We start from the raw sequence: 144179 nt of genomic DNA, 5'->3' as shown, positions 1-144179 counted from the left end.
TCGGGCAACCAGAACGATCACCTCCTATACACCAAGGGAGTAGCAGGTGAGATGATGCCCTGCAAGCCCCAGGGTGATGTCAGGGACATTTATCATCTCTGAGTAGCACTCCTCATCGGCCATTTGCCCAAGTGTACCAGCCTGGTTACAGTCCCACATCGTGGAACCGCAGCGCACTCTGCACATATTCATAACATATCAGGTACATCGTGTGTACATGCCGAGTCGTGTCCCACTCTTTGCGACCCCATGGACTGTAAACCACCAGGCTCCTCTTCCATGAAACTTTCCAGGCAAGAATACTGGAGTGGGTTGCCATTTCCTCCTCCAAGGGATCTTCCTGACCCAGGGATTGAACCCTTACGTCTTGCGTCCCCTGCAGTGGCAGACAGGTTCTTTACCACTGAGCCACAAGGTACGTACACATGGTGATGAAACACAAGATCACTGCTTCACACGTGTCTCCCCTTCTGGGTCATGGCAGTGTGAGAGCACAGGTGCCCACACATGACTGACACTGGTTACCACGCACTCACCCACCTCTTCCACACTCACCTATTTGATAACCTACTGCCCTTTTGTGCCACTTCCTCCCCTCTGAGATCACCCCAGTTCGGCCAAATTTAGCTTTGAAAACATAAAAGCATGTGAGAAGAAAAAGCACACTGCCACCTGCCCTGTAGACCTCCCCCTCAACCCCCTCCCTCCGGAGGAGCCCTGGGCTGCATTGGGTACTGGATCCCAACTGCCTTTATTGACATTCACTCTCTGGCTCAGCCAGTAAAGAAACCATTGCAATGTGGGAGACCTGGGTTTGATCCCTGGGTTGGGAAGATCCCCTGGAGAAGGGAAAGGCTACCCGCTCCAGTATTCTGGCCTGGAGGATTCCATGGGCTGTATAATCCATGGGGTCGCAAAGAGTCGGACACAACTGAGAGATTCGGTATGTGCACCGCATCATTGCTTCCACAAGGACCTTATTTTGGAAACTCTTGTGCAAGGTCACACAGCTAAGATGGTACTTGTGGCATAATGAGAAACAAGTTTGGTCTTTTTAAAATTTTAATTTCTGGCTAGACTGGGTCTACATTGCTGCACATGGGCTTTCCCTAGTTGCGGCAAGACCGGCCTACTCCCCAGTTGCAGTACTTGGGCCTCTCATGCAGAGGCTTCTCTCCTTGCAGTCCACAGACTCTAGTGCTCGGGCTTTAGTAGTTGGGGCACATGGGCTCATTTGCTCTGCGGCATGTGGAATCTTCCCTGACCAGGGATCAAACCGGGGTCCCCCGCACTGGCAGGCAGATTCTTTACCCCTGGATCACCAGGGAACTCCCATGTTTGGTCTTTGTTCCCGCTCCTGGGACACAGCCCCTAAAACCCGTGGCAAGTCCTGAGTGATAGGAGTGTCTTTTATTCATAAGGAGCTCCCTTTGATCAAACCTGAGTTATTCTAATGAGGAGATACTAATGCAGCCCCCAGATGCCAATGGGTGGGGCTTCCAGGATGGGACAGTTTCAGCCCTTCTGGGTGACCCTTGGGAAAGAGAGTGGGGCTGTGGATCAAGCGCTATCAAAACTGTTAAGATTTGCTGAATTTCCTGGTTGGTGAACACGTGGGGGGCCAGGATCTCCATGCCCCCTCTGACAAACCTCGCAGTGAGCGTCTCTTCCTTCGGATGCTTTAAAATAAACTGGTGACAGCAGGTTTTCCCTGGGTTTTGTCAGCCAGTCTAGCAGATTATCAGACTTCACAGCTGTGAGTTAGAAGCCAGGTGATGGGCAGGTGGTGTCTGCAGTGGGTGTGGTCTTATGGGACGGAGCCCTTAGCCTCGGGGGTCTGCACTGGCGCCAGAGAGCATCAGAGTTGAGCTGAAATGTTGGTAAGCAGCTGGGGTCAGAGAATGAGCTGTTATGCAAAAAACACCCCTGGTATCAGGAGTGATCTGGAAACAGACCAGAACTGAACCGGGAGCTCAGATACGGCTGATTCAAACCCCGGGCTTCAGCAGCTCTTGGTGCAGCCACCTGGTCCTGACTTCATGGCTCTGAAAGGACTTTGGCTCCCCAGCCCTGCTCTGAGCAGTGAGCCCGAGGATGGCTTTCTCTGGGCTTGCAGGCTCTCCGCAGGCAGGCTGCCTTCTGAGTCCTTCAGGGGCTACAGGGCCTCCCAGGCTGACTCACAGGAACCCAGAAATACACTAAGAGGCAAAACCTATGTTCAGTTCTCAGCCCCAGCTTGTTTGGAGTGTCAGACATACACCTGAAAAAATGGTGGCAGAACCAGCCTCAGCAGAGAAGCAAGAGCAGGGAGGTCTCACCACTTCCCCCAAACACCTGTGTCCTTCCCCTTCCCCCAGTACCTTCTCACTACAATTTAAAAATTTAAACTCAGCCTGCAATTGAAGAGAAAAAAAAAAAAGAACAGAGATTTTTCATTCACACAGCCTAGCTGGCAATTCCAGCCACTGCACTCCCACTGGTGTTTCCAGGAGGATCGGTTAAAATCCTAAACACGTTTTCTCTTGGCACTTGCCACCAGGTTCCAGACAGCAGGAGCAGTTGAATACTAATTACTTGTAGACAAGGACATGTGAAGACCATCTTTTACTTTCTTCACTATTTAAACCATCTGTTCCTGGCGCTTCTTGTTCCGACCTACTTTCCAGAAAGCAAGCGGATAAACTGGCAAAAAATCTCTACTTAGGATGAAATTCATAAGATTTCTTTCCTTCCTTATTTGGCAAGTAGGTATTGGATGCTCCTGCTCCTGGGCAGTGGGCTGAATGCTGATGGGCAAACACCACACTGTTCCTACCCCTACGTGCTTAAGCCTGGTGACAGAGCAGATGGGAAGCGAAGAATTACACCAATAAATGTAAAAGGAGAAGTCTGGGAATCCTGCAGGAGAGATGCATGTGGTCCAGGGAGTGCATTTCACGGAGATTTAAATTGGTCATTGTACGGATGTGAGAATTGGACCATAAAGAAGGCTGAGCATTGAAGAACTGATGCTTTTGAACTGTGGTAGTGGAGAAGACTCTTGAGAGTCCTTGGGACAGTAAGGAGATCAAACCAGTCAATCCTAGAGGAAATCAACTCTGAATATTTATTGGAAGGACTGATGCTGAAACTCCAATACTTTGACCACCTGATGAGAAAAGCCGACTCATTGGAAAAGACCTTGATGCTGCAAAAGATTGAAAGCAAAAGGAGAAGGGGACGACAGAGGACGAGATGGTTGGTTAGCATCGCCAACTCAATGGACATGAATTTGAGCAAACTCCAGGAGATGGTGAAGGACAAGGAAGTCTGGCATGCTGCAATCCGTGGGATCGCAAAAGAGTTGGACATGACTCAGCTACTAAACAACTAAAGGATGTCTCCCCTGAGGAGATGACCCCAGATGCATCAGGAGCTCCCTGGATGACAGGGGGAAAGGGACACCAAGGAGCAGAAGCACTAACAAGGATGAAGACCCTCCAAGGGCACAGACAAGGGAGGTACAGAAAGGCTACACAACCCTGGAGGAGTAAAAGTTCTAAGATGAAGCCAGGGAGGCGGCTGAGGGCCAGGCAATCCCATCCGTGGTGAGCTGTACCTCTTGGGATTGTCACTAAGCCCAAGAGCAATAGGAAAAGAAAAAGTGACAGGCCTGGGAAAAGCCCCAGCGGAGGACTTCAATCACTGGGTTAACACAACCAAACAGTTCCGTCAGAAACGTTACTCTAGTTTCATGGTAGTGACAGTGAGTGATGTCAGCCAGACTCCACTTTCCACACAAAATAGGAAAACGTATGAACCACTATCTCCTCTGGAGATGACACCATTGAAACACAGAAGGAAAGCAGCTTGTGCAGGTCACAGGGCACTGGAAGCCAAAGTGCAAGACCTGGGACTTCCCTGGTGTCCAGTGGTTAAGACTCTGCCTTCCGGGCTTCCCTGGTGCTTCAGTGGTAGAGAATCCTCCTGCCAATACAGGAGGCACTGGTTCGATCCCTGATCCCACCTGCTTCAGAGCAACCAAGCCCAGGTGCCACGACTACTGCGCCTGTGCTCTGGAGCCTGGGGGCTGAACTACTGAGCCCACACCTCACAAGTACTGAAGCCTGCACGCCCTAGAACCTCTGCTCCACAACAAGGAAGCCGCTGCAGCGAGAAACCCATGCGTCACAACTAGAGAGCAGTCCCCATTGGCCACAATAGAGAAAAATCCACACATGGCAACCAAGACCCACCGCAGCAAAGTAAATAAATAATTGCATGCCTGCTCAGTCACTCGTTCATGGCCAACTTTTTGCAACCCAATGGACTTAACCCACCAGGTTCTTCTGTCCAAGGGATTTTCCAGGCAAGAACACTAGAGTGGGTTGCCATTTCCTACTCCAGAGGATCTTCCTGACCCAGGGATCAAACCCATGTCTCCTGCATTGGCAGGCAGATTCTTTACCATTGCACCACCTGGGAAACCCACCCCAAATAAATAATTATTTTTTTAAGAAACACTTCCCTTTCCAATGCAAGGAGTGTGTGTTCAATCCTGGTCCAGGGGCTAAGATCTCACATGCCTTGAGGCTAAAAACCCCAAATATAAAACAGAAGCAATATTGTAACTAATTCAGTAAAGACTTTTTAAATGGTCTATATAAAAAAAAGTTTTAAAAAATTAAAAAACACCGAAGTGTAGGACTCTTATCACATGTTCCCAAGTCTCTTAACAGCCATTTTCAAAAAAGTAGATGAAAAATACACTGGTAGTCACATTAGGTGACCTTTTTTTCTTATACATTTGACACACTGACTCTTAAAGTTGTGTGGGTATAAATGACTCAGCCAGTAGCCAGAAATATAAGCTGTGTAAGACCACCCAGAGGGAAAGTTAAGCCTCCAACCGCCTCTCTCCACACACTTCTCTTTCTCCTCCAATTTCTCGTCACTAAGTCATTCCTAGCTTTTCAACTGTAGTGGCTTTCCTCTGGCAAAGATTAGTTCACTGCCTTTTCTGCATAACCTCATCAGCAAAGAAAAGAGAGAACCCAGAGTCCTGCAGAGGAAAATAAAGTGTTGAGTGTTACTCCTTAAAACAAGTCTAAATCATCCTTGACCACTGAGTCTACAATTCAGCCTTAAATTTGTATAGGAGCAGTTCTTTACACCAGGTCTCAGTCTTTGCACCTGTAAAATGGAAGTAAGATCTCTACTCTCGGCAGCAGAGGACAGGTCATTCCAACCAACACCCTGATGCGAACAAATAGCACAGCTAGAAAATGTGAACAATATCCACCAGGACAGAGCAGGAAGCTGAAAATGCAGTGAAGAATTGCCATCTGAAAAAGGTAAAAGCCCAGGAGATAAGCCCGTGCATGTGTAGAACCATTTTTCTCCTGGAGGCATCTGCTCACTCCAGGGGGTTGACTGAGAGGCTGAGCAGGGATGCTGTAGCCTCACCTGGCTAAGGGCTTGTGGACTGGAGTCTAGGGACAGGGTGGGGAGGAAGACATTGTGAAAATCCCCGACTTTAGATTGGAACCTCACGGGACTACATGGTAACGGTCCCATAGGAAACTGACGCTCAGTTTCAAAGGAGCTGAATCACTGAAACTGGACTGATGCAACCAGATTGTTTGCACCCTCAGGCACCCAGCAGAAGAAAATGACAATATTTGGGGGAAGATAGCAACATATGAATGACCTCTGCAAGTAAGTTCATAAGAATAATGCCCTGTGCACTTCCAAAAATAACAAAGCACATGAGGAGACAAAATCACATGACTGAAAACCTGCAGAAACAATAAACAGTGAAAGTTAACAAGCATAAACTGTTCCATGCTTAATAAGTTCAATGAGATAAAAGACTAAAAATTTCAACAGAGAAATGGAAATTATTTCCTTTAAAAAGAACCAATGGAAATTTTAGAACTGAAAATAACCAGTATTAAGAACAACCACATTTAAGAGTTCTTGGGACAGGTTTAAGAGAAAATTAGTCAACTAAAATATAGAAGGCAGGAAGATAATAAATGAAGCATAGAGTATCAAAAAGATGGAAAACACAGCAGAGTTGAAAACAGAAATAGAACAAACAGTGAGAATGTCTAGTATATGTGCTTAATAAATTCTTGAGAGAGGAATGGGGGGAAAGGTAATATTTAAGAAATAATGGTTGAGAATTTCCAAAACAATGACGAACACAGCATTCCAAATTCAAAACACTCTAAAAATACTGGAAGGATAAATTTAAAAAAGAAATCTACCCCAGGTACATCATAATAAAACCACTGAAAATCAAACACAAAAGTAATATCTTGATTGCAGCAAGGGAAAAAAGGTATATTACCTTGAAAATACCTAAAATGAAATGTCAGCTGACTTCTCAACAGGAGACAGGAGAAAGGTATCTTCAAAGTGCCATGAGAAACAGCACATATATACAGGATCAAAAATTTAAAAAGGAAATAGCTCTACAAATCCTACAGACATTAAAAATACCCTAAGAAGGTATTATGAACAACTCTAGGAAAATAATTATGAAAATTTGAGATGGATGGTCAAAACACCAAAGAAATGAAGCTTATCAAAACTGTCATGATAACACAGAAAATTACAGTTGAATCTATCATTTTAAACCTTCCCAAAGGAAAGCTCCTGGTCCACATGGGTTCACTGGGAATTCTACCAAACACTCAGAGGAGAAGTAATGCTCCCCTATACAAATTCTCAAAAAGAGAAATGAAGCCATCTCCAGCTCAATTTTCTGAGGCCAGCCTAGCCATGATCCAAAACCTCTTAAGAACATTATAAAGACAGAAAGTTTCAGGCCAATCTAACTCATAAACACAGACATAAAAATCATAAAGCAAAGTGAGAGTAAACCAAATGCAACAATATATAAAGAGGTGAATATATTCCAGACAAGTTCGGTCTATTCCAGGAATGGCAGATTGCTTAATATTAAAAAATCCATCTGAATCATGAGATATCTTACTAGCTGCAGAAAAGCATTTGATAAAATTCAGCACATATCCATCTCTTTTTTAAAAACTCATAAACATCTAGGGATAAAAGATAATTCCCTGCTTTTATTTTTTTTTTTTCTAAAGCAGCTGCAAAAACTATAATATCTTTGGTGAAAAGGGAAGTAGTTTTCTTCTCAGATCAGGAATGAAATGAAAGCCCACTCTCACCAGTACTAGTCGACATTTTACTGGAGGGCCGAACAGCAATAAAACAAGAAAAATGGAAAAGGATAAGAATTGGAAAGGAAGAGATATAACTGACATCATTGTCTGACCTCATAATAGGTTTAGGTAGACAGTCCAAAACAAACAAACAAAACACTACAGGAAAACTATTAGAGCTAGTCAGTGAATTCAATAAGCTCCTAAGGTACAAGGAAATTTTCAAAAACACAATTGTTATTCCTATGTAACAACAGTAAATAAACAGTGAAATTTCGATGATGCCTTTTAACCTCTTTATGATCTTTGTAAAGGTACCATTCAGTCCAAAAAATAAAAAACAACTTGTGATGAAAGTTTTTTGTTGTGGAAAAAAAGATAATTTTTACAACATCCTCAACACACACACACACACACAAGATCCTAGTCTGAGAGATAATAGCAACCTCTTGAATTCAAAACTCTCCACACAACCTCAAAAAAAAACAAACAAACACCAAAGCCCCACAAAACCTCCAAAACACTGCCAAAGATTAAAAAAACAAACAAACAAACAAACAAAAACATTAAAAAAATAAAGCTTAAGATTATCAAGGAATAAAAATAAGCCACAATGCCCTCAGCATCCCCAGGATAGAGAGGAACTGAGAATCATGCAGAGAAATATGTATCTAATTGCAACACAGCTACTGCTAGAGTTCTGCTGTGTGTTCAGAACCTTGGGAGTAAAAGTCTTAAGAAAATCTCCCAAAATAAGAGACCAGTGAACTATGCAGTTGCACAGGGGCCCGTGCTCAGAAGGACGCTTGGCCTGGGTTAAAGCTCTGTTCCTGCTATCGTGAAACTCTTAACTTTACCTTTGAACTGATGTCTTAGAAGTGAGGTCTGGGCCTCCACATCTCCTTGGTCCCCTGGCGTCCCGCTAGACTGCAGGAGGGGTCGAGAGAGGGATTCTGAGAGTCAGGAGGAACTCGGAAGCGGCTTCCTCCTTCCCACTTTGCAGTTTGGTCCAGCAGCATCTCTGGGCGGCAGCCCTTCACCCCCTCTGTGCTCTGTGCCAGCCTCCAGCCTCACTCAGCACACCGGGGTCCAATCTTATCGCCTGCTGCCCCCACCCGCAAGCTCTCAGCGTCTATCCTTCTCAGCTGTGGGCATCCTTCTCTGAGCGTCTAGGTTCTCATAACCCCAATTTCTTCCCTTTGTTCCTCTAGCCTTCAAGGCAGCACCTGTTTTCTGAAGCTATTATCTCCCTGTTACCCGAAGGTTCCTTCTTGGCTTTCAGCTTCTGAAACCTGGGTAACCATGTCTCCTTATTCAACTCTGTTGAGATAATGTGATTTCTGTTTTCTCAGCTCAACAGATACATACAACACACAACACATAATCTTGTGACCTCAGGGTAGGGAAAGATTTCCTAAGCAAGACATCGAAGTACTAATCAGAAAGAAAATATTTGGGAAGTCAGATTACATTGAACATATCAAAAGGCAGCTTTTAAAGTATTAATAGGTAAGTGAGGGATATTTGCTATTCATTGAACACACACACACACACACACACACACACACACACACACACACACAAAAGTAGGCCTTCTATTCAGAAAAAGACCCTGATGCTGGTAAAGATTGAAGGCAAAAGGAGAAGAGGGGGATGGAGGATAAGATGGTTGGATAGCATCATTGACTCAATGAACATGAATTTGAGCAAACTCCAGGAGATAGTGAAGGACAGGGAAACCTGACATGCTGCAGTCCATGGGATCACAAAGAATCAGACACGACTTAGTGACTCAACAACAACAATCCAGGCATAAAGAACTACAAGTCAAGGCAGAAAACCCAATGAACAAAATATTTTAAACATATACAATTTTATTTGCCAATTATACCTCAATGAAATTGAAAAAAAATGAGCAAAGACTTCAAAATGTACTGCACAAAAGATAATATCCAAAAGTCCAATAAATGTATGAAAAGGCACTTGACTTCATTTGTCACAAATGGAATACAAATTAAAATCAAGATATCACTACACACCATCATAAAAGCTGGAATTAAGACTGATAATGCCATGCAATGGTAGGGATGCAAGCCTCAGACTCTTGTACTCTGTGGGTGGGAATGTGAATTAGTACAACTAGTGTGGAAAACTGTTTAGCATCACCTACCAAAACTGAACACGTGGATCACCCAGCAAATTCACTCCTGTTTACATAGCCAACCGAAATGCATGCTCTTTGTCACTGAAAGATATATGCAAGAATGTTCATTGCAGCATTTTTCTTAATAGTCCCAAATTAGAAAGACACAAATGTCCAAAAGCAGAAGAATGGAAAATAAATCATGGTATATTCATAAGAAAATATTATACAGAAAATAGAATCAACTAAAACCGATGCAACAATAAGTATGAATCTTAAGAATTTAAAGTTGAATTAAAGAAAAAAAACAGACACCAAAGAACATACACAGTATAATTTTGTTTTTTAAAAAACAGCAGGCAGAACCAAACTCTAGTAGTTTAGGGACATGGGCTTAGATAGTAAAACTATAAAGAAAAGCAGGATCATCACATGTGTTAGAATGGTGGTTACTTCTGGAAGCAAAGAGGGGTGAGAATTAATAAGGAGATGAATAGGTCTTCTGAGTACTGGCAATGTTCTATTTTTAATCTCATTTATGGTTTTTGCTTTTTGATAAATTATAGAACGCTACTTCATTTTTAAGCACTATTTTTTATGTAGGTTGTATTTTGTAAAAAAAAAAGTCAAACTGTAGATAATAATGCACATTTCTTAGGATCATTGTAAGAATGAAGTGAACTAAGGGGTATCGAAGGCTTTGCAAACTGCCCATCATGTAATAAGTATTTAGTACATGCTTGTTATTATTATCAGGTGTAGTGCAATCGAGAGACAGAAATAATCATGAAGCTGGTTAGGAGAAAACAAAACTCTAACAAGAAGCTGTCAAAGAGCCTAAAATGGTTTCCAATACATACTAAAGACAAGGCACAGGGTGGAGGTGAGTTTTAAGTGTCTTTGCTACAAATTAAGGATTTCCCAGGTGGCATTAGTGGTAAAGAATGTGCCTGCCAACGCAAGAGATGCAAGAGACACAGGTTCAATCCTTGGGTCAAGAAGATCCCCTGGAGGAGGGCCTGGCAACCCACTCCAGTACTCTTGCCTGGAGAATCCCATGGACAGAGGAGCCTGGCGGGCTGCAGTCCATGGCGTCGCAGAGTCTAACATGACTGAAGCGACTTAGCGCACATGCACACTACAAATAAATGCCAGGAGACAAGGAACAGTGCCTACCACAATGTCTGCTTTATAAAGTTTTCTCAATAATTATTAGAAATACAGATGGATGGATGGGTATGTGGATGGATGGATAGACAAATGGACAGATGGATGAGTGGATGAATGGATGATGGATGGGTGGATAGGTAGGCGGATGAGGGACGGGTGGATAGGTAGATGGATAGATGAATGGATGGATAGATGGGGGGGTAGATGGATGGGTGGGTACATGGTTAGATAAATTGAAACGAGAGTTGGACTGATGAAAATTTTGCAGCTCCAAGAGTGTAGACTTTCTCCAGGCAATTCTCCTTGCTCAGAGCTTGACACACATCACATACAATAAAACTTTAGGCTTTGTGTTAACAGTGAAATCGGTGACCATTTTTGCAGGACTTTTTATGGTCTTTCCTGGCTGTTTACTAGCCAGGGAAAGGGCTTATATCAAGCAGGATCTGTAATATCTGCCATCAAGTGGGTAATTTATTTTCCCTACAAATTAATCACTCTGCCAGGGCTACCAATCTAGGTTGAAGGCAGACAGTCCCCCACAGGGAGCAGAGGCTACACCGATGCTCATCCGATGCACCTGGATTTGCTAGGCTAAAAACATGTTTTCCAATGACAGCCTAAAATGACAACCAGGCATCCGGAACAGAGACCACTGAAGCCACAATTTCCAGACCAGTATTATAGGTAATTGTAGTCCTCAAGGTTCTGTTCATCACAGAGACAAGAAAACATCATTACATTCACCAAGCAGTCACTATCATGCTGTCTGGGTTTTAGAACTGCAGATCAAGAAGGCTGTTGGCTATTGAGACACAGGCTACAGTCATGTGGCACAATTGTGTGGATTGCATTTTTTCCTATTCCAATTATGAGGCATAATAGGCTCTCTCAGGAACCCTCAGCGTCTCCATCTACCTCTCCATCCCCCTCCCCAATCCCAGCCAGTTCTGTAGTAACACAATTATGATTGGATCTGTTTCCTTCCAGACTTACTTCCTGCACACACATTTCTTTTTATTTTAAAAATCATATCCAACTATATATGTATAATCTACTAACTCGCATATTTGGTCTCTGTCCCACGTTCCTGGCACAGAGCTCCTAAAACCCTTGGAACTTCCTGAGTAAGAGAAATCTTTTTATTTTAAATTCAAAAAGAGCCCTTTTTGATCATACCTGAGTTTATGCTAATGAGGTGATCAAAGTGTGGCCCCCACATAACCTCAGGATGGGGCTGGTCACTGGAAAGACCCAGTGATGAAAAGCTTGGAACTTTCAGCTCCACCCGCTGACCTAGGGGCAGAGGGCAGGAGGACTGGAGAGTAAGCTCGCTAAGACTCTCGAGCAACGAGATGTGATGAGCCCCTGGGCTGGTGAGTACGTGGAGGTTCCGGGAGGGCAGCACACCCAGAGAGGGCAGGGACGCCCTGCACTCCGTCCTGCATACGTGCCCTCTGCATTTCTTCCATTTGTCCTGAGCTATTGTTTAGTCGCTAAGTCATCTCTGACTTTTTGCAGCCCCATGGACTGTAGCCCACCAGGCTCCTCTGTCCATGGGAGTTTTCAGGCAAGAAGACTGGAATGGGTTGCCATTTCCTACTCCAGGGGATCTTCCTCACCCAGGGATCGAACCCATGTCTCCTGAGTCTCCTGTGTTGGCAGGCAGGTTCTTTATCACTGTGCCACCAGGCTGTACCCTTTATAATAAACCTGTAACTGCAAGTAAAATGCCCTTCTGAACTCAGCCATTCTAGCAAACCACTGAACCTGAAGAGAGGGTCCTGGGACCCCCTGATTTGTAGGAAGTCAGCCAAAGGACAAGTGGTTCCTGCGTCTGGCATGCGAAGTGGGGGGAGGCGTGTGGAACTGAACACTAGAACGAACTTGCGGCATCTGACAGTAACGCCAGGCAGTTAGTGCAGGGCTGAGTTAAATCACTGATGCCTGGCTGGTGCTGCAGAACTGAGTGGTGTTGGGAAACACCCAGAATATATCACTCAGCACCTTGCTTTCTCTGCTCAGGGCTTCTCATAAACAGCTTTCACGGGAAGGGCTCTGGGCTGCACTTCACTCTTTCGGTGGGAAAGCAGACACCCACCACAACCCCTCGGGTCCCATTCCAGCACGTCTCACCCCCAGCTCACGGGTGCATTCCTGCAGCTCCTGCCCTCAGAGCTCTCTCCTGAGGCCTGCCCCGGGCTCTGGACCATTCTCCCTGGAAGTATCGAGAACCAGGAGGGCCCGCAGGATTAAGAAGGCCCAGCATCAGGGCCTTAGAGAACAGACTTGTGTACACAGCGGGAACGGACAGGATGGGACGAACTGAGAGATAATGCTGAAATGTTCATTACCGTATGTATAACAGAGCTAGTGAGGAGCTGTTGTCTAACACAGGGAGCTCAACCTGGGGCTCTGTGCCAACCTAGAGAGGCGGGATGGGCTGGGGGCAGGGGAAGTTTCAAGAGAAAGAGGACGTGTGTGTGCTGTGCTGTGCTAAGTCACTTCAGACTCTCTGTGACCCCACGGACTGTAGCCCACCAGGCTCCTCTGTCCATGGGATTCTTCAGGCAAGGATACTGGAGTGGGTAGCCATGCCCTCCTCCAGGGGATCTTCCTGACCCAGGGATCGAACCCACATCTCTTGCATCTCCTGCATTGGCAGGCCCTTTACCATTAGCACCACCTGGGAAGTCCTGGACATATGTATACCTACAGCTGATTCACGTTGATGTATGGCTGAAACCAACACAAGCAATTATCATCCAATTAAAAATAAATTTTTAACAAAGAGGGCCCAGGGCCTCGCCTGCAGGTGATATACACTGCAGTTCCCCCACGGGGATCGGGCATGCACTGAGGCTTCATCTGAACTCATCCCCTGACCTGGTGTCTTCTCCCCCGCCTCCCTCCACCCCCCACCCCTGTCCCACTTTCCTTTCCGGGGTTGTCCTAGGAACACATCCCTGGTAAGCCACATCGCGGGTGTGTCTGAGTAAGATGACTCACCGCACATACTATTCCGCGTGTGGGATGTGCGTTCATCCACCCAGTCGGTCTCCTGCGAGTGAGTTTTGCATGCCTCCTGAGTTCACCTATCCCAGACCATACCATACACACATCCGCACACCAGTCCGACAACAGAGTGCTTCCTCGCCCCCCGCTCCCCACCCCGACTCTTAGGGGTTGGCCAAGTCAGCGGCCATCAGAGCTTGAGAGATCAGAGGCCCCGGGGGGCATGTGGCCCTCCCGGGCACCCCAGCCCCGGCACCTGCCTCAGCTGCACGAGCTTCTCAGTCATGCAGGTAATGCAGGCACTCCTGCTTTGTCTCCCAAATCTTTTTCCTCCCTGCCACCCTTTATTTATCAAGCACAACATTACATATAAAAGGAGAACAAGTAAGAACTTGGTAGAATCCCACCAGGGCTTGGCTAAGGATGACATTTGGAAATGAGAACAATTCTCTGAAAAATGCCAGCCGCGTTGGCACTGTACACACACATGGTCCCCACAGCCCTGGGTTGGGCTTTTGGTTTTGGTTTTTGGGGGCTTTTTCATGCTACAACCATGTCTGTATTTGTATCTTATTTGTTTCACTTTGAAGTGTATCATGGCATATGTACAGATTTTTGTTGTTGTTGTTAATAACATACTAGGATTTGCTAAAAAAGAAAACAACAACATAGAAACCCTTTTGAGTTTGCCTTAGAATAAATGAGACTTAATTCAATTTCCGGAAAAAGAAAAAAAATGTATCTACAAAACAGAAACAGACTCACAGACAGAGAATAGACCTGTGGTTGCCAAGAGAGACAGGGTTACCGAGCGGCGGGGTAGTGGAAGAGGAATGGATCGGGAGTTGGGTTTAGCAGAATGTGTAAACAGCAAGGCCCGACGGTACAGCACAGGGAAGTATACTCAATATCCTGTGATAAATCATAATGGAAAAGAATATAAAAAAGAAGTATACATATGTATAACCCAATCACTTAGCTGAACAGCAGAGATTGGCACAACATTGTAAATCAAGTATATGTCCATTTAAAAAATACATGAAAAGCAGGAGCCCACCAAGAAAGCATAAGAATTGCAAACACAGCAGCAAAGAACCCACCACCCATATTAGGCACTGAGAAGACAGACGACTCAGCAAGCTTGTTTATTTTTTCCTGGAGTTAAGTTAGGATCAGAGGACTCAGCCCACACAACTTCCGAACTGCTCAGCTCTCAGGTTCCTAAGTAATCAATGGTTATTATTACACACCCTCCCAGAGGCTAGGCCTCATATTTCTAGATCAATGACTCAAAAGTCCTTTGTCCAAGAAATTACAAGGTCTCACATCCCAGCATCTGATCTCTTCCTAACACCTTGCTGTGCTAATGTTAAGCTGCTTCAGTCATGTCCAATGCTTGGTGACCCCGTGGATGTAACCTGCCAGTCTCCTCTGTGCATGGATTTCTCCAGGCAAGAATACTGGAGTGGGTTGCCATGCCCTCCTCCAGGGGATCTTCCTAACCCAGGCATTGAACCTGCATCTCCTCTGTCTCCTGCATTGGCAGGCGGGTTCTTTAACACTAGCGCCATCTGGGAAGCCCCTCCTAACACCTTGGATAGTCCCAAATAAAAAAAAAGATGAAATCCTGATGCTGGAGAGGCTTCATTTATCAATGCTACTGTGAAATTTTCACAAGGAAAAGGCTCCAAGTGGGTTAAAAATTTCATTTTGAAATGAGCAGCAAGGACATATGGAAATCTATTTGAAACCCTTTTGTTTAAGAAACCTCTAAAAATGAGCTAAACTATCTTACTCTCTGGGGAATCACTGGAATAGAAACTTCCTCCACACTGTACTCTTGATAACAGAACCTAAGGCAGGAATCTTTGGATTCCTTCTTGATTCTCTCCTCGTGGGCATAAATTTGATCTCTCAGTGTTTGAAAGGCCCCCTCTCATCTCTGGCTGTGTATTTCCACTCACAGAATAGTTCCAAGTGACATTTCATTCTGATGATAAATCTCCAACCTGTTAAGTATACCTGCTAGCAGCCCCACCTCTTTCTTAAAGCTTTTGAGACAACTAATAAAGTCAGTCTACTTAAAACCCTGATGGCTCAAGAGGTAAAGAATCCACCTGCAGTAAAGGAGCCACAGGAGACGTGGGTTTGATCCTTGGGTTGGGAAGATCCCCTGGAGAAGAAAATGGCAACCCACTCCAGTAATCTTGCCTGGAGAATTCCATCGACAGAGGAACCTGGAAGGCTACAGTCCATGAGGTTGCAAAGAGTCAGACATGACTGAGAACACACACACCCCACTTAAAACACACAACCCCTATGTGAATAGAAGTGTTGTGGCTGCTATCTCTGAGTTGTGTGATAGAATTTGAGAAAGCATTGAAAACATAATTGCATTTCACAACCCCAGGATGAGAGTGGTCCAACCATAACCATCTCTTTTGTGTGTTTTCAGTCACATCCAGCAAAGACTGTCTTTTCTCTTTTTCATAAAACAGGCTGACTCACCTGGACCTCTCACCATCTCCTGCTGACACACCCCTTCCCATTCTGGAAAAAAAAAAAATCTCAATTAGTCTCTAAGAATTTACATCCTCTGGTGGGAGGTATACCTACCAGGCCAAATCATCCACAAACAGGAGATGCTTTTTCAGGAGAGCATCTCAGTACTGACGCTAAGAACAAAACACAAAGTAAGTTCTGAGCGCACAGGCGCTCAAGTCTCAGAGCGGGGAGGGACTCAGACTAAGAAGGGGATGAGGCGAGTGGAATAACAATGTTTTGGAGTTTAGGTGATTCACCCCAAATCTTCCATCAGTGGCCAAGTCAGAGGTTGCAGCCAGCTCTCCCAAATCCTGGCCTGGGGCCTCCTTCCACCAAAATGTATTGTTAATGTTATTATAAACAAAGAACACAGGAGGGAACAGAAGGTACGCACCAAGGCTCCCATCACCTGCCAGTTAGTTTTTAAATAATAATAATTATTGTTATTATTATCATAGAATGTTGTTGTCATTTCTGAAGAAGCAACTGTATCACTTCCCCAGCAGTTTCATCATCATGTGCCCCCGAGGCCACCCCTCTGGGCCTACAACTCAGAGCAACACCAGCCAGCCAAAGCTCAGAACCCATAGCCTTCCCTCCTAAAGTCCACTCATCCCACGTGGCTCCCCGCAACGCCTGTTCATCCAACACCACCACTTACTTGACCTGGCCCAGATCTGTGTAATCAACAAAACTAAGCCAAAAAAGAACTCTAAGTCTCTCAAGTTTACACACTCAGATAAGGGAGACACTTGTTTAAATTATCCAGAATATAGATATAGATATATATAGATAGATAAATATAAATAGATTGCATTAAAATTGATTTAAGAAAAAGAGGTTGAGTAAATTGTATTTCATTTGTATGTGGGTCAGAAAGAAATAGAAATAGGTGTAAACCCTCAACGTAACTCTGGACATGGAGCCAAAACAGTATAAAATGCCAGGTTAATGGAAAATAATCATTTTCATTCGGTCTGTATTGACACCAAAGGCATGGACGTGAAGACACTGAAGCTTACATTTTACACGGCTGTGGCTGATCTGAAAGTGCCAGGGGACCCCAGAACTAGGAAACCTTCTCTGGGAGGCCCACCTCTGTCTCAGGTTATCTTTAGCAGCTGCTTCAAGGGGTCACAGCAGTGAAGAAGGAGTCTAAGCCCCAGTCCGGCTCCAGGTGCTGGGTGTGGGTACCAGCCCTGAGGCTGGGTGTGGGACGCCCTCTCCACACACCTACGGGCTACCATGCCAGCCTGGGGGCTTGAACGGGGTGACCCAGGGTCCCTCCCAGCAGTTCCACCCTTGAACTCCTAAATAGGAGGGAGCACATTGTAAACGGATTTGCTTGAGTGGATAATCAGAAGAGGAAAGACAAACCACCTTAGTGTATGTGAGTTAAGATACTCGCTCGAAGCATCACCTTTCCACGCTGACTGCCCAAAGTCTGTGCCCCTCTGAGTCTCGATGGTGCGCCGACAGCCCTCCTGCTCCCTGGACCCCCAGCGCCAGGCTGGGGCAGCCTTTTCGGTCCCTGCTCTAGGCCAGCGACCAAGGTGGGAAGACAGGCTGGGACCTGGGACCCTCGGAGGCAGGGCTGCAGTGCCCGCACCTGGACGCAACTTGCCTCAAGCAACAAAACACACACACACACACAAAGCCCCCCAGACTGTATGGGACTGAAAATAACCATGTGCATGCACGGTTGGGGCAAATTCTGGACCAAAAGATACCAAGACCAAAAAACCCAACTGCCAGTTTTGAAGGGTCTGGAACAAAGACAGGGTGTTGGGAGCAAAAGCAAGGTACTGAGCATGCCCCCTGCACTCGGCACTACAAAAGGGTGGGCGAACTACCCAAGCCACCCCTCCAGCCAGACCCCTAGACACACCCCTACCCTCACCCCATGTAAGGAACAAGCTTGCCCCCTCACCACAGCAGAGGCCCCAGTAAAGCCTTGCCTGGATTTCTTGTCTGGCCTCTGATCAACATCTGTTGATCGGGGAAGGCTGAGAACCCTGGTTGGTAACAGTAGAAGGATGTTGAAAGCCAGGCTGAGGGAGCTTCTTTTAAGCTAAAAAATCCTGTCACAGAGCACACGTCACAGGGACTGCTGGGTGATGACACGCTGTCAGCCTGGCCTGGAGCAAGCTCGTGCCCTGAGGGGACCACATCCAGCCACCCGCAGCCTTCCACCTCCACGCAGCTCAGAGGGCGACCTCACGGGGCAGGCCGTTCGCCTCAGGGCAAATGCCCAGTCAGCTAAATTTGCTGCTACCAATTTAGATTTGTGGAAGAGAGGATAGCCTTTTCTTTTTAACCCTGCAATAAGCAAGCAAGCTCTAAGAGAAGGCACACACACAGGAAGAAAAGGAAAAGCCAAATTGTCTAAAGATTTTACAATTTTTAATTATGTATGTAATAGAAGTAATTGTTCTCATTGTAAAAGATTCAAACATAGTTTATAGAGTAAAACATAAAGTCCTGCTTTATCATTCCCACCCATTCTAACTTACCACTACTAGCAATTTGATATGTATCATTCAAGTCTATTTCTAAGTATTGGCATACAATATACATATAATTTTTACATTTTATATAATTGTTATATAGTTATATCATTAAATCATGTTTATAAAATTTATATTTTATGTTATTAAATTATAACTATATTAATTAAATATAAATTATATATAATTAACACAACTATATATTTATTTTTGCCTTATATAAAATATTTTATATATTATATATAATTTATGTATGATGACATAAGTGGCACCATACTACTAATAATAGGTATTAGAGATATTTTCAAAGCTGGATGTATATGTTTATCTCATTATTTTTAATTGTAGCACAGTTTTCCATAGTATGATCATATAATTTTTTAACCAATTCCATATTGACGGCCATTTAAGTTGTTTCAGATATTCTTATAATCATATATCCATGCATATGGGTATATGACAAATATCATTCCTTAAGGTAAGACATTTTTATCATTTCTATTTTTATCCATAATATAAATAACTTTCTGCACAAGTATTTGCATTTATGTCTTAGGACGGATTTCTAGAAGCTGAATCACTGAACTGAAGACAAGCTTTTAAAACAAAAGTCGTACATCTTAATTATCCAACTATCAATCAGAAAGCATACAGCACTGTCGATCACGACACCACACACACACAGAAAACTGACAGAGAATGTTCCGGGTGTCTGTTCTCAACTACACCATGAGTTCTGACATGAGTTTTCTGAGCTATCTCATTCATTCTCGTAAAACAAAGCTGACTTTAGGAGTCCCAAGAGTATATCCTTCAACTACACCAGGACAGCCCCTTAAGCCAAAGAGAACAGACTCTATACTAGCCACAGAGCCGCAGGAGGAGCTCCCGACAGCCAAAAGCGCAGTAGACATAGACCGAAGGCTCAGGCTTTGGAGTGAGACACAGATGTGAATCTGTCTCCGCAGCGTGCAGCCTGTTCTCCCATGATACCTCCGTCTGTCAGCTTGTGTTCCCTTCTTGCCACACCCTCCCCTTGCCTCCAGCTTCTCCTAAACCTCAGTCACTGTGCCTCTGCCCCCAGAGCAATCTTCCCCTACACCACTCCACATCCCTCCCTTCCAAGGACTTCCATGCCTGCATCCCACTGGAACACAGAAGCTCGTAACAAACCATCACACCTACCCACAACACTGGAAAAAGGAGAAAAAAACTGAATAAACTAACGAAAACATATTATTTAAAAGCTATTGGCCAGGGCTTCCCTCGTGGCTCAGTCATAAAGAATTAGCCTGCCGATGCAGGAGGCAAGGGTTCGATCCCTGGTCTGGGACGATCCCACAAGCCGTGGAGCAACTAAGCCCGTGCCTACGCTCTAGAGCCCCGGAGCCACAGTTACTGAAGCCGGAGAGCCGCAGAGGCCACGCTCCACAACGAGAAGCCCTTGCGCTGCAACTAGAGAAAAGCCCACACAGCAATGAAGACCCAGCACAGCCAAGAACAAACAAATAAATAAAATTATAAGAAAAAAGATATTGGCCAGCAGAAACCAACACAATGTGGTAAAGCAATTATCCTTCTAGTAAAAATTAAAATTATAATGTAACAAAAAAGCTATTGGGAACCACAGATTCAAAAAAGTCTAAAGGCACTAAACTGTACAGAGAGCCAGGGGCTCTTCCCCATGACCGCAGATGGGACTTTGCTCCGGAGGTGATATCTGGGTCAGGAAAGGTGGGAGGATGAGTCTGAGGGATGGGAGCTGATGGATAATCCCTCTGAGGACTAACTGAGATCAAAGATACAAATGCACTGGTTCCCTCCCACCTCAGCCCTTGACCCTGGACACCCGAGGTGTACTAATATCCCTTCTAACTTTTGCAGTGAGAGCGGGAAAAATAGTTTAGGTTATTCTAGTTGAAGACTCTCGATTTTGGCTGCATGTTAGAATCAAAAGGGAATTTTTAAAAATACATCCATGGTGGAGGTGGGGTGAGGGAGAGGGCAAGGGGATGTACAGATCAATTAAAACAGCAGGTCTGTGGCAAGACCCAGACCACAGTGCTTCCTAAACTTCACCAGGTGAGTCTGGGGTACTGCCAATGTTAAGAAACGCTGGTTTAATTCCACCCGCTTCTCTCATCCCTTAGACTTTAGATTTTTCACATGTTAAACTATTTTATCTCCTTCCCACTGCTGAGGGCTCAGGCCACTTCTCAGCCACCTTTCTGTCTTTACAGCATCCAGAGACTTCTTTGGTGGTCCAATGGTAACGACTCCTCACTTCCCCTACAGGGGACACAGGTTCAATCCCTGGTTGAGGAACTAAGGGCCAATATGCAGCGTGGTGCCACCAAAAAGAAAAGGTTCAATGTGTCTTTACAGCATCCACCAAAGTGCTCTGCATGCAGTAGGTATTCCATAAACATTCTCAAGGTGCTGGATTAAATACATGCCCATGAGAGTCTTTAGGCACTCAACATCAGGAAAAAATTGCATTTCTTTAAAAAAAAAAGTCAGAAAGAGAAAGACAAACACTGTATGTTAATGCATACATATGAAATTTAGAAAAACAGTACCAATGATTCTACATGCAGGGCAGCCAAGGCAAGGGTGGGATGATTTGAGAGAACACCACTGAAACATGTGTATTACCATATGTAAAATAGATAAGCAGTACAAATTCCATGCAAGAAGCAGGGCACTCGAAGTCAGTGATCTAGGACAACCCAGAGGGATAGGGTGAGGAGGGAGGTGGGAGGAGTGTTCAGGACTCCCCCACCCAGCGGGGGGACACATGTATCCCTGGGGCCGATTCATGCTTATGTATGCAAGTGTTAGTCGCTCAGTCATGTCTGACTCTTTGCGACCCCATGGACTGCAGCCTGCAAGCCTGCCCACCAGGCTCCTCTCTCCATGGGACTATCCAGGCAAGAATACTGGAGTGGGTTGCCATTTCCTCCTCCAGGGCATTTTCCCGACCTGGGAATCAAACCTGTGTCTCCTGCATTGTAGGTGGATTCTTTACCATCGGAGCTACCAAGGAAGCCCATGTATGGCAAAGACCATCACAATATTGTAAAGTGATTATTCTCAAAAAAAAAAGCAATATATAAATATAGAAAACCATACTTTTAAAATATACATTTATTTGGCTGTGTCAGATCTTAGTTGTGGGATGCAGAATCTTTTATCACAGCATTTGAACCCTTAGTTGCAGTATGTGGAATCTAGTTCCCTGACCAGGGATCGAACTGGGGTCTCCTGCATTTGGAGTGTGGAGTCTTAGCCACTGGACCACCAGGGAAGTCCCCCAAGTGCATTTCCTACAGCTTCATGTTGAACACTTCAAATATAGGAGAGGAAGAAAGACATTTCCAAGCCAGAAAAATTCACACCAGCCCAGGAAAGTGGAAGTGGATACATTTCCAGGGAAATCCCCTCAGTGAAAATGAAATAAAAGGTTGGTTTTCCCATCCCAAAAGATTGCTCCCACAGTTTCTTCTGTTTCTGGAAACTGACTTTTGTTTAATCAAGTTGGATCCAGCAAAATATCTAAGACATTGACCACCTGGTAACCACGGTCACCTGGTTTGACGCTTCCCCTAGCTGTAACCATCTGTGTGATCCAGGGAAGATTATTTAACCTTTGTGTCAGAGTTTTCTCATATATATTGTTAAAAGATAAACTGAAGCATATTAAACTTTTGAGTTTATTTGAGCAAAAATTGATTTGAATCGAGGTAGAGCCAATTTAGCGGAAAGAAAGTTGCCCGAAGAAGCTGTGCAAAATGAAAGACTTATAGCCAGAAGGGAGCGGAAACAAGGAAGTTATTCTAGGCAAAAAAATTGGGCTCCTTTCCTGTGAGGGATGCAGGGGTCTATCAGGAGGTGACCTAACCAGAGCAGATAAGGTGTTTCCTGACTAACTGGTTTAAGACTCCATTTCTGGGAGAGCTGAGACTGTAATTAAGTTTGGGTTTGGTGCTGTGGGACTTAGCATAAATGATTCCATTTGGGGCCTGTTGCCTTGCTTTTAACAATATAAAGTGAGAAATAAAACCCCCAAAGAACCAGCTTGTAAAGTTCTGGGGAAGATTCAACGCAATGTTCCAAATCTAAACATCTAGCCATAGTGGGCATTCAAGTATTACTTCTTTGTATTCTTGGGGGCCACAGAATATTACATGTCTTAAAGGTCAGTCTAGTCAAAGCTATGATTTTTCCAGTAGTCATGTACGGATGTGAAAGTTGGACCATAAAGAAGAGTGAGCCCTGAAGAACTGATGCTTTTGAACTGTGGTGTTGGAGAAGACTGTTGAGAATCCCTTGGACTGCAAGGAGGTCAAATCAGTCAATACTAAAGGAAATCAACCCTGAATATTCATTGGAAAGACTGATGCTAAAGCTGAAGCTCCAAAACTTTGGCCACAAAGAGCTGCAAAGAGTTGACTCTTTGAAAAACCCCTGATCTGGGAAAAGTTGAGGGCAGCATAAGGTGGTGGCAGAGGATGAAATGGTTGGCTGGCATCACTGACTCAACAGGCATGAGTTTGCGCAAACTCGGGGAGATAGGGAAGCACAGGGAAGACTGGTATGCTGCAGTTCACGGATGGGATCGCAAAGAGTCTGCCACGACCTAGCAACTGAACAACAACAATATATATTATTAATATTATGAATTATATATAGATATATTATTATACATCTTCAGATATCCTCTGGTAAGAAAATCAAGTTAAGCCCTTGCCTATAGTTTTGATTCCCAGAACCAGCCAATGACAAACCTGGCCCCCAAAAGAGCTGGGCAATCCCCGCCATCAAGACTGGAGTGTTGAGTTAGGATGGGTCTGGAACATGACTCGTCACAGCAGGGGAGCCGCAGGCTGCACTGGCCAGACGGAAGAAAGATGCATTTTTCCGTTACTGAAGGGAGAGCTGAACTCTTGAACCAACCGGATGTGTTTTCCTGTGTTTTGCCTTCCCCCAGACTCTCCAAAAGCAGTGGGTGGATGGATGTCTCTGCCGGTTTCCTCCGGTTGTTTTCACAGACCTACACTTTGAGAGGCTGATTGTTGAGTCCTCATCTTTCTTCCCCACAAGAAGAGGGCTTTGTTCAGCGATTAAGTCAGGCTGAGAGGCAAAGCCTTCTTATTTTAGATCAAAGTTTGGGCCCCCAAGTAAAACAGCTCTCACCTCCTTTTCATTTAACTGACAATGTTTTGTCCCTTAGAGACTGAACTGGAGATTTCCACCAGACAGAAAGTCCCGCCATGACTTGTATGGATGTCAAAATACCAGGAAGTGAGACCCCAGCGGCTTCCCATGTGGCAGCGGTAAAGAATCTTCCTGCCAGTGCAAGAGATGCAGGTTCAATCCCTGGGTCGGGAAGATCCCCTGGAGAAGGGCACAGCTACTCACTCCGGTATTCTTGCCTGTAAAATTCCATAGACAGAGGAGCCTGGTGGGCTATAGTCCATGGGGCCACAAAGAGTTGGACATGGCTGAATGCACACCCACACTCTGAGACCCCAGCTAGCCGAGGAGAGCATGAAGACACTCGTTTAGGCATCTTATTACTACTTCCAGTGAAGGAACACAAGCAAAGATCACCTTTGGTTCATCTACACAGTGACCTCAGCTCTCCTCCTTCCTTTGTTTGGGGATAGATTGCATTTCAGACTCAGGGGGGCAGTACCCCTGCCAGCAGCTGGGTTCTGTGCTCATCATCACCATCTCAGGAGGTTTCCTCGGTGCCTAGCTTGCCAATACTGATGGGTTTTTCTCTGAAGTTCTAGAGCCATTGAGAACTTCTCACTGTCCCTGTATAAGATGATTGCCTGCTCTAAGATTCAAGGACTGTGTTCTGTGGCTTTAATCTTAGTATAAACGTCTTCAGTCCTTTCTTTGGGAATTACTGCCTGAGTTTTTTAGTACAAGTTACACAGCAAATTCACCTTTAAAAAGGAGGTTCTACAGATCTTGAGTCCATCAAAAAGCAACTCAGGAGAACTCTGGGGCTGAGGGAAGGAAGCAGAAGGCTCAGGGACCCAGGTAGAATCTTTGAGAAGAGGGAAGAGGGTCTGTTTGCAGAAAATGAAGGAAGCTGTCTTCTCAGCCATTAGTATCAGAGGGGAGCAGCTGTACCTGGCAGCTTAGAGCTTTTTTCTTAATGCCACACAGAATTTCTGAAAATTCCTGGGGTACTGTTTTTTCTTTCCTCCTTTCCAGGAAAGTAACTCTCACTGGAAAAAGAGCTGGAACAGGAGTCAAGTTGTTTCAGTCCCGGCTACTATTATGCCTGCAATTGTTTCCCCTCTGTGAGCCTCAGTTTCCTCACCTGTAGTATGTTAGGGTTGAACTAGAGGACCTTGAAGGGGGCCTCTCCTGTTGCTCAGCGGTAGAGAATCTGCCTGCAATGAAGGAGACACAAGTTCATTCCCAGGGTGAGGAAGATCCCCTGGAGGAGAGTATGGCAACCCACTCCAGTATCCTTGTCTGGCGAATCCCACGGACAGACGAGCCTGGCAGGCTACAGTCCATGGGTTCACAAAGAGTCAGACTTGACTGAAGCAACACCCCGCCCAGAGGACCTTGAAGACCCCAGCTCATCAAGGGTTCAAAGACTAAAAAGTTCATATGATGATGTGTTTACAATTCCCTTTGACAGGAACTAATGTTTTTCTCATTCGTTTCCTATAAAAGTTTCTCCCAGGATTTAGCATGTCTTGGACCATAATAGGAACGCCATAAACCCCAATGAGTGAGTGAATGAATGAATGAATGGGCCTGATTTACGCCAGTTCTTCTCTCTCCTGAGAGGCTCTGCTTCTGACTGAAGAGGCCCCACTAGGAGGGCAATATGCTTTTGTCCTTAACTGCCAATTTCCTGCTTCTCACTCACCTAATCCTCTGTGACCTGTGGGTTTAAAGACCGGGCATCACTAGTCCAAAGCCAAGTGGTTCTATTGGCAAAGTACACCAAGCTTCTGAAACAGAGAAAGAAAAACACTTAAGTAATTTTTATAAAATGAGTATAAGTCAGAGTCAAAATCAGAAAAGAACAGTATAAGAAACAACTATTATAAGCCAATTTCACTTCTTTGGATGTGGACAATTTTTAAAGTCTTCATTAAATTTATTACGATATCGCTTCTGTTCTATGTTTTGTTCTTTTGGCCATGAAGCATGTGGGATCTTAGTTCCCCAACCAGGGATCGAACCTGCACCCCTGCATTGGAAGGGGAAGTGTCAACCACTGGACCACTAGGGAAGTCCCCAATTTCAGTTTTAATATACTGTGAGGCTAGAATAAAAAGGCTTGGTTTTGGTTTCAAGACTGTCGAGAATGACGGCTGAAATCTAATTTCTGGTGACTTTCATTTCAGGTTCCTGCTGAATCAGTAAACAAATAAAACACAAAATATATGAGATAAAGATACAAGTTAGAAAGTGGGTCCAACTTCCCAACTCCTGCAAAGTTTCTCAGAGATATGCTTCCTGAGTTTTGTTTTCTTTTTTTCCCGAACTTTTGTTTTCTCTGAAGAGAGGGCAGGATGAGAAGCCTACCACATCAAAGAGTTCAAGTCACCAGCTTTCTTCCATTTATGCTTTAGAAAAAGGAGAGGGTCATAGCATCATCCGAGGGTCTCTCCACTACTATATAAAGCAATTCCTTTTTCCACTATGATGACCACAAATTTGTGTCATTGAAACACTGTGTTTTCATTGCATTACTGGGTCTAAAGTAGGCTTGACCAGAGTCTACAGCAAATATACATAAAGCTCCTAAAAATGTCTATCTGCACATTGAAATCTACAATATATTTTAACACATTATTGACCAGGGGATATTTGCAGAAACTAACACCTGTAGCTGGTGATTTGTTAGACAAGTAAATATTGAAATGTCACCTGTCAATAATGTTCCAGTAACAAAAGACACGTTAAAACATCTCTGCTCAATAAGCTGTTAAAAGTAAATAATGACCAGGTTGGGTATATCTTAGAAGAGGAGGGATGACATGAGATTGAAAGCTCCCATGATGTAATTTAACACATCAATAGATTAAAGGTCAAAAAGCAGAATTTTTGTACATGCAAAAAAAAAAAAAACACCACACTCTCTTTAATCAACTCCAATTTATAATTTAACATAAAAAACTTAACAAATCAGAAAAAAAAAATTACTTGTCCAGATGTATTCTGCTTGCCGTAGAACTAACCTATTCCTGTGTAAGAAAGCCCAGAGTCTGGACTGGGCTTAGGTTCCTCTGACCCAGATCCTCCAACTGAACACAGCTTTTGGGGGCTCTGTGCCCAGACCTGGTCTGAACTGGAATATGGTTAGTGTCTTCCTAAAATGGGCTTCCCTGGTGGCTCAGATGGTAAAGAATCTGCCTGCAATGGGGGAGACCTGGGTTTGATCCCTGGGTCAGGAAGATGATCATTCCCAGTAGGGGATGGCTACCTACTTCAGTATTCTTGCCTGGAGAATCCCATGGACAGAGGAGCCTGGTGGGCTACAGTCCACAGGGTTGCAAAGGGTTGGACATGACTGAGCAGTTAACATACTTCCTAAACACTGAGCAACCACATTGCTCCAGAGAGATCAGCATCTCTTCAGAAAGTCCCTCTCTCTTGACCAAGTTCATCTTCTGTGGCTGGTGGTGGTCAGACTCCCTTGGAGAGCAGAGGGTAGGATCTGCATGAGAGCACTTGACTCACGCTCCCTGTGTATGTGCCTTCTTATCCTGGTAAGTAGTGGGTGGCATGCTCTTCATTTGGCACCTGGGGGCCCAGGAAGTCCCCGACAGCTGAGTCAACGAAGCCACGATGTCCCCTCAATGGGCTGAGAAAACAAAGAGCTAATGTGTCTAACTCCAAAGCGTTGGAATTATAAAATGACAAATCACAATCTGTCTCACATGCTCTTTTCCACTCCATCATGGGGAGATGCAAAGTGAATTAGAGGGAGAGAACAGGCCCCAGTAAGAACAGTCCCAGGCCCCCGGGAGCAACTGAGGCAGACGTCTGCCTTGGGTGGCAGCTCAGACAGACAGGCAGATCAGAGGGACCGCACCCAGAGGCTGGTCGGGCAGATGTTGTATCCTTGCTCCCTCTGTGTGAAGGGGGGCTTGTCTGAAGCTGTCACCGTGCATTTACTTCTCCTTCCGTATTCCTCCCTCCATCCCTGTCATTCCTCACCAACTTCATCCACTCAGATATTCTGGGATTTAATAACAAAGTAAAGAGTCTTGCGTGGAATTACCCTCACACCTCAGCACTGGACCAAAGATGGGTTTTTTGTCCTGGGACCAACTGCTGTTCCACTTCCAGTCGTGGCAGCGTGGTTTGTAAAAGGAATCTTTTTCCTTCTTTAATGAAAGAGTGAAGCTCCTGCCTGCTTCTCCATGCTGCCACCTCGGGCGTTCTGGGTCTCGGGATAGGGGCATCCCCGGTGAAGGGATTAGATCTCTGGCTCGGAAAGGGTGCTACCAAGTCTTAAAACATTTTCTGTCTCTAATACTTAGAACAGTGACTTGCACATAACACGCCTTCAGCAGATACTCGTTGGGACATGGAGCCCTGTCCCATGCTATGTGGCAGCCTGGGTGGGAGGTGAGTATGGGGGAGAGTGGGTACATGCATGCCTATGGCTGAGTTCCTTTGCTGTTCACTTGAAAATATCACATTGTTAAGTCAGCTATACCCCAATAGAAAATGAAAAGTTTTTTTAAAAACAGATACTTGTTGAGGGGGTGGGGATGGATAAACCTCTTCCAAGTGATATGTGAAAGCTTCACATTCTGGTGAATGAACCCCTCAAACCGCCCAGTAACTGAATCTGCTGGGGGGAAAAAAAGAGACAAAGGGATAAATTGGGAGTGTGAGGTGAATGGATATGCACTACTGTTTATGAAACAGATAAACAAGCTCCTGCTACATAGCACAGGGAACTATTTCAATACCATGTAATAACCTGCAATGGAAAAGAATCTGGAAAAGAATAGATATATGTGTATATGTATATGTATAACTGAATGTGTATATGTATATGTATAACTGAATGTGTATATGTATAACTGAATGTGTATATGTACATGTATAACTGAATGTGTATATGTATATGTATAACTGAATGCGTATATGTATATGTATAACTGAATGTGTATATGTATAACTGAATGTGTATATTTATATGTATAACTGAATGTGTATATGTATATGTATAACTGAATGTGTATATGTATAACTGAATGTGTATATGTACATGTATAACTGAATGTGTATATGTATATGTATAACTGAATGCGTATATGTATATGTATAACTGAATGTGTATATGTATATGTATAACTGAATGCGTATATGTATATGTATAACTGAATGCGTATATGTATATGTATAACTGAATGTGTATATGTATAACTGCATGTGTATATGTATATGTATAACTGAATGTGTATATGTATATGTATAACTGAATGTGTATATGTACATGTATAACTGAATGTGTATATGTATATGTATAACTGAATGCGTATATGTATATGTATAACTGAATGTGTATATGTATAACTGAATGTGTATATTTATATGTATAACTGAATGTGTATATGTATATGTATAACTGAATGTGTATATGTATAACTGAATGTGTATATGTACATGTATAACTGAATGTGTATATGTATAACTGAATGCGTATATGTATATGTATAACTGAATGCGTATATGTATATGTATAACTGAATGTGTATATGTATATGTATAACTGAATGCGTATATGTATATGTATAACTGAATGCGTATATGTATATGTATAACTGAATGTGTATATGTATAACTGAATGTGTATATGTATATGTATAACTGAATGTGTATATGTATATGTATAACTGAATGTGTATATTTATATGTATAACTGAATGTGTATATGTATATGTATAACTGAATGTGTATATGTATAACTGAATGTGTATATGTACATGTATAACTGAATGTGTATATGTATATGTATAACTGAATGCGTATATGTATATGTATAACTGAATGCGTATATGTATATGTATAACTGAATGCGTATATGTATATGTATAACTGAATGTGTATATGTATATGTATAACTGAATGCGTATATGTATATGTATAACTGAATGTGTATATGTATAACTGAATGCGTATATGTATATGTATAACTGAATGCGTATATGTATATGTATAACTGAATGTGTATATGTATATGTATAACTGAATGTGTATATGTATATGTATAACTGAATGCGTATATGTATATGTATAACTGAATGTGTATATGTATAACTGAATGTGTATATGTATATGTATAACTGAATGCGTATATGTATATGTATAACTGAATGTGTATATGTATATGTATAACTGAATGCGTATATGTATATGTATAACTGAATGTGTATATGTATATGTATAACTGAATGCGTATATGTATATGTATAACTGAATGTGTATATGTATATGTATAACTGAATGCGTATATGTATATGTATAACTGAATGTGTATATGTATATGTATAACTGAATGCGTATATGTATATGTATAACTGAATGTGTATATGTATATGTATAACTGAATGCGTATATGTATATGTATAACTGAATGTGTATATGTATATGTATAACTGAATGCGTATATGTATATGTATAACTGAATGTGTATATGTATAACTGAATGTGTATATGTATATGTATAACTGAATGCGTATATGTATATGTATAACTGAATGCGTATATGTATATGTATAACTGAATGTGTATATGTATATGTATAACTGAATGCGTATATGTATATGTATAACTGAATGTGTATATGTATATGTATAACTGAATGCGTATATGTATATGTATAACTGAATGCGTATATGTATATGTATAACTGAATGTGTATATGTATATGTATAACTGAATGCGTATATGTATATGTATAACTGAATGTGTATATGTATAACTGAATGCGTATATGTATATGTATAACTGAATGCGTATATGTATATGTATAACTGAATGCGTATATGTATATGTATAACTGAATGTGTATATGTATATGTATAACTGAATGCGTATATGTATATGTATAACTGAATGCGTATATGTATATGTATAACTGAATGTGTATATGTATATGTATAACTGAATGCGTATATGTATATGTATAACTGAATGTGTATATGTATAACTGAATGTGTATATGTATATGTATAACTGAATGCGTATATGTATATGTATAACTGAATGCGTATATGTATATGTATAACTGAATGTGTATATGTATAACTGAATGCGTATATGTATATGTATAACTGAATGTGTATATGTATAACTGAATGTGTATATGTATATGTATAACTGAATGCGTATATGTATATGTATAACTGAATGCGTATATGTATATGTATAACTGAATGTGTATATGTATAACTGAATGTGTATATGTATATGTATAACTGAATGTGTATGTGTATATGTATAACTGAATGTGTATGTGTATATGTATAACTGAATGTGTATATGTATATGTATAACTGAATGTGTATGTGTATATGTATAACTGAATCCCTCTGCGGTACACCTGAAACTAACAACATTGTAAATCAACTATACTTCAATTTTTTAAAAAAGAAAGAAAAAAAGAAAACAAACACTGTTTTCAGAGCATTACAGTGAGATTGTCTCAACCTGCATGCTCCACCCAGACACCAGAAAGAAATCATCCAGAGCAGTTACAGCACACCAGTGAACCATGATGGTGACGCTGACCTTCAGGTTGGCATGGAAACTGAGGTCACCGCCTCCATCCCAGGCAGGATTATCAAGTACCAAACATTCTGGGTAGTAGAAGGCAAATCGTTCTCAGAAATCAAAGAACTCCAGAGCAGGTAAGAAACTCAAAAACTTATCTGCAGAGGGATATCCGTGACTCTGTAGTGATATAAATAGATGATTGAATAAGTAAATGAATGGGGAGAACTGACTAATTTTCCTTACAGAAGAATCACAAACAACAATTAAAAGAAAGGAAGGAAATAGAAAGTTACCATTAGACATCACAGTAATAACAACTGCAAGGAAAATACATGAATGGATGCTAAAGTCCAGGAGTGAAACTTTGAGAAGAAACAGGGTATTTTATTGTTATTGTTCAGTCACCCAGTCATGTCTGACTCTTTGTTAACCCATGGATTTCAGCATGCCAGACTTCCCTGTCCTTCACTATCTCCTGAAGTTTGCTCTAGAACAAAAACTGCAATCACAGAAATGAGTTATTTGTATATTCTCAAAATGTCTCGCCCCCAAACCTTGATCAATTACTGTGGTGATTTTAACACACGCCCACAAATTCTTTAACACTCCTCCCTTCAGAGATGGAGATAGTTCTCCTCCTCTGAGTGGGAGCTGGACTACGACTTATTTCCAAAGAACTATAAATTGAAAGGGAAAAAAATACCAACCCGACGACGGTTAGAACTGGCAGACACTACCTTCACCAAAGGACTGGTTAACACCACCGCCAACAAGTCGTGTTGTTATTTTGTCCCCCAAAATGGTGTGATGAGAAAATCACTTGCCCCCAAATGCATTAGCTTAGTCCCATCAAGAGAAAACCTAAGACAAAATCAAATCAGGAGCCTTTTCCAGGATACCAGACTAGCACTCTCCAAAAGTAGCAGTCATTTCTTTAAAAAAGGAAAGACCGAGAAAGGAAAAGATTGAAGGAGGTTTAATGCCATGTGAGATCCTGAATGGGATTCTGGAACTGAAAATGGATATTAATGGAAAAATTTGGGAAATTCAAATAAAATCCACAGTTTTGTTGATGGCATTATACTAATGTTAATTCTTAGTTTTGATTAGTGTATTGTGTGTTTATAAGATGTCGACATTAGGGGAAGCTGGGTAAAGGGTAAATGGGAACTCTCTGCTATCTTTGCAACTCTTCTGTAAATCTAAAAGTGTTTAAAAATGAAAAGTGTTTGTGAAACTGTTTAGTCTACTCCCTTCATTTTATATGTAAGAAATCTAGGGATGCTAATGTGCAAATATTCAGTATCCTCACACCAGGCACATAGTATGTGCATGATAAATGGTCCTTTAATTACATGGACTTGATCCCAATGGCCATAGAATCCAGATATTCTAGCCATCTAGTCCAGGGCAAGTCCCAACAGACATTGACTCTATAAAGTAATGATAATGTTAAGTTTTGCTTTTAAAAGATAAAACAGAAATATGTAAAATAAAAACAGGAGCAGCTCCATTCCTTTCAGTAACCACCAAATTTAGACTTTCCCTATCTATATTTGTTGAGGCAAGGAATATGACTTTATTCTGAGAGCCTGCTGACCAAGAAGATAGCAGACTAACATCTCAAAATAAGCATCTTGTCAGAGTCTGTATCCCAGGTTCTGTTATAGAACAGAGATGGGGGGAGGTGAGGAAACAAAGTAAAAAGACCATCAATCTTGCAGATATCTCCTACAATGGCAGGGGGATGTGTTAATTTCTTCCTTCCTGCCATCCACAGGTGGACAGGGTCCTGAACAAAGGTGATTTAGTCAGGCAGAGGCTGCAGAATTCTCTGAGGGAGGGCTTCATGTATGATTAAAATAACAAAAGTAACAGAAAGCAAGTCAAGGAAAGTTCCAGCATGGAGTCAGAATTGGCTTTTCTCTGCTGTAACATATTTAGCAAAAGAGAAAGGTTAACATGGCTGAAATCTAATCTGTCTGGTGGCTGGCACATCATTCTAATTTTAACTAGAAGGAGGTGGACATCACTATGCATTTGAAGATAAAAGGAGGATTGGTGGCAATCAGAATAAATATTTCATGACACAATTTGATAGAACAGTATTGCAAAGAAGGAGCAACTCTGACTCCATGTTGGAACTGTTTCTTTGACTTGATTTCCATTGCCTCGTCTCTGATTTACTGGCCTGGCATGTGGCAAGCAGAGAGAGCTCAGACTCAATGACTATTGGTTTTAAACTTCTAATTAAAAGACACAAGACTTTTTAAAGAACCCTGGAAATTCTTCAGGAAGAAATTCTTTCATGTCCTTTACATGTTTCCATGCTTCTGTTCTCATTCTTTCTACTTTGTCAGAAGTACTAAAAAAAGTTTATCTTTTTAATCCTTGTTAGACTACTGATTTCAAGAGTGGAAAAGAGCAACTCCTTAGACACTTCCAGATTTTAACTTCAAAAAAATTGTAAAAGTTATTTGGATTCTTAGACCTTGACACTCCTGAAGATAAAATAAACATGTCATCTTCTATTTTATTTTGCTCAATAAAATTGTTCAGAATATCAAAAGTGGTAAAGACAATGCAAAACTTAATGTTTTGATATTGATGTTGGATGTTGTTTAACATTTTGGAGAGTAACTGCCCCTGACTTCAACTCAAGGAAATACTTTTTTGCTAGTAATGTAATCAGTTTTTTTTAATGACATCAGCAAAAATGTGTTTATTATTTTTTAAAAAATCACATGAAAACGTATAATTTTTACCTTTTTCTTTGAAAATAATTTCGAAAGTACAGGAAAGTTGCAAAAATAACAATAGAACCAAAAAATCTGTAACTTTTACCTAGGTCTCCCTATTGCTAACATTTTATCTCATTTGCTTTATCATTCATTCTCACTCTTGCCTGGTAAATTTTCACTCAAATAGTTTTACAGTAAATCACAGGTATGTACACATCACCCCCCTAAAACCAGTAGTATAAGAGATGATGTAGAACTTTCATCTGTGGAAACTTCTTCCAATGTTTTTTACAAATTGTTTTAGCTCTAGAAAGCATTTCTGTTATGTTTTAAAGGATATTTATGACAACCTATATTGCTGCTCTGACTTTTTAAAGGTATTTTTCTCTCCAGATGGAGAAGAATATTGAGAATAATTGAAAATAATTGCTTATGTTTAAATTTTTTAATGTTAAGCACTCAGTATTTCTTACAGACAGTCTTTGCTTTGTACACAATGGACTGTCTTTCAAGAGGGCTGTATCCTTGGATCGCTGTTGCTGTTGTTGAGTCACTGAGTCATATCTGAGTCTTTTCGAGCCCATGAACTGCAGCCCGCCAGTCTCCTCTGTCCATGGGATTTGCCAGGCAAGAATACAGGAGTGGGTTGCCATGCCCTCCTCCAGGGGATCTTCCTGACCCAGGAGTAGAACCTGCATCCCCTGCGTTGCCAGGTGGATTCTTTAATGATAGCCAGCCACCAGGGAAACCTGTATGTGTGGATACCAGTGGAGAAATGAAAGAAGCCAAGACACTGAAATAAAATTATTATATCCTCCACTTCCTTTTATCATATGCCATTCATAATAATGTAAAAAAACGAATCTCCTTCTAAAGAAGTATCTATAAAGCAGGGAAAGGCAGGAGGTCCAGGGTTCAGGGTATCTTAATTAATAACTGATGAAGTCTTACTTTTTGCTTTGTGGCATAGAATATTTTTACATACTAGGGCAATGCAACTAGGTAAGATTTAACATGGGCAAGAAGCATGTTTTCCAACACGTAACTTTTGCAAAAAAAAAAAAAAAAACACATGGAGTTTAAAGTCTGGGATTGCTAGAAATGATTCTGTTTACCTTACATCTTAGAAGGTCTTCCCTAAAACCCCCAGGGGAAATCTTGTATACCATTTTAAACATCGCTGTCCTGAAAAAGTCATGGGTGTCTGACCAGAAAAGGTATTAAACTGGAGGAAGAAAGAAAATTGAACCCAGATTCCTGGAGATGAAATTAGGGAGATGGCCCTCCCCCATCACTATCCAACACGAGGATCAAGAGTTGAGATTCAGCAGATGGCCAATGGCACATGAAAAGGTACTCAGCATCACTAATTATTAGAGAAAAGCAAATCAAAACTATAAAGCAGTATCACCTCAAGCTGGTCAGAATGGCCTTTATTAAAAAGTCTACATGAAATGTAAGGTGGCTCAGATGGTAGGAAATCTGCCTGCAATGCAGGAAACCCAGGTTTGAAACCTGGGTGGGGAAGACCCCCTGGAGAAGGAAATGGCAACTGATTCCAGAATTCTTACTTGGAAAAGCCCACGGACAGAGGACCCTGGTGGGTCCATGGAACCCTGGCTCCATAGGGTTGCAAAGAGTCAGACATGACTTAGCAACTAAGCTACCACTAAAAAGCCTACAAATAATAAATGCTGGAGAAGGAGAAAAGGGAATGCTCCTGCCCTGTGGTGGGAATGTAAATTGGTGCAGCCACTATGAAGAATAGTATGGAAGATCCTTTAAAAACTTAAAATAGAGCTGCCATATGATCCTCCAATCCCACTCCTGGGCATATATCTGGAGAAAACTCCAATTTGAAAAGACACAGATTTACAAATAGTTTGTGTGAGTTAATATCATCAAAACAAACAACCCAATCAAAACAAGGGCAGAAGACATAAATAGGTAGACATACAGACGGCTAAAAAGCACATGAAAGGATGTTCAATATCGCTAATTATTAGGGAAATGCAAATCAAAACTACAATGAGGTACCAGCTCACATCGGTCACAATAGCTATCATCAAAAAATCCACAAGCAGTAAACACTAAAAATAGAGCCAACATATGATCCCGCAATCCCACTCCTGGGCATATATCTAGAGAACACCATAATTTGGAATATTACTCAGCCATAAAAAAGAGTGAAACCATGCCATTTGCAGCAACAAGGATGGACCTAGAGGATACTAAGTGAAATAAATCAGACAGAGAAAGACAAATATCATATGATATCACTTACATGTAGAATATAAAATATGATACAAATGAACTTTTTTACAAAATAGAAACAGATTCCCAAACATAGACAATAAGCTTATGGTTACCAAAAGGGAAAGGGTGGGGGAGGGATACAATTGGAGTTAGGGATCAGCAGATACAGATTATTGTATGTAAAATAGATCAACAACAAGGTCCTACTGTGTAGCACAGGGGACTGTATTCAATATCTTGTAATAAACCATAATGGAAATGCATATGAAAAGTAATATATGAAAGAAGTATATATATAAATATATGGATCCCTTTACTGGACACCAGGTATTAACACAATACTGAAAATCAACTATACTTCAATAAAAAGTTTTTGAACAGCTGCAGTTCCGAGGGAAATGCAGAGTTGGGTGGGAGCCCTTTTATCCATTGTCCACCACTGCAGCATCTGACAAAATATCATGTGATCAGAATAGCAGCCCTGTTATCTGTGATTAATCAAGTAGGAAACAGTTTGGTTAATAAAAGACAGAAAGTGAAGAGGTAACCTGAAGCAGAAGGGCAGAGTTCTGCGGAAGGGTCCCTGGCTTGCGGGTTCTGCCTGCCACGCTAATGTCCTGTCCCTTTTTGTGGGAACTGAATGGGTGGCCACTGAAAGGATTTGTGCTCAGAAATTATCAGATTTCCCTCTAAAAAGCCTTAAACGATAATACTTAGATATTTTCTCAAACACGAATGAGTGAGATTATCACTTTAAGGAAAACAACTGACAGTATTTGTTGACCATTTTGAGTTTTCAAGTAAAAACTAGAACTATGGAAAACTTGAATCCATCACTATAAGCCTCATTGCTTTCCAATACTTTGAGAATTTTCTTTTTTAAAAATTTATTTATGTGGCTGTGCCAGGTCTTATTTGCAGCACATGGGCTCTCTCATTGTGGAGATCAGGTTTAGCTGCCCCAAGGCCTGTGGGGGACCTCAGTTTCCCAATCAAGGACTGAACCCGCGTCAGGGAGTGAACCTTCATCCCCTGCATTGCAAGGTGGATTCTTAACCACCAGGGAAGTTCTTTCCTTTTCTTGAGAACTTTTTGATGAGACCAGAGGGAGATTAATCAATGTGATTTTTTAAACATTGTGTTATGGAATGTGTCAATATTGGAAGATGTCCATAACTTAGTGAGTCAATATTTTCCAAATGGCCAATGCTGGATGTTACATAATCATGTGTGGGTGAAAAATCAACCCAAAATAAGATCAACCAAATGAATTTTATTGTAACAAAGTACTAAAAGTTCATTGAGGTGGTCTGACATTCAGCACTCACTGCAACTGACTATAATTTGTCCAGTCTGGGACAGAAAGGAATCTCACAACTATTTGAAAAGGCTATTAACATACTCCATCCATTTTCATCTACATTTCTGTGTGAGGCTGGATTTTCTTCGCATGTATCAGCCCAAGCAACACATTACAATAGATTGAATACTGAATCAAACATGAGAACCTGCAATTAACGACATTTCTGAAAAATACAAATGCCATTCTCCTACCTAAATAGTCTCTATTTTGAAAAATTACAGTTATTTTGCATAAAATATAGGTTAGTGATAACAGGTGATGAGTTTGTTATTTTTAAATAAATGACTAAAAACATGTTGATAGTTTTTGAATTTTGTAGTTTTCATTCCGAATACACTAAATACGATAGATATAACCTACATAAACAAGGGCTCTTTGGACTCTTTAATGATTTTAAGAGTGTAAAGGAGTCTTTTTCTACATTTATTTTTAAGATTCTTTTTTTTTATGTCGACCATTTTGAAAATCTTTATTGAATTTGTCACAATATTGTTTCTGTTTTGGTTTATTTGACTGCCAGGCATGTGGGAGCCAGGGATCAAACCCACACCCCCTGCAGTGGAAGGCAAAATCTTAACCACTGGGATACCAGGGAAGTCCCTACAGGTGTCTTAAGATCAGAAACCTGGAGAGCTGTTGCACTAACTTATATTGTGCTAACGGTTCTAAATTCAAAACATTCCAAGAGTAGCTGGGTTTCACATTTAACAGAAGCTAGGTAGGAAAGAAATCCCTGGAGGGCTGTAGTGCCCGAGTTAACCATTAAAAGAGGCTTCTCTTTCTTGGGTGCCCTGCAGGGGTCTCCATTCGGGGTGCATTCACTGCAGTGAGTGTTTCTGGGATGGGAGAGGGGAGTTGCCTTTCTCTGCTTTGTCTGCAAAGTACACAAAGACTATTTGAGACTCTAAGTAAACTTCTCAAACTACCTTGGAAAGGGCAAATGTGGAAGTCATGGATTTGGAAGATATTTGCCCCAAACCTAACCCTAACCTATGTAGGGGAGCTCCTGGGAAAGCCTTCCTGTACCCCAAGGATGGGGTACCCCAAAAGATGGGCTTGAGGCCCAGTTTAAAAGAGGTGGGGAGGGGAAAACACAGACTCTTAGAGACTGGACGTCCTGAATCAGGACCCCTTAAAGTCATTCCATTTTCTTTCTTTCATTGGAGTATAATTGCTTCACAATACTGTGCTAGTTTCTGCTGTACTTACAAAGTGAAAGAGCTACAGGTATACGTACATCCCTGCCGTCTGGAGCCTCCCTCCCTTTAGGCATTTTTGGAAGCAGACAGACCGCTCCACAGCCCCAGGGACATAGAAGCCCATTTGCTAACTAACATGTGACTGAGTCCCATTCCTGTGGCCTGTGACTCATCCAGCAGTGTCTGGCTCCTCGGTGTGGCTCTTAGGCTGGGTGATCTGGCAGCCTGTCCCCTGGGGCTGATCCCCAGTTCTGGCTGGGCAGAGCCAAGCAGCTCCCTTGAGATCCCCCACTCTCAGAGCCACACCTGTAAAGCCAGGGTAACAGCCTGGACTCTGCATTCAAAGGACCTGTCTCACATTAGTAGACTAATAATGGCCATTTCAGTGCTCACTGTGTGCCAAGAACCATCAAGGGCCCTTCATTTATCAGATTTAGTCCTCACAAAAAGCCTGGAAACTCACGGCAGTTTGCTAAGGAGACTTTTGGTCTACATTTGGGTGGTGGTTTAGTACCTAAGTCCTGTCTGACTCTTTGTGATGTCATGGACTGCAGCCTGCCAGGCTCCTCTGTCCATGGGAGTTCACAGGCAAGAATACCGGAATGGGTTGCCATGCTCCCTTCCAGGGGATCTTCCCCACCCAGGGACTGAGCCCAGGTCTCCTTCATTGCAGGCAGATTCTGTACCAACTGAGCCACCAGGGAAGCCTGGTTTAACACAACAGAAATCGGATTTCGTCTTGCATTGGTTGTGCATATGGTTCATTCTCTTTTGTACAAAAAGTCAATAAACTGATGGTGTATCTTACAAAAACATGGTATGAGTCTCCCCATTTTATGGGTGGGGAACAAGTTAAAAAACAGGAAATAACTTGTCCAGGTCCACACACATGGAGGTCATGGTGGGACAGAGATGAACCTGTAAGGCATAGTTTCGGCGAGGCAGAAAAGGAAAGACGACCTCAACAGAAGTAGGTTACCTTTATTCAGGCAAGGAGGGGTGACAGTCGGCCTAACGACCAGGCTGAGCGCCGAAAGGGATCAGGGAGGCTTCATACTTATAGGGAGGTTTGTGGAAGCGATAAGGGAAATGTCAATCAGGTGGGATATTTTGAGTATTCTTTTGTTGAGATGACACTTGTAGTTGGGCAGGGGGTGATAAGTCTTCTGAGCGGGTGTAGGGGGTGGTAGGTTTCCGGACAGGGGGTGATGAGCCAGATAGATGCAACTGGCCTGGAGCATCAGGATGGAACTAAAGTTATGCTTTGTTTTCTCCGAAGTTAGATGATTCAGCAAGGGGCCTTTAAGGCTGTTGTTCTCTTTTCTAGGCCCAAAAGACTCCTTCAGAACCCAAGACCATCTTCCTCCTGCAGTGCAGGAGACACTGGTTTGATTCCTGGGTAAGAAAGATCCCCTGGAGAAGGGATAGGATAGGCTACCCACTGCAGTATTCTTGGGCTTCCCTGGTGGCTCAGATGGTAAAGAATCTGCCTGCACTGGGGGAGACCTGGGTTTGATCCCCGGGTTGGGAAGATCCCCTGGAGGGCACGGCAACCCCCTCCAGTATTCTTGCCTGGAGAATTTCCATGGACAGGGGAGCCTGGTGGGCTACAGTCCATGGGGTCGCACAGAATTGGACATGACCGAGTGACTAAGCACATATTAATTATTATAAAATAATGGCTATACTCCCTGTTATATAATAATATATCCTTGTAGCTTAGTTATTTTATACGTGAGTTTGTGTCTCTTACTCCTCCATGCTTTTGTTGCTTTTATGCAAGTTCTCTTCATCATGAGCTTAGGTGTATGTCAGAACCTGTAGGCTGAAACCACTGCCTTCATATCAACGTTACCTAGGCCATTGGAGCTTCCCTTGTGGCGCTAGTGGCAAAGAACCCACCTTGCCAATTCAGGGATCACAAGAGACCTGGGTTCGATCCCGGGGTCAGGAAGATCCCCTGGAGAAGGAAATGGCAGCCCATTGCAGTATTCTTGCCTGGAGAATCCCGTGGACAGAGGAGCCTAGTGGGCTACCGTCCATGGGATGGCAGAGTCAGAGCACTGGCTGAAGCCTTGACCCAAACTGCTCACATTGTGTCAAAAATGTGAGCTCCAGGGACTTCACTGGCAGTCCAGTGGCTAAGACTCCACGCTCCCAATGCAGGGGGCCCAGGTTCAATCCCTGATCAGGGAACTAGATCCCACATGCCACAACTAAGAGCCTGCATGCTGCAATGAAGATGTGGTATAGCCATTTTTTTTTTAAAGTGAGTTCCAACTCAAGTTGATAAAACAACCATTAGAACTCTAACAAACTTCAGTTGTTCTCTCTTTAAGATTGCCAAGGATTAGCTACAAGCCTTTGTCCAAGGATCTAGAAGAGTTGTCATGTTTTTGCTCACTGCTCTGGATGTGTTTCCAATTTACATTTTAGAAAAATTGGGGGTTGTCTAATTTGTTGCAAAATCCACTAGCCTGTGGTTTTGCTTTTGCTCATGTTCAAGGTTTTTGATGACCTTGGACTTAAAACATTCATAAAATGGAATCTCAGTGTTTCCTTTGTAGTTTCTGTTATTGCTTTTAAGCTTGGTCTCGGTCCAAACAAAGTTATTCACCAACATTTTCTTCTCCTTTGTTAATAAGTTTGATCTTTTGTAAAACACTTAGATGGTGCAATTCTATGATTTGATTAGCTTTTTCATCCAAAATAGTTGGCCAATTCTCCTGCTACAGCTTATTTAAGTGATTCCAAGTTATGAGCGTCTCCACTGAGCTGGTGGGAAAAGTGGAAAGTTAGCCAAGGGCAAAGGGAGATGAGCATCAGTCTGCCTGGAGGCCCCTCCCCCTGCCCCGGTCCAAACGTGGGAACACCCGGTGTGAACGCAGGCGCAGCGCTGCCCTCGAGATGCATGCCGGCGGCTCTGTTTGCTCAGAGGTCACTTTGCTGCAGCAATCCTTCCTAGAAACCCAGGCCCACCCCTACCCTGACTCCACACCCCCTCTCTATGACACGGTGCAATCTGCTGCCTCTAAAAAAGTGCTAGTCAGTTTCTTGGAAGGACCTAAGAAAGGTGGAGTCTGATTTTACCTAGGGAGTTCCGGAATCCAGACCAGGGCTCCCATATTCTACCCCCTGAAGACCCTGACCATGTTGGCCACCAGCCAGGCCCCAAAGGGAGCAGGCTGGAGGACAGCCCCTGACTCCCAGCCCTGCAGGCGAGCAGCTTGACCTGACCTCTCACAGGCTCCACTGCTAACTCCATTACCCTGGTGAGACCAAGAACATGCAGAGGGGAAATTTTATGATGGTTAAAGACACAAACCTCAGAGTCCCAGGCACTTGGGTTTGAATCCTTGAAATTCGCCCATTAAGCAGCCTTGGGGGACGTGACTGACCTTTGCTGAGCCTCAAATTCTTCATCTGCAAAGCAGGAGAACAGAAACAGCCTTCCCTACCCAGGACACGCAGAATAAGGATCACGGATCATTAAGCCATCCGCACTGCAGCTGTTTGATGGAATGACTTTATCTGCTGCAGGTGAATTTCAAGTCCTAGGGGTTTTTTTGGCTGAAAGGCATGTGGGACCTTAGTTCCCTGGATCAGGGCTTACACCAGTGTCCCCAGCAGTGGCAGCGTGGAATCCTACCCACCACTGGACCACCAGAGGAGTCCCTACACATCCTGGTTAAAGGAAGGTGATGGGGCTGAGTGGCAGAAACTTGGTGGAGTGACCCCCAGTGTAGTTAAAGAGTCTTCCTGTCCCTCCCCCCAAAAATGACCAAAGGGTGCTTCACCTGTGTATTTCAACCAGGTATTTTATTGTTCTGGCAACTGCAAAATATACAAATTTCCGACAGGCTCTCCGTTTGAAAGCTGGCACAGCTTCATTCCAGGTAATTAATTTGGACAAATTTATAGAGAACACAGAGAAGTCATAAGTCACACGTGAAAGGCCCCCAAGCCCACCAACCAACAAAACCCAATCTATACAGCTTTCCATCTTCAGGATCCCTTATACATATTAAATAAATAAATAGCACATCTGCTATCAAAATAATAAAAAAATAAATTTCAAGTATTAGAAACGAAAACGTCATTGGCGTGGTTCAAACAGTCTTTCTTCCCCACCCCCAAATGAAGAGCTTTGCCCACAGTCTCAAGAGAGAAGAAGGGGAGGGGCAAGCCCACCCCAAAACAAATAAGCGAAGTTAAAAATATTGGTCCCAGAAGCTTCTGGGGGAGGGGAGTGAGAGCCAGTGGTCAGCGAGGCAGAAGCCCCGTGACCGTGGCTCAGACAACCTCCGCCCGCCCCTCCCTCCCTGGAAGTCCAGTCTGTGGCCCCTGGACCCCCTGCCTCTGCTCTCTGCCTGTCCCCCCTCCCTTCCCCACACTGGGGTTCTCTCTCCACATCAAGGCCCCTGCAAACCAAGGTCCTGGTCGGGCCAGGCCTCCTTTGTAAATGCACCGATTTTGAGCAGTCAGAGACCAGAATAAGCACTCAGATCAGCCGTCACGAGTCAAAAGTCAGGGTCAGCTCCAACCACCAGAGGAGGAGCCAGAAGGCGGACATAAGAGCCGTCCTCAGGAGGAGGGCAGCAGGCCCCTCCATCTAAACACAGATACACGCACACGGACACACGCACACGGACACACACGACAAGGCAGCAGGAAAGAGGGAGAGTATCACAGGCCCTGCACAGGAACACAGACAGACAGACATCGTCTTGGGAAGATGGCCAGTGATGGGAAGGGAGGGTTTGAACAGTTTGATGTGAAACCCACACGCCTGATTGTAGGGCCTCTGAATCACACTCCCGCTCCCCACTGAGTCCCAATCAGAGAAACATGCATTTTTCTTCTAAAAGCTCCTCTCAAACAAAAAAATACAAACAAAAACAGCTCCTCTCCCCACTCCAGGCTCCAGCTGTCTAAACGGCCCCCCACCCCCAGGACTACTTTACAAGCTAAGAGGGGGAAGGAGGGGGGAGGGCAGGAAGAGAAGGTGACCTTTGGCACCGGCTTCTAGCGATTCTGAAAAGGGTCACTGGACAAGATCTACCTCCCCGCTCACACCGCTTCTCCTGGGCCTTGACCCCCTCAAGTGCCCGGAGGCCCCAGGGGAAGACCAGCAGGCAGAAACTACAGGTGTTCAGAACCACGTGTCCACAGCCTGCTCTGAGCGCCCCCCACTAGAAATGCCACCGGTGCCTCGAAGGCAAGCGAGGACATCCTCTCCTCTGGACCCGCCCAGGGCAGCGGGCTCCGGGCTGAGGACACAGCAGGTCTCCGCACGCACACAGGGTGCCGCTCCGCACCCTCCGGCCAGCCTCCCGGAGGACAAGGCCACGAGCGCGGCCTGGCTCGGGTCACTGTCCCCACCCAGGAAGCACAGGAGGGACGAATGTCCTGGAGTGGGGGGCCAGGTCGTTGTTTGGCATGCTGTCATCTGGGGTCAGTCTTGCAACAATGCCAGTGCTCGCTGCCTGGCCATTTACGGGGTAGGGGGGGGTCCCCTCACCTCCCCAGAGGCACACCTGGCTCCCACAACTTCCAGAGCTCCAGCCCCAAGGGCACAAACCCCGAGCATCTTCAGTTGCCGAAGGTGAGATGTTTCAGGTCCCATTCTCTGCCGTTAAGAAAGTGCACAGGCCAGCAGGCCCGGGAGCTGAGTGGGGAGCTTGCGCTGGAAGGCGAGGCCCCTGGGGCTGTTTCAGCAACGTGTTTCCTCCTGCCAGACTGTGCCATGCCCTCCTCAGAGGCAGGACAGACCAGGGACGGTGGGCAACACGCAGAGGGCTGCTGCCTGGCTGACCAGCGGGTCCAGCACGGGACTCCTCTCTTCAGCTGCAGGACCGGCTCTCCTGGGTAGGCCCCACCCAGCTCAAGCCATGAGCTTCCCTTCAGGAGGCAACGTCCAGGCCAGATGCACAAAGAGCCTCTTGGAAGCTTTCATTCCCTTGACCCTCAGTGGCTGAAAGCCTGGCCCCCCTTAAGGTTAGGACTCAGGGGCCAGCATCACCCCCAGCAGGGCAGGTACAGAACGAGATGAACAAGTCCGCAGGGAGGCACCACGTCCTGCCTCCTCTGCGCATGGTCCTTCCCGAGACACTTGGGATCCACGGGGTGAGCAGCCCGACGGCTGGGGGAGCAGGGGCAGGCGGGGCCTGGTCCCCCTGGAACAGCAGACCCTCCTCCACGCTGCCCTCTGCCCCGCTCCTCTCTGCGAGACGTCCTCGGATCGCTGGCCGCGGGCAGACGGAAGGGCGGGAGCAGGGTGAAGAGGGGGGCGGTCAGTGCATCCTGGAGGCGTCCACGCTGCCGGGGGAGCCTTTCATGTTCTGCTCTCGGGAGAGAAGAGGGGGAAGCCTGTTACCATTCCTGCCGACTAGGCTTCGCAAGCAAAGATGAAGTTTGCAACTGAGACGCGGGCCCCCTCTCCCCAGCAGAGAACACGGCCCGGAGGAGGAGCATCACCAAATACAGTGTGGGCCGGGAACGTGGTAGTGGCTGAGCCTGGGCTCCCACGGGGAGAGGGGCCGGGAAGGGCCCTGATCCACGCCCAGAGGAGGTGGGCAGGGGGCAGGTGGGGAGGGCGGGCAGCTCCTGGGGTCCGAGCTGCTCCGAGGGGCACTGGGCGCCAGCGCCTGGGGCTCCTCCAGCTGCTGCCCCTTGAGAGCTCAAGACTGCGCTTGTCCCCACCCGAGGCACTCTTGCTGGTCTCGCTACCAGGCAGGGGCGGTGGGGGGTGGTTAAATCTGGAGAAGCACTAGGGCCCTCCTCCCAGCCCGGCCTAAGCAGAACTGTACCACAGCCCTGGGGACCCGGGACACAGCTGGGACGCCGGAACTCAGGCAAGGAGCTGGGCAGAGAAGATGCATGTGGGTGAAGCTCTCATCCCATTCCAATAAAAGCAATCCTGCCCATAAGCCCCACCCCGAAGGAGCTGGGCCAGTACCAAAGCCCCTTAAAAAATCATTTTCCATTGTCTGGGGGAGCTGATGCCCACCCCGCACAGCTGTGGGCTCCCTAACCCACCCTCCTTAACCTGCCCTGGAGAAAAGGGAAACACAATTTCTAAAAGTGTTCTCCTCCCAGACTGTCTTAGCGAGGCGGCAGGGCAAGTGGAACCCAGGAGGACAGAAACACAAGCATCACCGCAGCCCACTCCCCTCCCGACGGAACTAAGAATCTCTGTAAGAGAGGCCCATAGCAGGGCTGGCGGCACGGAAGCCGGGGCCCCACCTGAGCCTGCTTTCAGCCGGACTCAGGGCCCTGGCCACCGACCTTCCAACCACGAGGGCATCAGACCGGCCCCTGTGAGCCAGGCATCTCCAGCAAGGTCCCTGAGGCTCAGAACCAGGGAGGACTCGGTCAACCTGTGGGGTCAGAGACGGAGGTCCGGCTCCCACCCGCCCTGGGACATCACACGCCCGAGGCTGCGGCACCCACGAATGATGGTGATGTGATGAGGACACTGGAAACCACCGGCCACGGGGTGCCCGGGGCTCTGGACACACGGAGACATGGGGGCCGCCCTTGAAAGAACACACATGCTCCGGGGCATGGGTGAATGAGTCACAGACTTCACAATGGCCAGTCTCCACGCAGACCATGACGCCCCGAGGGCTGAGATGCCATGACGGAAGGAACGGAGACCGGCATGCAGGGGGCGTTTTTTACCTTGCCAAGGTTAGTAAGGAGAGAACTTTGAGAAAATATGACAGACAGTTCGTCTTTCAAGCATAGAAGGGGGAAGGAAGAAACATGTCGGGAAAGAAAAACAAAACAACATCTTTAGTAGGATTGTCTTCTGAGTGCGCATCTGACATTTCAAAGCCGAGGAGGCATGGCAACCCACTCCGCTGTTCTCGCCTGGGAAACCCCATGGACAGAGGAGCCTGGCGGGCTACAGTCCATGGGGTTACAGGAGAGTCGGACACGACTGGGTGACTAAACTACAGCGTGGCTTTGTCAATTTCTGTTATGTGAGTACTGTAAGAAGCTAAATAATTAAACACAGTATTTATGACTAAAAAAACAAAAATAAAAAAGTCAAGGGTGCACCGTGAGGGCCAGGCGGTCTCCGGCTCCCGGGGAAGGGGCTGCAGGGTAGGTGCTGTGTCCCACCTGTCTGCCACGTGCCTGCCTTACCAGGATACTAGCATCCTGGGGCCACCACCCTAAGACCCCCAGGGAACCCTGTCCCCAGTCCCTAAGGACTCCTGCGGCCCACGAGAAGGAACCCCCAGCCTGGGCAGGCCGCCAAAGCACAGGGCACTGAGCCTCCCTCAGGAGCAGCTCTTGTCCACCAGGCATTGGCCCCGAGCCAGGTATTTCGCTAAGCGCTACACCCATATTCTCATCATCACGACACCTGAACGCTGGCACATCTGCATGGATGCAGAGAACACATTTTCACTGAACTGGACGTGTTCTGACCAAAGGCAGTTCCAGCCTTAGAAAGAGACAAGTTCAACCTCAAAGGGTGGCTGAATGGCCCTCTCTAAGCAGGAAGATGTCCTTCCTGGAAACACCAGGCTGTGGATCAAAAGGAAGAGGACACGCACAGATGCAAAAGTGTAAGGTTCCAAACCCTAAGGCTGCTTTTCACACAAGAACATTCACCCTTGGGGCATTCTATGTGTCAAAGGGGTCACCGACACAGGACTGTTACCCTTACAGACTGACTCTGATGGGCAAGCCCACGGTTAAATAAACATGTAGCAGCTGCAGGAAGCGGCTGCAAAGCAGAGGCTGCGAGAGCCAGAAAGGAACCCAGACTGCTCTGAGCCTCGCCCCACAGGCTGCAAACGCCGGGTGCCTGGGATGGGCAGGTGAACGGGACCCGGGCAGCTCTGGAAGCCAGCAGAGAGAAAGCAGCCAGCCTTTGGGACGGGACAGCCATTCAACCACTGATTCTGCTGAGGGCTGGTGGGGTGATTGTGGGTGAGGCCTCACCCTCATCTGGGAAGCGGGGCCAAGAACTGCCCTGTGACCTCCTGGAGTTATTTCAAGGACTAAAGACTCAGGATGTGTACAAGCTGAAAAGTGACGATGTGTATTTCTGGGCAGGTGGTATCACTCAGTCCAAACACAATGCCCAGCGGCTCCTATTTTCCAAGAATAAGCCACGTTTCTGTGTGGATGAGCCTAGCCAGCGAAGGGGAAGACGGGGCAGGTGTGACTCAAGGAGTTAGGGTGATATTTCAGGGTGTCTCTTGTTAAAATTTGTGATATAACGCATCAGTTTGTTCCTGTGGCTGGGGACCACCAGAGCAGAGGAAGCACTGAGTTTCTCCAGTAGAATTAACCAGCGCTGAATTAACCAGAAACTGCAGAGAGACAGCCGCACCCCATCCTGGACATGACCATAAAGGCCGGGAGTGTTCTGATCCAGGACAACACGATGCGGAGCAGTGGTGTCCAAGCAGACCACTCCGGAGCGGGGGTCCCGGAGCCCCTGAAGGTGGGGGATCCCTGCAGAACAGGAGGGGGCGCTCGGGTCCTCCACAGTTCACTGTGCAGGTTAGGCTCTGAGCAAACTTCCCTCTCAAAATGGTAGGGCTCTTGGGGGAGGCCCAGAACATAAAAGACAACATCAATAGGCAAAGACCCAGCTTCCCACCAATGTCTGACGCTAAGAGGGAAAGAGCAGACCGATGTCCAGCCACGGAGAACTGCAAACACAGTCACCCCCGCCCCGAGAGGGAGCGAGGAGAAGGCGGCGGTGGCCAGGATGTCAGGAGGACGCACAGAACACCCACGCCCTGCGTCCTGTCCTGAAAATTCACGGGCCCGTTCTCCTTCCTCCAGATTTTACAACAACTGCCGTTACCCTCACCACAACAGGCAGGAGGGCCAAGCTGGCAAGCAAGGAGAAAGAGATGCAAAGAGCAAAAGAATTCAGAGAAAAATACTTACAAACAGGCTTTCCCTAGCAAAGGCTGCAGAGAGAAAAGGTGGGAGAGAGTCAGTGGGGGGAAGGGAGAGGGCCTGGGTCACTGGGGACCAGGCATTCTCTGTGGGACAGAGCCCTGGGCACCCCCAGCCTGGCCAGCAGCTTCCAGGTCTGCAACCCCACAGGACGCACCCGCCCACCCCGCCCACCACCACCCGGGGCAGCACGGCCTTGACGGTCACCAAACCCCGCCCGACAGGTCCCTGCGTCTGTGACTGTGGCCTCTCATCTTCCATCTGTGACCCCACCATTTATACCAACACACTATGTCACTGGCATGCCACTTTAGCTTTAAGTTTTCACAACATCACCGCTGATGTTGAGCCTGAAAGGACCACTAATTAGATGTCTTCCGGCCAGTCTGTCTCATTTAAAAAAAAAAACAGGGAGACTGAAGGCCAGGGAAGTGACAGAACGTGACATAAAACCCCAGAGCTGGCACCAGGTCGGGACACGACCACAGACACACTCAGCACAAGTCTCCCCATCAGCCCGTGGCAGAAGCTGCTGCTCCCCCATCCCACAGATGAGAAAACTGAGGCCTGAAGCAGGCCAATGGCCTGCCCGGGGCAGCACAGCACCGTCACCCCTGCGCCCCACCCCGGGCACACACACAGCAAACTTCCAGACAGCACAAGGTTTAAAGGAGTTTCGAGGAAACTCAGGAAGAGCCTGTGGACCTTCAAGTTCAACTTGAACTTGAACCCATGATTTCTATGTCAGAGGCCAGGCGTGGTGGGCGGCGGTTAGGGGAGACCCCTAGGTGGGACCCAAATCTGTGCCTGGGGATTTCTACATCTCACACCCCGGCCAGGATTCCCGAGTATTGTTGAGGAAGATAGTGGTGTGCTGGAAACAAATTTTACGGCCCAACAGCCAGTGTCTTTCAGCCTAGCATCACAACGGATGAAATAATCTAAGAATTAATCCAGTTGGTTTTCTGCTTTGGGGTTGTTTTTTTTACTATGCTTTAGGAGAAAGCATCTATTCCAGGTCCTCTGGCCCGGGTCCCAGTCTGTCCACGCCGGCTCCAGACACATTCCCAGGGCCCCATCTGACAAAGCTTTTCTCTAAGAGGAAGCAGTGGGGACAGAAGAGATGTCCCCAGGCCACATGGAAGCCAACAGCCCTCAGCCGGATGGGGGCTGAGCTGGTCCTGAACTGGGGGGTTGCCTTCAACTTTTAGAAGAAACTGTCCACACGTGTGAATGGGTCACAGACACTCGGCCATCTCTTTGCTTGGCCTGGTTCTGCCCAGGGAAGGCCACCTCCCTGGAAAGGGCGTGTCCGTGCAAAGCCAAGGTCTCGGGAATGGATCCGGGGGTCCCACACTCAAAGGGACAGCCCGGATCCTCTCCTCCGAGTCCCCCCCCACCCCACGCAGGCCTGAGTCTGTGGCCCCTGCCGCCCTGCCGGGCACGCTCTCCCCACCCTGCACACGACTCGACTCAGGAAGGAGGAGGGGGTCAACGCACTTGTCCGGGCAGCTGCGTGGGTACCTCCGGGGGCAGGCAGGTGGGCAGGGCAGCGGAGGTAGAGGCCACATGCTCCTCAAAGCTGTTGATGCGAGGCTTTTTGGTGGGCTCGGGGCTGGCTAGTGGGGTGACACTATTGCGTCTCATGAGCGGGTTAGGTCCCTTCTTTGCATCCTAAGCGAGACAAAGACAAAAGAGAGAAGGCGACAGTTACGAGGAGGGGGAGGCAAATAAGCCAAAAAAAAAACACCCCAAAAATCCAAAACCAAACCAAACACGTTTCTCTGCTTCTGAATTTCACTGAGACCACGAGACTGACTACGGAGAACGGCCCTGGACCGCAGGGCCGCCAGCTCATCCCGCGTCTCCCACTCAGCAAGAGCAAGGGATGACCTCTCATCCCGAGCCCCTGCCCCAGTCACTTCCAGACAACCGCTTGACAGACACCACGTTTGCAAAGCAGGCGAGGGAGGAAGAGAGAGTGGGACAGTGATGCAGTGATAGCACGTGAGAGCGGGGAGGGGGGAAGACCTGGCTGCCAGCCTCCAGGGATGCAGAGGACAGGGTCCTGGGCTCGAGGCGTGGGCGGTGGGAGGTGTCAGTGCCCGTCCCCCCTCCTGCTGACCTCAAGCCGGCATCTTCCCAGTTCCTGCTCCCGGGGAGCACACCCAGCCTCGGACAGGAAACGCAGCCTCCACCGCAGCCAGGAGACCACAGACACAGGAGACCCTAGCCTTCTTCCGACCACGGGACAATTCGATTGGAGTGGGGACCTCCAAGGTCCCCATCAAGCCCCTGCCCTGTTCTGCCTGGCAAAGCTCTCAGGGTCCATCGGAGCCCAGTTCCAGCCCATCCCCATCATCCCGCTGCAGGAGGGTCCAGTGGGGAGACTGCTGCCCCTGGAGGGAAAGCCAACGTCCATCCTGCCACCCCCACTTGGGAGGCGCCGTCAGAGCCAAGGCATGAAGTTCACCTTCATCTCGGTCAACCAGCTGGGCGACTGGAGGCCAGGATTTGAATGCCAAGATCTTCTGGCCACGCTCCATTAGAGCAGGGATGGGAACATGGGAATGTCATGCTCGGTGTCAAAGAAAGGGTTGGGTGGATGTTGGCAGAGCAGTGGAGTCTCACCGTTGGGATAAAGTAAATTCGAACTTCCTTTCACAAGGTTCCTACGCTTAGGCAGAACTCTGGGCTGTTCCTGGGGGATCCCAGCCAGGCTGACCACCAAATTCCAGACCGCCCCCAGGTGGTGTCGCGTGCGGTCAGGCACTGGGCTTGTCCAGAGAATCATTCATTCCATCCGCCACATCGCTAACTCCCAGTTACAGCTGTGCTTCCCTAGTCCCACCCTCTTCTTCATTCTTTATCATTTTTGTGAGACTTAGAGACGTAAGTGCATGTAGATGACACCGAAATTTGTGGGTCCCACTGCCACCCGGGACTCTGGAACCTGCGATCATTTGGCTTCCCCAGAGGAAAAAGCGACGGTAACCAGACCATGGTTACGTTTAAAAGAGGCTTCCTCCTCCACACTCACTTCTTGGGTCAAGAGGAAATGGGGGAAGAAGCACAGAAAGAAACAAAACGGAGGACGATGCCAAGAAGCCACCAGACAGGCAGGCAGGAGCACACGGAGGCTGAGAGAACAGGGAGGGCAGTCTCGAGGACCACAGATCCAAACGGAGACAGGCAGACGCCACCGACCGACACAGCCTTCGCCAGCCCCACCGCCGGGTCCCTCCCAGACAGACGGCACAGCGGGGGTGAGGAGGGGGCCGCGAGCTCACACTCACCTCCGACCTCTCCCGGTGTGTGCTCACAGACTCCACGTTCAGGTAGATGGATTCTACTCGGCAACCTGGGTGAGGGCGGGGACAGGTCAGCTTCGGTTAAAGCGGGACCCGAGCTCACAGCCCCGCCCGGCCCACCTGGGGGACCAGTCTCGGTGGCTGGGTCCTCATGCTCACCATAAGCGATGGGTGTCAGCTTCAAGACAGCGTGAAGTGGGCACTTCAGGTAGGGCATCTCCTCTGGAAATGACAGAAGGGCCCATGGTGAGATGGGAGACTGGAGGGTGGCCATGCCCTCACGAGAGCCTGTGCTGCCTGGGGACCCCAGACGCCTGTCTGGGCAGGGTGGAGCACACCACCACCCCGACCCAGCACAGGCCCTGCTGCGGGTGGCAGGCGGCCCTGCTAAGACACCCGAAAGAACACGATCAAAGAGAACCCAAAACCTCACGCAATGAGCTGGAGTAAGAGCGTCATTTCCCAAACACCTTAGGAGTCGGCATCCCACTGGCCCGCAGGCAGACACACTAGTGTTTAGCTGGGCTGGGAGCTCTTTAGAGGTAGGTTGCCCCCTCCCCACAGACCCACAGCCCCTGAGATGTGGGGAGACAGGGAGGGTGGGTTTTTTGAGGCCGTTAAGCCCACCTAGCTTCAAACTGCTCTGATACTCTCTGGGGGCTGCAAGAAAGCACCCAGATGGGGCTACTTCAGGGGCCCTGCCTCCTTGTTGGGGGGTGGGACCAGCTCCCAACCCCGCCCTCCCCCAGGAGAGAGCGCGCTGGGGACCAGGCACCTGCGCTCTTGTCCAGGAAGTAGGCCAGGAGGCAGCGCAGGACGGCCTGGTGGCAGATGACCAGCACGTTCTCCTGCCGCTCCAGTTCCATGATGACCGGCTCCAAGCGCTGCACCAGGTCCTGGTAGGACTGCAGGGTGGAGGGAGAAGGGGGCGCTGAGCTGGAGCAGAAGCCGGGCACCCCCAGCCACACCCTCCCGCTATTATAAACCAGGGGCCACGGGGGGCACCCCCCCACCCCCGGCCACGCCCTCCCATCCTTATAAACCGAGATCACTACGGGCACCCTGGGCCACGCCCTCCCGCTGTTATAAACCAGAGACCACGCCGTCCGTCCTGCATCAGCCCACCACCCGCGTGCTGGTCCTGCATCCATCCCGGCCCTGGGGGACCCACGCCACTGCCTCTCCCTGCTCCTTCCTGACCCCCACCCTGCACCCAGGAAACGGAGCCCCGACACAGCACAGCACGAAGGAGCCTGAGCATGCTACACAGAGTGACGTCTGAGCGTGTGACTCCACTGACAGGAAACGTCCAGAACAGACAACTCCAGAGACAGAACACGGACTCAAAGAAGCCACAGGCCGGGAGATGGGGAACTGGGACTGACTGCTAACAGGCTGGGAGGTCTCTTTTGGGGCAATAGGGAAATGTTCTAAAATTAGTGATGATGGCTGCACAATATTGTGAATGTATTAAAAAAAAGCCACTGACGTGTACTTTGGCTAAAACAGTGACTTTTATATGATAGGAACTTTATCTCAGTAGAAGAAAATTGAAAAAGAAGGGTAGGGCCTGTGACTTTCAAGACCATGACCCCTGGTCCCTCTCTCACTAAGGAGGTCCCAGGGAATGAGACCAGGGACAGTGCCTTGGGCTCCCGGGAACAGACGTGTGACAGACGCTGAGTGGAGGGACCACAGACAGGAAGGACCCCTGCGGGGTGTCACCAGGCCAAGGCCTCCGCAGGCCCCAGAGCTCCGCCTGCACGGGACCCTCCGAGCAGAGCTCCAGGCAGCTGCTGGCTCAGCCCGAGGGCCTGCAGGGCGCAGGGGTCCCTCCGCCAGCATCCGCGGAGCCGGCACAAGGGACTGGCTGACGCGCCTGCCCTGTGGCCCACGGTCAGCGGGGCCCCGCATCCAGCACATCAGCAGCCAGGGCTGTTTCCGTTTCCTGAACTGTCCTTTCCGTCCCTGGAGAAACACCTCTGTCCCTGCTGCCGGGAAACACAGCGGTGCTTCCCTTGGAGCTGTGTGAGCCGGGAGGACTGTGTTCACAGGCGGACGGGCGAGGAGGAGCACGGGGCAGCGCAGCAGGGCGGCCGCACTGGCCCTCCCTCTGCGGAGCCGCTCGGCGCCCCTGCCTCCCTGGCCTCGCCGGACGCCGCGGCCTCGGCAGGCCGAGCGAGCTCCGCACCGCAGCCCCGCCGCCCGCCCGCCCGCGGCCCAGCGCGCACGCACCTCCCCGGTGGGGTAGCGGTAGTAGTACTTGTCCTGCTCGCGCAGCGCGTACTCCTCGGGGTAGGTGTCCTTGATCTCCTCGTACGTCATCTCCTCACACACGCCCTGCGGGCACAGGCGCAGGTCGCTGAGGGCGCAGCCCGCAGCCGCCCGGCTGGCCAGCGTGCGAGGCTCGGGGATGCCCCGCGGCCCCTGGGGCGGAGGCCCCGGCCGGCACTCACCGCGTCGATCTCGTTGAGGGCCTTCCACTGCTCGTAGGGCAGCTGCAGGGCCTCGGCCGTCTGGATGGTGCTCTTCAACTGGCTGGTCCACACCTTGAGGTCCTTCAGGTTCTGCTCCTCCACGAACTTGCTCAGGGCGTTGGCGAACTGGGGGCGTGGGGAGAGGGGCGCACGCTGGGTCACAGGCTCCACCGCCTGGGGGGGAGGCGGCGCAGGACCGAGCCCGCGGGGAGGGCGAGGCTGTCCTCCCTGCTGCGGGAAGGGGGCCCTGGGAGCAGCCCCGCACACACCCTCCCCTCAGGCGTGCACGTGCGCCCAGGTGTGAGTCGGTGTCTGATCGGCACACGACACACACAGGGCCTCGCACACGTACCCATAAGGGCGCCAGTACATACATGAGGACACACACATACACGGGAACACGCAGACACACAGAGGAACACAGACACAGGAACATGCACCTGTACACACAAGGACACAGAGATACACAGGGTCACACACAGACACAAGGACACACAGACACACACACAGAGGAACACACACGTGCACACAAGGGCACAGATACGTACACAAGGACGCACACGCACAGGGCCGCTCCCCGCCCAGCCCCGGCGCCCCCTACCTTCCTGCCCCGGCTGGACAGGCCCGAGTCGCCCCCGATCTTGCCCTGCAGGTTGTGCTCGCTCTCGCCATGCCGGCACAGGTAGATGGTGCGGGGCTGCACGTGGATGTTCATCAGATAGTACACGATGCGGCTCTGGATGTGATCCTGCACGCGGTTCACCAGGAAGCGCCGGCCCACATCGATCACCTTAATCAGCGACAGGTCCCTGCAGGGGGCGCCAGCCCGTCAGACACGGCTGGTGCGGCCGGAGCCCACCACGCAGACTCGGCCTCCACCGCACCCAGCGTCAGCTCCAGGGGGGTAGCACAGACCGCGCCTTTCTGCTCTGAGAGTCGGGGGTCTGAGCCTGCAATTCCCACAGCAGAGTGGGGCCAGAGGGCGTCCCAGAGGGTAGGAGGGAGAAAAGCAAGAGAAGTGAAAGGGAAATAAGGGACAAGACCAGAGGACAGAGAGAGACGGGCCCAGATACTCACTCTGCACACTCACACACGGTGTCTACGATAGTTACACCGAATATGTCACCAAGGATTTTTTTTTTTGAGATATTTAAAAAGAGAGTTTATAAAAGTATCCAGGAGCAAACGCTTCATGGCAATATTATTCATAGGGAATAACAGTCACAGCCCTGAAGCAGGTGGTTCAGACAGTCACTGCTTAGGAATTACCTGTCACATTTATCAGGGTCGAGGGGCTGGTAACTGGCCTCATAGCAGTTAATTCTCTTCATGAAGTCGTCCATAGCTTCTGCGGAGTTGCAATCTTTGTAATCCGGGCTGGAGATTTTCACTTCCTGTAACACCACAAAGAGGCAGCTGATGAATCACGCTGGAGGGCTTTCTGTTTAGAATGAGCAGGATTTGGGGCTTGCAAACTGGGAAAGGCATGGACGGGCTCAGAATGATGATGACCCGACCCAGCGTTCTAAGAGGAAAAACAAAAAAGAGATATGGCTGAGCGCTGAGTCACAGGGAGGGCACCCACGGTAAGGCAAGGACAGGAAACCCAAGAGGATTCTTTTTAAGATTTTTTTTTTTAAGGTAGACCATTTTTAAAGTCTTGATTGAATTTGTGACCACATTGCTTCTGTTTTATGTTTTGGTTTTTTGTCCACGAGACATGTGGGATCTCAGGTCCCCAACCAGGGAATGAACCCACATTCCCTGCATTGGAAGGCGAAGTCTCACCCACTGGACTGCCAGGGAAGTCCTATCCCAGGTGGATTCTAATAAATCCCTCTGAATGGGCCCCGATTGAGGATTAATCCAGTAGCCAGGTCACTACTAGACAACCTGGTCTTCAGTCTCACTGAGTCCCTCATAAGCACCTACCCAGAGGAGGCTGCCTGTCAGCAAAGGTGCCCCAGGGGGTGCTGGCAATGCCCCGTCACTGTGAGTACCTTCCCGGTGGAATCATCGGGTTCCTCCACTGCCCACAGGCAGGGTGGTACCCCACTGTCACTGGTCCCCAGTGGATGCTTCTCTACCTGGTCCCGACCAAGACTTGCTTTCATGGGGCAGAGACAGAGGAGAAATGCCCCTCGGGCCTGCCGTCCTCTAAAACTGAACAAGCCTGAGACAGCTGGCAGATTTCGGAGAAACTCAGAATCTGTTCACACATGCTCTTTTCTTCCTCAACAATGACCACAACCATGAAAGAGAGGCGGGCACGCTGCAAAAACCCAACTTCAGTGGGGAGTTCATGTTTCACGGGGGCAGAGTTTTAGTCCAGGAAGAGGAAAAAGTTCTGAAAGTGGACAGTGGGGATGGTTTCCCAGCAGGGTGAATGTGCCAAGTGTCTCGGAACTGAACACTTAAAAACAAAGTGGTAACCTTTTTTATTAGGCTGGCCAAAAAATTCACTCGGGTGTTTCCATACGATGTTACAGGAAAATCTGAAAAACCTTTTTGGCCAACCCAAAGTTATGTATGGAGAAGGAAATGGCAATGCACTCCAGTATTCTTGTCTGGAGAATCCCATGAAAAGAGGAGATTGGCGGGCTACAGTCCACGGGGTCACAAGAGTTCGACAGGCGACTTAAGAGACTAAACCACCAAAGTTATGTATGTTTTAGCGTAATTAAAAAAAAAAAAAACTCAGTTCACAGATCTCTTACTCCAACACAGTCTCTTGCATAAAAAGCACAAGACAAAAGTCTAAAAACTGCTAAGCAGCTCTGAGGCTTCATCAGAGAAAAGAGATTTCTGAACACGGAGGGTTGGTGAACAGGGATCCAAGGATTCACAGAAGACGAGATGGTGCATGAGCTTCTGGCCAAGTGAGTGTCAACTGCTCACCAGGGAAACAGACAATCCTGCAGCTGCGCTCTGCTTCCCTACCCGGTGGAAATGTAGAACCAAACCAAAGAAATACAGCAAAAGCCTTTGTTTAGCCCAAGGCAACTTGTATTTCCTCATACTTTGAGCCTCCTCCTTTGGGGCCACTGAAACCATTCTGGACTAATTTTCTACCATTTCAATAGCCCTTCCTAAAATATGAACTCATTTCTGAGAAATGCATGTAAATATTCCCATTGCCTTGGAGCAAAGGCCCATCACCAAAAACTAACGAACTCTCAGCATTCCTTTGAAGGACACACACTATATGGCCAAAGTCTGGCACTCCCTGTAGAAGGGTCCGACCAGCTTTTTGTTACAGGTAACATCTTACTCGGATGTATTTAAGCTGGAAAGAAAGTGACCTACAACAAGAGAAGGGGACTTCCGGTGAAGTCTTCACGATAACCTTTTCTGCTTACAGTTTATTGTTATCAAGTACAATTGATTTCAACGCATCAAATTAAGCTGCCAAGTACCCTCAATTTACCCAGGTAACCCTCCCCTTGACACAGGAAGAGGAGCAAGAAGACAGTTTTACCACTCCCATTTTCCCCAAATTTGGGAATTCTGCCCTCTGTCTGCAGGGTCCTATAGGTTGTTGTCAACACATGACCATGCTTACCTACTGGGAAAACTTACCAGCAAGAGACCAGCCTCCTGTCTCCATTTCCATCCTCCACCCTAAGCAGCCCCCTCACCCCCCAGCGGCCAAGGCTACTGCCACCAAAACAGTTTTCCCACCAAAACTGAGGTCCATGACGTCTCTCTTATGTCCAATAAAGAAAGCTTTCTGCCAACCACCTAAGGGGGCCTTGATAAGATCAGTCCGGGTCCCAGAATGTGTTTCTAAGTTAACTACTGCTCTGCACTGCTGACCCACTCCCCCATTCCCCACCCCCGCAAGACAAAAGCAAACCACCAACTGGCAGAACCAGCTCATCCTCAAGGTCCTATGGCTTCTCCTGGCTGACCCGGTCAGCCCTGTTCTCAGACTGCCACCCTCAGGGGTCTTACCATGATGTTGGAGGCAACAACTGTAGGGTCATCGCACACAGACTCAATGAAAAACACCTGGAAGGAAACGAGACAGAAACGTTAGGAAACAACAAATGTGGTAACACAAAGGGCCAACTTTGGGATCACTGTGACATCACCGCCACACTGGAGCAGGAGGGCCCCCACACATAAACCCCCAGACACACAAAACAGAACCAGCCATCAGTCTATGCCTTCCCACCATAGAGGACCCTCCCCTCCTCAGTCTCAGGAACCCCTAGGAGCCCCCACCAGGAAAGCCCAATCTGTAGACAACAACACCCGCGCAGTGGCAGGGGAAGCCCAAGGGTGGAGATGAGGTGCTCCAGACAAGGAACCAGTCAATCCCTGCAGGACCCCCTTGCTCCTGAGCACACCAGGCCAAGACGAGAAATCAGGCTCACCTTGAAATCGTTCTCTTTGGCAAAATGGAGGATCATGTGTCTCCGCTCTCTAGTAGTATTGGTGGCATCGAAAACCTGGCCAGAGAAGAGAACCCGGTTGGCGTTGACAAGTGTTTACTGCACCGGCAGAGGTTGGGTCTGTCACTTTGTGGGGCCCAGGAGAAACTGCATCGTCCCAGGCCCCCCACAGCCTCCCTCCTGCGCTCAAGGACCAAAGGGGAGGGCAGGGTGGGAATAGTCCCTAAAGCAATGCGCAGGGGAGGGCCACGCTGGGACACTGGCTCCCGGGGCCGCGGCCCCCAGGTCTGGCGGGCCGTGCCCCTCAGTCTGTCCCACCCACCAGCTTCCTCTTGGGTCCTGGGGCTACCTTCACCCCCTGCTTCCCTCACGGCTCAGGCCAGATGCCTGTCCCCGCCGGCAGCATCCCCCCACAGCTCTGTCCGTACGTTCCGCCCTCCAGGGCACCGTCCCACGGCAGGGGGAGATGAGACTTCTTCCCCAGACTTACTGCAATCTGGCCCCCCTCCTTCGTCAGGTAACTTTTGACATCTCTCAAGGCAGCCAGGGCACACTGCCTGCAACACGGAAGGAGACAGGTGCATCAGAGTAGGTCCATCGGAGGGGACAGCCAGGCACCCCCGCCCCCCACAATGAGCAGGGTGATCTGCGACTCTGCTGCTAAAGTGTACGAGGTGGCTGAGACCGCCAGGCTGGAGGCTCCCGGTCAAGAGCCCCGCACGTACGGCTGCGGCCCTTGGGGAGTGATCTAATGCTGCTAGCATGCCGAAAACTGCCCCTGGGAGCTTCCAAAAGACAGCTGCCAAGTCCTGCCCACGGACGCCCACTGTACCCACCCAGGCAGGGCTGGCACTAGCGCCGTGTCCCGCTCCCAAGTGACTCTCAGGTCACACTTGGGACCCCTGGTCACTTTGGGCTGAAAAGGAAATCTTTTTCTAGCGTAAACAGATGATTTTCCAGGGAACGATTTAGCTCGTGCCGAGTGAGATGCTGTCACTGGTCTGCATCGCACCAGCGGGTGCAGACCGCCTGGAAGCAGAGGACAGCGGCGAAGCTCAGAGGCCGAGAGACTCCCGTGCTGCACAAACGAGACTGGCTGCCCCCCTCCCGCCCAGTCTGAGGTCACACAGAGAACAGAGCACCCCGCTCCCACAGCCGGGGCCTCACTTGCGGACTTTCATGGCCTCCTCGTTGTCAGGGCGGAAGAAGTTGTAGGAGCTGTACTGCTTCACAGCCTCCCGGCGGTACTCGCCCACGTTGAACACTGCGTGGAAAAGAACAGCCCCTTCACTGACCATGCTGACCGTCAGAACGGATCTCTCAGGGCCCGATCCCTCTTTCCAAAGAAGGAAACCAAGCCAGTGCATGACTTGAATAAGATCCCAAGAAAACCAGAAACCAGGCAGTGGGCAGTACATCCTGCACTGCCGGCATCCCTTGACCTGGAAGGCAGCTGGGGTTCCCCAAGACCCAGCACAGCTCACAGTGCCCCTGCTTCTCTGGGGTCGCCTCCCACAGTCCAGCCTGGAAGCCAGCCTTTCAGGGCCAGGGCTGGAGGCTGAGCCTGAAAGCAGGTGGTGGCCACGTGTCTAGTGAAAACTGAGGCCATGATTTCCGCCAACACGGTTGAGAGGGAGTGCGGACTCACATACATGGCCGGATCCACAGCAGCCACTTTGTATACCAGCAGCCCACACCCAGGATGGGCCCTGGGTGCTGACCAAGCAGTTTGTGTATGAAGCACTGTGCTTGGCACAGGCTTGGAGTGGGGGTGAGGGTTGGGGCAGCAAATGTGAAAAATTAGTCCTCGTGCTAAAGACATTCCCCATGTCAGTGGGAAGACCAGTTGCAAAAATATAATCAATAGCACAGAAAGAATACTTTAAGACAGCCAGTGGAGGAATGTCACAAACAAGGGCTGGGGGAGCTTGAAGGAAAAGATCCGCACAGACTAGGGTGGTCAGAGAAGGCTGCCTGGAGGAGGTGAGGGTTGAACTGGGGAGGATGCAGGGCAAGGTGACCAGACAGCAGCCAGTGAGCAGAGACTCCCATACACAAAACAGGGTGTACATACAGGGTGGTGGGTGACATACTGGAAAGGAAGGTGTGACCCCCCCACCACAAGGAGAGCCCCCTAGAGTGGTCCTGCAAAGAGAGTTTCAGCAGCTAGAGAGGGAAAGACTGTTCTTTTTCGGGGGGAATGGGGTCAAGGTGAGTAGAGTGTACCCCCAGTGTGACAGCTCCTGCCTGGGATGCAGCCTCACCTTTTGTGGGGACACCAATCCAGTTGAGGTAGCGGGTTAGCTTCTTGGAGATGTAGGTCTTCCCCCGGGCGGGGAGCCCCACCATGACAATCACTGTTGGGGAGTTGGTGAGCTTCGGCCCACAAGCTGGAGAGAAACAACAGAAGGGCCATGAATAAAGCAGCCAGCGCTGCCCACAACGGTTTTAAAGAATCCCACGGAAACGCAGCTTTCATTCCCACCTCGAAGCCCCTGCTCTTTACAATTCAGCAGGAGTGGGCCCCTGGCGGCCAGAGCCCTTGGTCACACGGCTCCCTCTTGCTCTGACATCCTCATGGCAGGGACCCCGAATTCCCAGCCTGACGCCTGAGGGCCCCAAACCCAGCCAGAAAATGATGACTCACCCTAGAGGGGAAAGTAGCCCTGGGGTGTAAGGAAGGGAGTCCCCTGCACCAATAAGGGTGAGGTCATCAGTAGGAGAGGCTGTCTCAGATGCAATGTAACAGGTAAACAGAGGTGGCAGGTAAGAGCCCCAGGGGGTGGGGCTCCAGCAGCTAAATTACAGATAAATTTCCGCACCTCCACCACGAGGTCTGCATGGCCTTCCTAAAAAAGACACCCTTATTTTTAAAAGGCAATTTTCACAGTAAGAGTTTATGAAATGGAAGTCGGTCAGGGACCAAGAAGCTGACCCCACAAATTCCACCGCCCCTGGCTGCTCCGCCTCGTCCAAGTTCCGGCTGCCACCAAGTCACAAAGGCCCCAAGCAGGACCCCCCAGAAACCCAGAGGGTCTTGCCTATGCAGCCTCTCCTGGCTTCTCACCCGTGTTCCTTGGAATCTCAACAAAACTCCAGGGAGAGATGTTTTCACTGGGTTTGCAGAAAGCAGCCCAAAGAACCCTGCTCTGGACATTTCGGGTGCAGTGTTTCCTGAGATTCTCGGGCGACTCTGGCATCAGGTGAGACAAGTGCTCATGAGCCCGGGTCCGCCCATGTGGGCCAGAGACCGGCCGCCTGCCCACCCAGCGTGCGAGGCGCTCACTGACTACCACGCAGCCCCGATCCCCGGGCTCCGGCCAGAATGCAGACCAAGCGACTCAGGCTGCACCACGGAATCTAGGTTCTTTCCTTCTAAACAGGCGAGTGTCAGATGGGAGGGAGGGGGGCCACCAGGCCGCTGATAGCACAAGCTTGAGGAGACCCCTCCTCTCAAGTTGGACGCCCCAACACAGCCCCATGATGCTGGGCCTGGTGGCCACACTTCGGTCACGTGTCCAAGCATTGGCTGCGATGCCCAGGGTCTGCCTCTGGGACCGGCAGCCTGGGGACATGGGGCAGCAAGCACCCCACACGGACACAGGAGCCACAGACACCCTTGGCTGGGATTCCCCAGCGGCCAGGGGCTGGGAACAAACAGGCTCCTAGAAAACAGAGGCCTCTCGTCCTGCGTGAGCACGGGACCGGGGCAAAGATGCACCAGGGGGCTTTCTGGAGTCCCCGAGGGGCACGTGGAGAAAGCTGATGGCCTCCTCAGAGACCAGTGGGGACAGAAGACACACCTCCTGTCAGCATGTGACAGCTGCTGGTGACACAAGAGAAAGTGAAAGTGTCCTCGCTTGTGCCCGGAAACACCCACTCTGCTGATCCTTCCCCCAAGCCACTGGTTTTCCCCTGGTCTTATCTGATATCCCCACCATGTCACTGCTCCCAGGAGCATCAAGACACACACACGCTCTCACACACACACACACTCTTGGCTGTGCACATGCATGCAATACTTTTGTTGGACTCAGGCCAAGGAAGCAGAGGCAGACGCTGACTGATTTATCAAATAGGGGATTACTTCTATATCCACTAATCGTATGTGCAAATCTCCTCGGGCACTAGACACTTTGGGAGGAAAAAACAAAACCCATAAAGACACGGCAGCATAAATATCTCAAGCCCAAAATTCAAGCTGAATCTCGAAACCAAATAAACCATCCCTTGCTCGTCTAGGGAAGCAGAAGTCATTCCTTGAGTCCTTTGGCTTCTTGCATGAGATTCAAAGAGCTGCCAAAGGTGTCTGCTGCTGCCCATCCGCCCAGGTGCTCGGGGGTCCCCGACATGACCAAACTTTACCCTTCCTCCTCTTTGTTAAACTCACAGCATATCCCAAGTGCTTCCCTGGTCCCATCATCTCCTGCCTCTGTCTCCATTCCACGCTGACCCTCTTCTTCTCTGCTGACCTTTTAAACCCTCCCACCTCTCATACCCTCCACCCCGGAGCCTGGTCTTTTCATCTTCCTCTCCAACAGCTCAGGAATATGGAAGATAAGTGTATAGCTTAACACTAGGTTTTCCCCAAAGTACTTGCGTGTAAGGGGATACACTGAGGTTAGAGGTAAAGAAGCAACAGTCCCCTGGTCTTATCTGTCCCCAGACAGAGGCCGCACTGGCAGATTCCAATTCCAGTCCCTGCACCCTGACTGAGCGGCTAACCTCTCTGATTCACATTCCCCACTGCCTCAAGCAGGCAGGACCACTGTCCTAGCTTACCATACTGACACTGTACTGCAGGCTCAGAAAATGAAGAAACCGATGGAAGACACTTTGCCATTGGTCCTGAAAGCTTCCCTGGTGGCTCAGCGGTAAAGAATCTGCCCGCAATGCAGGAGCAACAGGAGACACAGGCTCGATCCCTGGGTCAGGAAGATCCCCTGGAAGAGGGCATGGCAACCCACTCCAGTATTCTTGCCTAGAGACTCCCATGGACAGAGGAGCCTGGTGGGCTGCAGTCCCTGGGGTCACAAAGAGTCGGACACGACTGAAGCGACTCAGCACACACGTACTGCACCTCCTGTAAACTTCCTGCCACCCAGAGGCACTCCAAAATGTTAACCTCAAAAGATTCCACGTCACTCATGCTCTTCTCCTCTAAGTAGGTAGTCAGGCTTCAACACCAAGTTTCAGGGGAACTCATGGAAGACAGACAGCCCAGCTGCAGGCGCAGACAGGGCCAGTGCCACAGCAGTGTCTACGGTAACCATGGCAACCTGCTCCCCCATCGCTGCCAGGCTAGGGCAAACGACACACCGCACAGTAAGCCCTGCTGTGACGTCACCACCTGAAAAGGGCTCTCTCGGAACAGGTCCACGCACTCGGCCCTGGGAGAATGGAAGGCAGGACCAGAAAGCCACGGAAGACACCTGACTGTGGTCCACTGGACACAAACCTTCTCCTGGGATCATTTCAGCCCAGAGAGTCTGCCTGGTCCCGTGTTAGGAATCCACATGGAAGTGAGCTTGCCCCAGGCGGGCAGGGGTAGTGGTGAGGCGGGCTGAGGCTCTGCAGGGCGGGAGACCCCAGCTCAGCAAAACCTCTTTCCTAAACTCTTCTGGACTGTGCAGTGGATGTTGCACTCATTCATTGCTTTGCATGCACATTTTAACTCAATGCCCGATTCTCGTCCAGAGAATGGCCCTCCCAACCCGACAGGCTCTCTGCCAGCAAGGGAGGGAGGGGCGTTTCAGGGAATCAGTTGACAACACAGGAACACAGTGGCTGAGAGGGCCCAGAGACAGGAGAGTTCAAAGCCAGCACTGCCTCGGGTCCCAGACAAGACACTCGACCTCTCGGCGTCTCGGTTTTCCCTGTCTGTGAAATGCACGGATGTTTCACAAAGGTTCCCGGAGGGTGAAGCAGAAGGTAATGTGTAGGATACTTGCTACGGTGGCCTCCATCAGCCATTAGGGCTTTCTTCCATCAAAGCCAGACACGAGGGAACCAGGACCCACAAGTGAAGGAGGTCCCCTGCATAAGCGGTAAGGGACAGACCTGGGGTTCACCTTGGTCTTTCTCACCTGAAACCCCTCAAGTGCTCCTTCCTCAAAAAGTGGTTCTCAACCAGCGGCTGAACCTAAGAAGCTTTTAAAACCAGGATGCACAGGCTGCACCTGTAGCAATTCTAACTCGGAAAGGGGGTACCAGCATGCATTTTTTCCAAAGTCTCCCCCACACGATTTAAATGTGAAGCCAGGGCTGAGAATCACAACTGCAGATTATAGTGGCTGCCCACGTAATAAGGTCTGTAAGGTTTCCCCGATTTTCTCTCTTTGAGCTGGAAAACCATCAGTGGGGCTAAAGCCCCTGTGAGATGAAACCTTCTCTCAGCAGACAGTACATAACCTGCTTTACAGATGAGGAAACCGGGTTCTGAGCAGAAAAGTGATACATGAGTTGGGACCTGCACACATAACTCTTTCCGTGATAAGAAACAAAGGATCGCTAGTTCTTCTCGGTCGAGAGTCTACTTCCTTGTCCTTTCAGCTGATTCACCAAGTCAGTAAGTCTCCCTGAATTATAGTCTGCATTTGAAGGAAGCTGCAGGATTTGTAAGAAGCATTTACCACCATGAAGGTGTAGCAACCGGGCCCCGAAATGATGGGCTTCAGAGGTGGAAGTGCCACCAAATGAATCAATCTGGGGCTTCCTGTGGCTGTTTTACTGTTCTTTATACATTCACAGTCGTGTTTTCTGTGTCCTCTGTTAGTTAACACATCTCAGACGGGTCTGCTGTGACCCCCAACTAGGACAGCACTTAGAAAGATGGGAACAGGTTCAGGAGGGAGAAAAATCCACCTAGTTCCCAATGCCATTAAAGAAGGGGGGAGGGGCAGGGAATGGGAAAGATGCCAGGAAGAGATACCCTCTCTCCACTATGGGAGGAGACAAATGTGACAACATAAACCCAGAAAGACACAGCTACTTAAAATAACGGCATGCAAGCAATAAATACCCAGGGTGCAGATAATCTTCCAAGAAAAAAATGTAACCCCACAGCCACACACGGGGATTGCAGGGGTGGGCGGGGACAAGTGACTTAATCCATCAGCTTTAGCAACACCCCCCCAGCCCCCCACCCATCAAGCTGCAAATTGTTCCGACAGGGATTTTCAGGCAAATCTCTCATCTGCGTGCGAGACGTGCAGGCTGATAGGAACTAATGGATGGATTTCTGAAGCCCCGAGGAAAAGCGTGGCCGAACACTTGTGTCTGTCAGAAACACTCAACAAGCAGATGCCAGCCAAGCTCAGAGTCCCCCCTCCCACTCCACCCTGCTGTGGCCAGACCTCCCAGTCCTCACCCCGCCGTGAACCCCAGAGGACGACTAAATGTGAGTGTGCATTTCTATGTGCACCCATACACCCACAGGTGTTTAGAGAACCAATCTATATTTGTGTGCTCCAATGCATCAAGTGTTCTTTTATCAATATCTTTTATTCACAAGTCAAAAAGGGGTGGGGCTCCTACTGTATCTCCCTCCTGATTTCAGGTGGGGCATTTCTCACAACGAACAGGTTTTACAGAAATATAACCAGACCATGGTCAGCCTGTTCAGTGGGTATTTAAGAGCATACCTGAAAGGGCTGGGGAGCAAGACACCTGTAAGGTTCCCCAGCACCCAGCTACCTTGCAAAGAAGCCTAGTTGTCCTTAAGGCTTTTGTGGCCGGCTGGACCTGAGGGATCAAGCAGGTGTAGGAGCACTCTACTCCACCCCGCCCCTGCCAGCATGGGGAGCACCTTGCCAGGCTCCCATCACCAGGATGTCCTAGGAGCACCCCAGGGCCAACTCTCCCCACCTCCTGGGGCAGGTCTGAGGATGGGGAGGTAACTCACACCTGGGCAAACCCCGGGGAGAGGAGCTGTCACTGCGGCCTTGGTGACCAGCCCCTGAGAGATGTGACGGCAGAGGAGGCCCACAGGCCACCTAGCGCTCGGGGGATGCCTTGAAGCCACGTGGGAGGGTTTGCACCTGGGAGCCAGTGCTTAACTCTCAGGCATCCTGACCTGACCTGACCTGGAGCAAAATACTCACCACTGTCTCAGCCTGTCCATCTGACAGGCCCCTTGGTGGTTCTGCTGGAGGAGCTGGTGTCCCCTTCAAACCTCTGGAACCACCCGTTTAAGAGGTGGCTCTCTCCCTGGCTGGGGACAGAGCCCAAGGTAAACCTTCCCAAAGTATTTACCGGCCAAGACCCGACAGGGCGGGGAAGTGAACTGTCAGCAAACTCCAAGTCTAGAGAGAGAGAGAGAGAGTGTGTGTGTGTGTGCCCGCGCGCGCACTGGCTCGCACACGTGGGAAACGCTGCCAACTGTGTAGTCCCCACCCGCAGACCCTCCCCAAAACATGCACAAAGGCTGAGTTCCAGACAACTCTCTAGGCCCCCGGCACAGGGGGTAGAGGCGGGCTCGGGAGAGGAAGAGAGGGGGGAGGCAGAGAGCAGTAAAGACAGCGAAGGGAGAGGGGAAAAAGAGAACTAAAGATAGGAGATTAGAAATACATAGAGAGGAGGAGAAAAAGACAGAAAATGGAAATACATAAAGAAAGAGAAACACATAGACGAAGGACGGAGTGAGGGGGTGGAAGCAGAGAGAGGTTGAGAGAGGAGAGAGAAACACGCGGTGGGGAAGAGGAGGCGGAAAGCGGAGAAAAGGGAGGCGGGAGGGAAGGTGGGGAAGAGAGGAGAGCGGAGATAGCGATCGACACCGAACGGCGGCTGGGACACTAGGAGGCGCGGCGGGCGCCCGGGAGAGGGGCCGGGGCCGCGGGACACGCCGGCGTCCCTTCCCACGCGTCCCCAAAACGGAGGTTCCCGGCGGCGCCCGGCGCTTCCCGCTCAGCGCGCGCGCCGTTTCCGGGTGCCTCTGCGCTCCCTTCGCGAACCGAGCGGAGCCGATCCGAGCGGGGCCCCACGGAGCCCTCGGGCCGGGCCACAGCGCCCCCGACGCCGGCCAGGGGAGGCGCAGCGCCGGCGCCGTGCCCGCCCCGCGCCGGAGCTGGTGGGGAGGAGCGGGGGGCGCCCGGGCCGGGACGCGGGGACGGCGCGGAGGGCGGCGCCCGGCCGGCCGAGCGCGCCGGAGGAGGGGAGCCGGCACAAAAGCGCCGGGCCGGCGCCCGCCACACAATGGCCTTTCTCCGCACACGGCGCGCCCTCCCCGGCCGCCCGGCCCCGCGCGCGTCTGCACTCACTTCTGGGCAGCGAGGGGCGGTGGTCGACCGGGATCCAGATCTTCTGCACCCGGCTCTGAGTCAGTTCCAAGGGCATCTTCCTAGCCGAAGCTCGGCGGCCCTCCGCCCCTTCTGAAGAATTCAGACTTGGGGAGGAGAGCGGCCTGGCGACCCCCGAAACAAAGGGGGGCGAGGGTGCGTGCGCGAAAGCGCGGCTTTTTGGAAACGTGCTTTGTGCTAAATCACGGACGCTCGCCTGGGGCGCGAGGCTCCCCAAGCGCTGCGAGAGGGACGCGGGACTGGGGCGGCACCCACGGCTCCTGCGGGGCTGGGATGCTCCGAGCGCAGTGACAGCCGCGGTCCTCGTGCGCCGGCTAGAGCCCGTGCGGTCCTCGCCCGCTGGCCTCCTCTCCGGCTCTGCTGGACGCCCAGCGCGCCGCCCTGGCTTTTAAGACAGCCACGCACACGTCACCCTGGGGCGGGGACGCATTCCTCGGGTTCCAGCCCCCTTTCACGTGGAAGGAGGATGGCTCAGCCTGCTGGCGCCCCCTGCAGACCGGCGACGCCGACTCAGATAAAGGAGCCCTGGCTGAAGGTGCCACTTCGTGAGCCTCCTCCTATCATTCCCTAAAAACGCCCTGCACAGCTTCCCAGAATAACCACTGCAGCTGTGCTGGGAGGAGAGAAACGGCACCGTCCGATGTGGTCCGTGGAGCCCTGCAAGCGAATCACCTGGAATGCTTATTGCATCTTAAAGACTCGGCCTCTTTGGGAATGGGACCCACATACTGTGCACTTTTAACATGTTTTCCGGGCCAGGCATGGTCACAGCGAAGACAGGGGTTTAGGGTTAAAGGTTGGAATAAAGTTAAGAGGGGACGGAGGCCTACCCTAGACGGAGGCCAAAGGGAGGTCGCTGAGAGCACCCGTGGGGTCACTCCTTGCCGGAACTGCTCCCTAATAATATCCGGGAGTCTCAGCCGCCACGGCCCTGGCGCCACCCCAGGAGAGGGGGATTCCTTGGCCCTTGGTCCTCACTCTGCTCAATTTCCTGAATTCCTTAGAAACCCTGACCTGTGCTGAACACTGCTCCCCAAAAGCCAGCGCCTAAGACCTGGAACCCGGGGTCCCCGGAATGCTAGGCACAAGGAGCGGGCGGGAAAGACCCGGAGGCTGGACCAAAATAGAACGTGGCATCTTGGTTTTCACGGTCACCGTTTATAATATTTTCGATATACTTTTATCTCTCCTAGTAGAAGAGTAAATAAAACTGGATCCTATTCTGATCTGAAATTGATTACCTGACAAAAGTCCGGAATAACTATTGGGAGGCGGCACCTTGATTGTGCAAACCCCTAAAATTCGTGCCATGTAACCCGCACAGCCCTACTGCACGTCTTCCTCTCCAGTTTTTGCTGTGTGTGCCCCTCCGTATCCCTGGTTCTCGAGGCTTTGCATCGGCTGGGGACATATGGCAGTCGTGAGGTCAGGTCCGTGGCCGCCCTGTGAAGATCTGGGGTGCGGGGAGCGGGGGGATGCCTCCCTCGCAGGGCATTCACTTGGATGTGACTTTGGCACGCGACGCCTCGGTGCGCAGCGCTGCGCTGCACAGGCGCATCCCTCCGCTGGGGCTGCGCGGTGATTGGAAGGAGGCGGCGCTCGCCGAAACCCACACCGCCGCGGAACAGTCTGCGCAGAGGCTGCCACACGTCGCTCACGTACCGCATGGCTCGGCTGGGAAGGCGCCCGCTCCCAGGCGGCGGGCAAGCCGCTCCTGCCTGCCCGCCCCGCCCCGCCGCGCCTCCCCCTTCCTCGCACCCCAGCTCGCCCAGAGGCAGGAGCTCCGAACCATCCCCCAGCCCCACGCCCACCCCCACCCCGGGCACTCCCCCAGTCCAGGCAGCCCCCTCCCCCTGCGCAGAGCGTCCAGCGCTACCCACCGGGCGGGGACATACCCTCAGCCCCCCTCCCGTCGCACACCGACCCCCCACTCCAGGCTCCTCACTAGCACGAGCCCGAGCGTCCTCACTTTCCCCCACCCTAGCCCTCCCAAGGGTCCGGATCTCCCATTGTCGTCCACCGGGGGGTACCCTCGACCCCTTCGCCCCCGCACCCCGATTCCCACTCGGGGCACCCCACTCGCCTGAGCGTCCCCCACTCTCCCCGCTCCCCAGCCCGGGGAGGAGCGTCGCCCACCGAAACAGCGCCCTTGACCGCCTCCCCCCTTCCCGCCCCCTCCTCCCTCTCCCGAGCCTCTGCCCTCCTCCCTTCCTCCGCTTTGCTGACTGCCTGGTTTCGGCGCTTGGGCAGCTGTTCAGAAACCCGAGTGCGCTGCATTCGGACTTGTTTTTCTGCACTGGGAGCAAATGCCAGAGATGACACCCTAGATCGCCCCAGGGAGAGTCCCACTCCACTCCAGAAATAAGAGCGGGCTGATCCAAAGAGGAAAACAGCAGGGAGGGCGCATCAGCACCCTGCCCCCAGCTGCTTGGGTCCGGGGCGCCCCGGCTGCACCTCTACATGTTTGCACACTCGTCTCTCCCTGAGGACCCAGGGTACCTGTGTGCTTGCTATTGCCCACCGATTTTTTTTTGCACAGGCTGAAGGACAGGGCAAGGCTGGGGTGGCATTCTTCCACCCTCCAAGCTTGCAGGCAACTGTGTGTTTCGGAGCAGAGGGAGAGCAGGCCACGAAGTGCACTGACAGTGTGTCTTTAATTTCCCTGTCTGGATCATGTGCCTGACCAGGGCCCAGCTCCCAGGGCACAAGGCAGAGATATTCCTCCAAGCTTCTAGCTAAGCATTCACACCCCACACCCAGACCTGGCGCCTTCGCTGCCTGGGTGTCCAGAATGCCTTAGAGCAGAGACCCAGTTCTAGCTCATCATCACCTCCCTCACCTGATGGAGGCCGGCACACGGAAGTTTCGCATAATCCTTCTCCCACTTCTTAAATAAAAGTGCAAAGAAACTGGGAGAGAGTGGGGGACTAGGTCGAACTCACACTTTAAATAGCGTTCTTCTAGAAGATAATGTTGCTTCTCTGCAAGTCCATTTACAAACAAGCCAAGCGCATCTGAACTAGAGAATGGACTGGTCCAGAGGCAACTGGTTTAGTCATCCACCTCTTTGCCTAGTTCTGCTAACAACCTCATCTATATCCAACCATCTATAGCTTTGACCCAATCTGGCGATCAGGGATGCCGTCCTTCAGAAAAGGCAGCCAAGAATGTAAAAATCCCTCTAATCCGATGATATTTTTACAAACAGGACAGCTTCAAGGATTGGGGGGTGTAGAATTTGATGACATGGTCTACAAGGAATCATCCAGATTATTCAATCATCCTTTTAAATGACTAAAGGGAAGTTTAGAGATTAGAGGAGTCAGAACCGGGCCAGAGGTCAAGGACCACAGCCAGTTAGGAACTTTTTTCTCTTACTTGACACAGACATCTCCCAAGGGACTTGTGATGGCCACAGCCTGACTCCGGGGTGCTGAGCGGAGTTATGATGAGGGGAGTAGAGTGCACTGTGACTCAGATCGTCTCACCCAGAACACAGCCAAGAAAGCCCTTCATGTGCGGTATTGCCTGCTGCTAAGTCGCTTCAGTCGTGTCCGACTCTGTGCGACCCCATAGACGGCAGCCCACCAGGCTCCGCCGTCCCTGGGATTCTCCAGGCAAGAACACTGGAGTGCGTTGCCATTTCCTTCTCCAATGCATGAAAGTGAAAAGTGAAAGTGGTCGCTCAGTCATGTCCGGCTCTTGGCGACCGCATGGACTGCAGCCCACCAGGCTCCTCCATCCATGAGATTTTCCAGGCAAGAGTACTGGAGTGGGGTGCCATTGCCTTCTCTGATGGCCTGCTGAGGTGCTTATTTATAGAGGAGAATTCCTTAGCTGGGTCCAGATGCAGAAAGAGTGGTAGGGCTGGGTTTTCTCCATGACCTCTCTCTTCTCAGTTCCCTCTGCCAGCCAAGGTCATCTAACCACCTCCCCCCCCCCCACCCCTACCACCACCCTAGACACTCCTGTAACTACAGCAAAAAAGCAACGCCATTTGCACAATGGTGAGCGACTGAACCAGATTTAAACACCGAAATGGTGCTAGAACCCACCTTCTGCCCAGCGAGAGGAGACAGAACAAGCTCTGGCAGGTAGTGAGCAATCAGATATTGTTAATTAGACACAGTGTCGTCATTTGCTCCTGCGAACAATCCAGTGTCTGAGAGGGTGAAGAGAGACACCAAACAGAAGACTGAAATCAGTCCTTACCTCATCCAAAGAAAGGGGAGAGGACTTTTAAAAAATATACATACATACATATATATATATATATATATAAAATGTCACTCATACATGAATAGGAACGCAGATACAGAGATCCACACTATGCAAATTCAACGAATTGAAAACCCAGTTCAGAACTGCACATGGGGGTTTACAGCAGCTTCATTCATCATCGCCCAAAGGTAGAAGCAGCCAAGATGTCCATCAGCAGGTGAAAGGATAAATAAACTGTGATGTCTCCAGACAATGGGATATTATTTAGTGCTAAAAAGAAAGGAGCTGTCAAGTCATGACAAAGACATGGAGGAACGGTAAGTACACATTCCTAAGTGAAAGAAGTCAATCTGAAAAGGCTACAGACTATGGTTCCAACTCTATGAAATTCTGGAAAAGGTACAGTTACAGTAAAAAGATGAATGGTTGCCAGGGGTTAGGGAAGAAAGAGTGATAAACAGGTAAAGTACAAGGGATTTTTAGGGCAGTTACACTGCTCTATATATTACAGTGATGGATACGTGTCTTTATATATCTGTCCAAACTCATTAAATATACAACACCAAGAGTGAACCCACAGTAAACGGTGGACTTTGGGTGATGATAACGCCTGCCACTGCAGGAGACACAGGAGATGAGGGTTCGATCCCTGGGTTGGGAAGATCCCCTGGAGGAGGAAATGGCAACCCACTCCAGTATTCCTGCCTGGAAAATCCCATGGACAGAGGAGCCTGGTGGGCTAGTCCCTGGGTTTGCAGAGTCAGACACGACTGAGCAGACAACAGCAGCAGTAGATGTGTCCGTGTAGGTTCGGCCTTAGTGACCATGTACCATCTGGTGAATGACGTTGATAACAGCGGACATGGGTGCATGGGTGGAGGTGGGGGGTACTTGGGGAAAGTCTGTACCTTCCTCTCAATTTTGCTGTGAATCTAAAACTGCTCTGAAAATAAAGTCCAGTTTTTAAAAATCATTTATTTTTCTACAAATGTCATATACATGTTTCTCCAAATGAGGGGACTTACTCATCTCATTATGAGGTACCAGGACACTTAAGTGTGGCCACAGCCTGGCTCTTGGTGAAGAGTCACAACTGAAGTCCTACTGAACCAGCAAGTTTCCTTTCCTTCTGCCCAGCCCTTGTTCCTCCACTTCCTGCAGGCCTTTCCTCTTCTGAAGGCACACCCGTGACCTAGGGACCACACTCTTAAAACTGCCCTGGGTGTTTCAAGCAGGCATTGCATCAGGCTCCTGCTCTGAGAGTATCTGACACTCCCTGCCAACCTCTTCACCCAATATCAAGACAGATGTCATGTGTGTGTATGGCATCTGGAGAGATGGTCCTGGTGAACCTGTCTGCAGGGCAGCACTGGAGATGCAGACACAGAGAACAGACTTTTGGGGGGAGGAGGGGGGGACAAGCTAAGAGAGTGGCATGGAAACAGATACATTACCGTATGTAAAGTAGATAGCCAGTGACACAGAGCACTCAACCCAGGGCCCTGCAACCACCTAGAGGGGTGGGATGGGGTGGGAGATGGGAGGGAGGTTCGAGAGAGAGAGTGGACATTTGTATTCCTGTGGCTGATTCATGTTGATGTGTGGCAGAAACCAGCACAGTATTGTGAAGCAATTATCCTCCAATTTAAAAAAAGTTTTTAAAGCATTCCTTTGTGTGTGCTTTTAAAAATCAGATATTCTAAAAAAAAAAAAAAAAAAAAAAATCAGATATTCTGTGGTCTATTTCACCATTTGGTACCAACAATCAGTTTCCTGGGTTTGATATTTTTCTGCTGTCATAGGAGATGTCACCATAAGAGGAAGCTGGGTGAAGGGTTCATGGGACTCTATGTGCTATTTTGTAACTTCTCGTATTTCAAAAGAAAAAAAGTTCTTTAAAAACACCCCAGATTTTAAATTGGTGATCACTCAGTTTGCTGAAATGCTGGAGAAAAAATTGAAAGACAAAAGCATAGACAGTATGTGCTCAGGCACTTCAGTCAGGTCTGACTCTTTGCGACCCCCTGGACTGTAGTCTGCCAGGCTCCTCTGTTCATGGGATTCTAGACAATACAGACCAAGGCATGAAGGGAGAGGGGAACTGGCAGAAAGGGAGCCAGGACTCGTGATTTGCATGTGTTCCTAACACTTTGCTTCTTGCAAATGACGCACATATATAAACAAAATTTGCACAAATCCCACACCTGCAGAAAAGGGAAATCAACCTCAAGCTGTTTTACTTTGGTGGAGGGGGGCGATGATTCTGTTTACAGGTTTTGTGTAGATCTTGGGGAGAGTATCAGTGGGTTTGCAGTCTTTGCAGGCAAGACATGAAACAAAGAGGAGACCCAAGCAGAGGTCAGCTGAGGGCTCCCAACGACCGTGCCAAATCTGTTTTCCTGGAGGGGAAAGCGGACACAGACCAGCAAGCAGCTCGTTGTCCTCCTCCTGGTACATTTAACAGATGCTCACGAGCAGGAGCTGCGAGTCAGATCCTGCACCGAACAGGCTGCGCTGGAATCGCAACCATCTCGGGTCCAGCCAGGAAGAAGCGGCAGGTGATCAACCAGCTCATCACAGTGCTGCGTGCTCCATCTCACGCCGAGTATGACAAAGAAAGATCTCCCATGCCCACGAGCTTGTAATCGAAGACCAGAGTGCGAAATGGCCATGAAATAGAATACAAGTAGGGAACTGAGAGACAGGTGTTGGGTAAGGTAAGATCATGCTGAATGCAGGCTCAGGGTAAAAAGTTCACGTTGGCAGAATACGGAGAGTTTGCATGGTCTTGGGGCAGATGGGCTGGGAATTTCGTATCCACCTTATCGTCCTATAGCGTTTCTCTGCTAAGTCCAAGAGCACACACGGGAGAAAGTCAGTATCTCTCGGTTCTTCCCACATGAAACAAGCATTCACTGACAGCAGCTGTCCTGGGGGTGCCAAAGTCAAATGAGACGTGGTCCTTGCAAGCAATATGGATTCATTTCTGAATTTCATAGTGTCCCCAACACACACACACACACAGACGGACACACAGAAATACACAGACACACACTCTCCTACCTTTTCCCCTTAGAGTTAATGAAAACCGAGGCTTACAAATATGACTTCCTTGTAATAACATAGCCATTAATAATAAGCCAAGGAATAAAAAAATATCTGGCTAGGCTGGTATTCTTTCAAGTGTCACCCAATTAAATTACTTTCCAACTAGAACATTCAGTTTCCTTCTCAATAACAATGCCAACAACAAAACTTTGGATCCAAGTGGTTTCTATGACAATGTCTACATTACCTACTATTTGGATATAATGAAGAAATAAGCGTCTTAAGAAACTATTATGAAGATTAATAACTAAAAACTCACAAATAAGCCTATATTGTAAAGTGCTCCTTAGCATATGAAGACAGAGTAACCCCCCCCAAAGAGTCCCAGCACTCACACCTAACAGTGTCCCCTTCTTAAAAGGCTAATAGTTGCCACCACAGCAGAGACAATTTAAAAAGAAATAACTATTTCACGAAATCAAAGTGAGTCAGCATTAAACAATTCTTTTAAAGAGGTGGAGGAGTGTGGCTTTGAGCTCTTTGTGCACTTCGCAAAGGTTTTAAGGTGTCCTAATAAAAGCAAAGAGGAAAAGAAATATCCTACTTCTCGAAAACTATTCAAACTCTTTGATGAGCTCCACATTTCTATGGTTGACAAGGTATCTTTGTGGCCAGGCTGTCAAGAGCATGACATCGCTGTGGCTCCAGGGCAGTGCGGGCCCACAGGAGCAACCACTGCGGCTGAAGGTTTTCCAGTCTTGACAAGAACCAGGAGGAGCTAAAGGCCACGCTGGCAGTTAACCTCTGCAGCGCAGACACCATCGCTTCAGCGCATCGTGCTGTAACAAGCTGGCGGACGGTCCACATTCCGTGTCGTATATCCTGCATCTTCAGTCACCCTCCCAGGTTTGTGGAGTAAGAAGCATCCAAGTGGAGACACAGAGAGGAAGGCGCTGGGCTGGGATCCAGATTCGGGGAGAAGGCAGGTGGGTACAACAGACAGCCAGGTGGGCAGAGAGTGGGGCACGGGGGTCAGATAGGGGGCACCTTGTGGACCATCAGGACGACTAACTCCTGTTCTAAAATAGAGAAAGACCCCAGTGGACACCAAGAAGGAGGAGCAAGAAGTCGGGAGGGAACTTCTTTGTAATCCTGGCTGTTTCCACCCCAAGGGGCTAGAGTGGAGCTGGGCTGGTGGCAGGTACCCACAGCACTGGCTATCTGCCAGTTAAAGGCTGACCTCTGGTTATGGTGTTAGGGACAGGTTATAATAGGCAGGCAACAGTCTTAGGACCCTGAGATAAGGTTCAGAGTCTCTGCTCAGGGTTTGTAAGGAAGATAGGGTGAGGAGGAGCTCAAGAGACAGGCCCCCCTGCGTGGAGATGATGGTTTCAAACGACTTGGTTCTCAATTTCTCCTTCACTCCTTCCCCAGACAGTGTTTATCCTAAGAGGAGGGCATGCCAGAAAACTTTTTTTCTGGAAAATTCATCTCAAAGGCATGAAAACAAGAGGCGGCGGGGTGAAGCAGGAAAAGATCGGGGTGCTAGAACCCTAAGTGGATGTAGGGACTTATAACCATACCATAGGATGCAGGTTAAAGGGCCCTCAAATCCTGAAAAAGTTGCCGTCTGCAGTGAGGATGAATTGATGGGTAATCCTGGAAAATTCCATGGACTGTATAGTCCTTGGGGTCGCAGAGCTGGACATGACTGAGCAACTTTCACTTTTGACTGCTGGGAACCTCATCTAACAGGCTGTCTCGGCTCTGCGAGCAGCCACGACAGGGACCCTCCAGGCACAGAACCCCTACAATTCTCCTTATCTTTCCTCACAGACAACCCACTGGCGAACAGACCAGAGCATTCTATCCTGCCCAGCAGCTCCGGTCCTCCTAGAAAAGTACAAAGTGAGCAATCTAGTTTAAAAACCATTCTCTCACCAGTTTGGTTTGTGACTTGGTCTCCCTAAGCTCCACCATCACTGGTTGCACTAACGTCCAACTTCTAAAGGGGAAAATCTGGGGACCAGACACGGGGCCACAGGGAACCCCCCACCCACCCATACACACAGGGAGGGCCACCCATTTCTCTCTGATACCAGCCTTGTTTCTTTTCATCATAATCATGGAAGTGTGCCCTGGAACACTTTGTGACTCTATTTCTTGCCAGAAGAGTTTCCCAATGACAATATTTTATTAGACACAAACACAAAACAAGGAGAGGTTGAAGAAGCAATCCAGAAGTGTACTAAGAGCCAGATAAACTGAGGCGGCAGCTCTGGGTCCACTCACTGTGGAGCAGGGGAAACAACGACAGCTACCGATCCCTAAGTGCCCCCTACCCGGATGTCTCCTGAGGGTCTTCTAGGACCTGCATGACACTCTCTTTCAAATCACAGATGGAGAAGAAACAGGCAAAACCCCACCTGTGCCATAAGAAAAGGGCTGTGTGACTTTCGGCAGGTGAAAGATTTCCAGAACACATCACTGGATAAACTGAGGATAAGTTAGACAACTTGGGAATTTTTTTCCCCCTAGTTCAGTCTGTTTCCTCATCAGCAAGAAAGCTATCACTTGGCCATTAGTCATGGTGGATGAAGAGGCCAGACGGATGCCAGGGACAGTGTGAAATACCAGGACAGTGTGCAAACACCAGGACAGCTAAAAGACTCAAACAATGGACTTTCCCAGTGGTCCAGTGGTTAAGAATCTGCCTGTGAATGTAGGGGACAGGGGTTCGATCCCTGGTCCGGGAGGATTCCACATGTCGAGGGGCAACCACAAGTACTAAAGCCTACACTCAAGAGCCCGTGCTCCACAAGAGAGTAGCCCCCACTCACTGAAACTAGAGAAAGCCTGCACAGAGCAACCAAGACCCAGCGCAGCCAAAAAGAAATAGTTAAAAAAAAAACTCAATCAGTCTGGCAGCCCTTCTCTGCCCAAAGGCAAGCTCACAACAGCACAGCTGCCTGTCAAATACCTGTTACTGGCTTGAGGAAGGCCAGAGCCACCCGGATACAGAGGGCTGGGCCTGGAATCCGCACCCGGACACTTGGCACTGCTCTCTGGGGATAGGGTACGCACCGTGCCTGCCCCTCCTCTGCCTTCGACTCCCCCAGTGCCAGTCACCCCTTTATGTAAAAAGGCAGTGGGTGTAGCAGTGTTTTCACAAGGGCCAAAAGTTCAAGTATCCATCAAGAGAGGAATGGAAACACAAAACGTGGTCCATCCATACAATGGGATACTACTCAGCCTTGAAAAGGAAGGAGGTACTGATACATACTGCAACGTGGATAAACCCTGAGGACCTTACATATGTGCTGTTGCTGTTTAGTGGCTACGTGGTGTTCAACTCTTTGCAACCCCATTGCCTGTGGCCCACCAGGCTCCTCTGCCCATGGGGTTTCCAGGTAAGAATACTGGAGTGGGTGGCCAGTTCCTTCTTCAACATATGTGTCTAGGGGAACTCATATGAGTTTTTGTGTTCTCCTAAAACTCACATGCTGAAGCCCTGACCCCCAGTACCTCTCAATGTGACTGTATCTGGACGTAGGGTCTTTAAAGGAGCAATTAAGTTAAATGAGGCCATTAGAATGGACCCTCATCCGACCTGACTAGAGTCTTTACAAAAAGAGGAGTCTGGACATCCAAAGAGCTAACCTGGTGCGTGCCCACAGAAGAAAGGCCCTGTGAGTGCAAGGAGGCCTCAGGAGAAACCAGACCTCCTCTCAGATTCCAGCCTCCGGAACCGTGAGAAAACAAGTGTCTGTTGTTTAAGCCACCCCATCGGTGGTATTTCGTTATGGCAGCTGAAGCAAACTAATACAGTTATGCTCCATGAAAGAAGCCAGACACAAAGGGTCGTGCCATGTATAATTCCATCAGTGGGAGCTCTCCAGAACAAGTGGATCTACACAGACAGAAAGCAGATGGCTGATCGCCAGGGGCTGGAGAGACCGGAGGTGACTAATGGGGATGCAGCTTTCTTTGGGGGTGATGATCACCTTTTGGGACTGGATGCGGCACTGGTTGCACTGTACTGTGAATAAATTGTACTAAATGCCATGGACTGTGTGCTTTACGATGGTTCATTTTGGAATTTCCCTGGTGGTCTAGTGGTTAAGACTCTGTGCTCCTAATGCAGTGGGGAGTGGTTTCGATCCTTGGTCTGGGGAGCTAGGATCCCACATGCTGCATGGCACGGCCAAGATAAATCTCACTGTAAAACCGTTCATTTTACACTGTGTGAATTTCAGCACAATTAAAAAAAGAAAAAGACAGCAGAAAAGGGCTGATCGAGAGAGACCTGAAAAATGAAAACATTAAATCTGTTAGAGTTACAATAAGGTGGTCAACAAGACAGAGAAGAGGATGATAGAGAGACCAGGAAAAAGCAAGTTTTGGAGAACGGAGGTGAGCAGCAAGGACAGGGTCAGCCCAAAACTCTGCATCCACAGCCAGGTCCGCACCCGCCAACTGGCAGCCTTCGCCCTTTTGCCCCCTACCCAGCGTCCCCAGCTTCAACAACACGGGGAGGGGAGAAGAGAGAGCAGGAGACTGAACAAGTCACCTCACATCAGGGGGCGTGAGCTGCTGTACCTGAGTGGGCTTGCTTGGCAATGCATCGGGGTCAACGCTTAACCTAAACCACGGGGTTTTCATGTGAAACGTGCACAGCAGGGACTCGGCACATAGCAGGTTCCGGACTTCCCATCCAAGAGTTCTATGAAAAGTGAGACTTCCCCTTTCTCCAGACCCCGAATCTCTCCCTGAACTCTCAGCCGGTGGTGCCATCTAAGCCAGAGAATGGGTTTCTCGGATTCCTTCTTCCCCACCCCATCCGGCTCAGCGACATCCACCTGTAGCTGGTAGGTTCTGCGACTTCCTGTAACAAGTCAAGGTTCTCCTAAGAAACAGATTTGTACATATGCATGTGTGTAGGCATGTATGTAGATATGTGTGCGTGCGTGTATGTATATGCATAGGTATGTACGTGTGTAGCTAAGTGTGTGTGTCGGGGGGGCTTCCTAGGTGGTACTAGTGGTAAAGAACCTGCCTTGCCAATGCAGGAGACATAAAGGGTTGCAGGTTCCATCCCTGGGTTAGGAAGATCCCCTGGAGGAGGAAATGGCAACCCACTCCAGTATTCTTCCCTGGAGAATCTCATGGACAGAGGAGCCTGGTGGGCTACAGTCCATGAGGTTGCAAAGAGTCGCACGTGATTGAAGTGACTTGGCACACACCCGTGTGTATGTAGATATGTATGTGTGTATATATGTATGTATATGTGTGTTTATGTATGTATAAAAGGAAACTCATTACACGATTTTGGAGGCCGAGAGGTCCCACCATCTGCCGTCTATAGGCTGGAGACCCAGGAAAGCAGGTGGGATTCACTCAAGAACCAGGAGTTCTGACATCCAAAGTCCAAGGACAGGATGGACGTCCTGACTCATACCAAGAGAGTGGGTTCACCCTTCCTCCATATTTCTGTTCCATCCAGGCCCTCACCAGACAGCATGGCACCCACCACCTTGGGGAGGCCCATCTGCTTTCCTTAGTCCACTGAGTCAAATGCAACTTCTCCAGAAACATTCATATACACCCAGAAATCGAATTTTAACCAGCTGCCCAGGCACCCCTTGGCCCAGTCAGGTCAAGACATAAAATGAGCCATCACACACCCCAGGAGCCACTCTTCCATCATCCTTCAAGGCAGAACCCCTGTTTTAGCTAAACGATCTCCCAGCTGAAAGATGGTTTTCAGAGGAGCAGGTGAGCTGTGGCTGAGAGGTGGAGGTGGGGCCACTCCGCCGCCCGCGTCTGGCGCCCCCTCTCCTCCTGTATAGCTCCCCTCCAACCCTCCACACCCTGCCCCCTGAGGCCCCGAGCCGCTCCCGCGAGGCCTCAGCTCAAACCTGTGGCTTCCGGCTGGTCGTCCTATTATTAGATGAGCTGCTGGCCAGTCATTCTGTCCACCCAGCCAAACATCCTTTCCTGCCACTCCCCCACCCCGGTTCTCTCTGTGCCGCCTGCCCCGTCCTCCAGAGCAGACGCCCGCCCGCCCTCCAACACAGCCGAGCAGCCAGCGGGTTCCCATGAGACGCGGACTCCTTAAGTTCAGAAGCCCACTCCTGGGCTTCAGAGCAGCGTGAACACAGTTTTCCACGGCACACAGCGACGCCAACTGAAAGACCAAATGGGCCCCAGGACGTGAGAGGAGTGGGGTTCTAGGCAGGAGGGAATGCTGAGTGACACCGTGAGACTTAGGGTCAGTACTGCGGCCAGGATCTCAAAATGACTGGCAAAAAGCAATTCTGGGAAACCTCGCCGAAGCTTACCCTGTGGGTGTGAGGGGCACAGAAGAGACTGCGGGCTAGGGGGCGTGGGCTGGGGGCTGGGAGCCTGGACCCCCCTCCGATCCTGTCCATACCAGTCACGGCACTGCCCTCTCTGGACCCAGTTCCCTCCTCTGCCCACGAGCCGTCGAAATGGCCTCAGAGCATCTCCTCCACTCCTCCAAGGATTCTAACTGTTCCCAATGAAACAGATAGAAACTGGATGCTAATTACTAGACCAGGAACACTTGAAAGAAGGACAGCTGCGCAGGCGTGCACCACCAAAGCCTGCCACCGTGTCAGGCACACAGGGTGTCTTCGTATATTGGGTGAAGGAAGAGTGGATTTGCAGCGACTCTTCGTGGCTCACATCACGGGCCAGAAGGAGCCTCCGTAAGTGTTCCGGGAACCCCAGCTCGGAGGGGGCCAGAGCGCCAGTCACCCTGGCTCATCTGGAAAATGAGGATAATCACCGCCCGGCTACCGCAAGAGACGGCTGAGGGGATCAAAGCAGATACGACTAAACGCGCTTGTGAAAACACTGAGGGACGCAAAATGAAGATTAGCATTTTCTGAATCATCCAGGCCCACTCGGGGGTCGTGGTTGAGGTGTCTGAACAGACTTCCTCTGCTCTTGAGGCTCTGTGATCTGGTCTCCAACCCCTGGTTTCCTTAAAACACACACACACACTCATACACACATACACTCATACACACACACCTCACACACACCCACACACATACAGTCATACACACATACACTCGTACACACACATACCTCACACACACACTCACATACACACACATTCTCACACACACACACCTCACACACACCCACACACATACAGTCATACACACATACACTCGTACACACACATACCTCACACACACACTCACATACACACACATTCTCACACACACATACCTCATACACACCCACACACACCTCACACACACCCACACACATACAGTCATACACACATACCTCATACACACATACCTCATACACACACACTCAAACACACCCATACATACACACACATTCACACACACATATACACTCATACACACACATACCTCACACACACACTCACATACACACACATTCTCACACACACACCTCACACACACCCACACACACCTCACACACACAGTCATACACACATACCTCATACACACACACTCAAACACACCCATACATACACACACATTCACACACACATATACACTCATACACACACATACCTCACACACACACTCACATACACACACATTCTCACCCACACACACCTCACACACACCCACACACATACAGTCATACACACACACTCATACACACATACACTCATACACACACATACCTCACACACACACTCACATACACACACATTCTCACCCACACACACCTCACACACACCCACACACATACAGTCATACACACATACCTCATACACACACACTCAAACACACCCATACATACACACACATTCACACACACATATACACTCATACACACACATACCTCACACACACACTCACATACACACACATTCTCACCCACACACACCTCACACACACCCACACACATACAGTCATACACACATACCTCATACACACACACTCAAACACACCCATACATACACACACATTCACACACACATATACACTCATACACACACATACCTCACACACACACTCACATACACACACATTCTCACCCACACACCTCACACACACCCACACACATACAGTCATACACACATACCTCATACACACACACTCAAACACACCCATACATACACACACATTCACACACACATATACACTCATACACACACATACCTCACACACACACTCACATACACACACATTCTCACCCACACACACCTCACACACACCCACACACATACAGTCATACACACATACCTCATACACACACACTCAAACACACCCATACATACACACACATTCACACACACATATACACTCATACACACACATACCTCACACACACACTCACATACACACACATTCTCACCCACACACACCTCACACACACCCACACACATACAGTCATACACACATACCTCATACACACACACTCAAACACACCCATACATACACACACATTCACACACACATATACACTCATACACACACATACCTCACACACACACTCACATACACACACATTCTCACCCACACACACCTCACACACACCCACACACATACAGTCATACACACACACTCATACACACATACACTCATACACACACATACCTCACACACACACTCACATACACACACATTCTCACCCACACACACCTCACACACACCCACACACATACAGTCATACACACATACCTCATACACACACACTCAAACACACCCATACATACACACACATTCACACACACATATACACTCATACACACACACTCATACACACATACACTCATACACACACATACCTCACACACACACTCACATACACACACCTCACACACACCCACACACACCTCACACACACCCACACACATACAGTCATACACACATACCTCATACACACTCAAACACACCCATACATACACACTCTCCCACAATACACACACATTCACACACTTACACATATACACTCATACACACACACACCTCATACACACACACACACTCACACACATACCTCATACACACATACCTCATATGCACACACCAAATACGCATACACCCACACTCTCCCACATACACATTCACACACTTACACATATACACTCATACACACACACCTCATACACACTCACACACACACTCACATACACTCATACACACACCTCATACACACACCTCATACACACCACACACATACACTCATACACACACCACCTCATACACACACACACACTCACATACACTCATACACACACACCTCATACACACACCTCATACACACCCACACACATACACTCATACACACACCACCTCATACACACACACACACACACTCACATACACTCATACACACACACACACTCACATACACTCATACACACACACCTCATACACACACCTCATACACACCCACACACATACACTCATACACACACCACCTCATACACACACACACACTCACATACACTCATACACACACACCTCATACACACACACACACACACACTCACATACACTCATACACACACACCTCATACACACACACACACTCACATACACTCATACACACACACCTCATACACACACCTCATACACACTCACACACATACACTCATACACACACCACCTCATACACACACACACACACTCACATACACTCATACACACACACACACACTCACATACACTCACACACACGTACACTCATACACACACACTCACACACAGACACGGCAGACAGCTGAAGTCAAACAGCCGAGGTACCCGACCCGTGGGGAGAAGAGACACTGACCAGCGCCCACCTGCTGCCACGGGGGGCGATACGCTGGGAGGAACCTGGGGGCCGGGCCGTGTCACCAGCCCGCTGCCGCCCTGAGGTGGGTCTGGCTCTGCGATTGCCAAATCGGAGCTGGCATCCCTTCCCTGCTCTTTTCCCCCTCATACTTCTTCCTTCTCCCGGGGAAAACATCCTAAAAATAGAGCCAAATCAAGCCAAAAAAAATGTTTAAGTGCAGGTTTCAGAAAACAATGCTGACTAGATGCTGGAAAGCCTGCCGCAGCTGGGCCAAGCTAACGCCTCGCGTTCTAGTCAGAGAGGCGGGTGTCTGTCATCACCGGTGCTAGGACCACAGCGCACACACGTCCCGTGTTGGGGGGTGCACTTTCAGGGAGCGGTGACAAAGTCACACGCGTCCAGAGAAAGGCCATCAGGATGCCCTCGCCGTGGGGAGCCACACTCTCTGAGGACTAGCTAAAGAACTAGCCGTGAGATAAAGAACAAGCTGATGAGATAAAGTGATGACCGGGTACCGTGCAGGTACCTCCTGAAGCTGCCTCCATCCCCTTGCTCCCACGAGCAGGGGCCGGGTTGCTGGCTGGAGGCCACGGGGACGACGACGGAGCGGAGCAGTGACACAGGGTCTGCGCCACCGTGAGCCCCAGCCCGGCTCACCAACTCAGTGACGTGGGACGGGGCACAGCCGTACACATGAAATGTGCGGCGAGCACGTCATCTCAGCAGCCCTGTTCCGCTGTGAAGCCTTCAGAACCACGACACTAAGCGAATCTGGGTACCAAGCTGCTGACCCAGCATCTAATCGTGCATTTGATCACACTGGGTAGGCACGGGCCGGAGCCACTGATTGGGTGGAGCATTCCTTTAACAAGTCCCTTGGAATGCAACAGCCCTCCAGTGATCCCGGCTGACAACTCATTCTTTCCAGTCACGAGCTGGGGCAACTAGAGACCATTATGGCCCCTCTGAGCCAATCAGAGACGCCAGCTCAAAAGCCTGCATAAGAACGGAGTCAGACACCTAGATCAGCGTGTCCCATCTAGCGATGACTGAAGCCTCAGAGAGCCGACAGAGGGTAGGAGCCGAAGAAGTTCACATCCCACGGAGAAAGAGTTCTGTTTCAAATTTTTAATTTTTGAATCAATAAATACAATCTTTAAATATCTTTCCTAGGGCAGACTTAGCAGCATGCCCCTCAGGTCTCCCTGTAAGAGAGAACCTGTTCGTCAGCTTCAAGGAGTGGGGTTAAACGAGGCTTCAACTGCAGTACTTGGGATCCATGGAGGCCCCGGAGTCCGGCCATGCCCCTCCCTGCAGCTCCCAGGCAAGGGCTGAGCCCAGTAGGGCACGAGGCTCTGGCATTTCTGCCAACGATGGGCGAACTCTGCACTGGAGCTGCCCTTGGGGCCAGACTTCTCAGAGATGCCGTCCATCTTCCTGCCCCCCCTTCCCACTCTTCATTCATATGTACTCATATCAGGCCTGCTCCTTATCTTACAAGCATTACCCCCAAAACATCTCTTACACTTCTGACTCCATCCCACTGTCTGCTTCTCCAAGGCTAAAACCAACACATGTGCCCAAAATAACTAGAGAGCATCCGAGTGAGTTTGGAGTTCACAGAAGCAAGAGTGCAAGATAAGTGTGCTCTCAATGCTGGGCTGGCTTATCACTCAGTATCAGCAGCTGCCTTGTGGGGTTTGGACACCATGGGGCATTAGACAGATTTCATCTCCGTTATTTAATATTTCGTGTATACTCCAAGTTGATGACTATGTAAAAATGAACAACAGAAGAAACACTGATGCTGGGACTTCCCTGGTGCTCTAGTGTCAAGAATACACTGTTCAATGCAGAGGACACAGGTCCAATCCTAGGCCGGGCAACTAAGATCCCCCTTGCTGGGGGACAACCAAGCCGTGCACCACAACTACTGAACTCATGTACAGATAAGACCCAAGGCGGCCCAGTAAACAAAATAAAAAAAAAAAAAAGAAACTCTGATGTTGACCTGTGACTTCCTGAGAAAGTGATAAGGAGGTATTAAAAAAAAGAAACGAGGGCCTACTGTAAGGGGTTCTACTGGCCAAATCTGGTAGGAGCTGGGCAAGAAAATGAATAATAATAATAGATCCTAACCCTGAGAAACGCTTGCTCCTTGGAAGAAAAGCTATGACAAACCTAGACAGCATATTAAAAAGCAGAGACATTACTTTGCTGACAAAGTTCCGTCTAGTCAAAGCTATGGTTTTTCCAATAGTCACATATGGATGTGAGAGTTGAACCATAAAGAAAGCTGAGTGCAGAAGAATTGATGCTTTTGAACTGTGGTGTTGGAGAAGACTCTTGAGAGTCCCTTGGTCTGCAAGGAGATCCAACCAGTCAAACCTAAAGGAAATCAGTCCTGAATACTTACTGGAAGGACTGATGCTAAAGCTGGAATTCCAATACTTTGGACACCTGATGCGAAGAACCAACTCATCTGAAAAGACCCTGATGCTGGGAAAGATTGAAGGCAGGAAGAGAAGGGGACGACAGAGGATGATATGGTTGGATGGCAACACCGACTCTATGGACATGCGTTTGAGTAAACTCTGGGAGTTGGCGATGGACAGGGAGGCCTGGCATGTTTGCAGTCCATGGGGTTGCAGAGAGTCGGACACAACTGAGTGACTGAATTGACTGACTGCACCCTGAGAAAAGTGAGAATCCCAAACCCATTCAACTGTAAATAAAATGATGAATAAATGGGTGCAGGAGATGAGACAGCTTCTCCTTGCACAGAATGCCAACAAATAAATGTAAAAGCAATAATGAAATTTGTAAGGCACTGGTTGGTAATAATGATTTCAGACAAGAGTCGTTGAGTGGCTGAATGTTTGGCAAGAAAAAGGATATTTGCAGAGTCTCAGAGTATCTCCCCACAAGACAACACCTCTTAGTTACAAAAGAGGAATAGTAACCTCACAGTAGAGGAAGTTGGCAGATGCCATCCAAAACAAGGGGTCAAAGTGAACATGGGGACTTCCCTGGTGGTCTAGTGGTTGAGAATCCACCTGTCAATGCAGGAGACAGGGGTTCGATCCCTGGTCTGGGAAGATTCCACATACTGTGGGGCAACTAAGCCCACAGGCTGCAAGTACTGAAGCCCTTTTGCCTTAGAGACCAAGACACTGCAACAAGAGAAGCCACCACAATGAGAAGCTGGTGCACCACAACTAGAGAGGGGTCCCCACTCACTGCAAGTAGAGAAAAGCCTGTGAGTAGCAAGGAAGACCCAGCACAGTCATAAGCAATTAATTATTTTAAAAAGTGAATGTGGGCAAGAATGGGACAAAGACCTACCACATGTGTCCTGACATGATGCCCCAAAGACACTGCACTGCTCCCCCGGGTGCTCCTGCCAAAGTGCAAAACCTGGGTCTCATCATAAGGAAGCAACCAGCAATCCAAGCTCAAGGGGTGGGGGGGGGGGGTACTCTAAGAAGTAGATGGCCTGGATCCCAAGGAGGTATTTGCACACCCATGTTCAAAACAGCATTATTCACAGTAGCCAAGAAGTGGAAACAACCCAGATGTATCTAAATGAACGGATACACAGAATGTAGTCTCTCCACATAGTGGAATATTACTCAGTATGTAAGAACAAAGGAAATTCTGACATCTGTTACACAGGGATGAATTGTAAGGACACTGTGTTGAGTGAAAAAAGTCAGTTGCCACAAAGAAAGAAATATATAGATCAATGAAACAAAATAGGAAGTCCAGAGATAAATCCACGCAGCTATGGACACCTTATCTTTGACAAAGGAGGCAAAAATACGCAATGGAGAAAAGACTGTCTCTTTAACAAGTGATGCTGGGAAAACTGGTCAACCACCTGCAAAAGAATGAAACTAGAACACTTTCCAACACCATACACAGAAATAAACTCAAAATGGATTAAAGGTCTAAACGTAAGACCAGAAACTATAAAACTCATAGAGAAAAACATAGGCAGAACACTCTCTGACATAAATCACAGCAAGATCCTCTATGACCCACCTCCCAGAGTAATGGAAACAAAAACAAAAATAAACAAGTGGGACCTAAGTCAACTTAAAAGCTTTTGCACAATGAAGGAAACTATAAGCAAGGTGAAAAGACAGCCTTCAGAATGGGAAACAAAACAACTGACAAAGAATTAATCTCCAAAATGTACAAGCAGCTCATGCAGCTCAATACCAGAAAAATGAACAACCCAATCAAAAAATGGGCAAAAGAACTACATGGACATTACTCCAAAGAAGACATACAGATGGCTGATAAACACACGAAAAGATGCTCAATATTGCTCATCATCAGAGAAATGTAAATCAAAACCACATTGAGGTATCATCTCACGCCATCATCAAAAAGTCGACAAGCAGTAAGTGCTGGAGAAGGTGTGGAGAAAAGGGAACGCTCTTACTTTTGGTGGGAATGCAAACTGGTACAGCCACTATGGAGAACAGTGTGGAGATTCCTTAAAAAGCTGGGACTAGAACTGCCATACGACCCACCAATCCAACTGCTGGGCATACACACCGAGGAAACCAGAACTGAATGAGACACGTGTATCCCAATGTTCACTGCAGCACTGTTTACAATAGCTGGGACTGGAAGCAACCTAGATGTCCATAGGCAGACAAATGGATAAGGAAGTTGTGGTACATATATACACAATGGGACATTACTCAGCTATAAAAAGGAACACAGCTGAGTCAGTTCTAGTGAGGTGGGTGAACCTGGAGCCTATTATACAGAGTGAAGTAAGTCAGAAAGAGAAACACAAATACTGTCTATTAACACATATATTTGGAATTTAGAAAGTAACTATGATCCTATATGCAAGGCAGCAAAAGAAACACAGACATAAAAAACAGATTTTTTGACTCTGTGGGAAAAGACAAGGGTGGGGTGATTTGAGAGAATAGCACTGAAACATATGTATTACCATATGCAAAAGAGATGATCAGTGCAAGTCCGATGCATGAAGCAGGGCACCCAAAGCCGGTGCTCTGGGACAACCAAGAGGGATGGGGTGGGGAGGGAGGTGGAAGGGGGATTCAGGATGGGGCACACATGTGTACCCATGGCTGACTCATGTCAATGTGTGGCAAAAGAAAAATCACAATATTGTAAAGTAATTATCCTCCAATTGAAATAGATTAATTTTTCTTTTAAAGTGAGTCGCAAAAGAACAAATACTGTGTGATTCCACTTCCATGTCTGCCCCAGGTGAGGCAGTGTGGATGGGTGGAGAGAAAGAGACAGGCAGGCAGAGGAGTGAGGGAAAGAGGGAAAGAAAGAAACAGACTCAACCCTCTAGGCTGTCCCAGAACACAGGTTTGAGCTTGCGTCTCACAGTGAATTCCCACTGGCTACCTATTTTACACATAGTAGTATATATGTTTCCATACCACTCACCTAGAGGGGTGTGATGGGGTGGGAGGTGGGAGGGAGGTTCAAGACATAGGGAACATATGTATACCTATGGCTGATTCATGTTGGTGTACGGCAGAAACCAACACGATATTGCAAAGCGATTACTCTTCAATTAAAAATAAATTATTTTTAAAAGGAGAAACAGAAAAAAAAAAAAAAGAAAATAAATAAATTCTTTAAAAAAGAGAAAGACTCAGAAATCAAATAGGGTAAATGTGAACTTTTGCAAAATCTGGGTGGAGGTTATCTTGCAAGGCTTTGTGCTATTTTTGCAACTTTCATGTAACTCTACGATTATTTCAAAACAAAAAATAAAACTCAAAAAAATTTTAAGTTCACAAAGGGCCTAAAATGGTAGCAATTCTGCACGCTTGCTTCAAAAGGCTCTTCCTTGGGGTTGGAATTGACACACATCTGATCAAATCAAGGCATCTCTCGTAGGTCAAAACCTAATGGTTTATTATAAAACGTATAATTGCAATTACATTTAATTTGACTTTTCACTTGTTGACAACAAAAGACCTGCCACGCAGCAAACACGTAATTTGTGTAGAAGCTGCCTAGAACAGTTGTTACCTAATATCTCTCTCCTCATTAACCATATTTTAAATGGTGTAACCTAAGCCACGTCATATGTATTACATTATATTAAACAGCGTAACATAAGCTATGTCATATATATTATACTATTTAAATACTACAAAATTACATATGCCAAAATACCACCGGCTCAAAGGATGCCTGGCTTTTTGCTTTTAAAACACTCTGCAAAAATCCTTCAAACATCTCCATGTCGTCTCACTAGGCAGAACTTGGTCGTAGAGCCGGTCACACTAGCCACCAACTCAGGGGGGAACTCAGTCTTTTAACTGAACTCTCTGCCCAAGACTCTGCTGCTCAGAAAGCAGGGGTGCATGGGTGTTGGGGGAATGTTAACAATCTCTGCAATAGCATCCTTTTCTGCTTACACAGCTTTTCAACAAACATCTCTCAGGAGACATGGTCTTTAATCACAAGAAGAGTGGGGAAAGATATTAAGCTTTGTACTCAGACAAGACTGACAATGTTTATACATTCCACTTCCACGCTAACATTTTTTGGGGGTGGGGGACACACCACTCAGCCTGCAGAATTCTAGTTCCCCAACCAGGGCTTGAACCCTTGCCCTCCACAGCGAAACTGTGGAGAGCTACCCACCGGACTGCTAGGGCGTCCCGACAATGCCATTCTTGAACTCACTTGTGGAAAATTCATGTTTCCCTTCCATAACTAAAGTAAATCAAATAGCATGTGTCAGTTGTAAAAGACAGAATGTTGAAGATTTATTTCAATGGATGTGGAGACGCCCCTCCAGAAGGAAATGGCAACCCACTCCAGTGTTCTTGCCTAGAGCATCCCACGGATAGAGGAGTCTGGCGGGCTACAGTCCATAGGGTCGCAAAGAGTCGGACACGACTAAATGACTAAGCACGCACGCGTAGGTGGAGACGCGGCCCACCATGTGCCCTCCTGCACTTCCACGCTTGCCCCTGGCTGACCAAACCTCAAAAGGGCAGATGGGGGAGGCAGAAATCCCCATCTCCCAGACTGAGCACTGGTCCAGCCGCATCAGAGAGGAGACGGGTGGGACCAGCAGGACCACCTTTGAGAACTGGTCTTCTTCCCCCACCCTCCACACCCCCTCTGTGGCCGGCCGTTTTTAGGGCCTGTTCTCTCCTTCCTTATCAGACTAGCTTCCCGAAAAGACTGCATCACACCGAATTAGCTTATCAGTGGTTTCTGGTTGACTTAGCACGTCTCCCCTCCTGTGGTCCTTGACTTACCAAGCATCCAGCCCTTAAGCTGAAGAGACAGCTCAGCAGGCATTGACCCTGAGGCCCTGCATGGAGGGGTGGGCTTGGGACTGGCCTCCTGTGGCTGGAGTCTGCTCCCGGGGGCTGATCTCTTCGGGGAGGGGGGAGACCCTTAACCACCTTCATGTTTGCTGTTGAGTTGGGGGTGTTCTCTTTCCCTTGGTCTTTGGGAAACTGGCCCGAGCCACTCAGCGTCCTGACCCAGCCCACCCCAGCTCCCTGCCTCCACAGTTAGAATGATACCCCCACCCAGAGGAGGGGAGGCACGAGGCTGGTGGCAGGGGGGTGCAGGCGAGCCCCGCTCACCTCGGGCCAGAGCGGGGAGACAGCTGGCTCCACAGGAAGCCTCTGGGTGCACGGATCAAGGGAAGAACACCCCCAGGGAGGCAGGGAGCCCAGTGTGCTGAGCGACCTCCACGGTGAGCTATCAGAAACCCACCACTAGGGAGTAAGGAGGAAAAGGATAAGCGCCAGAGACACAGAAGTCCCTGACCCAGATGTCGTCACTGCCAAGCTGAGTGCGTTTTTGACGCTGTCACGTGCCACACATGAGGTGTACTGCTGGTAGCAGAATACGGGGACGAGGGAAGGACACATAAAAGTAATGCTGCTGGGATACAGAGCAGACTTTGTTGCCAAGAGGGGGAGGGGGAGAGAGGCTCTGAGTTTGGGATTAGTAGATGCAAACTATTATATGGGGAAGGGATAAACAGCAAGGTCTTACTATATAGCACAGAGAACTACATTCAACATCCTGTGATAAACCACAATGGAAAAAAATATGAAAAAGAGTATACATAGATACACGTATATGTGTATGTATAACTGAATCACTTTGCTATACCCCAGAAACTTATAAATGAACTATACTTCAATCACATTTTTTAAAAACAATGCTGGTGGAATCTCAACTTTCTAAAATATATTAGGTATGTCTATAGATCAGAAGGACTTCCCAGGTGGCGCTAGTGGGAAGAACCTGCCTGCCAATGCAGGAGACGTAAGAGACACTGGTTCGATTCCTGGGTCGGGAAGATCCCCTGGAGGAGGGCACGGCAACCCACTCCAGTGTCCTTGCCTGGGAAATCCCTTGGACAGAGGAGCCTGGTGGGCTACAGTCCATGGGGTTGCAGAGTCAGACACTTACTGAAGAGACTTAGCACGCGTACATATACCAGAAATGATGAATCTCGGTGGTTGAATTATAGGTGATTTTCATCTTCATGATGAAAGGCATAGCTCAGTTGGTAAAGAATCTGCCTGCAATGCAGGAGACCCTGGTTTGATTCCTGGGTCGGGAAGATCTGCTGGAGAAGGGATAGGCTACCCACTCCAGTATTCTTGGGCTTCCCTTGTGGCTCAGCTGGAAAAGAATGCGCCTGCAATGTGGGAGACCTGGGTTGGGAAGATCCCCTGGAGAAGGGAAAGGCCACCCACTCTAGTATTCTGGCCTGAAGAATTCCACGGACTAAGTCCATGGGGTCACAAAGAGTCGGACACGACTGAGAGACTTTCACTCACTTTCATCTTCATTAAGTGAAAATATTATAAGATTCTTTATAAAGACTAGAACACAATACTATAACAACTACTTGATAAAACAGCTACCTTGTATCCCGAGCACTGCATCTGGGCCAAGTTCTGTGCTCAAGTTTTACATGTTATTTTTTCAACAACGCAATCAGGTAAGTAATGGTATCACTAGTTTTCAGAGAAAGAAATCCAGGTTGAGAGGTAAAGCCCTGCACCAGTTCACACAATGGGGATTCCAATCCCAACGTGTCTGTTACAAATAGTCCATGCGGTTACCCACCATGAAATGAAACCCTTTTTAAGGACGTATGTGCCTATGTGTGAATCGGGTTAAAGGGGGCAGGGAAAGAGGGAAAGGCAGTGGATCTGGGGTGAGGGTCTGCTGGGGAGCCCCCGTGTCACCCAGAGGAAGGGCTCTCTGTGGTCCGCAGGCCTCACCACCTCTTCTCACCTGTTTGCTGATCCTGGACCATTTTCCTAGAGGAAGACAAAGACTCTCATTTCTCAGTCTGAACTTCGGCGCAAAAGTGGGTTGAATAACACTTGAAGTAGAACAACGGATACAGTACAGGACTAGCAAATTAGCAAGCAGAGATGAGGGCGTCTTCTGATTGCCTCCTTCCTGGTTTTTTTGAAAAGGGAACTTGGGATCCCCAGGTTGGAGGCTGGAGGCGTCAGAAGGAGATGAAATCCCTCAACCTGGCAGTTTAGCTGTGGGGCAAGTCTGGGATAGAGCACAGCAGTGCCCGACAGGGATTACTCTGGCACTTCCTGTGATGTGTTAAACTGTGTTGACGCATCACACAATACTAAAAGCAGCCTTCTTCCGAAGGAGTTGGAACCGAGAGGCCGGAGACCCCCCACAGCGTGTGCCCCCAGAAGAGGGGCCAGTATCAGGCACTGTGGGCGAAGGGGGCCCCTGCAGAAATAGCCCAGCCTGTCCACGATGCTTCGTCTGTGGACTGCAGGTTGAAACAGTTTCCACAATCCTCACAAAGCAACGAGAGATCAACTCAGGATGGAAAGACAGGACTGGACGACCTCGTGGGCTAGTACGAGATGGAAGGCCGCTTCAGCAGGAGGCTCTCCGGGGCACGACCTGGTCCCCCAAGCATTTCTCCCACCGGAGCCTCATGCAAAGCCAGACCTCAGCCTCCTGGCTATTTCCATCAGGTTCATTGTGTCGTAAGATTCAGTAACTTGAGGTCGCAGGCTGCTAGGCTGGATAATCTGGAGGGGGGTGGGGGTAGGGAGGGCGCTGCGGGAGGGAGAGAGTGAACACACAAAACTGGCCACTGAGCGTGAACCGTGATACACATCTCTGGTTCTCTGCATCAGGAACACACGAAAACCATCCAGAGCACATCTTTTAAACATCTGATGTGTAAATTCTGTGCTAGACCCCTTTGATAGGGTTGCTGGGTGGGGTTTAGGCTTTGCAATTTTTTAAAGCCTTTCAAGTGATGCCCGGGTCTAGCCAAATACAGATTCCAATTTGCACCACACCTAACAAGCCCTGTGCCGGGCTTCAGGTTGGGGCCACGGGACTGGGAGAAGTTGGCGGCATCTGATCACACGTGTCTCATACTGTGTTCAGGAAACCAGCGTACATGCATGGGAAGAAACCAGTAAACACAGTCCCCGTGGAGTCTGTTGGTGTTCTGGAGACTCATGAGCAAAAGCATTTAGAATAAGAGAAATCCTCAAAGTCAGTGCTTCTGCTGAACCTACAGCCCTAGCTCCTCCACGGCCGATGACCAGTGGGCAGCTCAGAAGCCTGTTCTTATGTCTTTTGTTTCGCCTTTGAGGGTGAAGAACTGGGTTGACCTTCTCCAGGAAGGCTGGATAAACTCTTAGGATACTAAACTACTAGGTGGTTCACAGAGAAAACTCCCTCTTGCCTGCTACGCCAGGCGAGAAAAGTCCCCCGAGAGGCCATTTGCCCACGAGGTCTGTTCACCCAGGAGAGAGGAGGAGACTCACTGGGAGCCCCACCCTCACCCCCTGTGAGAGCAGCAGGGGTGGCGGGGATGGGGATGGGCCTGGGAGTGTGTGTGCATGTGTGTGTGCATGTGTGCATGCACGCAGAGCTCTGCTGCTTCTCTGCTGCAGGGCTTGGCCATGTCCACTTTCTGAGGTCACCAGGGTGGGTCCACGGGGACAGACGGACACTCTGGCTGACCCTGAGGTGGAGCAAGTGGGGTCTCTGGGGCAGCGGCAATGGTGTTGCACTGTCTGGCAGAGACTTGGCCCTCTGTCTTTTGACCCTGGACTGGATGACAAACCTTACCCACACTTGGGCATCCGTCAATGGGTACTTTGGGTTGCTTCGCCCTTTGCATTTGCTGTGAATGAGCTTGGGTGTACAAACATGTGTTTGAGTCTCTGTTTTCACTTCCAGTTCTATTTCAAACCTGTGAGGATCATCTTCATCTGAATTCTTAAAAGGAAGGCCGTCAGGACTTCCCTGATGGTCCGGGGGTTAAGAGTCCACCTGCCACTGCAGGGAACATGGGTTCGATCCCTGGTCCTAGAAGGTTCCACATGCTGAGGTGCCACTAAGCCTGTGAGCCACAACTGCTCAGCCTGCTCGCCCGCGAGCCCATGCTCTGCAACAAGAGAAGACACCGCAGTGAGAAGCCCTCACCCTATAACTAGAGAGTAGCCCCCACTCACCGCAACAAGAGAAAGAAAGAAAGTGAAGTCGCTCAGTCATGTCCAACTTTTTGGGACCCCATGGACTGTAGCCTACCAGGCTCCTCTGTCCACGGGATTTTCCAGGCAAGAGTGCTGGAGTGGGTGGCCATAAGACCATGACAAAGACTCTGCGCAGCCAAAAATAAAATAAATAAATTTATTAAAGTTTATTCTTAAAAGAGTAAGGCATCAGAGTACAAACTGCATATACCTCATGATCAACTTTTTGGAAAAAAGGAGGAAATTCCTGGAAGTGATAACAAAGCTACTTCTGTGTTATGGAATTATGTGTGATGCCTTTCTTTCTTTGCACTTTCCTGCCCTTTCTACATGAGCCTGTCCTATTGTTATCCTTAGGGGGGAAAAACAGTAGTATGTTTTTCTCTTGGTCCAAATTCCTTAGGACTGCCTGCTGTCCGGGAGTCAACACTGACGTACATACACATCATTCATTCATTCAAACTAACGCTAATTCCAGAGATTTTTAGAAGCTGGTTACTCTGAATGGCTGAGTGCCCAGAGTCCAGTCATTTCCATGCGATCACTTAGCCTGATCTCACTCTGCATCTGTGAAAGGATGTGCCCAGTCTGGAACTGGGGGCCTCAATGTCACTTAGGGGCCCAGCGGTCATCTCACAACTCTCGAAACTGGAGCGTGCCCTGGGTTCCAGCGCCACCCCTGCTGGTGACCTCGGCTGAGCCTTGCTCAGGTGCCCATCTCTGTATTTCTGTACCCCATCCCTCCCGTACCCACTTGCTCAGACAGCAGGATTCCTGCCCACCTCGGGCTCCTGGGGTTTTGAGTACACCGTTCAAAAACCCAGCCCAGTGGAACTCAGGGTCCCTTCTCTTCCCCCACCTTCTGCCTGGTGTCTTCCTGAGTCTCCACACCATCCTTGACAGCTCCCACTAATGGTGACACCCCAGAGCAGAGAAAGTAATGGGGAAATTCCTCCAGCTGGGGGCCTCCTTGCCACACCCCAATCCTCCTTTCAGCACCAGAAGGAGCAAACTGTTAGCTGATAAATGATCAGAAAGCTTCCAGCAAAAAAGGGATTTGGACAAAGAGCTCAGAAGCAGCATAAGGTCCCGCAGGCTCAAGCTTTTGCCTGCTTCACCTTCATCTGCTACTTCTCCCCGATGGGAACCAGACAGCCTGGGTTCAAATTCACCATTTACCAGCTATGTGACTTTGAACTGAGAACTTAACCTCTCTGGGCCTCAGCTTCTTCACTGGTGAAACAGGAGCAGTCACAGAGCCCAGGAAGCATTAGCTATTTTTATTCTTAGCCAATAAATTCACCACAGTTCCCTTTTATTGAATGTACCAGGCATTGTGTTAAGTACTTAAAAGAGATTATCTCTCATCTTTGGAACCAACCCAACCAGGTGGGAACTAACTACCACTATATCCTGGCTATTCTGGAGGTTAGGATGCAATCTCAGAGGGACTAAATAACTCGCCCTAGGACACAGAGAGGTGGGAGGCCCTTCACAGTGGTCACCGGAGTAGGGAAGAGGAAACAGACTAGAGACGATTTCCCAAAGCAGTTTGTTTCAAATGTGGTGCCAGCAGCAACCAAAGTCTGTGATCATATCCCACCGGCCCGCTTTGCAGAAGAAGGGCAGGATGCCCGCTGGGGCAGAGGTGGGGGGGGTGGACTAGACGCCTGCAGGGGCACTCAAACACTGCTGTAGGCCTGGAATTGCTCCAAAAGCAATAAATACCTGGATCCAGCAAACAAATTCAAGGCAAAGACACCCATTCCCTGCCCCCAGGAGAAATGACACCTGACTGCATTCCAGGGTAATCTCCAAGGCACCTGGCTCGGGGAAGAGTTCCGTCCACTTCAGTTTCTGCCCCTGCCCTCCCACCCCAGGACCCCTGGCCCTTGCTCCCCTGTCCTGCCAAAGTCACTTGGTGATGCCCCCCACCATGATTCAGCACACACACCCAACACTTCACATCCCTCTTTCCTGTTTATTTTCCGCCTCTTGGCACTTATCACCCTTAACGTGCTGTGTTCTGCTACCCTGTTTGTTGCCTCATCTCCCCCATGAGGGCACAGATTTTTCTTTGCTTGTTTTTGCCTCTGATGAAGCCCCAATACCTAGAGTGAAGCCTGGCACCCAGTAGGTGCCAACATCCGATGAGTGGATGGTACTGGCTGTGCTGAGCAGTGTGTGCCCATGGGCTCACACAGGCCGAAAACAACGGGGCTTAGATAGATGGGGCACTCTCTATCCGAGTCTGAGCATCGCTGATGCTCGATTCCTCACGTCCCAGCTCCAGTAGACAAGGAGCAGTCTTCACACTGGGCTCCACCCCACTCCACGCTCAGCTCGGCCCTCTGTAAAATCGGGTGGGGATGCTAGGACCTCACTCAGTAAGCTCGGTGTGCGCGCACACCAACGCCTAGGATGACACCACACATCCTAAGGGCTCCACGCATCGGGATTTTTACCACGACACCCAGCAATGTGCCCCAGAAAGCGCCTGCAACTGCAGAGAAAAAGGGCAGAGGGCACGGACCAAGACCGAGAGGACATTTCACAATCGGTCGGCAACTTATTGCCTCTTCAGTGGCCTCCTGCTTCCCCCCATGGAAAAGAGAGACACCCCTCGTGCGTGGCAACCAGAGGAGAGGTGACGCAGGGATTTCAGGAGAAGCTGGGGCCCAGCCATCACCAAGAAAAGAAGCCAAAGAGCACCGTCCGTGAGGCTCGCCAGGACCCCAGGTCCGGGCATCAGCCACTGAGGCTGCAGAAGAGGAGCTGGGAGTCCAGAGCCGAGGAGACGCAGAGCCCACGGAGCGCGGGGCAGCCCTACACCCATCCTTCTTCCCACCTCCACGCTTAGTCCTGGGCTCGCCTGGTCGGTCCGACAGCTGGGTCCCATCTTAGCCTCCTTGGCCGGGGCCTCGGGGCAGCTCCAGGCAGCGGGCCCAGGAGGTCAGCCCAGGCTGTGGCCGCCCTCACTCGTGGAATCTGAGATGCGCCCCGGGACACCCTGCCTGGTCAGCCGGGCCAAGACCAGCCAGGTGCTGGGACCCTGGACAGACGGGGGGAGCAGGGACGAGGTCGGGGGGAGGGGGGTAGCGGGCTGCTGGTAAACAGCCCGGGTCAGTGAACGATGTAAACAGCAGGTCTGTGCCAGGAGGCCAGGCGAATATGAGTCTGGGATGAATCACCAGCTGCAGCTCCCTGAGGGTACAGACAAGGAAACTGAGGCTTGGGAGTGTGGAAGACCAGCCCACTGGTGGGCCCTGCTCCCGCTTCTGACTGCAACCTGCAGCTTCCCTCGGAGCCCCACCGCTAATCAGTCACCAAACCCTGTTTGACGTATCATCGCTCAGACAAATGAGCTGTGTCCCGCGTACTCCTACCACCCCCCGGTCGGATCTAAGCCCTGAAACCCCCAGGAGAGCATAGGACACTGCTTCCAGTTTCCCTTGGCCCCCCATGCCCCACAAACCTCCCAATTCCAGTCCATGGCACACGCTGCTCGCACGTTCATCTCCTAAAACCGTACTTCAGCTCTGCTCGTCCCCTGCTCGGAAACTACCACAGCTCCCTACTTCCCCCTGAGACCACTTCTAATTCCTCTGCCTGCCCTGCAGGACCTCTGCAGCGGCCTCTGTGTTGATGTGCTGACTTGGAGACCGACCCTGGTCTCAGATGGTGCGGACTCAGGGGTGGACGTCCACTCTTCCCATGCCCAGGGCCAACCCCTTCTGCTCCAGCACGTGCCAAACCCGACCTGGCCGTTACATTTGAAGCTTTAGGAAAAGTGTTAGAAATTCTGTTTTCAAAGAAAGTCTTCTCATGCTGTGTTGGGAAGCTCACCGCACCCTCCAAGTCACCGCAAGGCTGGTGCTGAGTGTGCGTGCCCTGAACAGACAAACCCCATGGTAAGCTGGTCAGCAGTCCAGGAAGGCTTCATGGGGGAAGTGGGCTTTTTCTGCCAGAGAGGGATTCAGGGGTAAGGTGGAGCTTCTAAACGGCGGGACATGGGTATAGGGTGGGCAGATGGGGGCCTGGACTGACTGCTCACAGTCAGCTGCTCCTTCCCCAAACCTGAAGACCAAGCTCCAGGGGCTCCAAACCCGAGGCTGCTGACTCCTGGGCCGACTGCTGGGGAAATCTTCAGAGCCAGCCGGCCAAACCCGATCCAGACTCTGGCCCAGAACAGACTGGAAGCAAACCCTCTGGCCCTGGGGAACTTTCTGTTCTTATGCTTGAGGACAGTTGATAGTTACATAAAATGTACATGGCCTAAACACTACTTAAAAGACACATCACACCGGATAAAGAGAAAAAGCAAGCCAGACGATAAGAAATCCAGTTTAAATACGAAGATGTGCATTGTTCAAAGTAAAAGGATGTGGGAATTACAGCATGTCATCAGAAAAGGGAGCTGCTCTATTAACAGCAAAGTGACTCGCAGAACAAACAGTATTCAGTGTTCAAGAGGGACCTTCCATGACGATTAAGTGGGCCGAAGACACAACAAGCAGCTCACTTAGGATGATCATTAACCTAATGCTTAGGTAATGACTTCGGATTATCACTGTTAGGTTTCAAATGTATCATTAATCACCATCATTTCTGTCTCGGTCGAATGGAGGAGAAATCCCTGTGTCCATGCACTGAGTCACCTGGTCCAGCCGCCCCCACGCCTGTCTTGCTGGATATTCCCTCTCAGGTCTCAGCCGACACACCCTGCCGGTCACCTCCTGTGCTGCCCCTTCCATAGCAACGTGACCCTGAGGGGCGCCATGACCTGACCCCACCACGGCACCCAACAGGCTGGTAGACTCAGCTCTGCTCCTCTGTCTCCCTCCTTAAGGCCAAGGACTGCCTTGTTCAGCCCTGAATTCTGAACACTTAGGTCTAGACGCAGCCTAGAAACTTGCCTGATGAATGAATGGATGAATGGACGGGGACTGAAGTCCTCAAAACCGCAAGCCTCTTAGCTCCCGCGGGCTCCCCGCACAGAGGCAGTCCTCATTCAGACAGAAGGAACAGTGAGCCGGCTGGGAAGGACCCGCTCCGCTCCACTGCATCCAGCCCTGAAATCTCACATGAGTCACGTGACCACTCAGGGCCTCAGCTTCTTCACTTGCAAAGCGGTAAAAAGAATTCCGCCAGTGACAGAGGAATGGATAAAGATGTGGTGCGTATATACAGTGGAATATTACTCAACCATAGAAAGGAATGAGACTGGGTCATTTGTAGAGATGTGGATTGACCTAGAGTTTTTTGTACAGAGTGAAGTAAGTCAGAAAGGGAAAAAAAAAAAAAAAAAAGGTATATTAACACACATGTGGGGAATCTAGAAAAATGGTACAGATGAACCTATTTGTACAGCTGAAATAGAGACGCAACTGTAGGGGCCGGCCATGCGGACGCAGAGTGGGAGGGGGAGAGCGGCATGAATTGGGAGGTTGGGACTGACATCCCTAATACACTGTGCTGTGTTCTGCTTAGTCGCTCAGTCGTGCCTACCCTGGCGACCCTGTGGACTGAGGCCTGCCAGGCTCCTCTTTGCATGGGATTCTCTGGGCAAGAATACTGGAGGGAGGTGTATTTCCTCCTCCAAGGGTCTTCCCAGGGATCGAACCCACGTCTCTTATGTCTCCTGCATTGGCAGGCATGTTCTTTACCACTAGCGCCAAATGGGAAGTCCACACACACACTACCGTGTATAAAAGAGCTAGGGGGAGCCCGCTCTGAACTGAGGAAGCTCAGTTCAGAGCCCTGCGACGACCTAGAGGGGTGGGAGGGAGGCCCCCGAGGGAGGGGGTATATGTACTGGAATGGCTGATTCACTGTGTTACACACCAGAAACTAACCCAACATTGCAAAGCAATTATACTCCAGTTTTTTTTTTTAATAATTGTATTATTTATTTATTTAGGCTATGCTGGGTCTTTGCTGCCTCGAGGGCTTTTCTCTAGGCCTGGCCAGCGAGTGCCACGCTGTAGTTGCGATGCGTGGACTTCTCACTGCGGTGGCTCCTCCGGTTGTGGAGCACGGGCTTCAGGAGCTTCGGCAGGTGGGCTCAGCAGCTGGGGCCCCGGACTCTAGAGCACGGGCTCAGTAGTTGCGGCACACGGGGTTAAGCTGCTCCATGGCACGTGGGATCTCCGTGGACCAGGGAATCTCCTGCGTTAGCAGGCAGATTCTTTACCACTGAGCCACCAGGGAAGCCTTATACTCTAATTAAAATAATAATAATTCTGGGCCTGGGGAGCCATCATTTTTAAGCAACAGTATTGAAATGTGCTTTGCAAATGTGAGCTAAGCGTTAGAAGTAGAAGGTACCAACCACGTCACCTGCATCGCAGAGTGCCCAGATGAAGACAGCAAGGGAAGGAAAAGGCTGGAACCACATGGAACAAGGAGGGGCACCGGCCCTCACAGGTATACCTGTCCGCTCACCTTCTCCCTCTCTCCCCCTCCTCTCCCCCTCCTCTCCCCTGCCTTGCACACCGCAGACGGTCAGGGCCATCTGGACCAAGAAGCAAAGCAGCGTCACAGTGTCATATGACCCAGGACACTGACGCATCCCTGATGGAAACGGATCCCAGGACCTCTATGACACCGACCACACGGGGACTTCCCTGCAGTGTTAGGGGTCAGGCTGGGACATTCCAGGGAGGAGGCGCCACAGCATCTTGTTCCGGCCCCCCACTGACTTTCCCTCAATGACTAAAACACCAACTGGAACACCGCTGCAAAAAAAAAAAACAAAAAGGCAGGCAGAGGGACCACTATTTCACTCCTTCTGAGTCAGCCCTCCAATTGCAGAATCTGGGGCTCCAGCACCAACGTCCTGAACACAAATTTGCATTTCAGCAACAAAGTCTCCAATGAGTCACGAGCATTCAAGTTTACAGAGCACTAGTCTCTCCCTGCTGCGTCATTATTTCTGAGCAGTGACCTCCCAACTTTTCTGTTGTCAAACCACCACTTCCCAAGTAGGTATGTCTTTAGTTGTAAATTATATACACACACCACTGTGCTGATAATATTATGTACATTATAAAACCTGCTTGAAAATTAGAAATGAAGAAGGATGAGTTCACAGTTAGTAGAAAGAGAAGTTGTGGTATTTTCTTCTGGCACTTGAAGTCATGCTTTGGGGGCTGAGGAGGGACATAGCGTGCCCTGCCTTTCCCAACAGCAAGATTAAGGGAAGGAAGCTTGGGGTCCTGGCATACATAGGTCATCTCCTCCAGCTTCTCACTCCCCTCACCCCCCCCCCCAGTACACTCTGTTCCTGCTTGACCATCACCTTCGTACATTACCCACCTCCACTCTTCTTCTTCATCTCCCCTTCTGCACCATCCACCGCCCCAGGAATTTCTGTGGCTGAAAGTTTCTAGTCCCTTTCAAACATTATGTCCTCCTGTACTTCGTTTGTTGCAGGGACAGGAAGGAAAATGCACATGCGGCACGGAGGAGGGTGGGAGTGAGCTTGGAGAATGGATCTCTTTTCATGTGAAAGCCATCCGTCCTCTTTCTGATCTCTAGATCACCAAACAATCTAAGCAGTCTCTCCGGATAAGATGAGGATCAAAGTACAGAGTTTTTTAAACTGCTTCTAGGCTCACTGCCTCCTATCTTGGGATACGGACCTATGGCTCCTTCTGGAGCTCCAGTAAATGGTAAACTTGGTTCTCCCGCTGAAAGCAAACTACAGTCTCCTCATTAGAGAGCCGGTGGGCGGGCCTCCGAGGCACATCCCCCAACACCGCCACTTCAAAATAACCACAGGCAGAAGTCCAGGAGATTGGATGCAAAGGAAAAAATAAAAGACTCCCAAAATGTTACTAATTTAAGGTTTCTACAAACAGGGAAGAGGAAAAGTCAAGTCATTCCAAAGAGCAAGCCAGACACACAACCAGTAAGAACACCAGTCTTCCCAGGGCAAACCTGAGAGATGCTGGCGGAGGTTCAAGGAAAAGTTAAAAGTGAAAGTGAAGTTGCTCAGTCCTATCCCACTCTTTTGCGACCCCGTGGACTGTAGCCCACCAGGCTCCTCTGTCCATGGGATTCTCCAGGCAAGAACACTGGAGTGGATTGCCATTTCCTTCTCCATTAAGGAAATGCACATACAAAACTGAAATTGAAACTTTATAAAAACATAAACGTGAGAAGCAGGGAAGGGCCAGTCCTCCCTGGGGTCTCTGACTCTCATGGCAAATCTTGTAGCAGAGCCCAGGAATTGGAATTTCACCCCAGGACATACACATTTAAGGATGCCACACCTTTTAGAGGTGCTTCCCCGGTGGCGCAGTGGGGAAGAATCCGCCTGCCAATGCAGGAGACGCAGGTTAGATCCCTGGGTGGGGAAGATCCCCTGGAGTGGGAAATGGCTTGTCTGGAAAATTCCATGGACAGAAGAGCCTGGTGGGTTACAGTCCAGGGGGATCACAAAGAGTCAGACACGACTGAACATGCACATACTTTTCAGACAGCTTTTTAAACGTTCTTTAGACTTTGAGCCTCTCTCTGGACCTCAGAAAACTACCTCTTTCTCCCAGTTCCTCCCCTACACCCACCAATCAGCAAAGGCAAGTTCACTTACACACGCACTCGCGCACGCGCACACACACACACACACACACCACCCCCACCCCACCCCCAGCCTCCTGGCAGCCTAAGGAACAGACATAAAGGTTCAAGATCAAAATCAAAAATCCCAGGGGAACATGGTCTGCTCTGCACCTACTGCGGACGCCTGTCTCCCAACAACTCCCATGACTGGCCGTGGGTTGAACTCTTCCTTCTTCTTCCCACTAAAGCTAAGATGCATGCGGCCACCAGAGACCCCATCAACGCCCCACAGGCTGTGCAAGTGAGGAACACAGCACTTCTCTCCCCCAGGTGCAGGGCCCACCCAGCCGACTACACCCGAGAAAGCAGATGGTGGTCCCTGCCGGAGAAGCTGGGGTGGCAGGAAGGGGGTCATTCAGCTGAGGACCCCTTCGGGAGGTATGGTCCTGGGTGGATGGCTCTCTGACAGTTTCCTGGACACAGCACCACAGACAGCCTGCCTTTCCACAGGGTCGGCCTGGGAGTCATGGTCAGTCTGGAAGGGCACTGAGCCCTTGGGGTGAGGGGGGCGGCAGCAGTGCTGACCACCTGCCCCCCCATCATCCAGCGCACTGAAGCCCAGATAGCAGCGGATGGCAGCAACACCCTCAGAGCTGGCATCACTGGGCAGAGGGCACCAGCCACGGATTGCCAAGCACGTGCCAGGCCCAGACCGGGCTGCTTCTTGCTTCATCCTCACGACCACCCCACAAGGCTGACAGGTGAGGAAACCAAGGCAGAGAGAGAGGAAGGAACTTCCCCAAGGCCACTCAGCTGGTGTGTGAACCCAGGACGCGAGCCTTCAGAGCCCACAGAGCATCCCACTTCTGGTGCTCACTTGCACTCCCAGCCTCCAGCACAAAGTCTGAGGCTTTGATCTCATTGACTGAATCCCTTATTAAATGAATTATAAGCGAACAGTGAAAGACAGTTGGCTGGGGAGTGGAACCTAGGCTCAGTAAGCAGGAGCAGAAGTGGGGACCTCACAGTTGAGAGATCTGGGCCCCACTCCAGCAGTCCTTCAGGGTGAGAAGGCTGGGGTAAGAAGGGGGCAAGCTGGGAAAAGAAGGATGTGATTTAACCTTTGCCCCCACCCTAACCCTAAGATGTGCATCAGTAAAAATGCAAACCAAGCTACTATTGTTACCAAGTCCTAGCTCTCTGCTCACTGAATGATGGGCCAATGAATTCAAGAGATGAGGAGTTGAGGCAAGGAAGACACCTGCATGGGTAGCCGGCTGACCAAGAAGATGGCAAGCTAGTGCCTCAAAATAACTATCTGATGACTGGGGGGCTGGGGGGAGTGGTCTATATTTCAGGTTCTTTTATAGACCAGAGATCCCGGGAGGTGAGGAAGCAAAATAAGGCCATTAATCTTGCAAATATCTCCTAGAATGGCAAGCCTCAGGCAGGAGATGTATTAACTTCTTCCTTCCTGCCAGCCACAGGTGGACGGGGTTCTGAACAAAGGCACTTTAACTATCAGGCAGAGGGGAAGGATACTCTGAGGCAGGCCATTTCGTATGATTATAACAACAAAAGCAACGAAAAGCAAATCAAACAAACAGTTCCATCATGGAGTTAGAATTGGTTTCTTTGCAACACTATCCCTTTAGGACGATGTCCATGGGAACTTTCCTGGTGGTCCAGTGGTTGAGAGTTCACCTGCTGATGCAGGGGACACAGGTTTGCTCCCTGGTCCATGAAGATTCCACATACCGTGGGGCAATGAAGCCTGTGCACCATCACTGCTGAGCCGGTGCTCTAGAGGGCGAGAGCAGAAACAGGAGAAGCCACTGCAACGAGAAGGCCGAGCATGGCAACTGGAGAGCAGCCCCTCACTTGCCGCAACTAGAGAAAGCCCATGCACAGCAACCAGAGTAGACAGAAATAGAGTAGATAAAGTAAATTCAGGTGATGGCCATGAAGGTTGTGAGGAACAGGAGAATGAATGCAGGAGAGGACTTCAGAGATAGGGAGTAACCGGGGGAGAAAGAGGCCAGAAGGAGGCAGGCAGACACATTTCACTCTCTGTGGTGCTGCTCAGGGCTGGGCTGGGCTGCCTGGGAGATGGCCAATGTCTTGGTACCCTGGAGACAGGAGGACCCAGGAGGTTAAGGATGAATAGTCAGGAAACTTACTGAAAGGAAGAAGAGCGGACATTCAGCAACAGCCATCTGGAGGTCTAAAACCTGTGTGCAGGGTGGATGCAGCCACAGGCAAATTCCTCTAGGGGAAGAGGGTTCAGCCTGGTATTTTCTCCCTGGGTTATTTTTATAAGAAATTGTAACTAGGTTAACTAGAGATCCAAGAAAAACCAGATTCTGCCTCCTATGTTACATGCATTTCATACCCCTACCTTCCTCCCAGGGGTGCTAACATGGGAAATACTGAACACTACATGTAGTAGGGACAAAAAAACGACTCCTAAAGCGCTCATCTTTTCAGAAAGCTTGAAGATATTAACTCATAAAGTGAACCCAAGACCTCAAAGAAAGCCACTTCCTCTATGCATCGTCCCTAAAGGTTTAAAAGTGTGAACTCTTGAGGCACTAGGGGCCACAGATTTAAATCCAACCAGCCTGGGCCCTCCCCTCCTGACTTTTCATGGCACTGCGTCTCATGCTGCCTGTAGGACTGACAAACTCAGGTCAACGTTACTTGCTACCCCAGACCTCAGCTCTTACTGTGTTAGTCCCATGTTTACCTGAGTCTAGACAGATGGAGTGCACAAGGGGCAGAGTGTCAGATGCAAAAAATGGGCTGGGAGGTTGTAGCAAAGACTGATGACAACTGGGCGCTGTGATCACATTTGTTAAACTCAAAGTCAGGACTGTTCCAAACAAGTGAGAGCGCCTGCAGGGCCAACAGAGCAGACATGTGCCCTGGTGGAAAATCTGACTTGCTAGTGAAATGGGGAGCCCTCCTCCTTCACAGGTAGCCCTAGTATCCTTGTCTGGCCCAGGACAAGTTCCTTCTCCATCAGATACAGAAATCAGTGACACAGCTAAACAGGGCTGGCTGAACCTTCCAGTCCAATGCACTCCATCACTGCAGAAACCCTTTGGCACTGTCATTACCCCCAAAGTAACCCGCTACATTAAAACAGATGCATCATGAAAAATGAAAAGGCTCTGGAATTTGGCAGATCAGAGTTTGAATCTAAGCTCCACCCTTTTCCTACTGAAACAAGTAAGCACCTATCTGTCCCAGGTTCCTGGATAAAACTCCAGCAAGGTTCTTTGCTGCCCCTTCTCTGTAATTGACCTGAAATTCACCTGCCTGCCACAAACATCCCTGTTCTGTCCCCTCAGGCAGCACAGTACCAGAGCAATCCAAGAGTCCTTCACATATCTGTAGCTGGGTTTGTGTGCCCCAGGGAGCTGTCTGGGTTAATCACCCCAATTCTTCAACCACTCCTCACATGACTTGGTTTCCTGACCCTCCACTAGCTGAGTCACTCTCGAAAGTTAACTTCAGAGCTCCACGGACCCAACTCATTCTAGACTCTGAGTGAGGGTGAGGGGCTGGGGAAAGAGTTGTTCAGCTAGGGGTCGAAGCTTGAGACACCTAAGCCTCAACCCGTGGGGGCTGGGAGAGCTCGCACGCAGAAGATGGCCGCGGTTTGCTGGGGCCACTGAGGCCGCCGACCCTCTGGAGGCGTCCTCCAGGGGAGGCTGTGAAAGCTGTTTACACCGTGTCACACGGAACACCGCGTCCACGATCAGTTCGGTACATCTTTTGGTACATCCTTCTGCCGGGCAGGAAAACGAAACGCGACCACTTGCACTGTTTACTTCCCAAAGATAAAAACACTGGACGGGCTTACGCAATCTTCCCGTCCGGGCTCTTTTTAATGCCTCCCGGATCCCCTTCCTCTTCGGCGGCTCGCCCGCCTGGCCCCGCCCGGATGGCAAAACCACCTGCCGCCCTAGTTCCTTTGGCGCTTTAAACAAAATACGGCCACTCCCTGACCTTCTCGGAAAGAACCGTAGGCCGGAAAATGAAACCAGGCCGCGGGGAGGGGAGGCGCGGAACCCGAACGCGGCGCCGGCAGGTACCGCGGAGTGCACGCCACGCCGCGCCCACGTGCAGGACCTGCCGCGGAGCCGGCTGGGGCGGCGCCACGTGAACGCGGCGTGCGGCGCACAGGGGCGGGGCGGAGCGCGCGCTGATCGGCCCGTGCGCTGCGCAGGCAGCCAACCCGCGCGTCCGCCCGCGCGCCCGGCCCCGCCCCGCCCACCGGGCCCCGCCCCGCCCCTTCCTGCCCCTCCCGCCACCGCCTAGTGTCCCCGGGTGACCTCTCCCTGGGTAGCTGGGCTCAGCTGACCTGCGCGCCCAGCATCATCCGGGGGAGGGCGAGGCGGCGGCCGCTGGGGCAGGGCTCCACCTGCAGGCTCCTGTCTGGCCTCCCACGGCGGAGGCCCCGCGGACACCTGCCTTCTGCCTGCCGCTCTTTCTCCCCCAGCTTCTGGGCCACCTCCATGCCCGCAGCCTCTCTCCAGGAGGTGTATCGAGGGCGGCAGAGCCTGACACCCTAAAATATGCCTCCTGGCATAAGGATTATTTTGAGCTGGTTATTTTAGAGAGACCGCAGGCACAGGAGAAGTTACCCTTTTTATAAGAAAAATTCACATTAGAAGGGGTCCTGTTTCTGGGAGACAGTGCTTCTTCACCGGAGACACCTGTCTGCAGGGCGTGGCGGGGGTTGTGGACCACACGGTTCCTTCATTCTGAAGCCCCCAGGCCCTCACCCCTGTCCTTAGTTCAACTGCCTGGCAGCTTTTTGAGTCTCATATCTTTGTGGGTACATGTCTGTTTACCATGTAAACATTTTTTTCCTTCTATTGATCTTTTTATGAGGGAGAGGCAATCTTCATCGAACATTTTTCTTTCATTTCCTTTCTCCTTCTTTAAATGCCTGGTGGTCCGAGCTGCGTGTTGCTTATCTGCTCCCGTGGCCGTGGGTGAGGAGCAGGCCTGTTGCCCAGAGGAGTTGGGAGCACTCAGCTAGCAGGTACGGGGGTGCCACACCCCGTCCCCTGAACTTTACAGTAAAAATTCTATTAAAGTAAAACACATGCATTGCGAAATGACTGGCAGATACAGAAAGGACCAAAGTATTCCTGCTTTTGGTCTCCTTCAGACCTCCTGTCTGCAGATATTTTTTAAGGCCCCAGAAGATAGGATGGTCAGCCCCCACCTGTGCACTGAATTTATGATCCACTCACTTCCATCGCTCATGGGGAATCAGTTATTCAGCACAAGGAATTTTGGGTACCAAATCAATAACACCAGGAGTAAAGGAGAGTGAAGATTAAAAAAAAAAAAAAAAAAAAAAGGCTCACTGTGCAGCTTCTGGGATCTTAAGTTTCCTGACGGGATCGAACCCATGCCCCCTGCAGTGGAAGTGTGGAGTCTTAATCACTGGACTGCCAGGGAAACCCCGAGATTTTAAAAAAAAAAGATTCCTTGGGAAAATATAAAAGGTAAATATGCAAAATTGGGAAGAAGGAGAGGAAGAGCTCTCTGGTATTGGACCAGAATGAGAGCAGTATGAATTTATATTTTTTAAAAGCATGTTTCCTAGCTCTATCCACTGAAAAGTCCCCAGAAACAATGGTAGCCCATGAGCAAAAATCAAACCAGAGCCCAGGTCTGACTTCTAAACACCATCCTCCAGTGAAAGAAACCAGGACTCTTTGGAGCAGCCGCTGATCCCAAGGCTGACACAGGATGTAGCGATAAAGCACCTGGGGTGCCAGAAAAATAAGGAAGAGCTCAAAAGGCAAAGGGAATGTGTCGAAAAGACATGGCAGCCGACTTGAAAGGGTGTCTGTTAAATCTGGGATGTATTGAGCATTAAAATCCATCAGGTCAGGATTGGATTCTAACACATGTGATCATCATTTTAAAAATCCTCAAATTCATATGGATAATTTAAGAGAACATTCTTGATTTGGGGAGGAACACGCTAACGTATCTAGGGATGAAGTGTTAGGATGTCAGCAATGAAGTCTCAAGTGTTTCAGCAACAACGAAACACCCTGAGACAATAACACAGTAAAATGCAACAACCGCTGGGGAACCAGGCAATGCAGGTCATCCCCTGTGCTGTGCCTGCAACTTTGCTAAATGCTTAACATTTTTTAAAGTAGAAAGCGATACAGATAGAAATGGAAAACTTCCTCCAGGCAAGGAATATCACTCATTGCTGACACATGCAATGAAAGCTTGTGGACCTGAGAACTATTTTCTGAGTCATCGAACGTAAATCAAACATCTTATGTTCGTGTAGACACACAAATAAAATACAAACGCAGTGAAAGGGACATGTCTGGGGCAAATGACTCCCAGGTGTTTTGTCCAACGTTCGCTGCAGAAAGGTTTCCATCTGCTCCCAGGCCGCCTTCTCAGCAGGGCAGTGTCCCCCCAGGGAGGCTCACATGCTCGGAGGGGGCCTCTTTATAACAGACTCTGAGGAGGGCGGGTGCAGATCAAAGAGCGACGTGGACATTGATAATTAAGAAGCACATGGGGTCACTGAAAAGGTCTCCTGAAACCAAGGTCCCCACTTTGGCCAGTTGTGCTGGGACACATTTCTGCTGTCATTTAAACATTTCATGTCTCCTTCATTACAGGAGGTCGGCCAGGCCTGCGTCATTCATTCATCACACACTTGCTGCTGTGGTTCTCAAGCCTTCGGGAGGAGACCCAGGACAGCCTGAACTCTGTTATCTCGTGTTCCAGGGCCCTCCTCTCAGGGGTTCTGATTCTTTCTGCACGTCCCCCCAGACACCCTGTGTGAATGGGACAGCAGGTGTCCCGGCTGGAGTAACTTAGGACTTCAAATCTAAGTAACTTGAAGAGGACAGTGTCTAACCCAAACTAGTCCCCTTCTGAAAAAGAGGCATTTGACTTGTTAACCAGGCAGAGCAACGAAGGAGAGGTACAACACAGAATAAAACCTGCGGAAACTCCCCTCAGAGAAGTCATCAGAGTGGTGTTACAGGGTCAACAACACATGGAGCCTGAGGGGCTGCGGGCTCCCGAGCCAGGGGGCTACAAAGCCCAGAGGCTCTGGACACAGCGCTGGCTCTGCAGCCTTCTGCTCCTTCCCGTGAAGGGCAGGCTCCCCTGCGTGGACCTTCCGTGCGATCACTGTCAGGCGCTGGGAGAAGATTCCATTAGTAAGCTAATCAAGAAGAAAGAAAGACCCTCAAGTTAGAGAGTGATATCCTTTGAGGCCTGAGGTATTAATGTTCCTACTAATCCTTTAGTTAATCCCGTATGTGGTTATCAATCACATTGCGTGGACCCAAGGCTGGACAAGGGGACACTGCCCAGGAGCTTACGGTCCAGCTGGGGAAATGGAGTGAACACACGTTATGGCGCAGGAACCACTATTACCTCTGGAGAGAGAGAAAGGGCTCTTTTGCAAAGTAAAGAATTGCTTCTGATGTCTTAGTGAATTCAACACCTATAGACGTGTAGAGACTGATCAAGATTTGAGCACTTGCCGTATATATGTTACACCTCAGCTTAAAAACACATAAAACGTAAGCCAGTAACAGAAAAGACTCACTTAAGTCTTAGTGTAAACCACTTTTTTGTAATCACCAAGACGTCAGGTGTATGGATCCCCAGATTAGGACCAGGTGACACTTCAGAGCAGGAGAGGCTGTCCTGTTGTGGCTTGCTCAAGTCGCCTATATACCAGCTCTTAGTGTGACGCACACTTTGTAGAGGGGCTGAAGAAGAGGGATTAATGAAAACTGAAAGACCTTCAGGATACCCATCAAGATAGCTAAATATACCACATGTATTACCAATTAAAGGTAGGAATCATTACTGTAGGCCTTTGGGGACTAAAACTCAAGTGCATATTGAAGAAACCAACCCTAACAGCATGAGAGATGAAAGAGGATCATTAGAATCTCACAGTGCACTTGCTGGAAGAGATGACCCAGCCAATTCCTCCTTTTATAGAAGAGAACAAAAGTCTCAAGAGATGAAGAGACCATCAGAGGCCCCCCAACAGGCAGAGCCATCACAGGACTGGAATCAAGTTCCTCCTGCCCACCCAGTATGCTCTCCCACACACCCTGAGGTCGCCTGGGGCACCCCCAGGCCAAGGTCCACGTCACCCCTGCCCGGACCCGGCGCCCTCGGAACAAGCAGAAAGACGTGCCGGGCGGGCAGAAGTCCAGACAGAGACTGGAACCCAGGACCAGCCTCGGCTGTTCCTCCTGGTCATCCGTCACCTTGGCAGGGTCTGTGAAATCGTTCTCTCTTTCTGCTCATCCAGAAAGTCGAGACAAAACCTTGCTTCTTGAAAGCTGAGAAAGCAGCTGCCATGAAGACGATGAATTCTTTTTGTTTGGTTTTTGGAACGGCTTTCTTGAGACATAATTCACCCATTTAAAACCAAGCAATTCTAGGACTTCCCTGGTGGTCCAGTGGCTAAGACTCTGAACTCCCAACTCAGGGGGCCCGGGTTCCATCCCTGGGCAGGGAACTAGATCCCCATGCTAAAACGAGGATTTCATGTGCCGCGACTAAGATCCAGTGCAGCCAAATTAATTATTTTTTTTAAAAAGCTATAAATAGGGAATAAGGTTTTAAAAAAGCATATTGCTTAGATTTTGTAGTTTTTATTTTTTAAAAAGCATCTGTATCCAATGTTTTGAGTTTTTTTTTAATAGTCATGGACAATACTGAGTGTAGCTGTCCTCAGAGTGTAGCTCATTCAGATGGCCACAGAATACTCCATGATGGGGCTATACCAAGAATGAACTCAGGCTTCTGTTCATGTGCTTTTGGGGGGTTTAAAGGGATTCCTACAGAGTCTTAGGGGACACCAGCTGCCCAGGAGTCTCCCTCAGTGACACAGCCAAGAGTGACACCTGGTGACAAAGAATGATGTCTGGTGACAGGTCGTGTGGGTGTCCACTTTATAAGGCAGCTCCAGACTCTTTCCCAGGCACTCGCATCAGTTCACTCACCGTCCAGCAATATGTCAGACCACCCTTCTGGTTCACGTTCTACCCAACACTCCATAACGCCAGCCTTCCTGTCTGTCAGCAAAGAAGGGTCAAACGGTGCCTTCCACCGCGCTCTCCACCTGCACTTTCCTGAGCAGTGAAGAGGTGGAATTTCTTTTTCTCCTGCATCCCATTACACACTGGCTGATGTCTAAAAGGTCTTCCCAGGCCTTTGGTTATTTCTAACAGGAGCCAGAGAAAGGAACACGGCCACAGAGACACACAGGCCGCCCCCCTTGCTGGGCACAGCTGGTGCTCCTGGAGCGCAGATGACCGGTTTACCGTCATGCCCTGTATTATGTATCGGGAGGCATCCACAAACGAAATCTGTAGTTTTATAATGTGAAGAAACCAATTTCCTCTAAAGCAGTCTGTGACCACGTGACCTTTTCCTGCATTCAAATGACTCCATACAAAAAAGCTTTTATATCATCTGGGATTTGCACCAAACATGATTTCAGCTTGAAGTGGGTTCCGTGTTTTGTTCCCCATTTTTACGTCTGGGAAATGATGTCATGACAGCAAACATGACTCATGGTAAAGTGGATGCTGACTGACTCATTTTTGTGAAAAAGGGATGGCATTTGAGTTTTAGGCTTTTCGTGCAGAAGCCAGGCAATTTGCAGATTCAGATTCCTTTGCTGTTATTACTGCAAGTTGCTGATAACATTCTTGTTCTGATTTTCTACTCTGTCTGCTGACAGAATTGCTTTGAAACTTATCTTCATACTTTCCAGCCTGTAACCCAGGGCCATAAAAATAACTTGGATTCTATTTGTTGCTCCAATGTGATGTTTTCAAACCTACTTCTCCAACAAGAGGCCATCCAGGGGTCATCGAGCCCAAGGCACGAGGGTTGGCTGAAGGTGGGTCAGGTATCCACCGTCCCAGTTTGCTCGGGATGAGGAGGCAACTGGCTCTGGGGACTGTCGATGCTAAAATGGGGAGATCTCAGGGACACAGACTCGACTCCTGGTCGGGGAACTAGAAGACTGTCTGGAGAAGACTTTTGAGAATCCCTTGGACAGCGAGGAGATCAAACCAGTCAATCCTAAATGAAATCAACCCGAATATTCATTGGAAGGACTGATGCTGAAGCTGAAGCTCCAGTACTTTGGCCACCTGATGCAAAGAGACTCATTAGAAAAGACCCTGATGCTGGGAAAGACTGTAGGCAGGAGGAGAAGGGGACGACAGAGGATGAGATGGTTGGATGGCATCACCAACTCAACGGACTTGAGTTTAAGCAAGCTCCAGGAGACAGTGAAGGAGAGGGAAGCTCAGCGTGCTGCAGTCCACGGGGTCGCAGAGTCAGACATGACTGTGTGATGGAACAGCAGCAGCGGGTACTGAAGATTGCAAATGCCGCAGGGCAACTAAGCCTGCCTGCTGCAACTAAAGAGTCCGTGTGCGGCAATGAAAGATCCCGCATGATGCAACTAAAATCCGATGCAGCCAAATGTTTTTTTTAAAAAAAGAACGGTCAACGCTGATTTGACTTGAAAGCCAGTTTCTTCTTACAAAAAGCGTCTGTCTGGAGATCAGCCCAGAGCAAAATGGATCTCTGCAGATGTCCGCTTGCCAAGTCCCAATCCTCCTGAATCCTCTCACGGTTACTCAGCAGTTACCGAGCCCCGCAGCCCTGCTGTGACCTGCCCCCTCTGCTGACCACGCGTCTCTTAACAGTAACGTGCCCAGCATGTCCACAGGTCAGCTGGGGGCAGTCGTGGAAGCCGCCCCAACTCTCTCTCCCTCCACATCCGATTCATCCACAGACCTGCCGTCTCTACCGCCTGAATACACCACCTGCAGTCTGGTCCCAGGAGGGCCCCCACGTGCCAGCCTGAGGATTTTATAATATAGTTGATTTGTGCCTGCCCTCCACCAAGTCCCTCCCGGGCCCTCCCATCCCACTGCAGGAAGGAGGCCAAGGCCTTACAACGGCCTTGAAGTCCCACACCACCCACCCACCCACCCCTTCTGAACCGTGATCCACACCCAGCCCACACCAGCCCCTCCCACCTCCAAACTCAGCCCACTGCAGCCGCGGGGCCTTTGCGCCTACACAACCCCCTGCCAGACACTCTCCTAAGAAACCACATGGCTCACTCCCCACTCCCTTCGGTCCCTGCTCAAATGCCCCCTCAGAGACCATCCTATTGCAAACAGCAGCCCCCCCGCCCCACCTTCCCTGGCCTCTCCTGCGTTATTTTCCTACCCAGCGCGGAAACCCCGTGGACAGACGCGGTGCTCGCTGACTCGCCTGTTACCGTCTGTCTCCCCGTCAGAATGGAAGCCCACGAGGGCAGGCGTCTGGCCAGGTCCCTGCTGCACCCTTGGCGCTTCACCCGATCCTGCTCCACGAGGCGAAGGACAGACATGTGCCGCGCAATCGAAGGACTTCTGCAGGCGACTGAAGTAACATCGCAGGGTCGGGGTCATCCGAGGCAGCCCATCCGGCCTCCCAGTGCGTCTCCTGCCTTTTCTCCCAGGTTCCTCACCTAAAACTCTTTCCTTGTGTTCCCTAAACGTCCGTTTTCTGATGTTTCCCCAGAAAAAGGTGGCCCTTGCAGATGGATGGCTGCGTGGTGGGGGCCTCCCTGCTTTGATGCAGATTCACAGAGCCCCCACCCCACTGAGCTTGGGAAGGTCCCTGGCACCCCCAGACCTGCCGGAGACCCTCAGTCACACCCAGAGCCCAAGCGGCAAGAAGTCTGGAAGCGCCCTGAGGGCTTCCTGATCCCTGAGGTGCAACAAGAGCGTTCTCAGGAGTGCTGGGTTCTCCTTGTTCATGGCCTTGAAGTGGGTTTGCTGAAGCGTGACCAGCCTCCTTGTTAATGAAATGGAACTGTCTGGAAATGTCACCATGTACCTGTATGCTAAGGATGAGACTGTTTCATGAATCTTTCTGTCCAGTACCATTAAATCAAAATTTCTGGCACATCAGACTTCAAAAAAAAAAACCCCAGTTAACCCAAGTGTGGGCTTCCGTGATGGCTCAGACAGTAAAAAATCCTCCTGCAATGTGGAAGACCTGGGTTCGATCCCTGGGTTGGGAAGATCTCCTGAAGGAGGGCAAGGCAACCCACTCCAGTGTTCTTGCCTGGAGAGTCCCCATGGACAGAGGAGCTTGGCGGGCTACAGTCCGTGGGGTTGCAAAGAGTCAGATGTGACTGAGCAACTATGCACAACCGAAGTGTGTGGCCAGAAATAAGACACACGGTGCCCTGGAGCCCCGTCCCCAGCTGGTACCTGCCGCCCTTGCCGCCCTGGGGCCTCCAGGGGCCGGGCCTTCCCCAGGGTCCGCTCAGGTCTTTCTCCCTCTCTCATCCTGCACCTCGCTAAGCTCCTGTCCACCCCCACGGGCTGATGGAACCCTGCTCTCCCTCTTACCGGACGGGCCCAGGTCCCCAGGCCTCTGGATGAGCCCAAGGAGCCTCAGGGGGAGGCCTCCCTGAACCCCACTCTAGGTTCAGCAGGTCAAGCCTACAGTCAAAACACCAAAAGCAGTCGCTCCTAGGAAAGAACACGTTTGTTCCCTCAAAAGCGTTAGTATCCCTGCCCGTCCCAGCAGGGGCAGCCAGGGTCAGACAGCCCGACACCCTCCCGTTGCTCACACACCGCCTGCCTAGCCCCTGCCCAGGGCTTCAACATGCCCCCCACCCCAGCTGCGCCCCCCAGCTCAGTCCCTGGACACAGAAGCAGCCAGTATCCAGACGGGCCATCTCAGGCCAGTGAGATGAGAGTCCGCTTCTCCCTGGCACTCAAGACACCTTCAGTTGCCACTCTCCTGAGACGTCAGCCCGGACCCTGGAGCTGCTGGGAGAGGCTGTCCAGGGTGCCAAGGACAGAGTTCCTGGAGGACACAGTCCAGTGGGGGGACCCCCCCTGCCTCCCACACCCCAGTTTAGCTAAGGAGCTTGGAGGGGCAGACAGAGCAGGAAGCATGTGTGACTAGCGTCCAAGCTGGGGGGAAGCATCGGTCTCTGGGCCGGAGCTGGAGCAATCTCAGGGTGCCACCCCCTTTGTTTCCAAATGGTCAACCAAGGGCTGTTCACACCTCCCAGTACCCACTGAGATCAGGAGGAACAGGAAGGCCACCCACAAAGGAGCTGGGTGCTGGGAGACAGGTGATGTCTCAGGCAGGCCTGCCCTGGGAAAACCCTGTGAAGTTCAAGGAGAGACTCATGTCCCCTGCAGGGGAGGTGGGGGGCAGGGGGCATGCTGGAGGCTCGGACACTTCACGGATCCACAAATCCTGAGCATATGTGAGCAACGGGCATTTTTAACTCCACAGGGAGAAGAGAAGAGAATCCACCTGCATGGGGCCCCCAGGTCTGAACCCACAAAGGTGCAGACCACACTCAGGCACACAGCATCAGGTGCTGTTGTTAAGGACCTAACTGTTCCACCCAGAAGCATCGAAAAATAGTGACCATTGTCAGAATCACAAGTGTGTCCGCCTTGCTTACATTTATGTCTTTATTTTAGATTACACATGGGAGCATGACCGTAAATCTTGCAGTGATCAGGGAATCTGACAGTCTTACTTTGGCTCTACAACTGCTTACCGCAGAGAAAACTGGAGTTTTGGACAAACTAACCAGGCACAAAGATTTATGAAGCACTTGCAACCGCCTGGCTAGACAAAAGTATGAGATCCAGACCCTCCCCAAATCGAGGGCAAGAAACTGAGCACAAGTAAGTGTCTGCAAGAGCCCCATCGGCACAGAATAGATGGAAAATAGGGCAGAGAAGACTTGAACTTGAGCAGGGCCTTAAGGCAGGACCAGAAGCTGGTGTGTGTATCCACGTGTGTGCAGATGTACCAGGAAGGATGGTACATCTCCCCCTCCCCAACCTGGGAGGGGGCGGTTGGCTCCCCCAGGGGAGAGGATGCAGGCGGGGAGCCCACATGTGGGAGCACAGGGGTCTTGGGGGCCACCACTGGATGCTGAGGACATGGACCACAGCAGAGGACACGCTTTAAGGGAACAGGAAAGCGTTAGAGGGGCACAGCTCAGGGATCGAAGGCCTGGGAGGACAAAGCAGAAGATCCTGTGGGGAACAGAGGCCCTCAAGGAAACGAGGTGGCCCGGCCTGGCTGGCAGGTCCTTCCCTGGGGCAGAGTCTCTAAGATGGAGCCTCCTGCTCAGCAAGCTGCCCCGGACCCACAGGAGGAGAGCGCCCCAAGACATGGCCTGCCTGCACCAGAGCAGAGGGCGGTGCTGGCCCAGCGCCGGAGCGCAGGGGCTGATGGAGGGACGGGGGACCAGCCAGCCTTCTGGAGGGCAGAGTCGGGGTCTGTTCTTTGCAATCCTACTGGGAGAGGAAGGAAGGAGAGAGCCCGAGTTGAGGTCCAAAAACCCACTGCCAGCAGCTCACTGGTGGGAACCCCTCAGGTGCCTCCTCTCCTGTGATGGAGGCACTGGTCTGTGCCTCCGCTCCCGGCCGGGGACAGGGGTGGGGGTGGGGGTCCCTGGGCAGCTGCAGCCAATCATCTGGCCGGACCAGGGCACTGAGTCCTGCTCCTGACAGGTGTGACCTCAGGGCCACGGGAGAGACGGGAACACAACTTGTCTCCACGTGCAGCCCCATGCCCTCCTCGGACCTCCCTCAAGGACTCAGAAGATTCAGGCATCTGAGTTTCTCTCTGCTCTTGTCTAACGTGGAAAACGCTGCTGGTCCATAACTGCAGACTTTTCAGGCTGCACAGTCTCAGCCTGACGCACAAAGTACCACATCCCCACCTAGCCTATCATCGCAGGCAGAGTTGGAAAGGCAAAGCATCCGTCCGGCTCTGCTCTGCCCCCGAGCTGACCGCTGCGTACAGAGCCTCACTCCTTCACCCTCGCAGTGGACGTAACAGTCCCGGGGTGGTTGAGACAGTAAGTGCACAAGTGCAGAGCTCTCACCCCCGGACTGGAAGGTGCTCCCTAAGGCTGAGTTTGGTTTCTCATGGTTATTTATTATGAGAACCTCATCCCTCTCCCCATCCCTTCTGAAGGTGGGACATGCAGGAACACGTAGGACTCCACCATCTAAAGACATTTTTTTCAGCTTCTCCACCTGAAAGAGTCCCAAGAATTTGGTCCAAGCCCCAGACTCAGAACAGAGCACCCCTCCACCACCTTGAAAATCACTATCCAGCCTGGTTTCAAAGTCCTCCAGAGGGGGACGTGCCAGGTTCACAGATTTAATCGCCCGATTCGCCGCCCTCCTCCTGGGTTCCCACCTAAGTTTTTGCCGCCCCCTTTGTTCTCACGATTTTCCCTGATGGTCCACATCAGGATGTTTCATTCTCACTCTAGCCCATCTCAAGATTCCAGCAGTTCAACCAAGGGTCCCACTCTGTTCCCCCCCCACACACACACAGCCACCAGCACCCTGGAGCCACCAAGGAGAGAGGGAGGGTGTGAGCACGGTGAACATGTGAATAGCATGAACATGGTGCTGGCATGTCATCCCCTCGGCTGGCGGGGAAGGTCATCGAAGGTTTCTGCCTACCACCCCAGCCCCACCGTTCACCCCTTTTGGGCTACATGGTTCCTGCTGCTGTCATCACGGCAGGTGGATCACGCCCGGGGGGTGTGACTGCAGGTGAGAACCTCCAGCGTGCCTGGCGCACAGCAGATGCTCGATCTAAAGAATGAATGAGTGAAGGAGCAAATGAATGAGCAAGCAAGCAAGTGGTGTGCAGTCACGGAACTCTGTCCTCATTACATTCAGTGCCATCGATTGAGGCCCTCCAGAGGCAAGGCACAGGCTGAGAACCAAAGCCTGAGTGGCGATCAGCTTGTCGCCCCAGGCCCACTGCCACGAAGGGCAAGGCCAGGTCCCAGCAGGTTCGGGTCCCCGCAAGCTGACCCACTCGCACACCACGAGCTTCCTGGCCCTCCGCTGCCAACACCCTAGGGTCAGAGGAAGGGAGCGGCAAGCGGTCTCTGCGAGGTCACGAGCCACCAGCATCCTCCAGAGAGGGGCAGGCCCCATCCAGCCACCGGCTCCAGTGACCGCTGGACCTTCAGCTACCCCCGGCCTGGGGTGGGACTGCCAGGGCTTCTGTAATACCCACTGTGGTTTTCCCCTCCCCTACCCCGGACCTTTGTAATGGGCCCTTCACTAAGCTCTTCTCAGCTTGCCTGGAGTGACCGGGCTGAGTGCTTCCTGCCAGGCCCTGACCCAGCTGGTCCCTGAATCTGTCTTGCAAGACACAGAAACACAGCCTAGGAGACAGAGCGGTCAGTTAGCCTTCCGGGTGTGAGCCACAAAGGAGTCCTCCATCTGGCTTCCCGTCGCTTTGCAGGGAGAGAAGCTAAGTCTTTTCATTTCCCATTTTTTTAGTTATTTTTAAAAAATACTTAATAGATTCAGATTCAAATTCTTTAAAGTATGAGTGAGTGAAGATGCTCAGTCATGTCCGACTCTTTGCGACCCTATGGGCTGTAGCCTGCCAGGCTCCTCCATCCATGGAATTTTCCAGGCCAGAATACTGGAGGTGGTTGCCATTTCCTTCTCCAGGGGATATTCCAGACCCAGGGATTGAACTCAGATCTTCGGCACTGCGGCCAGACTCTTTACCACCTGAGCCACCCCTTTAAACTTTATACTTTAAAGGGCTTTTTAAAGGGCTCCCCCCTTTAAAGTATAAAAGAGTATATATATGTACACTGAAGTCTCAGTATATATACTGTGCACATATTCTGTGTATACATATATATATAGAAGTCTCTAGCAGTGGAATTGTTCCAGGGATGGAGTGCCGCAGCCCCTCTCACAGGCTGACCTCTCCACCTCCTGGCAGGTCCAGATGCTGTCTCATCACCGAACTGGACTGCACGTACCTGGTCTCGCCCTAATTTCCACTCACTCACTGCATTTATTTCTCAACAGGAGGTCCCAAACCAGTCAAGTGGGGAAGTTCTGCTTGGACCGCAAGCCCGCCCAAGCCCCGCCCTGGCTCACAGCAAACCTTCCGAAAAAGCCACAAGGCCCGTTTCTCACACTCTGGACCCTTCAGGAATCAGTATTCATGGAACAGAGGGGCAGGGTTCGCCTGACCAGGCAGCAACGTTCTTCTCATCAGACTAGGGAGAAAAGTCAAAACATGGTGGGCAGCGTGAGGACCAAGGTCTGCTGTGTGTGACTTAATGAGGCCGTCACAAAGGGAAACCTCCACAGGCGAACATCGGCTCAGCCACCCAGGGACCTACTCCTCCTGCGCAAGACGGGCTCCCTCCGAGGGAGGGAGCAGTGGCTGTGCCTCCCAGGAGTCTGCCTCCAGAGACCACATGGACGCAGTAGATAAATGACCATTCACGCTGCAGCTACATGAGGTCAGGTGGGGACTCCAGGGAGTGTCCAAGACATGGCAGCCCCGTTATATACGGAATAATGGAGCCATTGAAGCCGGTCACTTTGGGACTGCACATCATCAGCCGAGGACCTGACAGAACCCTCAGTCCCCGCACTGAGCTGTCACCTGCCTTCTCAACATCCCTACATACCAGGAGTGCATGGACATACAGACCATGTCCCTTCACAACCAGGACCTCACAGTGGCACCGTAGCAACCTCCATTTAAGGGACAAAGGCCAGTAGGGTAATCGGGGCAACCCTAGCATTAATCTGACGATGAACTGGGATGATGAGAGAAGTGTAGAGACGCCAGAAAGGTGGGTGGAGGCAGAGGGAGGAAGCCACGCAGCCCATCCCCAGTCCCCGGGTGTTCGAGAGGGCGTCGCTGGCATGGGTCACTGGTACCCAGGTAGGGATGGGGAAGCCTTGGGTCTGAGTGACAGTGGGTCCCCGAGCCCTTGCCAACAGAAATAGAAAAAGCAGGAGTCAATCAGAGGGCTCTGTTTGGAAAGCAAACCGAGCCTCCTGCATTCATCCTGGGCTCCGACCTGAGGATGGAGCGTCCTGGCCCAGCTCTGGAGTGCCCGGGGCACAGCAAGGCCTCCATCACCCCGCCAGGCAAATGGGCCACGGGAGTAGCTGGGGCTTTTCTGCAGGGGAGCAGGGCCTGCAGGTGGGCCGGGTGGGAAGCTCGGTGCAGGCTGCCGGGCACAGGGAGGCAGGTCTTGCCTGGTAGGCGGGCCGCTCCTCTGCCGGCTGCCCCGCGCGCCTCTCATCCGTCCCACACGTCCCGCTGACGCGCTCGTATTGCGGATGAAGAAACCGAGACTCCGGTCGGCTAAACGACTTCCCGAGAGTCAGAGGGGAGGTAGAAAAGGCCGGAGGCAGGACTTCCACTCGGATCTGCTTCCACACCTGCGTGCTCCCCCGCCCGTCTCTCCGGGAGGCTCGGACCGCAACCCGAGCGCGCCGCCGGGACCCCACGCTGCCAACCTCTCGCCACTTCTGGCCGCCATAGAACACTCCCCTCCCAAATCTTCGGCCCGCGGGGTGAGCCCGATTCCACCTGCATCTCAGAACTTGCCGCGGCGCGATCCGGGTTTGTCCAAGTACCGCGACCCACGCTCTGCGCGCGGCCTTTGCCGTGCGCGCTGCACACCGGCTCGGGCACGTGGGGATCAGCCCACCGGGTGGCCGGAGGCGGCGACGCGGGGTCGGAGGGGCCGCACGGAAGGAGAGGGGCAGTGCGGGGCCGGCGGGCACACCGCGGCGCCCGGCTCCCCGCGCCCTACCGGCCTCCCCGGGCACCTGGCCGCTCAGGTCTCCCGCCCCGGCCGGGGCGCGCTCCACGGGGACCCCGCCTACCTTTTCGGAAGGGCATCGCGGAGAAGTGCTCCCGGGACACTGAGGCCGAGCGACGTCCGAGTGCCAGCCCCGCGGCTCGGGGGCGCCTGCGGGCGCCGGGTGTCGGGCGAGGGAGGGGAAAGGGACATATTTGGGCAAAGGCCGGCGCGTCACCGGCGGAGGGAGGAACCGCGGCGGAGCGGGAAGCGCGGCCCCGGGGCGGGCCTCACGGAAACCGTTTAACCCTTGCTCCCCCGGCCGGCCGGCCAGCGCCGGCGGACGTCTCCCCGCCACTGCTGGGGTCTGGGTCCCGAGCTCCCCGACGCCTGGCCTGCGTCTCCTGACGCATCTGAGCGGAAACTCCTGATCGGGAACAAAAATCTACTCCCTTATCAAAGCCTTCGGGCTGCTGGGGAGGAGGGGGGGTTCATCCCTGGAAGTGTTGGGAGAACTTTATTCCATTTTAATCTTTTTGTCCTCAGGCCCAGGAGACAGCTCCAGCACTGGCTGAACTGATTTGAAATTAAATGAGGGTTGGAGGAAGCAGCCACACGCACAGCTCAATAAGTATGTTAAAAAATAATGATGGTAGTGGGACTTAGGGAACTGGAGCCCAGAGAAATGGGGGAGGGGCGTCGCCCCTCAAGTTACTGGTTTGCTTGCGAGACCAGCACCTGAGAAAGTGCTTTATAATATGATGGACTCAAAAAGCCTCAAAGGCAGGTCATCCTTCCAGTCAAGTAGGAGTTAATTCCTGTGACAAGTGCTATTTCACGTTACAGTTTGAAGATGTTAGCACAATCTCCTGATCTAATATTTAAAGCATCCATGCAAATAGTAGTTGGCATTTCTATGTAGTGAAAACTACCAACCAGGTGAACTGGAAAAATCAAAGCCCGTAGTTTGGCTTCTAAAATTTTTTTCTTAATCAGAATCAGAACCATTACTGGTTAATAGTCCTAACTACCTCCTCACCCCCACCCCCCGGCCCCAGCCCCACCGCACCCTGTTTTGAAAGAAGGAAGTGGCCATTGGGTCAGACTGTCAAGGGCCCTGGTGGAGCCTTCTGGAAAGACACTGTTACATGGACCCCGCTGGAGAGCTGGCTAGTGAGCCCTGGTGAGTGTGGGCATCAGTCTGCCCACGGGAGCAGGAAGTGAAGGACAGCTGGGGGAGCCCCAGATTCAATTCCACGCTCAGCTCCCTCTGCCCTTTTCCCGCCGTGAGCATAATGCCTGGTGGCTGTGCACTTTACTCCATGGTCTGAGCTGCCACGGAAGGCACATTTTATCTAAGGCCAGATAAAGTGCACAGGACCGCACATCACAGATGCAGACTGCTCTGAGTCACCGAAGCCAGAGGACGTGCACTTTGCGATGACAGCCCTTTTGTCCTTCTGGTTGGCACCTTTACTGCTCTATGGACTTGAGTGACTGATTGTGAAATACAGTAAGAAATCTTTGGTCTTTTGTACCGGTTCTTGGCACACAACTCCTAAAACCTTTGAAATCTCTGGAGTGATCTTCTGTATGCTAGTGAGAAGAGCGGTGGCCAGGAGCCCCTCAATAGTTTCAGGATAGGAGCGGGTGGTCAGAAAGACCCAGCATGGTTAGAGGACTGGACATGGAGCTCAATCACCAATGGGCAATGATTTAATTAATCATACCTCCAAAACAAAACCTCAGTCAAAACCCCACCATGGCAAGGTTGGGAGAGCTTCTGGATGGTGGGTATGTGGAGGTGCTGGGAGGGTGAGGCACCCAAGGAGACCTGGAGGTTCTCTGCCCGCCTTCCCTCTCACCTGCCCCCTGCATCTCCTCTGTGTGACCGCTCCTGACTTACATCCTCTATGTTATCATTAGTTGCTCAGTCATGTCCGAGTCTGTAACCTCGTGGATTATAGCCCACCAGGCTCCTCTGTTCATGGAATTCTCCAAGCAAGAATACCGGGGTGGGTAGCCATTCCCTTCTCCAGGGGCTGTTCCTGACCCAGGGATTGAACCTGCATCTCCTGCTTTGCAGACAAGCTTCTTTAGTATCTGAGCCACCATAGTAGCTTGTGAAGTGAATACTTTTCTGGCTCCTGTGAACCTGTCTAGCCAGTTATCAAACCTGAAAGGATGGGGTTGGAGGAACCCCACTTTGCAGCCAAACTCGACAGAAGATGGTACCCTGGGCAGTACTTGTGACGGGCATCTGAAATGGGGCAGTCTTGAGGGACTAATCCCGTAACCTCTGGGATATGGGCTAAACCCAGGTAGTTTCAGAGCTGAGTTGAACTTCAGGACATCCAGTGGGACAACTGGCTGTTGGTGTGGAAAACCTACACATTTGGTACCAGAAGGAAAAACCAGTTCAGATTCATGCAGCCTGATCTGTCCACTTTGAGTATAATGCAGCGTAGGAAACAGTACTCCTTACAGTCTGGTTTCCCTCCCATGTTCAGAGAGCAGCCCTCTCCGATCTTTGTGGTGTCTGTTTAACAAGCCTGAGAACATTTGTTCTTTCACCACCAGTCAGAGGCAGCCAACAAGGATTGGTGTCAACATCTAATAACAGAGTGCTTCTGCTTGTCCCTTGCAGAAGGGAGGAAATAGCCCAGGCAAGTTCCCACAAGAGGTAAGAGTGTCATGGACAGTGGGATTTGCTGAAGCACTAACTTATCACAGGCAGTGCTGGTGGGGAATGCGCTGGGGTGGTGGGTCATGGTCCTCTGGTCTGCAGATGTGGAGGAAAGGTCGGGAGCAATTTGAAATTGAGAATACGTTCCCAGGTCCTGTCATCAATGTAACATGAGTCATAAACTAAGTCATATCATCAGTGTTCAGCAAATTTCAATTGTGTCAGCTGACATTTTTGTCTTCAGTCTAATGGAGTATTGATTCAACACTTCTTCTCTGCTAAGAAGCTCTTGGTGCATCGAAGTGGCATTTTTAAAACCTACCCTAATTTCTAGAACTGTGAGGAAACTTCAGGGCCTCCTCTAGGCCCTAGCTGATCATCAGTTTAGGATGGTCACCATCAGCGGAATCATCTGAGGTCCTGAGGCCAAAGGCACTCAACTCGCAGGCAGGAGAGGAGAGGAGGCAGGAGGGCTGCTCACACAGATCGCTGGGCCTCAGTCCTTGTTTCTGATTCAGTCTGGGCTGGGGCCCAGTAACTGACCCATCTGGCAAGAAGCCCAGGTTATAAGGATGCTGCTGGTTCTCCTGGTTCAGACTGCGCTTAGAGAACCGAGAGGAGAGTGAAGCTTAGATGCGAGGCGGGGGACTGGAGGAGCCAGATCAGAATCTCGGGCTCTGTTTCCCCAGGATGTGAGCTGCCTTCTCCTGGCTTTGGTGCCCTGTACCCAGGCTCTTGGCAGGAAGTGCCCAGGGCACAGCCTCTGGTTTTCTCTCTGCAGGAAGAAAAGGGTCCCCACCCAGATTTCTTTTCCGATTCATACGCAGAAGGCTTTCGTGTCCTCTCATAGGGACAGGAACACTCAAATAGGAAGCGATCTCACAGTCCACCAGAGTCCCCAGGAGGAGAGTCCAGGGGCTGTCCCCACTGCGCTGGCTCCCACAACCTGGCCGCCCCCTCATTCTTCCCGGCTCCTGGGTGTCTGCAGACCCACAGTCCCCACAGGGGAGGGCAGATGCAAAGAGCAGAGCTGAAGAGTGAGAATCCCCACTTCGTGCTTCCTAAGCTGGGTGACAGCCCCCTTGGAGCCTCCGTGTTTGGTCCATAAATGGGGAAGCTGCCTCCCTCGTGGGTTGCTGTAAGGATTCGACCTCATGTTTGCCTGGAGCACAAGTGCCCAGTAAGAGGTATTAATAGTTATTAGTAACATTAATAATAGATCTGAAAGCGGAAAGAGGCTCCTTCCAGGGTCGTTGAGTGGGAAGGGTCCCTGCAGAGGAGGTGAGTGATGGGAGTGCCTGGGGAGGCATGGGGTGGGGGCACGTGGCTCGCCCAGGGAATGTGGGGGCTGAGGTTCAGGGGGGTCAAGTGTAGCAAGAAGAATCCAGCTGCGGGCGGATGAGCCCCCCTTGACAGCATTTTACCAAAAGGTAAGTGTGTGTCTGTGTGTGATGATGAAAGGGTCAATGATCCATAGTACCAGAGCATGACCATTAAGTGCAGTTCTATGGAAATAGCCAAGACATGCATGGAAACAACAAAAATGTCCATCAACAGATGAATGGATAAAGAAGATGTGGTACATATATACAATATTACTCAGCCATGAAAAGAATGAAATCATGCCATTTGCAGCTACATTGATGAACCTAGAGATTATCGCCCTAAGTGAAGTAAGTCAGAAAAAAAGACAAATACCATGTGATGTGATATTATATGTGGAAGCTAAAATATGATACATATCTACAAAACAGAAACAGAATCACAGATCTTGAGAACAGATTTGTATCTGCTAAGGGGTACGGGGTTAGGGGAGGGATGGATTGGGAGTCTGGGGTCAGTGGATGCAAACTATTATTTATAGGATGGATAAACAACAAGGTCCTACTGTAGAGCACTGGGAACTATATTCAATATCCTGTGGTGAACCATAATGGAAAAGAATAGGAAAAAGAGTATATGTGTATAACTGAATCAGTTTGCCATGCAGGGAAAATTAACACAATGTTGTAAATCAACTATACTTCAATAAAATTTTAAAAATGAAGAACAGTGCTGTAGACATGTCTACTACTCACAGATCTTGGTTTCTAAATACCACTCTCTGATTAAAGGACCCAGGAGACCTTGGAGAATTGGAGCAGGAAATATGAGGGTGCCAGAAAATCATTAACCGTTATACCGAGGTACGAACAAGTGACAGGGGCATGTCCAGAAGACCCAGGGGCCATCCTGAAAGGGCTCCTCTGGGACAGTTTGGGCAACAAGATAAAACGGAAGAAAGAAAGATTCCCTGAATCCACATTGAAGTAAATAAATAGGTAGGTGAGTAAACAAACAAGTGGAAATGGAAGGAACACTCTTCTTCACAAATTTTAGAATTTGTAGAAATTAACGATTTCTAGATTTATTGAAATTATGAGAATTCTAGTTAATAAATGTAGAAGGAATTATAGAACCAGGAACTTTTTGGAAAATCCCACGGCAGTAATTGTTTCACAGAATCATTGGTGGTTGTTAAAATCAGTGAGCAAAAATACGGTGAGAAACAGGATACCGACAGGCTCACAGTCTTTCCCACAAGGTAGTTATTCATGACAATGGGGGAGAAGGCAGCTTTCCAATGGAGAAAGCAGGCAGCTGCTTTGGCCAAGGGACCAACGTGAACGCCTTCCGTGAGGGGCCAAATTGGGCCTCTTGACACAGCGCGCTGAGACGGACACAGTGTCACATCTTCGATGCTCTTGCCAAAAATCCGTACTCTGAATTTAATCTCGAGGAAACAACGGGCACCTAAAATAAGGGGCATTCTACAAAATAACTAGTTGGTACTTCTTCAAATACATCAACCTCACGGAGACGAAGACTGAGGAGGTGTTCCAGATGAAAGAGGGCTAACAGGTTCCTGCACCGAAAATGGACCACAGAGGGGACGCCAGCAGGACAGCTGGGGGAATGTGTTCACTTCCAGACTTTAACAACTGTGCTGTGTTTATGCAGCAGTTGGGGGTTGGAGTGAAGGGTTTTTGAGAATGCTGTGTACTGTGTACAACTTTTCTGTGAGTCTGAAATTAATTACAAATGAAAAGGCTTAAAAAGTCAAAACCTAATTATAGGTACTGGAGAGCTCGCTAAATGAGAAGACTCCCAAACAGACTTGGCCATGTGATCACCCGCCGGTTACCCTGGTGACTGGAACTGTCCATCGGCCGGGTGGCCCAAGTGCTGACAAACCCAGGGCCTTATCACTGCCCATCTACTGGGTCGCAGTTCTGTAGATCAGAGGTCACACAGCGGGCCTGGGCTCTGCTCAGGGTCTCCCGAGGTTGAACGGCAGTGTCAGCTGTGCTCAGGTCTCACCAGGAGGCTCTGGAGACAGACACGCTTCCGGGCCCTTGCTTGGAGGCAGAATTCAGTTCCCACGGCTACGAGAACAAGGTCCCCGTTTCCCGCCGGCTGTCCGCGGGCCACACTCCGCTCCCAGAAGCTGCCTGCGTTCCTGCCACGTGGCCCCTCCATCTTCAAGACCACGAATCCTCCTCATGCTTTGAGCTCTGACATCTGGGACCAGCTGGAGAAAACTCTCCACCTTAAGGACTCAGGCCCACCCAGATAATTGCCCCCTCTTAAGGCCAGCTGGCTTAGGATCTTAATTCTATATGCAGTCTCCTCCTCGGCAGTACCTAGACCCATGTTTGCCAGGATCACTGCAGAGGTGTACAGCAGCGCCAGGAGTCTTGGGGGCAGGATGAGAATCCTGCCTACCACGGAGAGTAACCTCTTAAACCGAACCGGCATGTGGATGGGGGAGTGGACTACCCGCAGTGAGGCTGCCCCAGGGCCTCGCAAGTGAGTCTGACCCCGCCCGGCCAGGGCTGATTCTCAGAGGGGCCTCCTTTTTCTCTCCGAGCACTCCTCCTGCCTCTGCTGCTTGACCATGACGCTGATGAAGTCATCCGTTATCCTCTCTTCTTCCAGCTGGAGTTTCAGAAATCAGAATTTAGTCTCTGGGGAACAGAGCCTTTTCAAACCCTTGATTAACATCCCCGAGGCAGGCGAGCACCTTTGTAGCTCTTGCTCAACTGTGCCTGCAGCTTTGCGAGCAGTTACTGCTCTGCCTGCTGGGAACACGCGCCTCGAGGCCACGCGGCTCCATCGGGGACGGTCACCCCTTTCTTCAGAAGTAAAGACTAGCTGAAGTGAGGCTCCAAAGTCAGTGGCCGGCCTTTCTGAGCTGCTCAGAGTTGAACTCGGGCCTTTGAAGCCCGCGGGGCCCAGGGATGGGTTTACCTTGAGGAAGGAGCCACTGAAAACATCAGAGTCCTAAAGGACTCGGAGCGTAACCAGTCTGCTGCTGGGAAGCCACTCCTGTGTCAGTACAGCTAGGCTTTTATTTAATGTTACAAAGGGCTTTCATGTGTTTTTTTCACTGCACTGATAAGTTTCTGATTCGAGCAGAGGCCAGCATTCGCCCCGTTTCGCGAATGACAAAGCTGGCCCCATGGGGGACATGACTTGCCCCGGTGCCTGGGCCAGACCAAGACAGAACAGAGGCCCGAACCTCCAGGGAGCTGGGCTCTCTCTTGCTATCAGTGTCCTTGGCGGGGTGTCACGATCCTCTGGGGGTTAGCTCAGCCGGGAATCGGGGGCCATTCAGTCTTGGTGTATTTTGTCTTAATAACCTATTTATGGCTGAGTAGCCAGGCTGCCTCTTTCCCAGAAATCAGGCTAAACCTCTTGGGCCAAGTGGCGGCTTTCCACCCCATTACGGTTTGGGAATACACGGCTGCCTCTGAAGGGGAAAATGGGAGTCATTGTGATTTCAATTAGTCACATAATCACTTCTGGAGAAAAAGGGTACATTTTCCTTATTAGGGGACACTTCACTCCTAATAAAGATCCTCGGGCCACAAGGTAACTAGAGGCAAGGGCAGTGGGCAGGCTGGCGGAGGCGCAGGCAGCGGTCACACAGTAAACAGCCTAGAGGAAGTTGGACTCTAGAGAAAAGGATGCGGGCCGAGGGAACCAGCCCGGCCAGACGCAAAACTCTTGAGAGGGAGGGGACTTGTGGCCCAAGCATCTCTGGAGACCCCCGGTCACACTGCAAGGACAGCCGACCACTCATGCTATGCCTCCAGCTGGGTCCCCTACCCCTTGTTTCATTCCTTCCTGAATGTAACTTCCGGCACCTGTGGTCCTATTCAAAAGCAGAATGACTGTAATCCTGTTTACTGTTTCCCCTCAGCTTGAGGTCTGAGCCTGCCTGGTACCATTTAGGTGCCCAATGAACATTTATTGGGTGAATGAAGGATGAATATTTAGAAGACTGTGCCCCTAAAGGCTTATAGCTATGACATTCATCTCTGTATCTTTAGCTCCAAAAGCCTGGTTCGCTGTAGGTGCACAATCATTGTTAAAGGAATGAGTCAGCCAATCACAAAGCTACCCTTACTGAATATAGATTCTTATTTCTGTCTGACTTGGACTCTAAATAATATTTTGTCATCTGTATCACTGGTCTCGCACAATGTATGGCATGTGGAAAATGCTCAGTAAACATAAAAGTTCAATTTAATAAACAATAGCTCCTAAGTTCAGTTCAATTCAGTTCAGTCGCTCACTCATGTCCGACTTTGCGACCGCATGGACTGCAGCATGCCAGGCCTCCCTGCCCATCAGGGAGGGGCAACTCCCAGAGTGTACTCAAACTCATGTCCATTGAGTCAGTGATGCCATCCAACCATCTCATCCTCTGCCGTCTCCTTCTCCTTCTGCCTTCAATCTTTCCCAGCATCATGGTCTTTTCAAATGAGTCAGCTCTTCCCATCAGGTGACCAAAGTATTGGAGTTTGAGCTTCTACATCAACATTCATTGTGATTCCAATGAATATTCAGGACTGATTTCCTTTAGGATGGACTGGTTTGATCTGCTTGCAGTCCAAGGGACTCTCAAGAGTCTTCTCCAACACCACAGTTCAAAAACATCAATTCTTTGGCACTCAGCTGTCTTTATAGTCTACATCCATACATGACTACTGGAAAAACCATAGCCTTGACAAGATGGAACTTTGTTGGCGAAGTAATGTCTCTGCTTTTTAATACGCTATCTAGGTTCGTCATAACTTTTTTTCCAAGGAGTAAGCATCTTTTAATTTCATGGCTGCAGTCACCATCTGCAGTGATTTTGGAGCCCCCCAAAAATAAAATCTGACACTGTTTCCACTGTTTCCCCATCTATTTGCCATGAAGTGAGGGACCAGATGCCATGACCTTAGTTTTCTGGATGTTGAGCTTTAAGCCAACTTTTTCACTCTCCTCTTTCACTTTCATCATAGTTCCTCTTTGCTTTCTGCCATAAGGGTTGTGTCATCTGTATATCTGAGGTTATTGATATTTCTCCCGGCAATCTTGATTCCAGCTTGTACTTCATCCAGCCCAGCATTTCTCATGATGTACTCTGCATATAAGTTAAATAAGTAGGGTGACAACATACAGCCTTGACGTACTCCTTTTCCTATTTGGAACCAGTCTGTTGTTCCATGTCCAGTTCTAGCTGTTGCTTCCTGACCTGCTTATAGGTTTCTCAAGAGGCAGGTCAGGTGCTCTGGTATGCCCATCTCTTTCAGAATTTTTCACAGTTTGTGGTGATCCACACATTCAAAGGCATAGTCAAAAAAGCAGAAATAGATGTTTTTCTGGAACTCTCTTGCTTTTTCAGTGATCCCCACTGGATGTTGGCAATTTGATCTCTGGTTCCTCTGCCTTTTCTAAAACCAGCTTGAACATCTGGAAGTTCACAGTTCACGTACTGTTGAAGCCTGACTTGGAGAATTTTGAGCATTACTTTATTAGCATTAGAGATGAGTGCAATTGTGTGGTAGTTTGAGCATTCTTTGACATTGCCTTTCTTTGGGATTGGAATGAAAACTGAACTTTTCCAGTCCTGTGGCCACTGCTGAGTTTTCCAAATTTGCTGGCATACTGAGTGCAGCATTTTCACAGCATCATCTTTTAGGATTTGAAATAGCTCAATTGGAATTCCATCACCTCCACTACCTTTGTTCATAAGTGACTTCACATTCCAGGATGTCTGGCTCTAAGCGAGTGATCACACCATCGTGATTATCTGGGTCATGAAGACCTTTGTTGTATAGTTCTCCTGTGTATCCTTATCACCTCTTCTTAATATCTTCTGCTTCTGTTAGGTCCACACCATTTCTGTCCTTTATTAAGCTCCTATTTTCGTGAAATATTCCCTTGGTATCTCTAATGTTCTTGAAGAGATCTCTAGTCGTTCCCATTCTGTTGTTATTCTCTGTTTCTTTGCACTGATCACTGAGGAAGGCTTTCTTATCTCTCCTTGCTATTCTTTGGAACTCTGCATTCAAATGTGTATCTTTCCCTTTCTCCTTTGCTTTTTGCTTCTCTTCTTTTGATGGCTATTTGTAACGCCTCCTCAGACAACCATTTGGCTTTTTTGCATTTCTTTTTCTTGGGCATGGTCTTGATCCCTGTCTCCTGTATAATGTCACGAACCTCTGTCCATAGTTCATCAGGCACTCTATCAGATCTAGTCTCTTAAATCTATTTCTCACTTCCACTGTATAATCATGAGGGATTTGATTTAGGTCATACCTGAATGGTCTAGTGGTTTCCCTTACTTTCAATTTAAGTCTGAATTTGGCAATATCATGATCTGAGTCACACTCAGCTCCTGGTCTTGTTTTTGCTGACTGTATAGAACTTCTCCATCTTCGGCTGCAGAGAATATAATCAATCTGACTTCGGTGTTGACCATCTGGTGATGTCCATGTGTAGAGTCTTGTGTTGTTTGAAGAGGGTGTTTGCTATGACCAGTGCATTCTCTTGGCAAAACTCTATTAGCCTTTGCCCTGCTTCATTCTGTACTCCAAGGCCAATTTGCGTGTTACTCCAGGTGTTTCTTGACTTCTTACTTTTGCATTCCGGTCCCCTATAATGGAAAGGACATCTTTTGGGGTGTTAGGTCTAGAAGGTCTTGTAGGTCTTCATAGAACCGTTCAACTTCAGCTTCTCCAGCATAACTGGTTGGGGCATAGACTTGGATTACCATGATATTGAATGGTTTACCTTGGAAACGAACAGAGATCATTCTGTTGTTTTTGAGATTGCATCCAAGTACTGCATTTCAGACTCTTTTGTTGACTATGATGGCTACTCCATTTCTTCTAAGGGATTCTTGTCCACAGTAATAGACATAATGGTTATCTGAGTTAAATTCACCATTCCAGTCCATTTTAGTTCACTGATTCCTAAAATGTTGATATTCACTCTTGCTATCTCCTGTTTGACTACTTCCAATTTGCCTTGATTCATGGACCTAACATTCCAGGTTCCTATGCAATATTGCTCTTTACAGTATCGGACCTTGCTTCCATCATCAGTCACATCTACGACTGGGTGTTGTTTTTGCTTTGGCTCCATCTCTTCATTCTTTCTGGAGTTATTTCTCCACTCTACTCCAGTAGCATATTGGGCACCTACCAACCTGGGGAGTTCCTCTTGCAATGTCCTATCTTTTTGCCTTTTCATACGGTTCATGGGGTTCTCAAGGCAAGAATACTCAAGTGGTTTGCCATTCCTTTCTCCAGCGGACCACATTTTGTCAGAACTCTCCATCATGGCCCATCTGTCTTTGGTGGCCCTACATGGCTCATAGTTTCATTGAGTTAGACAAGGATGTGGTCCATGTGATTAGTTTGGTTAGTTTTCTGTGATTGTGGTTTTCATTCTGTCTGATTTCTGATGGAGAAGGATAAGAGACTATGGAAGCTTCCTGATGGGAGAGACTGACTGAGGGGGAAACTGGGTCTTGTTCTGATGTGTGGGGCCATGCTCAGTAAATCTTTAATCCAGTTTTCTGTTGATGGGTGGAGCTGAGTTCCCTCCCTGCTGTTTACCTGGGGCCTAACTATGGTGGAGGTTGAGAAACCTGTATGCAGTTCAGGAATCAAGAGTTAGAACTGGACATGGAACAAACAACAGACTGGTTCCAAATAGGAAAAGGAGTATGTCAAGGCTGCATATTGTCACCCTGCTTATTTAACTTATATGCAGAGTACATCATGAGAAACGCTGGGCTGGATGAAGTATACAAGCTGGAATCAAGATTGCCGGGAGAAATATCAATAACCTCAGATATGCAGATGATACCACCCTTATGGCAGAAAGCGAAGAGGAACTAAAAAGCCTTTTGCAGGAAGAAGTCCAGAGGTGAGCAGTTCAGAGCTGGTGATGAGTCTCAGGCTCCGTTCCGTCAACCATGGCAGGTGAACTCGTTGCCCACAGTGCGGCCACTGCTGCCCCTCCAGGCCACAACAGGGACACAGGCTTGCAGCAGCTCACCTTCCCCTCTTACCAGGAAAGCAAAAGCGTTGCCTGGAGGGCCTACCATCGTCCTACTTTCGTCTCAAGAGGCAGACTTGAGGCTTGCTGCTGGGGAAGCAGAAAATGTGTCTCCTAGGGTAGAGCAGGCAGAAAAGAGAAGGCCAGGGGACAGTGTGTGACCCCAGTGTGGGAGGAGGGCATCCGGAGGCTTTTCAGTCTTGTTTAGGTTCGTGAGGGGAAGCAGTCTCTGTAGGGTATTCAACGTTCTTCCTATCCCAGTCCTGAGAACTTACTCAAAGCAAAGATTCTAAACAAGCACCAATCGTGGACCCAGGGTTTTGACACATCTGACTAAAAAGAACTAAAATGGGCTTCCCTTGTGGCTCAGTTGATAAAGAATCCTCCTGCAATGCTGGAGACCTGGATTTGATCCCTGCGTTGGGAAGATGCCCTGGAGAAGGGAAAGGCTACCGACTGCAGTATTCTGGTCTGGAGAATTCCATGAGGTCACAAAGAGTTGAACATGATTGAGCAACTTTCACTTCACTCAAAATGAACTGATGCCCAAGATCAGCTTGGAGTTCACAGTTGACTTCTCTCCTAGGCTAAGTCAGCGTCCACATCTTTGCTGTCTGACAGAGGACACCGAGCAGTCCATGTCTGGTCAGTGGACTTAGGACTGAACACAGATGAGGATGTGGAACTAAAGCCTCCATCCCTGTTGCCTTTCAGGGAAGACCGAAGAGCCAAGTAAACACTGAAGCTTGGGCATAGATGACGACCTTCCAGTGGTTTTAGCAAAGGGTTTGTGCTTTGGGATTTTTTGTTTTAATGTGGATCTAAGAGCTGGAAAAAGAAAAAAAAAAAAAACAACTCTTCTAAGCTCTGGGGTTTTTCAGGCTAATTATACCTTCACCTGTTTGTCAGCATTATGGTTTTCATATTTTAGAACTGTATTTGTTCCCTCATTTTCAATGTGGATTTGGGACAGCTGATATACTTTTTAAACTTATGTTACTGCCGAACAGAATGGTAAGCATTTCACAAATAGTCAGAGTCTAACTGGTATAAAGATATATGATTTCCCTGAATACATTTTTCAGCCTGCCCCAATAAACAAACAAACTACGCAGTTTGGCTTAAATGACTCCTCTCTGCCAATAAGCAGAGAGAGAGCATCTTCCAACACTGGGAAAATCAAGTTCTATCACTCTTCCCCGCCTCGCCCAATACTTTTCAAGTTGACTTGTTTCAAAAAGAAGTTAAACATCTTACTCTAGCCTATTCTTCCCTCTGAGCCCTGAGAAGACAAAATGTTTCAACGTAATTAAACTCGATAAGGGCCATCAAATAGCATTGTAGTGGCACCACCCAGCTGGCAATGTTATTTCAGTCTCTGGAGACAACTTCTGGGTCTGCCCCCAAGGGCTGTCATTAGTAGGAGGGGACCAGCTATTCAGAACGAGATGTGTGTGGGTGATTGGTGGGAAACCTAAAAGGACATGCGAGGAGGAAGGATTATTTTTGTCAGAAAAATACGCATTTGTCTGATCGCCTGGAGGAAAAAGCATCGCCTTTAGTCCTGCATAGTCATTGTTATGAAACCAACACAACCGGTGAGATGTGGCAAATGTGGAAATTATACACCAGCCTTCTTGAGCAACTGTCCACTGTGAAGTGTGCAGACAATCAGAAAAACTGTCAGCTCTCCTCTCGAGGAAAGGAATGGAGTCTTGGACTAGAGGGCTTCCCTGGTGGCTCAGCGGCAATGAATCTGCCTGCAGTGCAGGGGACTCCGGTGAGCTCAGGGCAGGAGCCTGCAGATGGCAGCCCACCTGCCTGTGCACTGTCTCCATATGTGGGCCCAGCTCCCGTGTCACCCCTCCACCCACACCAAGCTCTCGATTCCAGCTGAGACGTGACTAAGCCCTTCCTACAGCTCCCTCACAAGGGGGTGTGTGTGCACATGTGTGCATGCTAAGTCGCTTCAGTCATGTTTCACTCTGCTACCCTATGGTGGTAGCCCGCCGGGCTCCTCTGTCCATGGGATTTCCCAGGTAAGAATACTGGAGTGGAGTACCATTTCCTCCTCTAGGGGATCTTCTGACCCACCCAGGGATTGAACCCACCTCTCCCACAGCTCCTGCACTGCACAAGGATTCTTTACCGCAGAGCTATTGGGGAAGCCCAGTGGGCGGCTAGGGGGGGTGGGCAGTGACAGCTAGAGAGAAGACAACTGTGAGGAAAAGCTTCAGAGGACCACGACTTTCACGGACAGGAGGCTCCCCTCAGTGGGAATGCTGGGAACAGACTGACCAGAGACCAGCAAAGTGAGTCAGAGATCTGCATCATCGAGAAGACGATGACTCACTGGACCAGGGACAAGCGAGGCAACAGAAGTGAGACAATTCTCCTCCTCCATCCTTCTCCCAGCCTCCCTCAGGCTTTCTATGGGACCAAGGATGTTATTCTTAGTAACCGCCATGTCTCCCCTTTCATGTTATCTGATAACATCCAGACTTAAGAAATCACTGCAAGAAACCCTAACTTTTTTCATGCCTTCAGGGGCTTTGAAAATTCCCCACAGGAGGGAGCAAGGAGAATGCATCTGGAAGAACAGTGAGGAGACTCCGTGACGCCCAGATGTGGGAGGGGAGGGCGCCACTCTCTGTGCACAAGGGCATCCTGGGCAGAAACGGGAGGTTCAGCTGTGTGCTTGCAAAGGGGCAGACTTGAAGCACCATCACTTCCCTTGAGCGTCCCAGGTAACCAACAGCCTGCATCTTATTATTTTTTTTAAGTCATCTTTGGAGTTCTTCAGTCATCTCTGGTTCCTACGAACCTAGATCACTTTTTAAGGGAATATATTGTCAAGACATTTAGAAAAGCATTTAATAAGCACAGTAGGTTTTGGAGATACACTTAAGAAACTACTTCTTACATATCATGGGGAAATAAAGACAAGCCACCCTGACTGTGGAAGATTGCTGGTTGCCTACTTAATACCCATTAAGCCTCTTTTTCAGAGAAAGAGAACTTCCAAGGTTTAGCAGGACATAAAGCTATCTGATAAAAGGCTACACCCCCAGCCTCATTTCAGCTGACTGTGCATCTGACAGAGTTCCATCCGCTACAACAAAAACCGAAATACTGGATTGTTTCTCAAAGAACAGATGGCACATGCCTCGTAAACTCTTCATCTCCTCTTTCTCCTTCCTGCAGGTGGGAGGCAAATGCGATGGCTGGAACTTGGCAGCCTTCACAGACCATGAGTAGAAGGCATGTGCTAAACATGGTGGGGCAATCAGATAGGTAGCCCCTGGGCTCCTGATACTCTCATCTGGGCCCCTCAAACTGCTTGTCTTGGAACTCTTCTATGAGAGACAAAAACACATCTTATTTCCACCTTATTTAAGCTACTGTACTGAGGTGAACAGTATCCCCCAATTTATGTCCACCCAGAACCTTAGAATGTGACCTTATTTGGAAATAGGCTCTTTCCAGAGGCAATTAGTCAAGATAAGAGCAAACCAGATTTGAGTGACCCTAAATCCAAGATGACTGGTGTTCTTGGAAGGAAAGAGATACCTAGACAGAGCGCTGCAGGATGGAGGTCAGGAGACTGCATGATTGGCCACAGCTGCCAGAAGAAAGGGAGAGGCCATCAGAGAGAGCTCAGCCCTGCTGACACCTTGATTTAAGACTTGTAGCTTCCAGAACTGTGGGAGAAAAAAATGCCCGCTGTCTTCAGCCCCCCAGTTTGTAGCCCCAAGAAATCGGTATAGCTGCTGTTATGTTTTGTCTTTGTTACACAAGGCCTAGCCCAACCCTCTGTATTAACCTTGCAGAACCACTGTTTTTTTCATCTCCATGCCAACATCACTGTTCACTCAGGGACGGGAAATTCTGCTGGCACACGGCTGATGGTTTCCACTGATTTACAGGAGATGAAGGTTTTATTACCAGCTCCTCTTCACTCTGCCCAGAACTTCCTCCCTGTACTTCCCACTGAGACTCAGCAGTGCTCTATGACCAGCTTTCTGCACCGCTGATAAAAAAATGCAGGACAGTTGGCTGTTCATATCCACAGGTTCCACATCTGTGGATTCAACCAGCTACAGGTGAAAATATCTGAAAAAATTTCCAGAAAAAAGTTCCAATAAGCAAAACTTGAATTTGCCCCATGCTGGCAGATACACAGCATTTACATTATTAGGAATTATAAGTAGTCTGGAGGATGATTTAAAGTATATGGGAGCATGTGGGTAGGTTATTTGCAAATTCTATGCCACTTTTTATAACAGACTTTAGTCTCCTCAGACTTTGGTATCCTGGAGGTAGGAGGGGGGTGTGTGTGCCCTGGAACCAATGCCCCTTGGATACCGAAGGATGGCCTTAGAGGCAAGGAGGGCAGAGCAGGACAGGTGCTCAGTTAGTAAGGTCACTTCCTCTCCAACATACAGGTTCTCTTCCGCTCTTGTGCCCTCGTCCCTCTGCGCCCTCTCCTGTCCTCCTCTCCCTGAGCCATCCATTCTGGGTGAGGAGCCTCTGGGCCATCCCAGACACAAGTCACAGAGTGCTAACTGGGAAGTGCGTTCAGACCCATCTAGAGGAGCTGTGGTAACTAAGTCTTCCATGCCCAAACTTTAGGTTCATAACCATACTAACTCCGAAATAAAACAGAATGACCAGAATCTGAGCTGGGTAACTGCCACATTAGAGGCACTTTCTGTGCCAACTGCGAGATCCTTGTTCTTGGCTCTCTCTTCTGATGTAATGGCAGGTGTCAACCTGACAGACACACACAGCCCTTGCCGTCAGCCTAAGCCAAGGCTCCCTGCTGCAGCAGCAACAACCCACAAGGACGTGTGGGTCAAGTTCTTTTTCCAACACTGGATGGCTGCACTCGTCTCTCAGTCTTCAAGTACATTAATACCTCTGATGCATTACACTCAGTGCAGGCTTGAGTGTCTCCTCAGGCATAGAAGCCCTCTTTTACATTATGCAAATGAGCTTATTTACAAAACAGAAACAGACTCACAGATTTAGAGAATGAATTTATGGTTACGAAGTAGGGGGATGGACATGTAGAACTGCTATACTTAAAACATAACCAATGAGGACCTATTATAGCACAGGGAACTCTGCTCAGTGTTATATAACAACCTAATTGGGAAAAGAATCTGGAAAACAATAGACACACGCATACGTACTGGGTTGGCAAAAGTTCATTCAGGTTTTTCCATAATATCTTGTGGAAACACCCAGACAAACTTTCTGGCCAACCTGATATAACTGCATCATTTTGCTGTACATCTCAAACTATCACAGCACTGATAATCAACTATACTCCAAAAAAAAAAAAAAGTTAAAAAAAAATAATAAACCCTTTTACTGATGGCAGAAGTTAGAACAGGCAGCAAAAATATTTTTTAAAAAGTTTCCTTTGGGTTGATACACATTATCAATTCCCTTAAAACACCACAAACCTTAACTTACTGATACAAAGGGGAAAAAAGTTAAGAATAATTGTCCAAAAGTCACACCAGAAACATTCAGAGTTCCAAGAAGTTGTCACTCCTTCATTAAACAGAGACTAGAGCGCCTCCTCTGTGCCCACTGATGCCGGGCATGCTGGCACTGTGGACACTTTTTGCAGTCTGGGGCGGGCGGGGTGCAGACTGGCAGCCACACGGGCTCCATGGCAAACTAATACAAGGTCCAGAAAGAGATCCAATTAAGGAAGGGGAGGGAATTATCAAAGCAAAATGATATGCAGAATTTCCAGGATATGAACTCAAAGGACATGAATTCCAGACTGAAAGAGTCCCTCTCTGACACCCAGCACATGTGTGAACGAGGCACATCAGACACACAATGTCAAGTTATGACACTTGAGAACAGCGGCTCCAAAACCTTCCAGGGAAGGAAGACAGATCATGGAGAATGACACTGCCTCTCTCAACAGCAATACAGGAAGAGAACAGTGTAGTGATGCCTTCAAAATTCTGAGGGAAAATGGATTTTAATCAAGAAGTCTACAGTCAATTATCAATAAAGTATGACGACAGAAAGCTATTTTCAGAGGCAAAGCTTCAAAAAAATGTATCTCCCCAGTCTCTTTTCTCAGGAAACCACTAGAGAATAAGCTCCATCTGAAATAGAGAGGATATCAAGAAAAAGATCCAATACGGGAAAGACAGAGATAGAATTTTAGTATTCCACTGACTTTCTAAAAAACGAAAAAGTCCAGCCTCCAAACACCCCTTCTAGCCCTCTTTGCTCATTCTTTCAAGTTAGTCAAAAGACATTAAAAACAAGTCAGAAATTAGTACTTCTATTTTTAAGACATTCTGTATATTGCTGTCAGTGGAGCCAACCGTATACAGTGACTAATTTTCATTGTTATACAACTTTTCCTGGACTTATCTGAGTCAGCTTTTTCCTGGAATGGAGTCAAGTTTGTAATAAGTCCATTCCATTTCCCCCGGGGAGACACGGGTCTGAGAGCCCTGCTCCTCCTGCTCCTGGGGGCCTGAGCTCTCCAGCCAGTCTGCACATCACGGCTCCTGGACCAAGCTTTCCTTCCCCTCATCCTGGGGACGACTCTCCCTCTCTCGTGTGTCAGGTTCCCCACTCCCCTCGGCCAATGTCATCCTTTCTGGACTTACTCCTCTGATTGTAGTGGGAATTAGGGAGGTGGAGACTGAGTTCAGACTACTGGCCTTAGATACCTGCTCAGGGAGAGAAGAATGAAGAAGGCGGGCAATGTGTGTGTGGCTGGCGGGGGAAAGAGCCTCATGAGGGTGTATATGGAAACACGGAGTCAGAGGCCAGAAGCAACCAGCTGAAACAGTTAAAAGTAGTGACCGCAGGAGAGGTACAGAGTAGAGGAGGGTTGTTTTCCATTCTAAGCCTCTGGTGCATGAGTAGCAATCCGCTAGGGGCATGATAATTGATGGAAGACTAGGGGAAAAGTACATTACTCCAGGCAGAGGAAACATTGTAAGCAAAAACCCAGCCAGTGTTTCTACTGCTGAAACTGAAGGTGAAGGTGTGGCGGGGGAAGCCTAAGCATGGGGTACGGTGAACTCCCCAGTTTAGTCGCTTACAGAGTATAGACGTGGCTAAGGAGAACAGTCACAGACTAATACACAGGGGTAACATGAATAGCTGGGGCATTGCTTTGGGAGATCAGAGAAGCAGATTAGAGCAGGGAGTCTAGCTGGAGACCAGGGTCTATTACAGGCAAGAGATGATGAGGGTCTGAGATCAAGGAACTCTGCCAGGTTAACGTGAGAGATGAGAAACAGAATCGACAGGTCTCAGTGAGACTGGGCTGGATACAAGAGGAAGGCAGGGACCTAGGATGATGCCTAGGTTTCTGACTTGCCCGATGCTTTCCTCAAATTAGAGAACCTGGCAGGCCTGAAAGGGGAAAAATGAGCAAAGTTCAGGACACATGTTTGAGATGGAAAGGGGTCACATAACAGGTAGTTGGATACAGACCTTAAGTTTTTCATAATGAGGCCTGGTGCTGATAAAAATGTGTGTCGGCCACAGAAGAAACTACAGGCCAGGAGAGGAGCTAAGAACACCTAGGAAGAGGATGAAGGGTAAGAGAGAGGGAAACACTAACAGGAAGAGTGGTCACCAGCCTCAAGAAGGAGTGGTTAACGGTGTCAGATGCCATAAAAGGTCAAGAAAGAGGACGGAGCAGATCCCATGAGATGTGGGACACAGCGATCTGTAGCAGAGTGGCCAAGAGGAAGCTTGGTGAAAATACAGGTCTATTTTATAACAGTCACAGCCCCCGTTCCCAGAGTGTGGGCTGAACTGAGGTGGTGATAAAAGGAAGGAGGTGGCGGCAGAAGGCAGGTGACCCTGTGAGAAGCCTGCTGTGAAAAGA

At 49.4% G+C, this 144179-nt stretch overlaps 1 protein-coding gene across 4 annotated transcripts; it reads right to left on the bottom strand.

The window, feature by feature from the left end:
• Positions 1-42696: 42696 nt before the first annotated feature.
• On the bottom strand, positions 42697-124410 carry PFKFB3 (6-phosphofructo-2-kinase/fructose-2,6-biphosphatase 3). Of its 4 annotated transcripts, XM_065920941.1 has the most exons (16): positions 68275-68496; positions 61282-61407; positions 60185-60281; positions 59508-59574; positions 59000-59074; positions 58575-58631; positions 55890-56014; positions 55222-55429; positions 54600-54746; positions 54379-54483; positions 52919-53048; positions 52303-52365; positions 52129-52193; positions 50333-50506; positions 48821-48843; positions 42697-45237 (listed from the first exon to the last, which is right to left on the bottom strand). In XM_065920941.1, the coding sequence occupies exons 1-16, from the start codon at positions 68348-68350 to the stop codon at positions 45231-45233; spliced, it is 1545 nt and encodes a 514-aa protein (XP_065777013.1). In that variant the 5' UTR covers positions 68351-68496; the 3' UTR covers positions 42697-45230. The 4 variants fall into 4 exon arrangements, with proteins under 4 accessions (XP_065777013.1, XP_065777014.1, XP_065777016.1 ...); XM_065920942.1 differs by lacking the exons at positions 48821-48843; positions 68275-68496 and adding an exon at positions 124304-124410; XM_065920944.1 differs by lacking the exon at positions 48821-48843 and having other exon boundaries at positions 68275-68663.
• Positions 124411-144179: the final 19769 nt, after the last annotated feature.

Source organism: Muntiacus reevesi, chromosome 2, assembly GCF_963930625.1.
Source record: "Muntiacus reevesi chromosome 2, mMunRee1.1, whole genome shotgun sequence".
Lineage (NCBI taxonomy): Eukaryota > Metazoa > Chordata > Mammalia > Artiodactyla > Cervidae > Muntiacus > Muntiacus reevesi.
The sequence above is the reverse complement of the archived record's forward strand: the minus strand, read 5'-3'. Positions and strand labels throughout refer to the sequence as shown.

What these genes read in the sequence shown, in the direction of transcription:
- PFKFB3 (XM_065920944.1), bottom strand. Translation starts at nt 68,350, where the DNA reads ATGCCCTTGGAACTGACTCAGAGCCGGGTGCAGAAGATCTGGATCCCG. An exon ending in CCGCCCCTCGCTGCCCAGAA is followed by an intron (nt 61,408 to 68,274) that starts GTGAGTGCAGAC and finishes GTTTCTCTCCAG; the next exon opens with CTTGTGGGCCGAAGCTCACC. An exon ending in CCCTCAACGAGATCGACGCG is followed by an intron (nt 54,484 to 54,599) that starts GTGAGTGCCGGC and finishes CTGTGCCCGCAG; the next exon opens with GGCGTGTGTGAGGAGATGAC.